General features: G+C 38.4%; 1 protein-coding gene and 1 pseudogene across 2 annotated transcripts; both read right to left on the bottom strand.

The window, feature by feature from the left end:
* Nucleotides 1-33,639: 33,639 nt before the first annotated feature.
* On the bottom strand, nucleotides 33,640-34,526 carry LOC143645263 (ubiquitin-associated domain-containing protein 1 pseudogene; annotated as a pseudogene).
* Nucleotides 34,527-50,418: 15,892 nt separating this feature from the next.
* Nucleotides 50,419-132,749, bottom strand: BBOX1 (gamma-butyrobetaine hydroxylase 1). 2 transcript variants are annotated; one of them, XM_077112276.1, is made up of 8 exons: nucleotides 132,575-132,749; nucleotides 115,156-115,413; nucleotides 113,858-113,972; nucleotides 91,066-91,264; nucleotides 65,307-65,412; nucleotides 55,697-55,893; nucleotides 52,435-52,601; nucleotides 50,419-51,157 (listed from the first exon to the last, which is right to left on the bottom strand). In XM_077112276.1, the coding sequence occupies exons 2-8, from the start codon at nucleotides 115,372-115,374 to the stop codon at nucleotides 50,997-50,999; spliced, it is 1,164 nt and encodes a 387-aa protein (XP_076968391.1). In that variant the 5' UTR covers nucleotides 115,375-115,413; nucleotides 132,575-132,749; the 3' UTR covers nucleotides 50,419-50,996. The 2 variants fall into 2 exon arrangements, with proteins under 2 accessions (XP_076968391.1, XP_076968392.1); XM_077112277.1 differs by having other exon boundaries at nucleotides 115,156-115,410.
* Nucleotides 132,750-144,179: the final 11,430 nt, after the last annotated feature.

Here is a 144,179-nt window from a genome sequence, read left to right as displayed (position 1 = left end):
GGAAAATGGCTTTTGGATTTATGCCCTGACAGGACCAAGGAAGCAAGGCTAACTAGGGGCTGCCCCATAGACAGTGACAATCATAGGAGACCTGGCAATTCAGAGCCACCACTGGGTATGGTTGCAGTGCCTTCGGTGGTGTGCTGGCAAACATTTAGCAGTTGGCTCTGGGGAAGGGGGAACCCTTGATATATAGCATTTGCCAATTTTGTGTTGCAGATACTCTCACAATGGTTGATTTCAAGCTGTCACAGTGATATCACTGAATTAAGTGTTGGAGAGTGATGAGCACAATTGGCTCTTCCAAGCTGATGCCTACACACCACTGAGTGTCTTCTTCACTTTTACTGCTGGCTGTAGCTACTACCACCAACCACTGCAAGCTGGAACATTCTCTGGAGCCACAGGAGAGGGAAGAGTGGAACCAGGCTCAGTTGTCAGAGCCTCTTTCACAATCAGAGGAAAGGTGGAGGATTGGGCCTCCATCCTTACAAGTAGGCAATTGCCTCCTACTCTTTCTGGAGTGGATCTGAGCAGGATCCTGCCTAAAACATTCCTGTGCCTGGAGTTCCATCACCGATACATCAAATTCTCTTCCTGGAGTCCTCTGAAAGAGTAGGAGTTCTTTGATTGGAGAGAGGGGCGTGAGGTAAGTCCCTAGCATCTGGATGTGAGAGCATTTGCCAGACTGGAGAGAAGGCCTGAGTTGGAAGCATATAAGGAGGAGCCAATGAACTAAAATGTCATGAGGATGCCATGGACGTGGCCTGGGATCAGTGCTCTCACGCCTCACAACCTGCTGACTTAGCAAGGCCTCCAACAGGATAGGGGAAGCGGCCACATAGATTCATCTTTTAAAGTCTTTGGGTAAGGTCAAGGTTAAAAAACTTCAGCTGTCCTAAGAGAATGTGCTCTTGATTGGACTGGAATAATGGAGGCTCCAGGACAGTTCTAAGATTCCATTCTACCTCATACCACATCTCAAATCAATCCCAGATGGCATTAAATGTGAAAACAAAACCTTAAAAGTTTTAGAAGAAAATACAGGAGAATGCCCATATGACCTAGGGGTAGGAAAGCGTTTATTAAATAGAACTCATAAAGTACTTAAAAGAAAAGAGATAAATTCTACTGCTTCAAAATGAAAAAACTTCTGTTCATCAAATGGCAGCATTAAAAATAAGGAATCAAATTGAGAGAAGATATATATGACCTAATTAACCACTGAAGGATTTATATAGTGAATAAATAAGCAACCTCCAAAAATCTGTATAAACATGCAAACAGAGTTAAAAGAAAAATGGACAAATGCCATGAAGAGGCAATTCATAGAAGAGGAAAGGAAACATATATAGCCAATAATCATATGGAGAATACTCACCTTCATCAGTAGTCAATGCTACATCATTTTATTCCCATTAGTTGTCCAATTTAAAAAAACAACAACTAACAGTACCAAGCATTGACTAAAATATGTAGTAATGAGACACATACTGCTGGTTGGTATAGCAATTTGTACAATCGCTTGGGCAACAATCAGACACTGTTTTGTAAATTCGAAGTTGGACACACTTACAATTTAGCATTTCCACCTCTGAGTGTATCCTCTACACTGAGGTTTCTCAACTTTGGTACTATTGACAATATGGCCCAAACAATTCTTTCTGGGGGAGGGCGTGTCCTGCACATTGCAGGATGTTTGGCAGTATCCCTGGACTCTACCTTCCAGCCAGCAGCAGCCCTTCTGCCTCAGTTGTTGCAACTAAAAATGTTTCCAGACATGGCCAATTGCCAATCGTCCTCTGGGTGACAAAATCGCCCTAGGTTAGGAACCGTTGCTCTGGAGAAACTGTGGTAGACATGTACCTGGGAACAAAAAGTTCATAGCTAAATTATTCTTAACAATAAAAAATAACTGGAAACCACTGAAATATTTACATGCAGTCTAATGAAAGAATAAATTGTAGAATATACAAACAATGTAATACTACACAGTAGGAAATATGAATGAACTACAACCTTGGATGTTTTCGTTATATAAGGTGAAAAATTGGATTGCAGAAGAATGCTGACAATTTCATCTGTATAACATTTAAAAACAAGAAAAGAAAAAAAAGTACAATGTCTGAGAAATATATATAGTAAAACTTGAAAGAGAATGAAGGGAAAAAAGTAAAATTTAAGATAGTGGATATGCCGTGGCAGTGATGTAGACAGGTGGGATCAGGGAGAGCACAAAAGTAGCTTTTATTTTTTTAAATTAAGGGATGTATATATTGGTATTTATTGTATCATTGTGTTTAGATAAATAGATACATTATCTAAAATACATATATTTTACAGCTATTCTTTCATATGTAGGACTATTTCATATGAAAAAGAAAGACCATGGGCTATTTGCAGAGGAAGAAACAAAGTGGTTCAAAGTGTGGCAGCAGCACCTAGAGTGAGGAGAATCACCCAGGACTTTCAGAGCAGGAAGCAACTAAATACCCCTCCTCTATTTATCTTGGTCCTTCTCCCAGCTGCCTCTACACTGGATTGATCTGCCTGAGGGTGATAATGTTTTGAAAACTTGCTTCTTCTATCTTAATTGAATGATCTTGAACAGGTCCTTTTTCTTCTTTGGGCCTCAGTTTCCCCAGTGAAAAAAAAAGGTAAGGCTTGGATTGGGCATCAGGGTTGGAAAAAAAAAATGTATGTGTGTATATATATATATATATATATATACCCTAGTCTATTCTGTGCCCACTGCAGACATGAATAATTGATCATGACACTCTCTAAATTGAGAAGAGGTGTCCCAATTGTTTTCAACAAATAGCTTCAGGCAACATGTAGAGAGAAGTTGTCTATTTCTAAGATTTAACCTCTAAGGTCCTCTCAAGTTTTGTCATTCTCTGAATTTAGTCACCTTAATTGGTTAGGGAGATCTTTGAAGGGAGGGACTGCTGCATTTCCATTGTACCAACCATTCCTGGTCCCCGGTGGACAGTAGGGTGTCAGTAAAAACTGGTTGGAAACCATCATTTTGTCCACCACTGGCACCATTATACTCCAGATGCAGAAGAAGCAAATCTCCTAAGGCCCATTCAGTGGATCCCATCAGTATACTAAACCCGTTCAGCATGCTAGGGGCATGTTCTATGGGACCAGACCCAAGTTTCTGCTGGAGTTCTATGGAAGAGTCAAGGGAACTTGCAGAAGCCTCGTGCCTGTGTGGAGAGGGGAAGAGATGGGTTCAAAATCAAGTTGGGAGAGGATGCAGCATGAAAGTTTGTATAGGGCTAATAATAATGGGGGGAAAAAGATGGTAGTAGAAAGGACAGCAGGCAGATTAAGTAGACTCTTTTCTCTTGGTGATTTTGCCAACTCAATCTCTTGGGGCCATAGCTCCTTGTCTGTTAGCCCTGTCAGATGGAGGAGTTGATTTCTCTGATTTTCTGATTCCAATTCAATTGACTGAAATTGTGAGCAGAGCTAAAATCTAGAAGGATATTTTACAACCAAGCACCATATGCCCTCCAGTGGCAGAAAACCAGTAACTCAGGTGAATACTGAGAATGTCCAGTTTTTGCCTAAAACTGATTTTGGAAGTATTTTTATTATATTCTTTTCATTTGCTCCCAGCTGGGTAGCCAGAACGCTACACAGATTCTTCAAAATGCTGGGAAGCTGTGCAGGAATGTTATGTGAAATTATGATTCCTTAGAATGTCAGAGCTGAAATGCATTCATCCAAGTTTTCATCATCCCTAAGAAGAAATAGAAAGCCCAGAGAGGGAGAGGGATAAGGTTGGTATTACACCTTCCATGTTTTGGCTCCAAATCCAGTGCTCATTCCACTCTGCATCTTGGATCCTTATGCAGTATTTTTGAACATTTGCTATCAGCTTGGCACTGTGTTGGGCATTGTTAGGGAAAAATGATGACAATTACCAATCACTGGTCTTTACTCTGTAGGTCACTGTTCTAAGTGTTTCACATTTATTATCTTATTAATTCTCATAATAACCCTATGAGATAGTATTATTATCCTTATTTTGCAGGTGAGGAAACAAGATCAAAGTGATAAGAAGGGAGCTGCAAAAAAAATACGTGATATGTCCCTGCTCTCAAGTCATTTACAACCTAGATAGAAAGAGAAGCTTGTTCATCTTAGTGAGTGAAGGAAACGTATTTGTACATAACTGTGGCTCTAATACACAGAGAGGTTTTGCAGACAGGTCACTAAGCCTGAGTAGGGAAGTGAGTTTCTAAGTGGATTTCTTTGTAATACTGGACTCGGCTCACATAAGCAGTTTAGGTCAGGGGTGTCCAATAGGTTTCATCTTATATAACCACTCCTATCACATAGCTGTATTTAATGATCCTATTTGGCTGGGAGGAAAATGTGATTGGGTGGCGAGGGGATGGTGGGCCTGATGCCCTATCTTTGCCATCATTGCTCTAGATGAACTGAATTTTACAAAGCCTACAGATTCTAGCATTATCTGTAGACCAGCAGCAAGGGCATCACTTGGCAGCTTCTTAGAAATGCAGAAACCCAGGGCACATTCCAAACCGGTTCAATGAGAATCTTCATAGCAACCAAATCCTCAAGTGATTTGTATGCACATTAAAGTTCAAGAGAAGAAGCCCTGCTGCAAAGCGTTTTGCAAATACAGTTGTGATACTTCAGAGGTCAAGTCCTGAGGCTGCTGCATAAAAATGAGTGCAAGATCAATTTTTTCTCTTCCGCCTTTTATTAATTTTATTTTAAAATTATAAGCAGTAAAATTGTCCCTTTTTTTTGGTGTTCAGTTCTATGAATTTTATGCATGTAATGATTTGCGTAACTACCATCCCAACTAGGATGCAATGAAGTTCCATGACTCCCCAAAACGCCCTTATGAGTATCTTTAGAGGCACAGTCTAGTTCCGTCCTTAAACCCTGACAGCCACGGATCTGTTCTCTATCACTATGGTTTTGTCTTTTTGAGAATGTCATCTAAATGGAATCCTACTGTCTGTAACTTTTTGAGACTGGTTTCTTTCACTCAGTATAATGCCTTTCACAATCTTTCACAATGTGGGTTTTTTTTTTTTTTTTTTTTTGCATGGGCAGGCACCGGGAATTGAACCCTGGTCTCCGGCATGGCAGGCGAGACCTCTATCTACTGAGCCACTGTCACATCGCCCCACAACTTGCTTTTAATAGTACTTCTTTTCTTTATTTCTTAGTTATAAAAAGAAGGCTCTATTGTAAAATTCTATAATTCCATAGGCTTTAACTCACATAAGTGTTGAGAGTAAATTATTCTAGGAATATCTTGGTGGCAGCTACATTCATTCAGGTGTGACATGATGCGCCAACATTTCTGGAGAATGATATTCTTTAACTATCTGTGAATCAAGTTTTGGATGGAACCCTTAAATATAAACCTGTCCCATTCTGCCAAACGTAACAAAATAAACAAAATTAAACAACCTTTTAAAAATATGTATTTTTAAACAAGGAGCTCTATAGGCTCCTCCTTATAAGGAGGAAAACAATAACAACAACAACAGCCTTTTAAAATTTTACTCTAGAATATAATCTCCATCATTATTCTCACCCTTCATGTTTGTAAATGAATTTCCCATTACTTCTGTTGGATAGCAACAGCACTGGGGGGTGAAGGAGTGAAGCCAGGTACAGCTGGTATCATTTTGAGGGTCAGGAAAGTGAGGATGAGAAGGGGAGGGGAGTTAAAGGTTACACAGGGGGTTGGTGATAGAGCTGAAATTAGAATGCAAAACACTGAGTTCTATTATGCACTTTAAGCATCTGGTAAGGCAGATTTGTTTCTATTAGATAATTACAAAGACTTCCTTCATCTATTGTGTTTCAAAGATAGGAGTGATCTCTTTCCTTATGAAAATCAGAGCTTTTTCACTCATGCTAATTTTTAAAACTCCATGAATAGTGATTCTGTTCCTTTAAGTTATTTTTATTTGACTCCAGTCACAGGGAGCAGACTGGCTTGAGGATTTAAGGCATTTGCCATTATGACCACACAAATAGATATTTTCTGTGGCCAGAGAGTAAAACTGTAAAGACTGAGGGTGTTTCCTAGTTTTTCCTTGCCTCCAGTTTTAGAGCTTCTGCAGAGTGGTGTCTAGTGTGATGCAGGAATTATTAGAAAATGAGACAACTTTCTTTTCTCACTTGGAATTGACATGGGATCTGGTAGCTGCTTCTTTACATCATTCTGATCAGGTTTATTGGAATAATTTGAAAACCAGGTTAACTATTAGTAATTTTCCCACAGAAATGATTATGTTTATAGTTTGCCTCTTCAGGTACATTTCTTATGGCATTTAATCCAAAATGTGCTACACATTTGTAATTTGGGAGCTAATGCCTTCAAAGTCATGGAAATTGAAGCTGAGAGCCACTTTGAACTTGAGCAGGGTCCACAGAATGGGAGAAGCCAATGGTTAGCTCTCATGCACAAAGCTTGCTTTATACTCTCTGTCACACTTTTATCCACCCCACACCTGCCCTGCATTGCCCTTCGTCAAGAACAATGTCCAGATGCTGTGCTGCTCCCCTTCAGGGATAATCTGCAGCCATCTCATGCTTCAGAAACCTACTCTGGGTGAGCATATGGGCCCAGAATCCATTAATTAACAAGGAGCCATGGGAGGTTGTAAACACAGCTGCTGGCTGCTAGCTCTGCAGACCTGCCTGCATATGGCAAGTGAAGAAATGCTGGTTGGTAACACAGCCTTATTGTCTGGGGCTCCCTTAAGTGAACTTGACAGCAGTTGGCAGGGAAACCAGCAGCAGGGTGGTCTCTCTAGAGGTAGGCAGGGACAGGGCTCCTTCTTGCCTGGAGTTTCTATACTTAGAGCTGACCTGAGGAGGGGAGAGAGTGTTGGAGAAGAGTAGGGCAAAAAGCAGCCTCTTTACAAAAAGGCCTATTTCTAGTGATTGAATACTTATGCTTTTGGTGATTCTTTGGAACAGACTGAATATTTGGCCTTTTCTACCCAGTTGTCTTTTAGTAGTCATTAGTTATCCTTCATTTCAACCGGGCCACGGCAATTCTTTCTTTGGAAAACACACATTTATTTTTATTTCACAAACCATGCTTTATGTATGAGTATGAAAATGGCTTACTTTCCCAGAGGGTCAGAATCTATGAAATATTTGCAAACTTGCTTTTTTGTATGAACGCATTTAATCTTCACTAGTCCCAGTTGACAGATGAAGAAACTGAGGTTCAGAGAGGTCAAGCAGCTTTCCCAGGGTAATACAAGAAGTAAGAGACAGGGTTAGAACCTGAAAGGAATCTTCAGTCTCTGGACCCTCCATTGCGCTCTTTTCATTCACCCCAGAAGCCCTTGGAGGTCTTCTGAGAGAGACAGGAACTCATAATGAGGACTGACTGCTGGCTGTGGGTGTTGGCAACTCTCAACAGGCCTCTGGAAGCCAGGCCTAGCCTTGCTAACCAACACTTCCTGCATCGGTCTTTGGATCAACTCTCAAAGCTCACTGACAGTGTTCCGGTGGCAGAAAAAGGAAACACATGAGGCAGCTTGTTTGTAATTAAATATGAGAGGGAAATAGAAAAGCAAGTAGATTCATGGACAGGTCAGGGATGATGGTGCTTTGATGAATTCCTTCCTGCTGCTGGCAAAGTATTTTCCATTCATGCTTCAGAAGCCCCACAACATATCTGTTGCCCCCACAATTTCTAATGCTGGTTCTTTGACCAATTCAAGTCAACCAATATATATTGGGCATCTGTGACTTGCAAAGCACTAAGGTAGAGCCTGGGGTGGGTATCAGAAATAACTAAACCATGCTACCACCTATTTTTGAGTTGCTTCTTGTGGGAAAGATTGATCTGTGTCAACAGCTCCTTGAAACCTGAGGCAGAATAAAGTAAGTGCTATTCTGGCATTCTGGGTTGAGGGCCCATTGGGAGCACAGGCCAGGGTGTCCAGTTTTCTTTTTCATTAGGGGATGACAGCAGGTAGATGGACCTGTGAAGAAAGGGGCCCAGGCATCAAGAGGAAAGGTCAGAGCCATGTTAGAAATCGAGGTGGGGTTTTATGGTTTTTCATCCAGGGACCTGGGAAGGCTTAGATCTACCTTCTACTCTCAGTTGATTTCCCAAGGGAAGGTGAGTAAAGGAAAAATAGCTAAATGGGAATCTAATTAGCTCAATGAGTACCCAATAACTCTTAAGGCAGAGTTCTGGGCAAAGTGCTGACTTCAGCTTGAGGTCTAAATAGGGCTTTAAATCTCACAAAAGCTTGAATCTGAATCCTTCTGACCAGCTCAATTACACAGAGGCAAAGGCCAGCATGCTCAGGCATGCAGATGGAGAAATGATATTGTTGGCTTGCCTTTATATATACATATATATATATACTCCCAGACACACAGAGAAAGTAAAGGCAAGGATGGGTTTGCACCTTTAACACAGTGATCTGATCCAAAAGAAAATGCAATATAACAAATGTTCTAGAATTTTGACAAATCAGACCAATTTAATAACTCTTCCTCTCTTGGAAGATGAGAGAGGGAGCTAGGAAGGGGTGGTCAAAGTTTTACAGCAGGTGAAGAGGAGTAGAAGCATTCTTTTGTGAAAAGGCATCAGAGAATGGGAATTTGGCTGAACCTCCATGAACAAGAAGGACATAGTGGGGCAAACTGGGAGGGTCAAGTTCCTAGCAATCAGTCAAAACTGGAAAAGTTGCTAGAGTTCATGAGCTAATACAAGATGGCTGGTCAAAGTACCAAGAGATTGACAAGAAATGAGGAAGCAGGATATGATGAGCAGGAGAAAGAGTATGTGGTAGTATTTTTGTCCAACTGTCTTCTTACCTTCTCAGTACCAAGTCCCTGGTGAATCTATAAGGAATTGATAACTGTAAGCAGCTGACTTGGTGGCAAATAGAGTAGGGGGCATGGGGAAATATTTTTCTGCAGCTGTGGGAAGTAGGGATAGAGAAGGTACTTTAAGCTTCTGCTGCTTTACATGCTCATGTGCCAGTTAAGATACTGTTCTCTTCAAGAAGAACATTGCTGCTTTGGAACATTTAAAAACTATTTGTATGGCAGAAACTATTGAATTGGAACTCAGACAACAGGGGCTTTAGTACAGACTCTGTTATTCCCTCTGTGTGACCTTGAACAATAATAAAAACTGTGATGATGTTGATCACTATACGATAGTGTGATGAGCTGTGCGTTAGACAGTGTTCACTAAGTCCCTAACATGTTCAACCTCATTTAATCTTCACAATAACTCTAGGAGATAGGCATATTATTCCTATTTTACAAATGAGGTAAATATGATGCAAAAAAGTAATTTTCTCAAGTGTTCATAACTGGTATCAGATCCAGGGCTCAAACCCAGAAGCAAAGTCTTATAGCACTCACTCCACTGCTCCTTACGACTGTTTCCCCTGCCCCCATAAGAGATGAATTAGGATGCTTGGCTATTCTACTCAGAGCACGGTTGGGGGATCAAATGAATTAATGTTTGGGGAAAAAAAGTTGTAAGCTGAAAGTTATTTTAAAAATGAAGTGATTATTACCCTACCCAAATGCTGGTACTTTTAAATATTTGTTGAATGAATGCATACTTAATTGGGAATACAATTTATCTTTATCTCTATCTATTCATCTATCTATTAACATTTCTGTGGAGTCCTAATTTTGCCAGAGGATTGTTAAGCCACAGAAAAACAGTCTTCTAGAAAAACATCTAATAGAAGAGTTTCCACCCCTAATTTGTTGGTTTTAGAAGATCTAGAATTGATTGACCTTGTGGTGCTCATCTTAAAAGGAATCATAAAACAGCTCTCCCTTATTAAGCACATGCTGTGTGCCAGGTGTACTTGTTAGCTCGTTTAAGCCTTGCATGCAGTCATTACTATTTCCACTTTACAGAAGAGAGAACTTAACCTTTAAGAGTTTGAGTGATTTGCCCAAATTTATCTTGCTCCAAGTGGAAAACTGTGGAGGCTGAAATATCTGATGCCTTGGAATAGGAAGATAGCTTTGGAGTCACAGTATGGAGTTGACTTATTCGTCTCCTACAGAGCCAGGGAAAGAAATCATATATCAAAGCCTATTAGAAAAACTATCCCCAAAAGTTTTGGATAGATACAAATAGTTAGAGCAGCCCTGTGACCCTGAAGAGTGAGAGATGGTTTGGGGCCAGTGCTAAGGGTTGTTTACTTCCAGGAGACTTGGTGCGTGTGTGTCTCCAGCTTTCTCAGCAGTCCCCTTGGCTCCAATGTCTATCTGGCGAGAATCTTGTTTTCCTCTCCAGCATAGCAGGGCCGGAGTTTTTTGATAGTGTTTGACTTCAGCAAGTCTCCACATGAGCCTCTGATCTAGTGTTGGAACAAAGCAAGGGCAGAGGGAGGCCCAGCTAGGAAAGAGTCAGGTGGAGTCTGATGCCTTGTTTCTTGTTAAACAACGTTCTCCCTCCAGGTGTGTACTTTTCCCCAACAGTCAGACTCTGTCAACACAAGTCTGGGCTGCCCTCTCCCCACTAAGGCAAACACTCTGTCAATGGAAGGAAAGGCAAAAAGTTGATGACTGGAGTTTGAAAACTTATGCTTTCAGTTGGAGGATCAAGAGCCCTTTACCTTGCCAAACATTATTTGAATTTTGTAGAACAAACCTGAAGTTTAAGTTACATCCTCAAATTCAATATTTGGCATATGATAATAATCACTGGTGGTTTCTCCCACTTGGTGTACCTGTTAATGGCTTTGAGATAGAGTGACAGACCCTATTATATTCATTTGCATTAGTCCACTTTTTTTTTAACTGGAAGAAAAATGGAGACCCAGAGAAGTTGCGATTGGTCCAGGATTATATTGCCATTTGAAGAATGAGCTGTGTAGAACACAAGGCTCCGGACTCTTGTCACAATGCCTTTTCCACCATATAATGGTAGATTTAATTCTATTTTTGTTGGTATCAATATCCAGTGAAATAAAGTTATCTATCTTGGATCAGTTTTAAAACACATTCTTAAGAAGTTCTCTGCTAGTAACTCCAATTATTTACTATTGCTAAACCTTCTGCCTCAATTTACCAGTCTCTATAATATTGTGGTTAAGGGTACAGATTTTTTAGTCACACTGCTTAGGTTTGACTTTCAGTTTTATTATCTTAGGAAATTTTATTTTTTTCTTTGCACCTCAGTTTCCCTGTTTGTAAAATGGGTGTGCCAATCATATCTACTTCATCAAGTTGTTGTGAGAGTTAAATGAGATTATTTATATATATACACAGAGGTCAGAACAGTGCCTAGCTAATAATAAACACTCAATAAATGTCAGCTGCCACTATTACTACATGGGACCCTAAGGACATATTCACCTTGGCTCTGTCTCTAACCAGTTTATTACTCTCTGTATCTCAGTTTCCTAATCTGTGAGGTCAAATTCTTACTGCCGTGATATTTGAAATTGAATGCAGTTAGCTATATGCTATGCAATGGGGCACATTCATTTATTAACTTAGTCACAAAGAAAGGCAAGTTTCCTATTTCCAGGAAGTTAATAATATGTGAGGGGTCAGCAAATTAAACAAGCATTGACACGAAAAATGATGAGTGCTATGATAATCGAGGTACCCAGTGCTGTGGAGGTGCACCGAGGAATAGCTCACGTGGTCTGGATGGGATTGGGGAGGTCAAGGAAGACTTCCCAGGGTGAGTGATAATTAAGCCGAAACCCGGAGGCTGGTTAGGAGTTAACCAGAGGAAGTGGAGAGAGAAAACTGTCCTAGGAAGGGAGGTAATGCATGAAAGTCCAAAGGTAAGCGAGGAAGTAGAGTGGCTCTACCACATTTCGTCTACTCTGGGACATTGATTTTAAGATGCACCATTATTTTGTACACCCCTAAGAAAGAAAAATAATTGCCAGTAAAACTATGGCCCATGATTTTCTTATCACTTGGGATTTCAATGCTTTTTGAAAGGAAAGATTTAATACGTAATCATGCAGATTTCATCACATCTCATTCTATCAAATATAGCAAAATAAAAATATATAGAAAATAATTCGGTTTTAGTATTCCTGAAACTTTGCTTTTAGAGTCAGTTTCTTCTCTACAAGGTTTTCTTGATTTAGAGGCATCAAAGTCATGCTTTTCTACAAAATATGGTTAAGGGCAATAGAGATGCAGACTTTCTTAAAAGAATTCCTGAAAGAACTGAAAGGCATTGGAGCCAGACTCTAAACTGGCTCTGTTTAGATCACGGGGCACTAGCTGGCTTTTGTTTCCCACTTGGGCAATGTTGCTAAATGCCTCCTAGTCACCACTTTCACCACCCCGTCCCCAACACCATTTGGTTCCTAGAAGTGTAAAGGGTAGTCTACTATTGTTTTTGGAATCTTCTTCCAAACTATCAGCCATTCTGACAGTTTTGAAATTAGTGCTTTTGAGTTTGTGCACATGGGGCAGAAATAGTTATTCTTAACTGTTACGGTGATTTTCAGATGTGTCCCTATCTCGGAGGTGTTACGAAGTGAAAAAAAGTGTGCATTTTCAGTCATGGTGAAATATAGCTGAAGTGTAGGGGTCTGTGTGTGCATGTGTGTGCTGCTGGTGCCAGGGTGAAGTGAGTGTGTGGTAAGTAGTCTGTGGTCCAATTAAATAGCTTTAGGTGTTTTGGCTTTATCCTAAAAGTGTTATTTAAGCTTATAAGGATATTAAGCAGAGAAATGACAATGCTTGCTGCAGAGGATAGAAAAAAATTGGGTGGGAGCAAGGCTAAACTTAGTGAACCCAGGGAAGAGGCATGCCATAGAGGATTCCTATTTTGTGGATTATTGGAATGGAGAGGAGAAATGATCCTCATCATTCAAGAGCTCTTGAGGGGTGGAGGTGGGGGGTTCAGATTTAAAGATGCAAAGATCTGGCTCTCCTCCAACTCCCAGAAAAAGGTGGTATCCCCAAGGGAGGATTAAACACAGAAAGACTCCTAGTTTTTCACCTTGAATGAATATCCCAGATAAATGATATTTATCTGATAAGAACTGAGCTGTCTTTGATGAAAATCTCTTTCAATTCAATATACATTTACATTTACATGCCTTCTTACACTGGGGCTATTAAATGTAATATAACCTTTTCTTACTGAGTGTGGTTATTTATATGCTGCTGCATTTTTTAAAGGATAATACCTAATACTTGCTTGTCATGCTGTAGCTTCCAAAGCATATTTGCACCCATGATTTCATTTGACCTTCACAGCATCCTTATGTGTCAACTCAGATCCTTCTGGAAGCAGATGCTAAGATGGAAATAAAAGTGCAAGAGATGTATTGAGAGGAATGTCAGTTTAAGACCAAAGGGGAGAGGAAGCAGGAGTAGGCAGGGAGGGCTTTCAAGTAGAATGAAGATCTGATTCCTGTGAAAGGACTGGCAGGGGAAGGAGAATTAGGTAGAGAGATCCTGAGACTGCAGTGCAGCTCTGAGAGTCTCTGCTGGGCTTATGGGGATCTCCTGAGCAAAGAGTGCATGTCAGAGGAATCCTGCAACAGGCCTTGCTCTCGTTCCACTGCAAACTCAGTCACTGGCCAGAAGCAACCTGGGGAGAGTGTGGCCCTGGCATGAATACTATCACAGATGCCCAAAGTGCAGCAGTTGGAATTTGTCAGCTAACTGTACTACCTCTGGCAGCTCTTCCTCTTTTGAGAGAGATCTTAGCAGCAATCCTTCATGACTGCCACAATCTGTGAAGTAGGCGGAGCAAGAACTGTTAGCCGCATTTAAAAAAAGATTTCAGAGCATTACAAATGTTGAGCATAAAAGTGGCAGAGTCCCAGGTCTTAAAGTTGTCTTTTTAAGTGGGTTTGTAAAGCTTTGTTCCCCACCTGTTCCCCACATCCAGCAATGGAGTCTATTGCCCTTTCTCTTGAATCTTGGACAGACCTATCTATGCCTTATTTTAACCAATAAAAGTGTGGCTGAGGTGGCACTGCTCTGTAGACTCTAAGAGGACAAGCAGATTCCTCTTTTCCCTCTTGAAAACCAGTCACCATGTCCATATTCTGACCGGAACCCCATTCAAATTATAAGAGAACATCAAACAGAACCAAATTGAAAGATGCTTTATAAAATAACTCACTATATTTTGTCATAATTGTGAAGGTCATGAAAGACAAAGCCAAGGAACTGTATGGATTAGAAGAGATCAAGGAGAAATGGCAACTAAAGGCACATGGGATGCTGAATAGAGTCCTGGGATAGAAAAAGAACATGAGAGGACAAAATGCCAAACAATTTAATAGGATCCTTAGTTTAGTTCATAGTATTATACCAAGGATAATTTCTTAGCTGTGATAATATATTAAGGTTGTATAAGATGTTAACATTAGGGGATCTTGAGTAATGGGTGTACAGGAGCTCTCTACTATTTCTGACACTCACTGTAAGTCTAAAATTAGTTCAAAGGAAAGATAAACAACACAAAAGAGCCTGGTTATTCTGCCATTTGAGGAAGTCAGGCCGAGAGGATGCCTAAGTTAGCCTTCTGGAGAAAGGAGGCCAGGTGAAGGAACACCAAAGAGCCAGACATATGAGTCAAGTCTTCTCAAATCATTCAGCCCAATTTATCTTCCAGTGGAGACAGCCAAGTGAATGACTCTAGCCTCTGCCATTGGAGAAGTATGTCACAGCTAAGCCTTCCCCGAATTCCAGACCCACTGGACCATGAGGAATTACAAATGGTGGTTCTCTTAAGACACTAAATTCCGCAAAGTTTCAGGGTGATTTGTTATGCAGCAGTAGTTTACTGGACCATCAATAGATCAGAGGCAGCAGGTTAGATAATCCCTAGGTTAAATTAGGCAATTTAATTTCCTCTTGAGTTGGAAAACAGGGCTGTTCTCAGGAATGTGATTTTTTTCTGTGTTGTTATCAGAGGGATTCAATATTGACTTTTGGTTTCCAAACAGCCTCTTTACTCCTGAAATTCCAGTCTTCAATTATCCCCATTAACTTCAGGCAAGTGCCATAAAAAGTATTTTGTGTAACTGTAATTCTGGCAGATGCACTACAAAAGAAAAATGCTTGGTCAAATAAATTTGGGAAATAAGGTCATCTGTTTTTTGAAGATTATCAATAAACATTAGTATATGAAAGTCTCTGACAAATCCTGCAATAATCAAACCTATGTAGCTTTATTTAATTTAGCATTTATTCCCAAAATTTATTCAACTACAGAATCCTAAGTGTATACATGCAAATAAATGTTCTTAAAGGAGATACTTTAGGGAATGCCAGGTGAGAGCACTGTGAGCTGCAAGGGATTTCAGGTAACAAAAGTGAATCCCCTGGCCTTAGAAGGGATCAAAAGGAGGCTGAATATGAGGATTCTTCCCACATTCAGACACAGTAACCTTTAAACATCTTTCCCACTTCAAAAGTCTGTCAATTAATGGAATTTGCTTTTCAAATTCCAGTGAGGGGGTTTGATACTATACAACCAGAGCCATGCAGCAAGGAGAATCTCTTTACTACAGCATAGAACATTCTAGAAGTTCCACTGCCAATGATATCCACCTCTTGTGGATATCTATGATGCCAGAACCTCAACCACAGCTACCTAGAGGAACCAAGTGTCCCAAAAGAGCCAGTCTTCAAGGTGTATAGTCACTGTCTTGCTCATTTCTCTTTCTTCTAAGGTTTGAAATGACATAATGTGTCTCTTCAGACTATTAGATACATGAGTTTCTCTGCTGTAAAGGAGTCTAGGAAATGCAGTTTTTCTTCAAAGCTATTATAGTATAGGAAGGCACATTGGAAGTACCTGGAACAGGTGTTGGGTAAACCAATTTGCAACATTGGCCACAGAATGCTGCATCTACCCCGTTCTTCAAAAGATACATGCAAGGATGAGCTAGGCTTCATATCACAAATCTCATTTTATTCCATTTCCACCCAGGACTTAAAACCAATTACAAAGCACAAACCATGACAGCAATAATAAACTCTGGAGCTATAATAATGATAACTGTATCATAAAACCCAATAATAAGATAATACATACTATATATATATATTACCATAGTTTTGAATTTTTTTGTTATTATACTACTTGGATTATTGTTAATAATAAATAAATAAATATATATATTACATTCCAGCAACTTTAGCAAACTAAAACTCTAACCCAATTTATTTATATATAAATATAAAACCCAATTTATTTATATATAAATATATATATTTTATTTATTATAAACAACTATCAAAGTAGTATAAGAATAAAGAATTCAAAACTCAGTGCTAATAAAACTCATTACTAGGGTAAAATAAAATTCAGCATTATAGTGGTAATACTCTAGTAATAAATAGACCGAATAATTTGGTATAAACCTCACTATTTCAAACTTAATGTATTTCTCTTTGCAGTTAAGCACTTGTGTTCTGGAATCGGAATCCTAACTTCAAATCCTAGTTCTACTCTGACTTTCTGAGTGACATTAGGTTAGAGTTTTAGTTTGCTAAAGTTGCTGGAATGCAATACACCAGAAATGGATTGGCTTTTAGAAAGGGGATTTACTTAGTTACAAATTTATAGTTCTTTGGAGGGAAGACAGCTAACTTTTATCTGTATTCCTCTGTCACATTGGAAGGCACATGGTGACATCTGCTGGCCTCCTCTCCTGGCTTCTGGTTTCAAATGTCTTTCCCTAGGGCATTTCGCATTTCCTCTCTGCATCTCCAAATGTCTGGGTCTCTGTTTGCTCTGAGCTCTGAGCTGAGCTGTGCTGAGCTGCTTCTTTCTCTTCTGACTTTTTCTTTAAAGCCTCCAGCTGTGTAAATTAAATGTCACTTATTGTGGAAGGCACTCCCTTAGACTGCAGATGTAGTCAGCCAGAGATGAAATTCATTTGCTGATGATTTAAGTCTATACCAACAGAGCAATTGGGCACCATCACCTGGTTGACATCTGAACCTAACTGTCAGTTAGTTAAGCAATTTAGCTGTAGTTTTTCATTGTGACTCAGGGAAAATAATGGTGTTTTCTTTATAGGGCTGTTGCAAGAATTAACTGAGAAAATTCAGGAAAGTGTCTGGCATATGGTAAGCACCAAATAAAAGTTAGCCTATAGGATATGGTGAGAACAAGAGAATGCATCAGTGTAACTAGTTTTCTGCTTCCCCAGGGACAGGAAACTGGCCCCTGTTTTCTGGGCTTCTACAACTGGCCCTTGATGGCTCCCTATTATCTCGCCTACTGTCTTATCCACCTCTGCTTAGAGGGATATGCTGTCCATTTCCCTTCCTTGATTGATTTCTCCTTACAAACATGCAGTTTTAGGCTTGTATTCAGTCATAACACCACGGGGATCTTGCCGAGTATCTGTCTTTAATACCTAGCCTTTACTTGAGCTCTGGGATCTTCCTAGACTCTGAACCAGTCTCCTTGGGTTGTGGCTTTACAAAGAGAGACATGGCTATTTGAGTCATTCAGAATTGGACTTAAATACTCTATCACTTACTAGCTATGTGACCTTGGGCAAGTATTTCACCTCTCTGAATTGTGAGTTCCCATGTGAAACAGGGTTTCCTAGGCTACTCAAAACAATACCATGAAATGGTTTGGCTTATACAATGGGAATTTATTCACTCACAGTTTCAAAACAAGGTATCATCAAGGTGATGCTGTTTTTTCCTGAAGACCAGCTGCCTATGACCCTTGACTTCTCTGCCACATGTGAAGGCACATGGTTGCATCTACTGATCTCTCCCTTCTCTTCTGGATTTCGTTGCTTTCAGCTTCTTGCTTTCATGGCTTTCTCTTTCTCTCTGTATCATTCAGTTCATAAAGGACTCCAGCAATAGTGTTACGACCCATCCTGAATGAGATGGATCACACCTTAATGAAGTAACCTCATAAAAAGGTCCTAATTACAATGAATTTACACCCACAGGAATGGATTAACTTTAAGAACATGTTTTTCTGGGGTACATACAGTTTCAAACCACCACAGTATTTATGAGAAAAACACAATAAAGCGATTCTGGATGGTGCCTGGCACAGGTCTTCACTTGAGGCAGGTGCTTTGTATCTGATAGTCCACCCGCACTCCACTGTCCACTCCTGGGTCTGTCCCACAGTGCCATTATTTTTTATTTTAATAATGTGTATGTGGTAGAGAGCAGAGGTCTGGGGGCTGGATCTTGAATTTGTTCACACCCCAGAAAACCAGATGTTGTGATCATTATTAATTTTCAGTTCAAGAAAAGAAGACTTCAGCCTGTTCCCTCGTGTATTTCTTATCCTAGAAGTGGAACTCAGCTAAAATTCTAAGAACAGAGGCCTCAAGTTAGCTGGGTTCTGCCTGAGAGATTTTGCTATGTCTCTCCTTTGAGCAGGTCGCTCCTGAACCTCTTGCCAGACAGATACCTTATGTAATCTTCTACTTAATAATTTAACTACTATATTTTTTCCAGGACCCTGAAAGACCCTGGGGCTCTACAATGAATATCACTATTATTATCATAGTGCTTGGTTCATTGTTATAGTTATTATCCTAGGACTGATAACTCAAGAGATCACATTTTGGTATCAAATAGATTTAGGTTAAGCCCTAGGAAGTGAAATATTGAGTAAATTATCTCAGTGTTTCTCATTGTGCCTTGAAAAGGTTGGAGGTGTGTAGAGATACAAATGGCCCTGGCACTTGGGTTATAGCAAGAGCCTATGGTGGCAAGCGCCACCAAAAATATTTCTTATGGCTGTCAGCACCTAACAATGTGCTGAGCAAATGGTACCTTTTTCTGTTTGTGCCTTGACATGACAAACCTTGGGTTCCTCATCTGTAAAATGATGGTAACAATAGTGTCAATCCTGTAGGGAGCTATGAGGATTAAAATAATTAATCTATGAGTGATTGTGAAAACCTCATGTCTGATGCTCCTTTCATCTGTGGTATGGAGAGATGAGTAAAAAATATGGACAAGAAATAAACAAATAATATGGGGAGCAAAGGATAAAATAAACTGAGTACATTGAAATACTAGTGGTCAATGAAAGGGAGTGGAAAGGGGTATAGCATGTATGAGGTTTTTCTTTTTCTTTCTTTCCTGGAGAGATGCAAATGTTCAAAAAAATGATCACAGTGATGAATACACAACTATGTGATGATATTGTGAGCCATTGATTGTAACCATGTCCAAAATGTCTGCATGTTTGTTCATTGTTTATAATAAAAATATTTTTAAAATTAGTCTACACAAGGTGTTTTGAACAGAATCTGGCACACAGGAAGTGACATATGTTAGAAATCATTGTTATTAGCTATTATCAATAATGGGATGCTCATAAATATTTGTAGTGGTGGCTACAATCCCAATACTACATTATTTATTTTGTTGCTCAAACTGTTCCAGCTTTGACCACTGGGAGTGCTTTTAGTTTGGCTCCCTTGACATGCTTCCATCCTTTTTTCTTCCTCAGTTGAACACTTTCTTACTTTCTAGTATTAAATGATACTCCAGGCTCACCTTGTATTTTCCCTCCCCTACCCAGCTCTAGAGGAACTCCTTTCTCCAAGGATCCCTGGTTTCTTTTATTCGAGAACGGTATTAGAAGTGAAAATCTGGGTGTTGGGTGAGACACCAGATTTTGATCTAAATACTTCTGCTATTATTATGGTAATGTCTGCTAGATGAGAAACTGAGTTAAATTGGCCAGCAAGGCATTATAAGGGGGTATATAGTACTTTCAGCATACTAAAAAGGGGAACCCTGCTGAAGGGAAATCTATGAAAAGAAAAAAACAGAAGATGCTTTTATAGACAGTGTGAGAACCAATTATTCTGGAGTAGTGCTAGCACATTATTGATTCCTGGCATGTTGAGCATTGTTTTGTCTTTCGTTTTGCTCCTGTTATCTACTGCTGCATAACACATTTTCCTCAAACTTAGTGGCTATGGTGGTTTGAAGCTGTATGTACCCCTGAAAAGCATGTTCTTAAGTCTAATGCACTCCGGTGGGTGTGAGCCCTTAGTAAGTAAGATCTTTTGATGAGGCTATTTCAGTTAAGGTGTGGTCCACCTCATTCAGGACGGGTCCGAATCCCATCCCTGGAGTACTTTATAAACAGAATGAATTCAGAGAGAGGGGAGGAGAGAAAGCTGCAGAAGCAAGCATCTGCAAGCAATGCAACCCAGGAGAGAAGGAAGAGACCAGCAGACACACAACGTTCTTTGCCATGTAGCAGAGGATTCAAAGATGTTTGGCAGCTGGTCTTCAGGAAGAAAGCACCACCCTGATGATGGCTTGATTTGGACATTATCATGGCCTCAAAAGTGTAAGCTAATAAATTCCCATTCTTTAATTGGAACCCATTTCATGGTACTGTTTTGCTCTGCCTAGGAAACTAAAATAGTGACTTTAGACAACAATTATTTTATTATCTCTTTTTGTTTCCATGGGTTAGAGATTCATGAAAGGCCCTGCCAGGTGGCTCAGACTTGGGGTATCTCACTCAGTTTTGGTCTGTTGGTGGCTATAGCAACTGGGGATCAACCAGGTGTCTTTCTTTCTTGCATATCTCTTCTCTTAATTTGCAATTAGTCTCTTTCTGTCTCCTTTGGTTTGTACTTTGTGCAAATTTCCTTGTAAGTACTCCAATCATCTTGGATTAAGGCTCACCCTGATTCAATTTGTCCTTATCCAAACAGGATTTTGAAAGGTCCTATCTGCAAGTGTGTTCACACCCACAGGGAGGGGATTTAGGACTTGAACATGTCTTTGTGGGGGACATGATTTAATCCACCGTATCTCCCCTTTACGGGGTCTCAGAGCTTTCTCATGTGGTTTCTTCACGTGAACTGGATCTTCCTCACAGCAAACACCCTCAGAACAGTCAGATGGCTTATATGGTGACTCAGGGTCTTCCAGCAAAGAAGTAGAAGCAGCCTCACCTTTTCCGATCCGTAGCCTTGGAATTCACTTCCACAGCACTGTAGTTTTATATTAGAGAAACTGTGGGTTTACAGGACAATCATGCATAAAACTCAGGATTCCCATATACCACCTCACCACCAACACCTTGCATTGGCGTGGAACATTTGTTACAATTGATGATAGCACATTTTTATTATTGGACTATTAATTAAATTAATTAACTTAAGGTTCACTGTGTATGCAGTTTCCTGGATATTTTTTTTAAATATCACTCTGCTACCATATATACTATTTGACATTTCCCCTTTTAATCATATTCAGATATATATTGGAATGCTGTTAATTGTGTTCACAATGTTGTGCTACCAGCACAACCACCCATTACCAAAACATTTCCATTATTCCGGACAGGAACCCTGTACATTTTAAACCTTAACTTCCCATTCCCTGTCTCCACCCTGTTCTGTGGTGAGTATCTTCTAGATTCCAACTCTATGAGCTCACTGCATTGTATTTGTTCTGAGTGTTCAGTTCACTCAGAGTGACAAGGAGGGGACACAGCCCAACTCCACGGGCGTGTGTCAAGGTCACACTGGAGGGCAAACGTGTGGCATAGGAGGCCTTGCTCTGGCCATCTTTGGGAGAAAAAAAATCTGACACACATTCACTCATATTTGCTACCAAGATTTCTAGTATTTAAAAATGTGCCATAAACTCACAAAAGTTGAAAGGAGCTGCCTTAAAATTGTGGTGACTTTATTTGGTGTCTTTTTTTCCTCTATTTTCACAGTTACTGCTTCTTAGAGTTCCTTTCTTACCTACTGCACCAGTTTGAAACCATCGTGTACCCCAGAAAAGCCACATTTAAAAATCCTTATTCAGTATTGCTGGGTGGGATTTTTCTGGTTGTTTCCATGGAGATGTGACCCACCCAGTTGTGGGTGGTAACTTTTGATTAGAGGGTTTCCATGGAGATGTGTCTCTACCCATTCAAGGTGAGGTTGCTTACTGGAGCCCTTTAAGACAGCATGGTTTTGGAAGGTGCTGACAGAGCCAACACAGCCAGAGATCTTTGGAGATGCAGAAGGCAAACGCCCCCAGGGAAGCCTTATGAACTGAGGAGAGAAAGCTAGCAGGCGGTGCCATGTGCCCTCCCAGATGAGAGAGAGGTCTAAAAGCCAGAGGGCCCAGCAGATGCCAGCCAAGTGCCTTCCCAGCTGACAGAGGTGTTCCGGGTGGTATCAGCCTTTCTTGAGTGAAGGTAACCTCTTGTTGGTACCTTAATTTGGACATTTTCACAGCCTTAGACTGTAAACTTTCAACTTAATAAATCCCCTTTTTTAAAAGCTGCTCTGTTTCTGGTGTATTGCATTCTGGCAGCTTTAACAGACTAAAACACCAACTATCTTTCATCTGCTTTTCCCATGTCGTGTTTTCTGATTCTCTCTTTATGAGCATTGAGATTTCCTTTATAAATGCTATTTGCTCTTAGTGTGGCCACAGTGAGACATTTCAAATGGAGAAAGCACACAGATGGAGAGAAAAGAGTAATGAAAAATGTAAAACACAAGGAAAAATGAACAATAGAAGGGAAATAGGCAGTGGCATTGAATAATGTATGAAAGCACACAAAGAAGACACTGAATATCTTAAGAGTGGAAGTGAGGAAATAGTAAAGGATGGGGAAAGCTAAAATTTTTTCGCAGTCCTATTTTCTATAGGATAGTGAACCTAGAGAGTAGGGACATGTGTTGAGGAGGTCCTCAAACCATACAAATGTTATGCAGAATTATATGTATCAATGAGGGGAAGAAGAACTATAGCACTTATCAGAACCACAGAGAAGTATGTGGGCCAAGAAGCTTTAATATACACTGATCCAGAATGTTAGAAGCTCAGAAAAGGACCCATTGAAGGTCATGTGCTTGTAGGGGTCACTTATTCAGCAACATGTGCCATCTATATCCGGGGTGTATCGTCTCGCTTTGACCACACTTTGCTTCCCAGCCTGTGAAACATCTTGCTGTCCCTCCCTCGCAAGTTTGTGCAAATGTTTTTGTCTCATTGTCCAATTAACATTCGTTCTTTCTCCTATTATTCGTAATACTGTATATTCTATGCCTCTACCGTTACTAATTGTTATTTTCCCCTCTCCATTCCACAACTGAGCTCTCTCAGGACATTTCAACCAAACACACACAATACATGCACACACATTATCCCTCCTTGCCCCGTGCTCCATCCGATGTACACAAGGCTTTGTTCCCTTTGGCCAGTAGGTACTACGTTTTTCTTCTATGTGAAAAGTAGCTGAAAAGATAAGAAATCTCCACGAATGGAAAGGGTATGACAAAATCTGGAGGTTGAGAAATCTACAGCTCTTTGTGATGGAAGTGACAAGTATCTGTGGGTTCAGGAGGGAAATTTTTCCTTATCAAACATCAAGAGGGAGCTCTTTTCTTCTGTGCCACCTCATAAGGTTTCAGAAAGGAAACTGTAATAAAGGCTGTGGGTTAATTTCCAGTGAGAGCCGCTAGATGGAGGTCCTGCCTAAAGAACACACTCAAAGCCTCGGAGGCTCCAATTTGCAAATTTCCTTCTCCTAGGTGAACATATGGGGAGTTGGGGGCACCACGCAAAACACCAGTCTCTCCAAAGGGCTCTATAAATTTGTTTTGTTGCTGCACACACTTCTCTGTCTCAGCAATTCTCCATCTTCGTGCTCTGGAATTGCCCCAAATATGGGTCATTCATTTGTCCTTGGTTCATTACACTTAAACAACTTTTTTCATTGCCTTTTTCCCTTTGAGTGCCAGAATGGCTAGTTTTGTCTCTTACTCTGCATTTCATGAATTTTAGGTCCTGCCTGCTTTTTGAAGAGTTCTTTGTTCCCTGAAAGGAAACCTTGCAAACACAGGTAATTCTCCCAGTCTTGGACCTTGAGCCTAAGGTAGTAAATAAACTCAGGCAAATTTGAGGGTGGGGGGTAGGTTGGGGTGGTAGTGAGCAAGTTTTTCTGTTACCAATTGCCCACAGTCATAATAGCAAAGGCATTTGGGAGAATTAATTTTTATTGCAAGAACTACTAGAAGGAAGTACGTATTTATTCAGCATATAAAACTATTAATTTAAACATACCATTGATTGATTAAATAAGCTAGAAACTCACTGATTAAATAAGCTATAAACTCACAAATATTTGACATTTTTAGCTTCACACTAGAGATTTATAAGTTAACTGGCAATTCACAAGATTTGCATGTTTCCCTTTAGTATGTAAGAAAGTAACTTTTCAATTGACAAAGACTGATTTGTTTTTCAGTTGAGCTAGATGAAGATTAGGTTGCACTAATGGTAACCTTGGAAAAGCCTGATATCAAGAGTAGCTCTGAATCCATCCTTACTAAGCTAGCCAAGTTTAAGGTGATGGCAAGAAAAGTGGGAATGAAGGTGTTTCTATCCCATGTCTTCAAAACTCAGTTAGGGACCTGACACCTTTTAGCCTCCACTTTACCTTTGCCCTATTTGCAGCCAGTAGCAGAGAACACGTTGGTCTATTGCTTGCTTGCTGGCACCCCTTCAAGGCTATTTTATCATCCCAGCTGAGTTGGGCAGGGGCGATTCTGTCAAGATCTGTCAGGATAACCTAAAGGTTTCTGAGTATTTAAAACAGAGGAAATTTTAATGCAGATAATTAGTTACACAAGTGATGGAAGAGCTGAGAGGCCTAAGAGGAGCAGTAGTAAGGCAACCTAGAAATTAACAACAGCAGGAAAGCATGCTATTCTTAGGCTGGAAAGAAAAAGGGAGTAGGTGGTGTTATTTGAGCCCAGGAGCTAGGATCAGCAGTGAGAAACTGGAACCATGTAAAGCCTGACAGAAGGAACTGGAACCACGGGGAAGATGCATCTGCTGCTTGGAATACCACCTGGAGCAGAACAGGAATGGGGACAAACCTTGTTTTTTCCCCTTCATCAGTTTTCTAGACTCTCAGTAGTGTCTTCCATTGACTGAACTCACAGGAAGCCAGATGACAGGAGAGCCTGGGAAATTCTTGCAGGGACCAGGCTCTTGGACACAGGGCAAAGCAGGTACAGGATGGGTATAGTGAGTGAATATCCATACCAAGTAAGACCAATCAGAGCTTTTCTTCCAGGAATTGGGATTGGGTATTGAAACTAATGTCAATTGCTTTGGGGTGTTGGAACTGGGAGATCTTGTAGAGCTAAGGCTGCTATTTCCTGCTTAAATAGGAGGGCATTACTCTGGAAAGAGGGAGGGAAGCAGAAGCAAAGGGAGGAAAAGAGATAGCGACACAAAGAGAGAAAGAAGGAGGAGGACGAATAGGCAGAGAAGGAGAAGAAAGAATGAGGAGGGGGAGAAGAGAAAGAGAAAGGAGATGAAGGAAGAGGAGGGGAGAAAAGATGAGAGAGTAAAGGGTGAAGGACACACAAGGAGAAAAGAAATAGGAGACCATGCCATTCTGCAGGGAGAAAGAGTATAACCTTAGTTTCTAAAGTTCCAAGTCATGTTTCCTCCCTCTTGAGACTTGGCTTGTTACCTGTCCTGATGTTCTGTCAGATACACTTGTTGTTGAATAGATTTTTGGTATTTGGATCCTTTTAAATCTTGAACTACATATCCCTTCTTGATATGTTGTCCTCAGCTGCAAAGAAGCTCCCTCTTGAGTCATCCCATCAAACCTTTCCCATAATATCCTCCATCTTCTCCTCCATCCTCTTAGCAAATCTGATCTGCTCTGTGTCCCAAATTGTGCTGGGGAGTCACGTAGGTCGGTTAGATGCAGTCATCCAAGGAATATGCTCTCTCCTCCTAAATAACAATGCTTTATACCAGGTGCCTGCTAACTTCTGTAAAAGGTCAGATACTAAATATTCTTGGGCTCTGTATGCCAGATGTCTCTGTCACAGCTACTCGATTCTGCCATTATAAACAAATGAGTGTGGCTGTGTTCTAATAAAACTTTAATCACAAAAATAGGTGAACCCGATTTGGCCTGTAGGCTGTAGGTTTCAGACCGCTGCTTTAGCTCTTGGGGTAATTTCATTGTTTCTTTAGATATTTTCGATTTCTTTCCCCAACAAAAAAGGTCGAGTCACTGAGTGATGTGACTACATGGGTGTGAGCTTCGCCACGTAGATGCTAGCTCCTGGGGGACATGGGGCCTATGATGGGACCCATTCTTTGGCTCCTCCATCTGCCTGCTGACTTTGCCTTTGGACTTAGCCCAGTTACAGATGTGATAGATATCCAAAGTGTTTTTTTGGTTCCTTGCATGACCCTAAATGTTGCTGTTCCGTTGAATTCCATCCTTAGCCACCTTCTCGTGTTCTCTACCATCCCCCTGATACACGGAAGGAACTCAATAATGCTTGTTGAAATTTTTCAACTTATTTTTAGTACATAAAGTCACCTTATTGTTTTCTTAAATATGAACAGCTATGGTACAATGGAAATAGTATTGATCTGGAATCTGGAGATCCATGTTTATATTGCAGTACTACTGCTTATCAGCTGTGTGATCTTGGACAAATTGTTTTTATCACTTTGAGTCTCACCTTCCTTGTCTCTTGCAGGGGAACTGTAATCAGAGATGTGAGGATTCGAGAGGCTACTCCAAGAATAGTGCAGTTCTCAAAAAATTCTTTTCAGACTTTTCTTCTTCTCTTTTCAAGAATTATTCCCTTTCCCTTGAAAAAAATCTCACTATTTCTTGAATATGCATTATGCTATCTAGGGCCTCTTGAAGTCATATACATAAATCTGATTAAAATCTACATTCCTAACGGTATAAAAGTAAGTACCTTGTGCTTTCCTGTCTCCAAGTTTTTAAGTACTTTCCAAGCCTTCGATCTGTATTTATCAAAAATGCATGCTTTGATCACCAGTCTATGTCCATTTACTTTAGATTATGACGGACTAGTTTACAAAAGACAAAACTTCCTACAGAAACACTAGAACAGCTCGAAAATGTTTTTAAAAATCTGTTTTAAAGTATCAGATGGTTACTAAGGCAGCAGAACTTGAAGGGTTAAGATCCAGAGTAAAAGGGAACCCATTGAGTTAGTCCAACCACCTAAAGTTGCTTTTCCCTTAGAGGCATTTGCTAAGTTCTAAGTGGGCCAGATGGAGCGGTAGCAAAGCTGAGAGAAAGTTACACTTAACATCTAAGAGGCTGAGGGAAGAAGCAGAGCTGTTGGCTGTCTTACAGCTCTGCTGGTGAGATTAAAAACTGGAATTCAGAGCCCATCAAGGACTACATGCTCTAAATAAAAGATGAAAGCACCGGAGGAACTAAACTCTGCTTAGGGATATCGTGACTTAGGGAAGACTCTTTTGATGGTGCTCCTAATTTTAATTAAGTGAGTTTATATTCTGTAACAGAATGGGAATTAACTAAAAATGATCTAGAGTATTGTAGCATTTAAATTTGGCAATACATTCAAAAGAATCTTAGAAACTTTGATACATTTTGGCTTATAATAATATTTGTCAAGTAAAGACATTTTATTGGCGGTAAAGAAGGCCTTTAGGCACAGTTGAGCTGAATTTTTATACATTTAACTTCCCCAAGTTATCAAAACTTCAAATGTCTTCCATTTCACAGAATTTACTCTGAGTTGTCCAGCCACCTCGGCACCTGTAGAGAATATTTCTAATTACAAATATCATGGCCTACTGAGAAAAGTCAGCCGAAAGTGTTGACAATTTCTTATTGATTAACTATAAGATGAAACTTTAAAGATGTTTGCAGACAGTTTTATGAAAAAACTAAAAATAATCAGGCAACGTAAAAATAATAGACAGAGCTAAGCAACAGATTAAAGTATGTGAATATGTTCCAAAAATAGTCTGCTCAATTTTTTTAATTTTCAGATTATCAATACAAAATTTTTGGAAATTGTTTAATGTACACAGACATATGTTGTTTTAAGGTTTTTGAAAATGAGATTTTTGAAATACTTTTTGAATTAATCCATTTTATAGGGCCAGGAATATAATAAAACTAGTGGAATATAATAAAACACTAGTTTTATTATATTCCATAAGTAAATATTTCTTAAAAAATGTAAGACACACTTTTCCCACGAAGGCTTCTGTGACAGTCAAGATCAGAAGTACTCTTCACTGACTTTGAGCTTCCCAGAAACTCCATGTGGGAAGCTCACAGAGCTCTTATCTCATACTGCCCTTTATTCTGACCACTTGTGGACATCCTATCTCCTCAGCTGTGGGATTTAAGGAGTAGAGGTCAGAGAGACTCTGTATTGTACTTCTTTATAGTTTCCCACTCCCACAGCAGACTAACTCTTACGAAGTGGGGAAAATACCCCACTTCTTATGGGTGACTTATGCACTATTCTTGCAGATTATCTCCTGATGTTTTCCAATTATGTAACTTAGATCATCAGAAAAGATAAACAAAGGAAAAATTAACTAGGAAAATGAAAAAATGTTAAAGCAATCAAAGTTAGAATAAAAAACAGACAGGACAAAACAGTAAAGCCAAATTGAAACATGATAAGGGAAAATGTGATAAATGAATAATCACAGACCCTAAAAAGCAGTGAGATAAGAAAGCAGAATTAATGTGTAATAAATGTAAGCTAAAATAGACCAAGGACAATGAAAATAGAGTCAAGATGAAAGGAAAAAAGATTCAGAGAACAACTCAAGCTAAAATGATAGAGAAGTAAATATAGGTTTAGATGTGTAAAAATGACATCAAGTGAAGAGAGTGTGAATTCAGCAGTGTGCTGGTTTGAATTTGTGGTAGACCCCAGAAAAGCCATGTTCTTTAATCCTCATTCAATATTGCTGGTTGAGAGCTTTTTGATTCTTCTCATGGAGATGTGACCCACCCAATTGTGAGTGGTAACTTTTGATTAGATGGCTTCCATGGAATTGTGGCTTCATCCATTCCAGGTGGGTCTTGATTAGTTTCCTGGGGTCCTTTCCAAGAGGAAGCATTTTGGAGAGAGTCCTTTTTGAGAGCCATGAGAAGTACCAGGGCCTATACAGCCAGAGACCTTTGGAGATGAAGAAGGAAAATGCCTCCAGGGTACGCTTCAAGAAACAAGAAGCCTGGAGAGAAAGCTAGCAGACCTCACCATGTTCGCCATGTGTCTTTCCAGTTGAGAGCAAAACCCTGCACATCAAAGGACTTCTTGAACCAAGGTATCTTTCCCTGTTGCCTTAGATTGGACATTATTATAGCCTTGCTTTAATTTGGACATTTTCATGGGCTTAGAACTGTGAACTAGCAACTTAATAAATTTCCCTTTTTAAAAGCTGCTCCATTTCTGATATACTGCATTCTGGCAGTTAGCAAACTAGAACAGGCAGCTTTAGGTGCTCTGTGGCTTACTCCAGCATGTGGAGACAATCTGAGCCTTCCTGGCTATACCAGTCCTTTCCACAGGGCTAGAGACCTCACAGGAGTCTGTGGAAAGTAGCTATGGCAGAGGACTCTCAGTGCAAGAGGCCAATTCCAGAAAGCAGCTTAAACCCATCGTGAATATTCTCTCTGAGGTCCGACTATTCAGGTGCAATAAATGGCTCCTTAGCAAACCACCTAAGTTACAGCTCCCTTCTACAGATCTGCTAACTAGGACCTACGATGAAGAAAAAGGTGCAATTGCAGTCATGATGGAGGTGGAGCCAACAAGGGAATTATCTTGGTTTAATTGGAGGCCTGTCCAATGAAAGATTCCACCATCAGCTTTTTTTTTTCTTTTAGAAAAAGGGAAATTATTTATTAAAGAAAAGTCACCTGTGTGAGCTACTTCACTTTTGGAATTAACATGTTTGACATTAACACTTGGGATGGAAACATGGAATCTAAAAAGCAAAATCCTAAGGGTCAATTCAAGCAGCAGATCAAGAGACATGGTCATTATTCAATTTCCCAGTGAAATAATCACTTTTCTGTAAACATCTGTCAGATGCTAAAAGTAGGAACTTAACACACTACCACCCAATAAGTTATTTTAAGCAATATGTTTAAAAACAGGCAGCAGACATTGGTCCTCAAACAGCACAAGGCTGAGGCACTGCAGGCAGCTTTTCCAGGCCAGGACCCTCCTGCCCGGCCCTTCTCCCCTCCCCACCCACAGCCAAACTAAAGGGTCCCCACAGCTCTTGTGTTACAGTCATGGCAACGTTGGCTGGGAGTGAAATGAGGATGGGCCTGCCCTTGTCCTACCCGCCACCTTGGGCCCCTTGCTAGGAGAGGCTGGCGGTGGCAGTGTGGGATGGGGTGGCAGTTCCAGGTGGGGCCACCTGGAAGTTCCTGGAGATCTCCCCCCCGACCTGCCCTTTTTCTCGGTCATTCACCCACTGCATGCTGTTAAGTGGGTTTTCAAGCATGTCTTCAAATGTTAACAGTGTCTTGGGGTTGGTCAGTCTCAGCTGCACATCAGGGTTATTCAGGATGCTCGGAAGAGGGGGCTGTGGGGGGCAATGCCTTTATCTGGCTCCTTGGGAGAAGGCACCTGGCCCCCCAGCAGCCACTGCAGGCAGCGTCCTGCTGGTTGGTGTTTTCGCTCTGAAGGGCGTCTATCACCTCCTTTCCATTGATCCCCATCTCCGTCAGGGCAAGACTGGCCTGCAGGGAACCGTGCAGGCATCACAGGCCACACTCGACGAGACCCAGGCAGCAAAGCAAGAGCAGCTGTCATGGTGTGGAGGTCAGCCCTTGCCACCAGCAGCATCTTAGCAGAAGGGACTTTCAGATAACCCCACAGGATTTACAAATAAAGTATCCTTCCTTGTGTTTTATTCAACCAGTTATGGGTTTTCCATGTTCTGAGGGAAGAGCAAGGCCCTGGGGCTCCTGGTGGGGCGTCCCCTGGGCCTGGGCCAGCAGAGGGAGCTCTGCTCACCAAGGCGCGTTCTGCATATTACTATGAGGCAGGTCAGGGCCTGGAGATCCGAGAATGAGCTGTATTAGAGGAAGTCCACAGAAGAAAACTTGATTTGTTGGAGACAAAAACATCAACAGTAATTTGTGGGAGGAGGAAAGGAGGTTGTATTCCATTTTGTTACCAAAAATAAAAAAAATTAAGGATTTCATGAAATTTTCAAGGGCTTCTCTTAATCCTCTGCAGTTAGAGTGTTCCCTTCTGAAGTCCCTTGAACCGCATCTCTTTTCAGGCTTCTTGCTATTCTGCCACATCCTCCATCATCAACGGGCCCTCTCTGACAGCAGGAAGCACTGTGCCTTCTGCAGGGCACACCCGTTCACCCTGCAGTCCATCTAGAGTGTTCTGTCAAGTGTCTCAAACAGAACCTGGTGGTTTGGACTAAGGTAAATCAGAATACAGGGTAATGGGGGATATTGACTCAAGTTTAAAACTTTAACTTCTGTGTGAGACCAAAGGAAGAGAGGTTGGTACAAATTTATATTTTCTGTAGCACAATATCTAATTTAACATGTATAGTCAATTTATTTAAACAACATAATTGCATGGAACCTAGAAAAAGGAACAAAGTCTTGCTATTCTGCATAGGTAACAGATCTTCTTGTTCTGTGTTCTGATACAACCCAGAGTATTTTGGACAGAAAATGAAAAAAGTGTTCGCAAAGGCCCCTTAAGGGACTGAGAAAAATGTGGAAATATTAAACCTCCTCCACCTTGGGAACCCCTGATATTCTCTCTAGCATTAGGGACTTCCAATCTGATAAGTCAAGCCCTTGATCTTTGGATCCGCCCTTATGAAACTTATTCCTGCAAAGGAGAGGCTAAGCCTGCTTCTAATTATGCCTAAGAGTCACATCCAGAGAACCTCTTTTGTTGCTCAGATGTGGCCTCTCTCTCTCAGCCAACTCTGCAAATAAACACTCTACTCTCCCCTCTATGTGGGACATGACTCCCAGGTGTGTAAGTCTCCCTGACAATGTGGGACAGGACTCATTGGGATGGACCTGGCCCTGGCATTGTGGGATTAAGAATGACCAAAAGGGGCGGGCCACGGTGGCTCAGCAGGTAAGAGTGCTTGCCTGCCATGCTCGAGGACCCGGGTTCGATTCCCACGTAAAAAAAAAAAAAAAAAAAAAAAAAAAGAATGACCAAAAGAGGGGAGAGAAATGGAACAAAATAAAGTTTCAGTGGGCTAAGAGATTTCAATAGAGTCGAGAGGTTATTCTGACGTTCCTCTTGTGCAAGCTTTTGCCAAATATTTCAAACTACCACAGTGTATCATGCCCCAACTAAGTGTATTCCTGAAAATCCTGGGGTACCCTGGGTTCTGTTTAAGTCTCTGTAAAAGTTTTCCTTAGTAAGTTTATTTCCTCAGAAACTTAGGGCTTCCAGATTGATCTTAGGCCAAATAAGTCCTGAAACCCAGAGGTACTATACCAGTCTTTCCAAGAACAACAACCAGATTCTTCCCAGCACAGAAAAAGTTAGTGGTCATTGCCCAGATATCCCTGAAGAGTGAGAGAAAGAGTAAATGAAAGGAAGGAGGTTTAACTGATAAATTAGTATTTAACAAATGACCTTGACTACTGCTTATTATATAGATATTTCTTTTTAAAGTCTAGTGTTTTAGAATAGTTGAAAGGAAATGGGAAGTTGTTGAACTATAATCCACTAGCCCTGGTCTTTGATAATGATTGTATAACTACATTGCCAAAAAATACTCAAAAAGGTCAGCTGTCCATGTTTGCATGGCTCTACATCTGGATGTTTACTTTTGTTCCACTGATCTATATCTATATATCTAATCTGTTAATACCACACTGTCTTAGTTAACCTGCCTCTATTGTAAGTCTTAAAATTGGGTAGATTTCAATACTAGCGCTCAATAGGAAGGAGGGGTAAGGGGTATGGGATATATGGGGGTTTTTCTTTACATTTCTTTTTCTGGAATGATGCAAATGTTCAAAAAATGATCATGGTAGGGAGGTTCAGTGGTAGAATGCTCGCCTTCCCTGTGGGAGACCTGGGTTCAATTCAGAACCATGCACCACCCCCCCCCCAAAAAAATGATCATGGTGATGAAATACACAACTAAGTAATGGTCATAAACAAAAAAATAATCCTCCAGAACTGTACAACACAAAGGGTAACCCTAACGTAAACTATGGACAATAGTAAATAGTATAATTATAATAACATTATTTCATCAATTATGACAATTGTACCGCACTAATACAACAGGCTGACAATAAGAAAAACTGTTGTGGATTGGAGGTGGTGTAAGGGAACTCCGTACTTTCTGTATGCCTTTTCTTGTAACCTACAACTGCTCTATAAAGTTACTTTAAAAAAAAGGGGGGTGGCAGGACTCTGCTTGGCTTCCTCTCTGCCCTGCTCACAGACCCCCTGATTTAGCAAGTGACCCTCTAGGTCTCTGTAGAGACCCCCCACCCCAACCCCACTGAAAACCTGCAACTCACAGCTGGGAAAATCATAATGAGCTCATTTCCAAGAGACTACAGAAGCAGCAGCTAATTATTTAGGGAAAACAGGCACCTGGGCTCAAGTGAGAGCACTTAAAAATGATCTTGGAAACTAAAGCACACCCCCTGCCTTTCTGTCTCCAGGACCAGGAGCCGACAGAGCTCGTGATCAGCCGTTCGGGCCATACTGTCACCTAGTCACTGTGCTCCCAGAGAGGAAAGGGCAGCTCTACCTGTAAAGCTCGACAACACCTACCTGAGCATCTCTAGCGTCCTCATCTCCTCCTCCTCAGAGGTCGCCACTTTCCCCTTCGCTTCCAGGGAGACTTGTCCTGGAAGAGGTGTGTGTTGGCTGGACCTCCCACAATTTGATCTTGCTCAATAAACCACTCCATGGCCTGAATTGCTGACACGTGGTTCAGCCCAAGCACCATCATGGCTCTGCCCTCCCAGAAGCCCATCTCTGTGAGCTGGTTGGCACAGACCAACCTTATCCACTCACTCTTCTCTTCATCCAGCATAACATTTGCCTTCTTAAATAATTCAACTGCATCAGGGTTCAGTGCTAACAATCTAGTGTGATTATCTCCCCATCTCAAAATCCTTGACTTAATCACATGTCAAAGTCCCTTTTGCCATATATAGTAATGTATTCATGGATTCAGGGGTTTAAGCACCTCCATGAGAGAAATCGAGATTTTCCTGGGTTGCATCTGGACATCTCTCACATTTGGTTGCACCAGGGCCCATTCCACATTGCACGACAGCAGGTTGGCTGTGGCTCTGAATCTAGCATCTCCATCTGGAGATTTCTGGTCTTTTTCTTCTTTTCTTCTGCTGACAAGTTACCTGTCTTGGAAGTTGGGCTGGAGCGTGGTAATCTTTTTTTTGCTTTTTAATCAACAATAAGACATCTTTATCTTGAGTGTTCTCTTTTAAGATGGTTTTGGCATCACTCAGCACCCTCTCTGAAGCAGCATGTATTACTTTATGTTGAGTCATACTTTGGGGGACTTCCAGGTTCCCATGTCTATAGTGCTTGAGGCAGCGCTCCTTGAGTTCTCCACCGAGGGGTCCTTGGTCGCCTCCTTGGCACCTTCGGCCGTGCAGGTGAGCAACGGTGGCACTTGCTGGAGAATATCTTCTCCTCTTGCACAAACATCACTGCTGGCTCAGGTTTCCTCTGCTGGTTGCCTGGGCCCTGTAGGTCACTGCAGCAGGTGGGTGGGTTAGGGCATCAGCATCCTCTTGAGTGATATTTTTTGTATCTGAAGTTTTGGAATTGACCCAGGTGTGTTTGTATGTCCTGGATGGTTAATTAAATACTTTCCTTGGAATCCATTCCCTAGATTGCCTTGCTTGTTCATGTAGAGGTGCACAGCTGGTATGTGTCCAAGAATAGTGATTTCTCATCAAGGACCCAGGAAACCTTGCCTATCTGGGGTGAATTGAGGTTGAGGCAAGATTGGAGGAAGTGAGCATATGGCCTTTCAGAAACTTGGTTGGGTTTGGTGGAACAGCTGGGAAACCTCCTCAAGGAACTGTGTTTTGCCATGTTAAGTAATAAGCCCACCAGTTCAAGTTCACCAGTTTAAGGTGTTGAAAATAGGGGGACTTTATCCAGCCTACCAACGGGGATTTTCATACGCTATCATTTTGGTGGATGGCATAAGCATCCTTGCAGAATCACCTACACTGTCTGCCTTGTTCTTCAGCCACTTGTCTTCAGCAGTGTTCTAGTGTTAGCTGGAGGCAGGGACTGCCTTGTGGCTTCCTTATATGAGCCATCTGCCTTGGGGCTGGCTTTGGGACTCTACTTTCTGTTGAGTGGCTTTATGAAGTTAAGGTTTCTGGGTGCTTTAGGAAGAAGAGAGCTGAGGGTTGCATGAAAACTCTTTGTAGCATTACAGTAAAGATATGTTTATCCAACAAATGTTTACTTGGTACTGATTAGGTACCAAACACTGTGATGGGCATCAGAATCTCCTTGGTGAATATACCTAATTGCTCTGATTTTGTTGATTTTGCTTGTTTACTATCTCTTCACAAGTTAGAATGTAAGCCACACTAGAACAGAGAACTTATGTCTTATTCACCAACATTCCCTTGTGTCTTGTTTTTCAGGGATGTTAATGGTAAATTCTCAAAATATTTTTTTCTGAGTAAGGGAAAGATACGATTTTGAATTCAGTTTAGTAGGCCAGACCAGAGGTTGGCAAATTATGGCCACATTTTATTGAAATACAGCTATGTCTTCAACTGTTTCATGCTACAATGGAAGAGTTGAGTGGCTATAACAGAGACTAAATAGGTTGCACTTTGGTGCTAAAATATTTACTATCTTGCCCTTTACAGAAAAATCTTCTGACTGCTGGACTGAAAAATAAATAGCAATTATATTGAGCACAGTATGGTCCATGAAAGGAAGTATACTATAGGATGTCTTAGGAGCACATGAGAGAAAAAGTACAACTTTGGTTATTCATAGAACTTTCTATGCTCTCAAAGTCATGCCTTCAGAGTGGTCCTTTAGGCAATCAGTTAGTTCACACTGGTCTTGGAGATACCCGTTGCCCTAGAACTCATGGTCCCTTTTGCTCCTGCAGGTTTGCTACTTTCGGGTCACCCATAGGAAACTCTGTTGATGTTGGAAACTCTAGTGTCTAAGACAAATTCTAGAGTCCTTTGGTGGCCTGTCTGCCTTCCTTTCCATCTTTTTGTTGAACTGTTAAGGGCTAAGGCTTGGCTCCCTTCTGTTCACAACCTCTGTCTTTTCCCCAGTGTCCTACAGTCATTCCCTTGCCGCTTTTCTCAGTCCCCTGACCTTCCAGGTAGTCTAACATATTGAATTTCTTCAAAAGATTTAAAGACTTGCAAAACACTGTACCTTCTAATTTTCTCCCATCCAGATCCCCAAGGCAAGGAATTACAAGGTTTGATTACCTATTTGTAATAGGTATTTGGCGGAATTGGAGGTAGCAAACAAAAGTTGATATTTTAGGAAATTACCTTACCTTATTTGTGTCTAAGCACTTTAGACTATTATCTGAAGGCAATATATTTTAAGAGAATGGTATTAAGGAAGAGAATGGTTTTAAAGTAGAGAGTGATAGGATTAACTATCATGGTGATAACTAATATTTAACAGGTACATGCATTAACCATTCAGTCTTAAGAAACTGCTATGGCAGCATGTTACATATTTCTTAATAATCAGCTGTACTTATGGTTTGGGAGTTGTTTTGACTGTCAAGGGCAGAATGGATGAGAGGCACTAAAGGAAGGTGAGAGAGGAGGGTTTACACTGGTCTTGGAAATTGTCAGTGAGAGTGAATTGGAAGGTACAGAATCTGGAAATCTAGAATCAAAAGGATGAGGTGAGTGATTGGATGTGGGATGTGGGAGCGGGGGAGTGAAGGAGAGGCATGGATCACTCATAGGCTGTGGGCTTGGGCAATAGAGTCGATGGTGGTCTTCTCTGAGGAAACAGGGTGGAGCAGCCTGTTCGTAGTGTGTAGGGGAGATTTGGAATTAGCTTTGACGGGGGATTGGACTTTCTGCCCCACCTCTAGTGCCTGTCCTTTCATTGCTCGGCAAGTGTCTTTGGTACCCCAGGAAAGAGAAGACCCCTTATGCACAAATGGCAGGCACCCCTACATCGAGGGAACAATTTTGTTTTGTGCTAGTCTGGCTCTGTTGTCTCAGAAAGGTGCATGCATGCTGGGGACATAAATGTTGACTAAGTCACTTTCTGCTAGCCTACCAGCATTTCTGTGTGTGGGTTTTATTTTATTAAACTTGGAACCCTGTAGTCTAATTTTTGTCTCTTCTATTTTAGATCCAAATAGTTCTATGTGGCATTTAAGATCATATAAAATCACAATAAAACCATCCTTTCCATTCTGACTCTTTTAAGAGTTATGTTTTTAAAAAATTTTCCTTCAAAATAAGTTTATAAATAAACCCTTTAGAACATAACACATGCTGGTTCCATTTACTGTGATTCTAAAGAGAGAGATTTCCTGATGGGACAATATAGATAAAGCATGTGGTAAAATTGACATTTTGCCTACTTTTTTTCTAATCCCAAATATCTGGGAAAAGCCCTCACCCATAAGGGACAGGCTCTGACAATATTAAAATGGTAGTATTTTAGACTGTAAAATTATAATCTGCCATAGAAGAAGGAAAAAGTCATAAAAAGGGAATATTCAAAACTACTTCCCCTCTATGCTCTCCTCCATCTCTTCCTGCATTCTTTCTACCTCTTTTTCCATCTCCTCCTCCCCTTTATTTCCTTTTACCCATATAGTAAGTTCTGATTACTATACAGTAGCCTAAATGCCCTCCTTGGCCTAGAAATCCCCAAATAGAAAATAGGCAAGAGATTAAGGACTGCATTTGTAAAGAATCAGATAATGGAAACTGTTCAATTTTTTTTCCAAATAAAATTTTATTTCTGCTTCAGTCCAAATTCCTTTCATTTAAGTGGTATGAAAACTTAGGAGCTCTTCAGAGAGTAAAATAAAATGTTAAAAGCAAAATTCTGTTTGGTAATTTCACAATACTACAGCCTGCTGTTTCTGCCTTTTCCTTAGACCCAAAGCCAGAGGTAGACAGATGTGCTTAACATGTAAATGTGCTTTCCGAGTCAGTTTAGTTTTTCAAAATTCAAGAAGGGCTCTGTAATCTTCAGTCAATCCCTGGTGACAGCTAAACAAATCAATTCATCCAAAATAATTGTGTTGAACAAATATCAAATATAATTATGATCAAATGTTTCAGAGTCTTTTGCTTTCCAAAATGTGTGCTTTATACAACCACAAAGATATTTTTGAACTAGGACTTCTGTCCTGAGACAATGGTTATTTGATCACTGTGGGTCAGAGGTGGCGGAAAGAAATGTGCTGACCTGAAAATACATGGCAGGCAGTATAAAATTATTTTTTTGAGAAAGAGGGAGCTTTCCTCAGATGAGCTTTAGTCTGCTCTTTGTTGGTTTTATTTCTCTCTCCTCATTTAGAGCTTCACTTGTTCTCTCTCATCTCCTCAACCTCGTCTTTCTGACTCCTTTGGACTAGATTATCATTTGATATCAGTCTTTTTTATTTATGTTGTTATTATAGATAAAATATCTCATTATTGTTTTAATTTATAATTTCCTGATTACCAATGAAATAGAAAACCTTCTCATTTATTTATTGGCCAATCATATTTTTCTTTTCTAAATTGCCTATTCCTGTCTTTTTCCTATTTCTTAATTGGTTGCCATTTAAAAATTAATTTGCAGTTCTTTATATTTTGTCTACATAAGTTGTTTGTTAAAAATTTTGAAATATTTCCTTTCGGTCCATCATTTTTCTTTGATATTTATTTATGTTGACTTTTGTTGTATAGAAGTTTTACGTTTCTCTGTGGTATGATCTTTCCTTTAACTTATAGCTTTTGAGACTTGTCTAGGAAGATCTTTCCTACTCCATAATTATAAAATATTCTCCTATAGTTCTTATTATATTTTTTATTTGCCTTTTTATCTTAACTCCATAATCCAATTGAAGTTTATTTTTGCATATAGTGTGAGGTAGGGGGTTTAATTTTAATGCTTTCAAAATGGATGGCTAATTGTTTTAATGGTATTTGTTGAAAAGAATATCTTTTCCCTATTGATATGAAATGCCACTTTTATCATAAACACACAGATATTTTTCTGGACTCATTCTATACCATAGAAGAGTCTTCTATTTCTGTGCCAATACCATGGTTTTCATTACAAAACCGTGGTTTGCTTCAATATCTGGTAGGGTAGAAACCCCTTGTTCTTCTTCCTTTTTTTATTTTTATTGTTCTTGGCTATTCTTGGGCATAAATTTTCAAATCAGCTTGTCATAGTTCATAAAGAATCCAGTTGGAATCATGGTTTTAATTGTTTTTTAATGTGAACTTTTTCCACATTAAAATTTGAAGAGAACTGACTTTTTAAAAATATATCCACACAGGATCATGGAATATCTCTGCATTTGTTTAGGCCTTTTAAAGGGCTATAGTAAAGTTAAAAACAATTTTCAGCTAAGGCTTTCACCTTTGTGTTAAATATATCCCCATGTATTCCAATTTTCCTTTTAAATCGACTGCTCTAATTGGTATTACTGGTCTATTTTGGCAAAGATTTTGTTGCTGTGCCAGAGAAACTAGTTTGATTGTCATTTAAGAGTTTGTCAAACTGAATTTTAAATAAAAAACAGAAGTCCTAGAATCACAAAACATGGGATTGAGCCCCACCAGCCCTAAATGATTACTGTAAATCATTCAACTATTTTCATCCTCAGTTTTCTCATCTGTAAAATGGGAGTAATAATTCTAACTACATAGAGGGCCAATATGAGTGCCCAGTGTGATGCTATGTGAGCATATGCACTATATGAATGTGAAAGACTATTGGTAGAATTCTTACTTTTCATTAAAACTCTTGGAGAAAAGGTGAATGAGTAAACATTTTTATGGATTTAGGAAGATCTGAAAGATTCCTGTAATGGAAATGTCCCTGCATGTTACATTATCCCTGCAAGTTAAAGTAAGAGAGGTCATCCTTAAAACTTGTCAGAAAATATTTCAAAAGCCCTCTAGGTCCACTGCATAGGTATATTATGAGAGTTTCAGGTTGTACAATAGTTATTATTCATTGAGCATCTTCTAAATTCCAGGCATAGTGCTAAGCATTTTATGCATATTATTTAAATCTACAAAGAAGATAGTTGTGTCCCCATTTTAAAGATTTCTTGCTTCTTTCAAATTTGCTGAAGAATTATAAGAATAGTAAAAAGGACTTCGGATATGTGTGTGCGTACATACAAATACACGTATATGGATATGATTCATACTTTTTATTCTTGTATTATTATTTTTGAAAATTACAGATTAAGTTGCAGATGTGAATCTTTGCTACTCCTAAATACTTTGAGAACGTGCTGCTAAAAAACCATACCGTAGTCAACAGAACCAAAAAATTAACATCAGTAAAATACTACCACAGAGAGCAGGATACCATTTACATTTTGGTGATTGTCCTAATAACAACATCCTTTCCAGTTTGCTCCAGGGTCTATTCTAGGATCACTTGTTGCATTCAGTTGTCATATCTTTTTAGTTTCCTTTGATCTGGAAGTTTTTCATTTTTTAACTTGTCATTCATGACCTTGATGTTTTTGAGGAATATTAGCCAGTTACTTTGAACAATATTTTCAGTTTGGGTTGTCTGATGTTTTCTCATACTTATATTAATGTTCTCTGATTATTTTCCCTTTGGAAAGTATCATACAAAATGATGCTGTGTTCCTCTCAGTTCTTCATAAAAGAAAACACATTTGGCATTTCTTTCTAAATGCAACTTTATTGAGATATATCCGTATACCATATAATCATCCAAAGTATACCATCAATAGTTCACAGTATCATCATATAGTTGTGCATTCATAACCACAATCAATTTCTGAACATTTTCATTACTCCAAGAAAATAAAAAATAAGTATAAAAATAAAAATAGTAAAGAACAACCCATACCCCTTAACCCTCCCCCCATTATTTATTTATTTTTTGTGTTTATTTTCTTACTTATTTGTACATACACTGGATAAAAGGAGTGTTAGCTACAAGATTTTCACAATCACATGGCCACACTGTAACTGCTATATGGCTTGACACTCATATTCAACAATCAAGAGTATTAAATTATGGTTCAACAATTTCAGATATTTCCTTCTAGCTATTCCAATACACTACAAACTAAAAAAAGGATATTTAGAAAATGCATAAGAATAACCTCCAGAACGACTTCTTGACTCTATTTGAAATCTTTTGGCCACTGAAACTTATTATGTTTCATTTCTCTTCCCCCATCAGACAAGAAGGCTTTCTCAGTCCCCTGGTGCCATGTCCTAGCTCATCCCTGGCAGTCCTGTCCTACGTTGCCAGGGAGACTTACACCCCTGGTAGTCATGTCCCTCGGAGGGAGGAGAGCAGTGAGTTTACCTGGAGAGTTGGGATAGGGAGAAAGACTATATCTCAGTAACAAAAGAGGTTCTCTGGGAGTGACTCTTAGGCATAAATATAAATAGGCTTAGCTTCTCCTTTGCAGAAATATGTTTCACAGGGGCAAGCCCAAGATCGAGGGTTTGGCATATGAAATTAGTTGTCCTCAAAGCTTTTTAGAATATTGAGAATTCCTCAGGTGGGGAAGTTTATTATTTCCATATTTTTTTTCCCCAGTACCTCAAAGGAACTTTGCAAATACTTTTTTATTTTCTGCCCAGATTACTCTGGGATAGATTGGGCATCCCACTAGCCTATACAAATCAACAAGGTCTCATTCACTATTCAATGTTCCGTGTAATTATAATGTTTGAGTAAACTGACCATACAAATTAAATTGGATAGTGTGCTACAGAAAATATAAACTTTACATCAAATAAATATCTCTTCCTTTGGTCTCACGCAGAAGGTGAAATTTAAAACACAGTCCATATAATCCTTTACCATATGGTCCGATTTACCTTAGTCCTAACCAGATCTTCTTCATTTGTATCTCTAATTGAAGTCTGATCTTCTTTACAGCATTTTAAACAGTTGTTGTATGGGGTAGTGCTGACTTTCAGAGCTGTAGAACTCTAGCTCTGAGTCTCAGGTGTCATAGAGATAATTGAAGTTCCAGGGAACTTGAACTTGAAGTTCTAAGGGTACATCGACTGATGAAGGGAAGGACGAATGATGATGTATACAAACAATGGAGTGTTGGGTGGCTGCAAGAAGGAATGAAGTTGTGAGGCATGCAACTAGGTGAATGAAACCTGAGGACAGTATGTTGAAGGAAATAAGCCCAAATGGAAAAAACAAATATCATAATGCATCACTAACATGGACTAATTATAATGTGCAAATACTGGGAATTGAATTTGATAGCATAAATTATCAGGGGAAGGCTTATTGTAAAGGTTCCTAGATTGTAAGTTCTTACAGCAACCACATCTATTCCTGAGTTTTAATGGTTATTTCTAAATTCTGAGATGCCTATCTCTTTGTGTATAAAAAAGATGGTGCGTCCATGTACCCTTAGGCCACCTCCATCCATAGTAATTCGTGAATACCGCAGCCATAAACACCAGTGTACACATGTCCATTTGTATCCCTGCTTTCAGTTCTTCCAAGTTTATACCTAATAATGGGACTGCAGGATCATATGGCAACCCTAGACTTAGCCTCCTGTGGAACCACCACACTGCCCTCAGACGGACTGTACCATTCTACTTTCCTATCAACAGTGAATAGATATATCCCTCTCTCCACTTTCTATCACTTGTATCTCCCTGTTTGTTTTTTAAAGGTTTATTCATGCACCGTGCAATCCATCCTAAATAAACAATCAATGGTTCTTAGTATAATCACACAGTTATGCATTCATCACCACAATCTAGATGAGAAGAATTCCATGTTCTCCTCAAAGAAAGAGGAAGAGGAAAAACAATTTAAAAATGAATAAAATAAAAAAAAAGGAGAAACACCACCACCACCAAGAATCCATACCTCTCCCTTATACCCCCCTCTTATTGGCATTTAGCCTTAGTATATTGCATTTTGTTACATAGACGTCTATTACAATGTTACTATTAACTATAGGTTCTAGTTTGTATTGACTGTATTTTTTCCATATACCATCCAATTTTCAACAGGTTGAAATGTTGATATTCATTTGTTCTCGCATTACTGTTTAAGTTTCAGTCAGGACAGTTTTGTCACTAAGGATGAAACACATATCCGGACTTACCACTGCTAGAGTCTCCCTATTTTAAGCGGAAACACAAATACCTATGTAATCACTTTTTGTGTGCACCAAAAAGCAAAAGGTAAAATTTGCCAAAAATCAGTATTCAGTGTACGGATCATCTAGTCTGGCTGTCTTATTAGATGGATATATTCTTTATAAATACATGTTGTTTTTTAGAGTTAATTTTAAAAGGCACATAATGGTTGATGCTAAGGGAAGGCAGATGGCAACTTGGGATGTCTTACTTAACTGATTTTTCAGTTGGATCTTGGTTCAATTTCTTTATCAGATAATCCCAACGGGGAATAATTGTTGATGGTTTCAGAGGTGGAATTCTTCAAATATGTGGTCAGGTATTCCTTTGCTTCAAGGGAAAGAAGATACATTATTCATCATCACCGGTGCTTTCAGTCATATCCAAGAAAAAGAGCCAGATTTTTCGGAGATCATTAAATGCTAGCTTTCATGACGGTTTCACTTTAATTCTGATTGAACCCAATACATCAAAGAGCCAGACTAAAATTTGAAATATTGAAATCGCTAAATAATTTTTCTTTACTGCGTATTTGTATTCACTGTATCCTTCTTTCTATCCACCCCTGGCCCAAAAATCAGGTCTCTCTAGGTAGGACTTAAATCAAAACAACCAGGGTGGCAAGAACTGTAATTTTGCAAAGGAAACGTGTGATTTATATCTTAAAATGGAACTGCATGTCTATATTCATTGCATCTTCTCAACCCCTTGCCCCTTCAGCAGCTGAAGAATTAGGTCCTCTACGTATGACTTACCTGGAACAACTCGGGTGGTAAGAGCTGCAATTTTGCATCAATGTATTAGAAAGAAACCTTGTGATTCATGTCTTTAAATATATAATGAACACTAAGCAGCTGGGTCAGCAATTGATATTTCTTGGAGAGAAACTGTAGCAGTATTTGAGTTCATCAAGCATCAGTGATAGTGATATTTTCCATATGGTTTCCAAAGAATGTGCAGCTTAGCTTAGGGTCACTGCTTACCTCATAGGTTAACAAGCCAAAAGCACCCTTTTTTTTTGTACTCAGGGTAAATGTTTTCTCATTCTATTGATTTCAGCCATTTGAGAACGTTTATAAGCAGCATCTTCCTGGCCACATCTTAGAATGACCATTGGGAATACTGCTTTCTCCAAAATTTCCTTCCTTTTACTTATCGAATGTGAAACTTGGATAGTTTCCAAAAGAAAAAAATCCATCCCTCCAAGATGATACTTTGCTTGTTATTCAGCAACCAGTCATTAAGTGTTTTCTTGGTCCCATGTACACTGTTTATTGTGAATATAACAATACTGATCCTGATATACTTGCTGGGGGTGGGGGTGGGGGAAGAAACATTGAACAAATAACCTATGCAGAAAACTGTCTGATTAAAGTTGTGTGAAATGCTACTAAGGATAAGTTCCGTGAATAAGAAAAGTTTGCGGTGGACGAGAGGCTGGGAAAGGAACATAATTTACATGTACTGAGAGAAGACTCTAGTCCCTGATCCCCTAACAATAAAGAACAGGGTAGGCAGGAGATTTTTCCTCCTTTGCTATGGGGTACCAAAGGGAAGTAAGGGAAATCTTTGAACTACAAGTGATGCAAGCGCAGCTCATGTAAGGCGATGGAAGGTTCCGGAGATCTTTTCAGCCAGGATTGAAATATTTCCTTCAGAGCACTGTTCTTAAAGTGTGGTCCATGGACCGCCTGCAGCTAAGACTTTGGGATTCTTGTTAAACACCCAGATTCCTAGACCCAGGCCTATTGAATCAGGGGAGGGGTGGGTTAGGGGTGAGCCTGTCAAACAAGCTTCCCAGGTGATTCTTATGCACTCTATAATTTGAGAACTTTTGCACTGCTTTAGGTTCTCGTATCTTTAAACCCTAATATGAGCTCTGTCCTTTCACTTTTTTCTCTGAATCCATTCTGGGATTACTTCTCAGGGAATGAAAAGTAAAGCTGTTCATCAGATATTTGGAAGCATCCAGCTGCCAACCTAATTCGACATGAAATAAAACACCTCTTAATGTGGAAAAGTGGAAAGAGAACTGAACTGGAAACCAAAACTTGTGTTTGAATTCTGGCTGTGTTGCTCACTATATATGGCCATGGAAAGTAATTTCTCCTCTCTGATTCTGTTTACTTGTCCAGAAAATGATCAGCATTTTCCAAATATTTGGTCAACTGAGTACCACCTTCAAATAGTACCACCTGTACTATTAGTAATTAGTAATAATTTTCTTTTCTTTTTCTTTTTTTTGCATGGGCAAGCACCGGGAATCGAACCTGAGTCTCTGGCATGGCAGGTGAGAGTACTGCCACTAAGCCACCGTCACACTGCCCAATAATAATTTTCTTTTAACAGTTACTTTAATACATTTAATTTAAAAAGAAACTTTGTATTATTACCATAGATAGAAAACCAATCCTCAGTTGCTATAATTAGAAAGTCATAATTAAAAAATATAGAACAATGAAACATTTAAAAAACGCTTACTCTTGAAACTCTAAAATAATCTCATCTATTAATGAGACTGTTATCACATTTCAGGAAAGAGGTGAATCAAGTTGTATTCCAGGTCATTTTATAATTTATAAATGTAAGTATTTCTTGGAGTATTATGTAAACAGTTATTTCATTATTTCAGAGGAGGAAAAAGTCCAAGCTTATGAAGCAATTTTCTCAAAAATCAATCTTGGATGTGAAAGATTAAGTTTTTCTTCCTTTAAGAAGAAATGGCTTTTAATGTTACTCAAATATTTGGTTAAATGCTTATATAAAGTATACCCTACTTAAGCAAAAACATTTTCCTTAAGAACACCTGCTAACCCCATCTGTTTCTTTTCTTAAATCATTAAACCAAACTGGAATTAGGAAAAGTTTCACAGTTCTAGCAGAAATGAAATTCCAAGTGTGTTCACAGTGTACTCATTGTGCTTTCTTTAGGTCAGTGGGTGGGGGGGGGGAAGAGAGTTGGAAGGTAGGTAGGTGTGGTGAGTCTTCCAGGGAGAGAGCCTAGACAGGGCCACTTGGTAATAATTTCACACCATACTTCAGGGACTTCACACTGTTTCTCTTAATGGCAAAAGTGGGCAGACCCCATGAAGATTCACTTCAATGATCATCACCAAAGGCATTTATTATGGTCCTGTGTACAAAAAAATAATCCATTAACCCAGTGGTTAAAAAAAGACAATGGAAACTCTCCACCATCAAGGCTGTGGGATTGAATTCCCTCCTTGTTAACTGGTAGTACGGAAGAAGTAAAAGAGAATGCAAACTCATCTCACGTAGATGTAGTATTCTACAAAATAATTTGAAAACACTATTTCCTCTAGTGGGAAAAGGGTTGAACAATCTTTGCCTTTCTGAAACCTCTTGTGAGGAGAACCAAGATAAAGGATTGGAAGTGGTTTCAAAAGCTCTGAAAGGTTTATAACCTAAGAGAATAGGTGTGTGTGTGTGTGTGTGTGTGTGTGTGTGTGTGTGTTATGTAATAAAAACCTTACAAGAATAGATATTTAAATTTTTTAAGGAAGATCTTGGTTCCTTATGAAAACCTGATGAAATTATGGTCCTTTGAGACAGAAAAACGTGTACTCACATCACATGCACAAATAAACACATGTACTTTCATATATAATTTCAGGGTGTTCTTGAACTTTTTACAGTCAAACTTCTGGTGATGACTGGAATCTGCCATACTGTAGCCAGATATCAACATTATCAACAAGGAAAATGTTTAATGCTAATGTTTTCACAGTAGATGCAAGTAAAAAGCCCTGTAAGACAATGAGTGGATAAGTTTATTTCATGTCCAGCTGAAAGAAACTGCTGAAAAACTGCTTCTCATCAGAGATATTGACTGATGATTTATTCAACCAAATAACTGAGAACTCATCTAGCCCTCTAGGTATTGGAATGTTTTAGATAAGTCAATGGACAGATTCTGGTAGAGAATGGGTACAATTTTTGAGCCTAAACTTGGGTACATATGTAGATAAAACATATTACAGAAGTGAAGAAGGAAAGGAAATGAAGTATTGGTGCCCCAATTGAGACTTTTCAAGATGACTGAGGTCCTGAGGTTGTGATGGGGCCTCATCAAAGATTTAATGATAGAAAGTACTCAAAGAGCCAACCACTTTTACTCATTTGTTCCACAAACATTTTAGCACTTGGGAGACACAAATGAAAACACCTCTGTCTCAAGAGTTCACAGTCTAGTGGACATTGTTTATTGCCTACCCAGCTTCTAGACACAAAGCCTTCTTTCATTTCTTAATGGACCCCATGATCCCTGCCACTTGAGTGCCTTTGCACGTGCCATTGCCTCTGCCTGCCTCATTCTGCTTGTCTGCATCTCCCTTCATCTAGGGAGTCTATCATACCTAGAGCAGACACTCATTGTTGCCTACACACCATCTATACATTGTCCTCATCCTCTTGTTCGTCATCCAACTTTGCCACACAATCATGTACAATGGACATAGAGATCATGTCCTCAGCTTCAGGGGTGGATCTTGGTTCATTTTAATTAATCATGGAAATTGTATTTTCTCTTGTCAGTGATTGGTTTATGAAGGTGCATTGACCCAGTTCTGGTTGTGGAGGCACGAGGAGACGCCTGCTGGAGGGGTTCTAAGAAAGGTTTCCCTACTCCCAAGAAAGAGGCAGAGGAAAATTCAGACTCGTTCTTCCTCTCCACATTGCTGTTTCTAGATGCGATGCCTGTGCTTAACTTCTGCAGCCGTATTTACTGAAAGCCTGAGCATGAAGCCTCAATGCGAAGAATGACAGAGACCAGAAGCCAAGAAGGAGAACCGGAGTCCTGATACATGGTATTGGAAGTCTGCCCTACTCGTAGACTTCTTGTTGTGTGAGATTTAAAATGTCCTTAATGTTAGAGTCAGAGTTTCTATTTATTGGGGTCAAATGTATCATGATTGTATATTGTCCTTCATCAAACAACTCAAAAGTTGCTTTCTCAGGGAAGCCTTCTCTGAGACCCACTCCCTAAATTAGGCTGGTGCTCTTGTTTTATACTCTAGTAGCTTCTTGAACTTTTCCTCCATAGCATTTGCCACAGTTTTGTAAGTATTTAATCAATGCCTGATACTCCAAGAAGCTCATTAGCTCCATGAAGGTCTGTATGTCTGGCTGCTCACCACTGTATTCCCTGACCTGGCACAGTGCCTGGCATGTAGAAGGTGCTGGTAAGTATTGCTGGAATGAATGCACAGATATGTATGGCTCAGTGGGAGCAGAGGAAAGAATACTTAAGCCAGATTGGGAGAATCAGGGAAGACTCACAGGGGAAGTGATGCTTGAGCTGGATTTTGAAGGAGGGAGAGGTCTAAAAGTTGGTAGGAAGGGCTTCCCAGTATGTGTAGAGACTCAGAGGTATGCTCCAAGCCATAAAGTCTCACCAAGTCACATTTTCAGTGCAGATGCTTTGGATTTAAATCTATTCCCTAAACAGTAAATTGTACTTTTGCTTATAAAATGCCTTCTGATTCATAGTTTGAACTGAACAGAGAGATTATGCTCAGCACCACTCAATTTCCCCACAGACTTCCTTCTTTTACATACATTCTCTCTGCAAATATTCATTTGCCCACCTTTAAGTGGGGGACTAGAGAGGAGAAATAAAGGCCAAAGTAGATACTTTGTGACAGGCCAGCCTGGTGGTGACCTGTGGAGTTATACCGATTAACCAGCCAAGCAGCTTAAATTCTCCAAGTCAAGTCAGAGAAATGGAACAGACAGTAAGAGTCCACACTGCCAAATAGGGATACATTCTAATCCAAGTTACATCAGGTCTATTATGAATTTGGGGGAAAGTCAAATCCTTAGACTATTATATCCAGGAAACCTAATCATCCTCATTCGGCACCAGCTGCCGTAGCCCATAATATGTCATGTCCTACACAACACTTCAAAAATTGTTGCAACTGCATCCAATCCTTCTGTTCCTCTTTTCCAGGACAGAAATAATTTTGCCCCAGAGAAAGAAACAGCCAGGTCATGGAGCAGTGACTTGGACTGCTGTCCTTTAGAGACAATATATGACATATAAGAGGTCGAGCTGATTTTAAGTGTCCACCATCACTGCTTCTTTATGTTCTGAGTGCAAATGATTCCAGAAGCTGGTCAAATACTGTAGGTTTATCATTGCATAAGGAATTATTAGAGTTTGTAACTTTGATAGAGTTTATGACGTTGGAAGATCAGATAATAGGAAAGGACAATGAAAGCCCTAGAAAGTGACAGCACAATAAGGAAACAGGAGCCTGGACTGGTGATTCGAACTCAGTACCAGAGTGTGGAGTGTCAGAGGGGGGTGCTGATGCGGTTAAAGGCTCTGTGGATCCAGACGCCCCTGTGCCTTGGGTGTTCTTGTGGAAATTGTCATAGATGTGAAGCAAAAGTTAAAATACAAATGAGCCGGTGTTTTCACTAGCTCTTAAGGCAACAGACAGGGGCTGCAGTGGTGGCAGTGATTAAAACTTAGATCAGGTGGCTAGGCTAGGTTAAAATGTATATGGACTAAAAATCTGTGCACGGTCTCAATTTCAGCAAATAGTAATTTTGAAGCTCTCCGTTTCATTAGAGCTAGGAAAGTGATTGGGCCCAACAGAAGCAGAATTTCCGTGGCTAATGGTGACACATATAGTCTACCGCTGGGGAAAAGGCAGACCTTGGAGGAAATTGAGGCCAGCGGGTGAGGTTGTCCAGAGGTCAGCAGGTGGGTACATTTATGAGCGTTACTCTCATCTCGGTTCTCCCTTTCCCAGTTGTTCACTGAAGGTGAGGAAGGAGGTGAATGGATTCTCAGGTAGGTGTAAGCCACACTGGCAGACTTTGGGACTATTTATTTTGGCAAGAGAACAAGGGAGGCTGGACGTTCTGCTCATTTGTCATGCTTGTGTATGGTGTCATAATTTACATATTGAAAGAGATATTGAAATCCCGAGACTGGTGATGTCTAGCAAACATTTTGGTAATAGAACTGTATGAAAATATAAAGCCTTTTCCTAGGTATCCCGCAGACAGTCATGCAGGCCTGAGACATGTGACTTTCCAGGCAACAGAGCTGAAACATATTCTGAGACAAGCTTTGTTTGAAAATGGGAAGTTGATTTGAAACAAAACTTTATTTAAAACAAAAGCTCTTTTGAGCAAAGTTTTTATTTGATACAAAATCATTTGTAGTCATTCTAGAGGCTGGGGGCTCTCATATTGTGGACCAAAGAAATTAGACCATACATGCAACAGAACAGAAGGGATGCTTTATTTGAAAAAGGAAGAGCACAGCTATGGCGTCTAAAAAGTTGAAGATAAAATACATATTTTAATGTGGTTAAAAGGGGAAATTTTTGATTGCATGTATGTTACTAGAATAAAAATTTTTACAACGGGAAATCCACTGGACTGACCAACACAGAACCCCAGCTGGTCACCCTCATCCCTAAAACAATTATGGAAATGTCTTTTCATCAATTGCCACAAATGTACCACATTAACACAAGGTGTTAATAATAGGGTGGTAAATGGGAACTCTGTATTTTATGCATAATTGTTCTGTAAACCTACAACTCCTCTAATTAAAAAGAGTAAGTTGATGATGTATGTGATTAAAAAGAGAAGAGTACTTTTATGAGAGACATTACAGTTTCAGTGTTAAAGAAATTAATATATTAACGATTTAGATCATGGTCTGTGAAGACAAAAAAAACCTTCCCACATCTTACAAGATATACACATTGGAATTTTACTAAAATTATAGATGTAAAATTCAGTTTCCATTCTGGATTCTCTGTCTTAAGATACGAAGTCTTGACATAACCACATCCCAGTCTGCATAAGCTCCTTCTAGATGGCGGGTTATCTCGGTTCCTGCTTCATAGCTGCGTCGCCCATGAAGTAAGCGCCAGTTATCAAAAGTAATCACATCACCTAGATAAAAATACATTCTTCAGTATGAATAATCATGTGCTTAAAGAATTTGGGTAGCTAGAAAATATAACTTGCAAAACATCACTGCTACTTGGTTTGCGTTTTAAAAGGTATGTTAATTTCTTTACATAAAACTGCACATGTACTTTTTCTATCAGGACGCTGGATGCAAATTGCTTTAGCCCTTATGACATTTAAATTACACAACCTGGTAGTGTTCCTGCAGATACTTTAATAATTGTATTACTTAAAAATGATCTCTTTGTAAGCCTCCCGAATTTTTCTTACTGAGTAATACTTAGCTCATCTCCAGTAATTAGAAGGATAGTGACATTCAGTTTGTCTTCTGTGTTCCTAGAATTTTATGTACATTATTTCTAATTCTTCTAAGGATCCTGGAAGGAGAGTATTATCTCACCTTTTCATACGTGAGAAAACTGAGGTTCTCAAAAATTGAGGGATTTTCTCAAAGCCACACAGCTGTTAAATGGTAGAACTCAGATTGCAACTCTTGTCTTTTTGGATTTTATTCCCATTTTACCACATTGCCTCTTGTAACATCCATCAGCTGGGATTGCATAGTGGCAGATTTATGGCACTTTCTAGTGTTATTTTATTGTGCCAAATGATCAGCTTAACAAGTAATCACAAGTGAAAAGAGTCTCCCACTCAGCCAAATCAACAGCAGAGAGAAATTCTATCATTTACTATAGACATCAAACAGCCTTGATGTTGATGGCATTTTACATTGAGTAGAGATGGTTCAGAAAAAAAAAATGCTTTCTATTTCAAGTAGCTGAAATAGTTTAAGTATTACTTTATTCCAGCTAGTACTGTCTCTGCCAGTAAGCTTAATGAGTAAACCTCACTCTTGTCCTTTTGTGTGAGAATCATGGGGAAACTTTTTATTTGTTTACTGGAATGGAAGATTTAAAGCCTCAGTTGAATTGAGCCACTATCAGCATGGGAAATAGAAGCCATCAATCTATCTCACGGGATTTCATTTGGCTTATAATTTGTAGTTTCAAGTATTCTTTAGGTTGGAAGTTCTCAAATTTTGGTGTGCTTAAGGATTATCTGAGCAGCTTGTTAAAAAAAATGAGTATTTTTAAGTCTGGAGAAGCAACAGAGGAGGGGTAGGGGTCTGCCTACTAAAATTCTGTTGTACATGTTCACATACCATACTTGAGAGAAAACTGCCCTAGATAACACTTTAAATAGTTAAGGGTGAAGAAAAATCAATCCTTTCAGTTGTTTGAGAAAATATATTCACTGACCTGGATTCATCTTGAAGGTATACTTGGACTCTTTGCAGTTCATGAGGTCAACAAATTCCTTTAAAGCAGCATAGAATGGCTGAACTCTTTCAACAGGCACATCAAATATTGTGTCTCTAGTTGCATTATTAAAGTTGATGCGAACCACTTGGCCTTTATCATCTATCCTAGTTTAAGAGAAAATTTTAACAATAGAATTCATTAAGCATCCATTTACATTTCTAACGGCCAATTTCTCTTGGAAGATATTTCTGAAACATCATCTTAAATAATCCAAACACAAGTAAAGAAGATAATAAGGTTACTTGTGTTATAATATATTCATTCAGTTAGCAAGTGTTTTAAAAAAAATCGTACTGTTAGTACTAGGAGGATTCAACCTGATTTAAAACAAATGTTACTGATAAATTCAGGTTAAACATTTAAAATTTTATGCCTGGCAAAATTAATTCATTAATTTGTCATTTAAAACAGTAGTAGCTCTTACACATTAAGATCCTTTGACATTACAGGGTTCCAGTTAAATCACTTTATGTGTTTCATCTAGTGGGGTTATAAATATGATTTTTGGGGGGATATGGGATGGGAAGAAAGTTCTTTTCTTTACAAAGTTTGAAAATCACTGCTTTAGTTCAGTCCCTAGTCTACAGATGGGAAACTGAGGCACAGAGCAACTTTCTATCTATCTACCTTTCTACTACCCACTTCAATGAAAAGACTTCTAGATTATTGAGGTTTACAGTCTCATTCAGTGTTTTATTCCCAGCACTCAACAAAGAGCCAAGACACAGTACATGATTAGTAAATATTTGTTGCAAATGCAACTATATATTTTTAGTACCTTGGGAGAGTACCGAGGTCCTTTTAGCACCTCAGAAGATCTCTATACCCCATCTTAGAATATGGACCATGATCATGACAAGGGAAGACAATGCAAAGTTTGATGTAGGAAAAGATATCATCATTTCTGAATTTAAGTTATGGTGGTTATCATTAGCAAAGCACGGACATTGCCCAGATACGGAGATGCAAAAGGAGGAGAAAATGTTTTTATAGTTTATTGGAAACGTAGGTCTTCAGCCAGTCCCGAAACATCAACCAACTTTATCTTTTCTTTAGCTAAAGGAGGAGGGATGCAAGTAAACAGAAGATGGGAAAAAATGGTTGTAAAGTGCTGAGGATTCCTCCTGGGATCAGCGCCCTGGGGTCCAGCCCAGGAGGTGGACCTGGGGGCCAGAGCCTGGCTGTTCCGAATAAATAGACTTTCATGTGTGCCAGGGATTGGTGACTCTCGTTTGGGATCTAGGTCACTTTTAGTTGACCAGTCATGACAAAGTGAGTCATTATGAAAAAGTCAGGGTACAGGAGGAAGTATGTGATTTTGCCATACAGACAGCACCTCCCAGGGTCCCTGTGCTCAGTGCCTCAGATTAAAGCTAAACCCTTTGAACTGATGACAGTTGTAATGGCAAACTCTAAGAGTCTGCTTGTCGGATAGTAATTGAAAACCACCCATTGAACTCATATCAGGAAAGAAAGTAAAAAGGAAGAGCAGATTTCCCAAAAGTCTCTCTGAGTCTTAAAATTTGAATTTGCATATATTGGTAAGAATACAAATATGACTAAATAGGTAAAGAATTAATAAGTATCCCTTTCCTACCTCCATCATTTCCATACAAAGAGTACTTTGTGCCTGCAGGATATGGCTTTATTAATAAAGAACTAAGGAGGAGATAAAGCAGTAGAAAATACGGAGGAGCTCCAAGATTTAGTGGTGAAAGGACAATATATGATCTTTCAATTGCCCCTTTAGAGTTCATCTGTTGGTTTCTTGGTCAAATTCTGAGGCCATTTCTAATCTTATCTTCAAGGTTAAAGCCCTCTTGCTCCTGATCCAATTTTCCTTCTCTTGCTCTGCATATGTTCTGTTGATATGAAAATTATACCCTCTGTGCAGTCCTCCTGTTACTCACAAGGATGTTATGACTTTGGACTTTCCTGGGAGTCTCCTATACATGCCTTCCTGACAATCTGTTTCATTTTTCACTAAGACTACAGCTCACTGATTTGAAAGATTATGCAGTTATGAGTTAGAGTCCCTGTATGTGTCCTTGTACATCAGTGAACTTTGTGATTAATAAGTCTAATGAAAACCATAATTGCTGGTTCCATAGAACCTTGTATTAGGCTTTCATCTCCAGGAGAAATATATAGCAATATATGGAAAACTTTATCAATTGTTTTTTTTGTGTGTAACAGTCCCTGACTCCTTTCAACTAACATTCACTTTCTTTCTGGGAAGCCAAGACACATACTCATTATTTAGCCTCTTCAGCAATGATATAAGGAAAAATGAAAAGCATGTTTCATTATGAGGACTAATGTAAACATTATTGAGGACTAATGGTTTTCTGTACAGGATACGTATGGATTTTGTTGGCTTAGTATCTCTTTCGGGAGACATCCTTATTTCATTTCCAGTCCATATGGCTAACTAGGGTTGACCCTGCTCCAGAGATCCAGAAATGCACACAAGCTCCAGGCATGGCATATCAAAATTCTCCAACCTCTAGCATGGTGATTGCTTCAAAGATAGTCTTGGACAAAAGCTAATGAGTCATCTAACTTTGATGGAGCTTTCGGGAAATAATTGTTTTCTTTGTGTGTGATGACCAGCACTAAGGACAATGTAAACTTAGAGCATCTTCGGACCATCTTTGAGATAAAGCCAATACTGAGGATCGTAAAGCTAAGAGAGGAAGAGAAAAATGCACTGATTTCAGGAACCTTGTTTTTTTCTGTTCTATGTGCATGGCATGCTACCATATGTGATGGTGTTATTCAATAAATGTTGCCTGCTCTAATATATTAAAGACAGAAAGGAACCAATTTCAGATGACATTGTTTAATTCCTGGGTCTACCTAATTTGACTTACATTCTTCCGCTTCTGGCTGAAATGATTCTGAGTAGTACAATCTCATTGATTACAACAATGCAAAACTTGAATTTTAAAAATGAAGTGTATATAAAATCTTAGATTCTTATATTGATAGAGATCAGAAATTTCATGTAATTTGATAAAGAATTATTTTATGGTGAAAGGGTTCTTTTTTTCTCTCTCATTCTACAATTATGTTAAACAAATAATAAAAAATAAAGCTCTGGGGTTAATTGAAACTTGTTGCTGCTTAAGCTTTAGATTAATGGAGCTTTTGCTGTCAACTGTTTTATGGCCATGAGAAATTTATAAAGAGTGCTCACTCTATAATTTTGTGTTTGGATTGAACGGAGAAATCACAATAATCCACTCCAATGTCTGTAAAGTCCACAAAGGTAGAGGACAGAATCTGGAATGCCCGAGGATTTTTTTCCTTGAGTTTTCGGCATACATTAAACCCATCTACGATTTCTGAATCCCCCCCAGTGACTGTTTGCTTTATGCAGTGCAGAAGCTGAACCTGTAAAAAAGAAATCGAGAAATATATTTTAAAATGTTATGTACTTTTATTTTTTTGACACTCTGTTAAAAAAGATTTTAAAAAGATACAAATGAACTCAAATCAACATACCTTTTATATCTGTCTCTTTAGTGTCAACAGAGAAAGGGGTTGGGGAGAAAAAAAGAGCTTAAAATCAATACTTTATAGTTTAAACATGTTATATTTGAAGACATGGGCCCAGGCATGATAATGTTCATTACTGAAGAAAAGGCACAGATCATAGGAGCTATAAGGGAGTGAACACTCCATGCTTGAGAACTTAAGGAAGGCTTTACAGAAGTGGTGGGATTTACGGTCCCTAGAGGAGGATGGATCAGCTTTGGGAAATGCAGGGTGGAATGGAGAGAGCAGACGAGGTGATAGTGATGATAGGGTGTACAAAGGGGAGTAAAAATATTTCACTGCAGCAGCAGGTCACAGACACGAATGACAGATCAGATTGGAGAGACAGTTTTGGGCTTCATTGTGGTAGGTCTTTGTTACAGATTGAATCATGTCCTCCCAAAAGATATGTATTTTGAAGTACCAACCTTGGTTATCTGTGAATGCAACCTTACTTGCAAAGAGGGTCTTTGCAGAATGTCCAGATGTCCAGTTAACTTGAGGCCCTACTGAGTGAGGGAGGGCCTTGATCCCATATGGCTGGTGTAATAAATAGAGTAGAAGAGACAACACCGGGGAGAAAGTCTTATGAAGGCAGAAGCAGAGACTGGAGTTTTACAGCATTAAGCTGTGGAATGCCAAGGATTGCCAGAAAGTGGCTAGGAAGGATTCTTTCAGAGAGCCATGGCCTTATTTACACTTTGCAGATTTTCTACCTCCAGAAGTGTGAGAGAATAAATTTGCTGTTTTAAGCCACCAAGTTTGTGGTAATTTTTTATGGAAGAAGCCCTAGGAAACTGACATTGGCCTGGGTGTCAGATGAAGGGTTTTGGACTCTCTTGTGCACAAAGGGAAACTGCTGACCACTTTTGAATGAGGAAGTAGTGTAGCCATGACTGCCATTGGAGAATATTAATTAGTCCAGTGGTGAGACATAGGCTGGTTTATTTGTGGGTGTATGTACTGAGGATTAGTAAGAAAGTAACTATTTGAAAGAACAATGTGGCAGTACAGTTGCTAGGATAAGAGGGATATGAGGTAGAATAGTGAGATTTTAGGAAGGAGAAATCTACAGGATAGTAAGTGCTAATTATTTAAGATTTTTGGAAAATGTTTAACATTATTTCATTTTGAAAAGGCAAACAAAATGAAAGTTTAAAATATTCTTTGGAATGGAGTTGATTTGTTTTTATTGCTTATGTGACTTCTTTTGGTAAGTCAGGGCAGGTGGTTTTGGATACCTAAATTTAGACCCTGCTTTTCGCCTTGAAGAAATGAACAGTACTAAGCTGTGAAAACTTCCTTATAACTGAGTGAATCAAAAATAGAAAGCAATGTATGATTGAGTTTTTGTTGAATGGAAGAGGCAAATATGATTAAATTACGCAGGCAAGAAGGATGTCAATCTGAGTGGAAAAAATATGATCCATTTAGCTTGGTTCTCACTCATAGTTGGTGTAGAATAGTGCTGTCTACTAGAACTTTCCATAATCATGAAAATACTGTCCAATCTAGTAACCACAAGCCACATGTGGCTATTGTACACTTGAAATGTGGCTAGCATGACTGAGGAACTGAACTTAAAATTTTATTCTTTCTTTTTACTTTTTATTTTGAAATAATTTCAAACTTACAGGACAGATGCAAAAATGATACAAATGCCATACAGAGAACTCCAGCATACCCCCATTTTCTCCAGATAGCCAGATCTACCAATTTGATAATTTTGCTGAATCATTCTATTTATCATTACCATCTATTTTTTTTCTGAATATTTGAGAGCAGTATGCACATTTCATACTCCTTGAACACAATATTTCCAGGCACATTTTCTATGAGCAAGAATATTCACTTATGGAATCACATTAAGTACAGTTGTCAAGTCCAAGAAATTTAATGTTGATCTAAAGCTTACGTTCTATATTCCAATTTTTCATATGTTCCAATAATGTCCTTTCGAACCATTTCTCCCATTCAGTATTGTGAATTGCATTTGATTGTCGTTATCTCTTTCATTTTCTTTTTAATTGTAGGAATGCATATATAATGTAAATCTTCCCATCCCAACCACTCCCAAGTATTCAGTGGGAAATCACATTTGTAGTGTTGCAGTACCCTCACCACCATCCTTTACTATTGCTTTGTCTTCACCAAACAGAAACACTAAGCTCATTCATTCTTCATTGTCCCTGCACCCCACTCCTAGTAACCTGTACTCAACTTTTTGTCTCTATGAGTTTGCATATTCTGATATTTTCTTTGTGGTTACCATGGACTTATAATTAGCACCCTAAATTTATAACACTCTCATTTGCTTTGATATCAACTAAACTTCAATGGTATACACAAACCGTGTTCCTGTACTCCTCTGTCATCCACCTCTATGCAGTTTTTGTCCCAAATTACATGTTTATACATTATGAGTCTCAAACCACTGATTTATCATTAAATTTTATACATATGCCCTTTAGATCCTGTGGGAAATAAAAAGCAGACTTACAAATTAAAAATGCAACAGTACTGGCATTTGTATTTACCTATGCTATCACTTTCTCTAGAAATGCTTATTTTTTCATGGGACTTTGATCTAATGTCTATTGTCCTTTTCTTTCAACCTGCAGAACCCTTTCCAACATCTCTTATAGGGCCAGTCTTGTGGTGATGCACTTGCTGAGCTTTTGTTTATCTGGAATGTCTTGATCTTTCCCTCATTTTTGAAAGACAGCTTTGCTGGATACAGAATTCCTGGTTGGCAATTTTTTACTTTCAGCATATTATGTCTTGCCTCCATGGTTTCCAATGAGAAATTGGCACTTAATCTTACTGAGGCTCCCTTGCATGTGACATGTTGCTTCTCTCTTGCAGCTTTCAGCATGCTCTTTATCTTTGACATTCAACAGTTTAATTTTAACATGGCATGGTATAGATCTAATTGGGTTTATCCTGTTTGGAGTTCATTGAGCATCTTGGATATGTATATTCATGTTTTTTGTTAAATTTGGGAAGTTTTCTGCTATTATTTCCTTGAATATTCTTTTTATCTCTTTCTCTCTTTCTTCTCCTTTTGGGACTCCCACAACAGCTCCATAGTGTCTCACAAATACTTCAGATTCTGTTAACTGTTCATTGTTTCTTCTTTCTGCGTCTCATACTGGATGTTTTTAAATTCTGCTTATTTCTTTTATCGGCTCCAATCAGCTGTTGAATCCCTTTAGGGAATTTTTAAATTTCTGTTACTGTGGTCTTCAGCTCTATTTGATTTCTTGTCATAATTTCTATCTCTCTGTTGATATTATCTTTGTGTTCATCTATCATTTTTTTCTTATTTCCTTTAGTTTTTGTCCATGTTTTCCTTTAACACTTTGAGTATATTTAGGAATATTTTTAAACAGTCTTTGTCTGGTATGTTCCAGTTCTGGTCCTAATTGACAATTTCTAATGCTTTAATTATTCCTTTTGCCTGGGCCATTGCTTCCTGTTTCTTAGTTGAAACCTGAGCATTTTGATATTTTAATGAGTTATTGCTGAAATTTAGAATCTGTGACATCTGTTCCTGAAGCTTGTGTCTAGCCAGTGTTATGGCCAACTTTTCCTTGAATGCCAGGAGCTAGCAAAAAGGCAGGAGGAGGAGGAGGAGGAAGAAAAGAAAACACTTTCCCTAGTCTTTATTCATTGACCTGTGCAAATACTTCAGGGCTTATCTGTACAAGGAGTTTAGAGCATAGCTCCAGGCTAAAGCTAGGGATCTCCCTGATTCTTTTGGTGCATGCTTCTTGTCTTGGCATGTGCCTGTGGCCCCAGGAATTCCTCCTTTTATGTGGAAAAGAACATCCCCTCTTACCTATGAATTTCGTCCCTGTATAATATATCCTACAGCCAGTAATACCTTACCCCAGGGAGCATGATTTGACTCTCTCCCATGGCATTCTGTAGGACAGCTTGGTGAGCTGCCTTCTGCATACAGTACAAGTTCTGGGACAGCAAGTCCTTCAGGTCACCAGCAGACAGATTGGACGAGATATATGGGCTTCCAGTATATGCACAAGGGTGACTCTGCTTCCTCCTGGACCAGGGATCTGCACGGCAGCATAGGCCTGTTCCTCACCGAGGTGGTAGGGGTAGGGGAAAGGGCCAGACAGGTCTCTAGGAGAATGTTGGCCTTTTTCTTGATTCAGTGCTCTCCCTGTTGCTGCAGTCCCTAAACTGTTTTCTGGAGCTTTTAGAAACAAATGTTTGTACCAATTCTTGCTGGTTGTTCAAAGCTTCTTTAGGGGAAAGGAGCCCTAAAATATCTCACCCCACCATCTTGATTCAGGCAGGCCCTCTATTTATTCTTGATTAATTTAAATTAAAGTTTAAGTAGCCACTGTAGTTACTGACTACCATATTGTACAGTGCTGTCTAGAACACAAATCCTGCCTCTTCCCCAAACCATACAGCTTTTGCTAATTTTTATAATTTTATAATACTTATTTTCAAGCAGTAAGTGTGCCGAGTACATTTGTTAACTCCTCACAACAATTCTGATCGTTTGCTACTTTCATGCATTTTGGTGATGAAGAAATTGAGACTTAGAGATGAAAAAACTGAACAGCTAGTAAGAATTCCGCTAATACATGGTAAAGCTGGCATTCAACCCTTGTCTATTTGCCTCAAAATCTATATATAGTAAATTCCTTTCTTTTAAAGGGAAAATCCCTTTACAGTCCTCTTAGTAATTCAGTATTGTATTGTGCACGTATATGTGCTTTGTAATTATAGAGAGGACTTCCAGACTTATGAGCTATTATTTTCTAATGTTAGGAGACAACTGGTCTAAATTAATAATTGTTCAATTCTTAAGTGGATGTCATTTTTTATAAGCTCAGAAAAATATGCATATGAATTCATCAAATGATCATAGAAAATTATCTCATCCCCAGGGCAATGAGGGGTGAAGCAGCATGATTAAAAAGAAGATGAAATATAAAAGTGAACTTTCGGTCTACAGATTTCAAGAAGGCAAAACAATAACATAACCTTAACTCCAGGGGGATTTTCAGGGGGAAAATCCTTTTGGATTTTTCCATATTGTAGTCATATAATATTTTGGATCTAAATCTTGGAAAAGGTCAGCTGATATCTTTTACATATGGTATAGTCAAATAAGACCATCTTTTATATGTTTACACTTTTAATGCAATCTTATGAAAGAGAAAAGATGAAGGAGCCAGGCAACATTTTCACTGCTAATTCAGAGGTGAATATATGCCAGACATGTATAAAACCAAGTTTTATTTCATGTATATCACAAAGAACCAAAAATATTTTCTTTCTAAATGTTACTTTATGGCAGCATGTAACTTTTGGCCTAGAGATAAGCAGTTTGTGAAGTAACATCTGTGTCCCATTAAAGACAGAGAGTCTTTTAATACCTGACCCACATGAGTCAAGTTGATCAAACTGAACTTTCAACAGGTAACTCATTATCCAGATTATTTCATCTGCATTGAAAAAAAAATTCACTGGCGTTCTATTTTTATAGTAGAGTTAAAACTTTTTTTTTAACATGGGCAGGCACCGGGAATCGAACCCGGGTCCTCGGGCATGGCAGGCAAGCATTCTTGCCTGCTGAGCCACGGTGGCCCACCCAGAGTTAAAACTTTTGTATAAAAATCCCAAGTAATTCAAACTGGAAGCTTGAATCATAATGCAAACTGAGACCCGCAATCTAACTATTCTTCTTCTAGAATTTAGACTTTTCAAGAATTGTCTTTTATTAAAATATCTCCTGTCAAGTTACTTAGCTTTGGTTTGTTTATTTGCTGATGAAGACAGGTACAACTTTGAGACATTTCACTTTGTAGGATATCTGCTAAATCCTTGTTATGTGCAAGGTGCTGTGTTAAGTCTTGAGATCTGGAGAAACATAATATTGGTTCCTGTCTTTGAAGAGTTTGCAATGTATGATGATGCCCATGGTTAAAATCACATTATATTATTATGATAATTAGAAATGACAATTCAGGTCCAATGTGGTGTAGTAGAAAAACCGAATGAAAGTCAGGGTTCAAGCCCAGGTTCTCCATTAATCAGATGTCACTCTGTGAAAGTATTCAACCTCATTGGGCTGCATTTCCTCATCTGACATAGTGACACGACCAATCCCACCTACCGTAAAGGAATGTTAGGAGTGTTCAAATAAAATAATACAAGTAAAAATGCTTTTAAAAGGTATAAGATGCTGCAAAAATGTCAAGCATTATACATCAGAAATATTTATGAACCCATTTAATCACTTTTCCTTGTACTTTCAACTTAACTCAGAAACAAAATCTTACCTCATGAAAATCAGCTGATAATTTTAAAATTCAAAGAGAAACTTCAGTTGTCTATTCTCATTCTTTAAACCTTTTCTATCCCAGTTCTTCAACCTATCTTTGGCAGAGAAGCTGAGTTGATTAGCTTGGCCTTTAAACCCAGGATTATGGACATTCCTGGGACCACATTTAGACCAAATTACATTGTGTGACTTTTCCTCCCAAACCCCACTTCAAAAGGTGACTATAGTGGTCATTTTGCTGTCATCAGTCAGTTCAAAGAAATCATGTGGTATTTTATAACCAAGAAAATAATTTAAAACATATGACGCCAAATACTAGACTAGCTTAGCTAATACTGGCGAGGACAATGGGTGACAATGGGTACAGAGAAAACATGATCAGTCAACATGATGAAAAAGACTAATTTGGGGATTTGGCTCATTTCTGATTCATCAGCTAGAGAATTGTCCTCATTTTTCCACTTCAGTTTACTTTTGAAGATCTAGATTTCTCTGTGGTTATTTCATTCAGTCCAAATTTTGCTTTAAATATAAGGAAATTATATCTTTTAAAAAGTAATTCCCTAACCATTTTTTGGCTAATTTAACTAAACAAGAATTTTGTAAAACTTTGACTAGTTTAGCAAGATGAAGATTTTGTAGAAATGTTGTGGAAATTTCCTTTGGAGGTTTTTTCCACACTGAGAACAAGAATCTGATGGATGGGGTAAGAGATGATTTGCAAAAATAGTCATGGTTATTTTCCTCTTTGCACTCATACACCACTAGAATGTGTCTGCAGTTCCTCTTATCAGAGGTGGAGTCTACTTCCTGTACTCTTGAATCCGGGTTATACTTTTTTTTTGTATGTTATATGGTGGGGTCACATTTCATTCTTTTTCCATATGAGTAGCCCATTATTACAGTGTCATGTGTTGAATTTTGTTTGTTTGTTTTTTCTGGTTTCTTTGCTTTGTTTGGGAAGTGCATTGGCTAGGAATTGAACCTGGAGCTCTTGCATGGCAGGTAAGAATTCTACCATTGAATTACCCTTGCACCCAACCCCCCTGCCCAGGTTATACTTTTGACTTGCTTTGACCAGTGAAACATATCAAGAATGACATTGTGTGGATTCTGTGTCTGGAGAGGGCTTGCGTGCTTTGGTTCCCTCTCTGAAAACTCTGCCAGCTGCCATATACTCTGTGCTGACCTGCTGGAGAGTAGAGATCACATAGGGCAGGTACATGTTGTCAAAGCTGCAGTCAGCCGAAGGCCCACCAGTCCCTAGCTGAACCATCAGACGGCCACAGAATATAAAAGCTGACCAGCCAAGCCAAGCCCAAACTGCAAAAAAAAAAAAAAAAAAAAAAAAAGGGCCATTAAGTTATGGAGTGGGTTTTTATGCAGCAATAATTAATTGATATGCATGATGGTCATGTGACTTTGTAGGAAAGTCCTACATTGTGTTTCCTAATTCCATTTTGTCTCTTACCCTCCTTGGAAGTGCAAAATGACCCCAGGGTATACTACAGATGTAAAATCTGTCTTGGCAAATAAAAAAGTGCCGAAAATTACTAATTATAGTCCATATGGTATTTTTTCCCTCATACCATCTGTGCTGGTTTGAAATGATGTATGCACCCTAGAAAAGCCATGCTTTAATTCTAATCCCATTTTGTAAAGGCAGCTGTTTCTTCTAATCCCTATTCAATACCATATGTTTGAAACTGTAATTATATCATCTCCCTGGAGATGTGATTTAATCAAGAGTGGTTGTTAAGCTGGACTAGGTAGAGGCGTGTCTCCACTCATTTGAGTTGTTCTTGATTAGTTTCTGAAGTCCTATAAAAGAGGAAACATTTTGGAGAATGAAAGATTCAGAGAGAGCAGAGCAGAATGACATAGCCACCAGAAGAAGAGTCCACCAGCCAGTGACCTTCGGAGATGAAGAAGGAAAATGTCTCCCAGAGAGCTTCATGAAACAGGAAGCCAGGAGAGAAAGCCAGCAGATGACGCTGTGTTCACCATGTGCCCTTCCAGATGAGAGAGAACCCTGACCGTGTTCACCATGTGGCTTTCCAGATGAGAGAGAAACTCTGTGTTTATCATGTGCCTTCTCACTTGAGGGAGAAACCCTGAACTTCAGGGTTTCCTTTTTGAACCAAGGTATCTTTCCCTGGATGCCTTTGATTGGACGTTTCTATAGACTTGTAATTGGGACATTTTCTTGGCCTTAGAACTGTAAACTAGCAACTTATTAAATTCCCCTTTTAAAAAGCCATTCCGTTTCTGGTATATTGCATTCTGGCAGCTAGCAAACTAGAACACCATCCTATTAATAACACCTTGTAATAACGATGTACGTTTTTTCTAGTTCATGGAAGAACATTCTTATATTTGCACTATTAATCACAACCGTCCACAACAAGGCTCACTGTGTAATAGGGACCCATGTTTTATAGTTTACAGTACCATTGTTACACTATTTTATTAATTGTGACAAAGGTCGATAATAGGAGGGTATAAGGGGTGTGGGATTTTTCTTTTTGGAGCAATCAAACTGTTCTCAAATTGACTGTAGTGGTGAATGCACCACCAATATACCAAGAGCCACAGATTGTACACTTTGGGTGGATTGAATGGTACATGAATAAAATTGTTTAAAAAAATACTGAAAAATGATTTACAGAAAGAAACGAAGGAATGCTTTTTAAAAAAGATGTATGAAAATCTCCTGTTCCTTTGGAATGTGAAGATACTGAGGATTTAGTGAAAGAGGTTTTGTGAATTTAGTACATGTTTAGTGAGAGGAGATCCTCATAAAACAATTTACCTAGTGAAACATATAATTATCTAGTCTCAAAATACACAAGGATAAAGAAAAAAAAAGAAAAAAAAATTAAACAAAATACATGAGGATATTGGTCTTTGGCCTGCCTTGTGGAAAATATCTTGCAGCTCACCTTACCCCAGGTGGATGATGGAGGGCTGGGTAGTCAGTGTGAAAGCTTAGCTTCCCAGTTGTGTAAGCCACATTGTTTGCGTCGATTTTGTCTTGAACTTGCCAAGTATGCCTGCAAAATACAAGGAATACATGTTTAAACAGGTGTCACCAAGCCAAAGGAAGGGTATTAGAATGAATTTGATACATGGGAGCAATGGAAACTTTTCATTTTCTGAAATAATTGCCATAACAACCAGGAGCTAGGAGGGGAGGCTGACCTTTCTTTAAAAAGTAAATTGGCATCTCCTCATTTCTCCTCTCTTCTCAGCAAAAGAGTCCACTTATGCATTATTATATTCTAGAGACTTTGTAAAGAAGTGCCTATGTGATTAGCATTCACCTTTTTAAATAGATTAATGGATTTTTAGTTACACTCACAACTACCACCAAGTTTGAGAAATGGAACTTTTCCTATCACCCTAGAAGCCCCTCCTGTGCTCTGGCCCAGTCACAATCTCCTCTCTTTTCTCCAAAATGACCATGATCATGAGTTCTTTATTTCCAATTTACTTTCATTTAAAAAATAGTTTCATCACCCAAATGTATATTTCTAGATCTTATTTTCATTCATGCCTATGAAAGATGAGTAGTTTTTAAAGTTAATCTCTTAGTTTACCTTTTAATTTATAAATTTCACCTACAACATTTTCTTCTCCTTAAATTTTATTGTTTGAAGAACTTAGGGCATTTGACGTGTACAGTTCCCACCGTCCGGTCCTTGCTGATTGCATTTTCCTGGTACAGTTCAACATGGCCCCCTGTTCCTTGTATTTCTGGCAAATAGGGAACTGAATGAGAGCATTGGACAGACTATGTCCCATGCCTTTGGCAAGACTGCAGATTGCATTGTGGTCTCTCATTCACATATTCATGATATCTGGTTGCCTTTTCAAGATGCTGGTACATGTTGGTTAGCTCCATTAATTCATTGGGGGTTTCAAATAGCAAAATACCAAGTTGATAATTTCATGTTTTTATAAGAGACACTTCCCTTTATTTACTATTTGGCTACCCAGTAGAATAGCTTACAAAGGACTGATAACAGGTTACAGAGGACTACTAATTTATATAGGACTAATGCTTGCTTCTGTTCTTCTATTTACCATTTTCACTATAATGGATTAGTTTCCTACCTCCCCAAAGATGAACAACTAGTTTTCTAAAAAGAAATATCATTATGTATGCATGAACTTAAATTAGGTATTTCAATCAATTACAGTGATCTTTTTTGAGCTCATATTTTCCTATCCCTGGGCAGTGGAAGGCTATTCTAGTTGGTTCCTGAGTCCATCTGTCTTTGATAACTTTCTAACTTGAATTTGATGTTTCAAATTTGATGTTTCAAATTCAAGTGGTTCACTTCTTGCCTCAGATCTGAAATCCGATATTTTTCCATGAAGCCCTGATTTCTTTTACTAGGAAATGGCATTTCAAGACAATGTTTGGATTTTGGAGATGTTCATTTTTACCAGTTTGACTGTTTCTAGGCTTCTTCAGTAGTCAGAACTGAAAACCCCTCTCCATTTCAGCTACTCTTTTCAAGTTGGCCTGCCAAACTTTCCAGTAAATGACTGTTGGCCACTTTAGGGCTGTCCTTTCCTTATGACTTTCAGATGCCCCGTGATTCCCTTTTCTTTCTCCCACATAGACACCAATATCTTGCAAGCCTTGTAGCTGTTAGTTGTATGTCTGTAATTGCTTGTATTTTGGGGCTCATGACATTATCTTGTTATTTAGTTCTCTTTATAGATGCTTTACAAGGGGTTTTGGTTCTGTAATATTGTTGTTCTGATTCTTTTAGATGTAAGGATTTGGAGAGACTGAGAAATATGCCTCTTTGCTGCCATCTTCCCCTGGATATGGGTTATTTAGCTTTTGAGTTTGATGATAATGACCATCTACTTGTGCAAAGTCCTGGGAATGGGTGAGGATCTTTTAATATAGCAGGAATGAACGAAATGGTATGTAGAAAGAAGATTTACAAAACCACGGTTCCACAAGCAGCCTTGTGCACATAAATTTTCTCTCTAGGTAAAATCAAGAAATTGGATCAGCTCAGCTGTTCCCAAATTGCATATGTGGCAAGTTAATAGGAGTTATTTATAAAAAGGGTTAAATAAGATTTGGAAATGTTAAGTATTAACCAGGAATTTAGGAACTTTAGAGCCTTTAATATGCCAAGTGATAGAAAATTTTCAAAAGGGGGATTATGTTTTGCACTTTTTCTTGATCTTATTTGACCCCCTTTCTTCAGGTCATCTCTTAGAATTCTGTTATATTCCTGGACCTTCAGAAAATCCCAGCTTAGATGATCTCTAAGGCCCCTCTTATATGAAAGTATCTGTACCTCTAAGTGCTTTTATGGAGATATTATCAGTGTGCTATATATTAAAGGGATATAGTGAAAGTCAAATGTTTGACATTACTGCCTGCTCCTGAAGTGTTTCTTTCTCTCTATTTCTCTTCCTCTCATAAATATCAAAATTTTGCTTCAAAGACCTGGGGTATTTCTCTGTCCCTGTTATTATGTTGTTCTTACAATGTCTATTTATTAGTATTTGTTCATGTTCATTACCTAGTTTTATAATAAATATATCTTTTGAGCACCTATTCTATTACTGCCATGGTTTTAGCATTAGCAATGTGGTAGGGAACAGAACAGACAAACGTATAATTACCAGACCTAATATCAGATAGAGTGAAGTGCTATAAGGAAAATTAAGCAAGGTAAGGAGCTAAGGAGTGGGGAGGCAGGGGAATGTCATTGCAGAGATGATGCTTTGGGAAGGGCTTTATCAAGGGGTGGAATTTTCCCAGAAACTCGAATACAATAAGGAAAGAAACATGTACACTGCTGGGAGATGTATTTTCGATGGAGTAACCCAAAGTGAAGAAGTACTGCATTGGGTGTGCCTGGTGTGTCTGTGGCAGAACAGCCGGAGGATGGAAAGTGGAAGAAACGCCAGATCATCAACAGAAGCCAGATCCTGAAGGGACTTATGCATCAGGATAAGGACTTGGGATTTTACTTCAAGTGTAATGGGAGTCACTGGAAGTTTTCCATGATGTAAATAATACAATGCATATTACAGTTATAAAGAATTGCTCTAGCTGCTGGGTGGGTAGAGAACGGCAGTGGGCAAAGAATGGAAGGAGGGAGAGATGAATGGTGAGCTAGACTAGAGTGAGGGCAGCTCAAGGAAAAGAATGGTCAGGTCTGAATTTTAAAGGTAGAGTTAACTGGGTTGTCTGATAAACTGGATGCAGGTTATGAGAGAGAAGGAGTCCAGGATAACTCTAAGGTTTGTAGCTTGAGCAATTGAGTGGAGGAGTGAAGCAACTATCTACTGAGGTTCACCATCTCCATATTCACTATATGGTGGGGGAATAAGTTTCTGCTTTTATTTTTTCTTGGGGAATTAGGGGCAGAAATCAGAATTTTTCTATTAAAGGCATCTTGTTCAATGATGTTCAATGACTCTTATTGGTGCTTTGAGAAGTCTCCATACACATATGGACAGATGAGCACACAAAAGCAGTCTGGGGTATTAGCTGCCCCCTGAACGTCACGCTAAGTAGGATTACCTGCCTCTTTTGCTCCCAGATCCTTTATATGCCACAGCTTGACAAACTTTCCTGAAACCTTGTGTTCACTTTGCAATATCTTTGCCAGAAACTCTTATGGTTCCCTAGTATCCAAAGATAAAATTTAGACCCACTGACCCAGAATTTAAGGATCCAAAGCAACTTGCTAAACTTCTAGCCAATTATTGCCACACTTGAACCATCTTTTAAAATTTCATGGCTCTGTTTGTTGTAGGTTTGCCTTGTGCTTTCCTTTCTTTTCTCTGATTCCTCTTTCCTGCCCATTTTGTTTCCTGTCTTTTCTCAATCTAGATGCACTCCATAATCAAGACCCGATTTAAGTTCTAAGTGCTACACATTCTGTAGGCTAGAAAGGATTTCAGTCTTTAGTTTCAAAGCAGACTGGATTCAGATCTCGGATTTGTAATTCGCCGGTTATATAATCTTAGACAAATTATCTACTATTTCTGAGGCTCAATGTACACATCTGTAAAATGGAACAGAAATATATTTTTCAAAGACTTCTCACTTTGCTGTGAGAATTAAATGAGAAAAGTCTACTTCTGATACATAGGAGATGATGCTCCTTAGGACTCTTCCTCCTCCTCATTCTCTTGATTTCCCAATATATGCTCCTCCATTTGGAACTCTCATAAGCACATTTTATTTGTTTCATTCAGTCCGTATTGAAATTGTTGGGTGTTGATGAAGGTAGTTACAATTTTTACAGAGCTCTCATAGTCTGATCTCATTTAATTATAGAAACACATAATTCTGCCTCTTCTGTATTGTAAACCCTTGTTAGCGCAGAAATATGTAACAATCATTTTTTTTTTTTTTTGGTTGCATGGTCCGGGAATCAAACCTGGGTCCCCCTAATGAAAGGCGGTCACTCTAACCATTGAACCACCCATGACAAGCATCTTTGCTTTCCTCCCAATACCTAGCCCAGTGCCAGTACTAAATCAGGAACCTGATAAATACTGACTGATGGAGCATAAGAAGGTGAATATTTTTATTTAGGTATTTATTTATTTCTCTGTAAGGTGGGGTCACATTTCATTATTTTTCCATGTGAATGCCCTATTATTGCAGCACCATTTTTTTTGAATGCTTTGTTTGTTTTGCTTGTTTTTTGGGAAGTGCATGGACCAGGAATCGAACACATGTCTCCCACATGGCAAGTGAGAATTCTACCACTGAACTACCTTTGCACGCCCTCAGCTGTCCATTTTACATGGTATAGGGTAAAGGATTGTGGTAGGGTGGTAGTGGTGGCCAGAGAATGTGAAGAGAGAGAGCACTTTAACACCCCCCCATCTTCACTTGGGGATACAATAGCAACCTATCATCTCTTGCCATATGTGGAAATTTTTCTTAATGAACAAATGTTTGATTTCTTCCCCATTCTCTGAGATTGAGAGTGAAATTTGCTCTTTTGCTTGTTTTTTCATTTACATTTAAGATGGAATGCCTGGTACATTTTTCACTAAATGTCATAATAGCCACCCATTAGTGGATATGAACTAGAAAAAAGACTAAATGAAAGGAGGAGTATATATTAGAGAGTGAGAGCCTGTCGCACACATTTCAAGCATGAATCAGGCAATCCATTATATAGCAGTGACTGTGGCCAAGAAATACATGTTCTCCATGAAGTTCATGTCACTCCATAGCCCATATATAATACAGATGTAGCCTATTATCAACATAGGCATTCCAAGAATAATTAACAAGTTAGGAAAGGATTTAAGGAGACACACAAAAAGTAATTTTGTCAAATTGTAGATGAAGTAGATGATGCGGTTGACACTGTCAGTAGGAAATGATTATTCATATTTTCTTTTGTAGAGGGGTGATGGTTTGGCACTGATCCATCTACATTCTCTTTCCAGGTTCCTTGTATGATCAGGGGTAAACTGACTGAGTTTTGCTGGAACCTAGGAGCTGGCTGGGATTCAAGGTTAAAGCTTTAGTCAGGGAACAGATTTTTTTCTTTGTTTGACATTAATTGGCTTCTACAGGGATGGGGTCTGTGACTTGGCTTCATCAGAGCAATTCTCTAACTCTCTGAGTTAATTGGCAGGGGATGATAAACATTTGTTTTAGCTCTAGAGTGTTTAAGGCACGGTATGGGATGTCCAGTCTAAAAGTCTACACTCACACCATAGTGATAAATCTCAGGAAAGGGATTAACCAATTCCATTAATAAAATATGCCCTTAAAAGTTATAGCAGAAATCTGGAAAAGTCCTAGAGATGTCATCTAGTTTACCTTTTTGCCTCTGTAAAGAAATGAAACATGCCAAGAGGGCTGCTGCTAATTGTTTATGACCCAAAGCTTTCACTTATCTTTGTGTAATCCAAATCTCCAAGAAAGCAAAGCAGAAACAAATACAAATACAATTCATTGGCCTGTGTAAACTATTTTTTAAAGCTCAGTTGTGGGGCATTAATGAGATGAGTGTGTATTCACATGTACCTCTCATTAAAGACAAATCCTAAAGTTGCTCTAAGCAAGGCAACAATGCAAGCAGATTACCTAGAATTGCCATGATGTTATCAGGTACAGGGCCAGATTATTTTAAAACTGAAGAAACAAGCTTAACATAGCATCTTACTCTAATGGTACAGACCTGCCTGATATTTTGCTGGGGTAGCCAATTGGAAATTATACAAATAATCCTGCTTTTGCCAAAGAGGCTATTTTTAACAAGCCTAAATATTTATACTGAAAAATTCATGCCATTTTCACCATTTAATTAGAGCCTTTCCTTACTTTTATTTGCCTATTTAGGTTTTATTTCCAAAAGCTGATATACATTAAAATCATGAAATTTTTCTTGCTGCTGTTGGCTTGAATGCAGATTCATTAGATTCACCCAAATTTGAATAACAGATATTCATGTTTTGGGACAAATTTGAATCCTTCCGTGTTTATGGAATATGTGATTTTTTGTGTGTGCTGGATTTGTTCTTTATATCATTGGAGATATACCTTTATTCTTATTCAGTTTACACTTGGAAAATCATACTGGATTTATTTGTAGTATTTTCTTTGTCTTTATAGAAGTGCTTTTCATATGGAAAGATGTTCTACTTGTGCAAACTTCCAATTCATTATTACCAGCAGCTACAATCTCCAATCTTGCCTTGGCTGGAACTTTTCCCTTTGGATGATGCAAGGATGCCTTCTTTTAAGCATAATTACTGGCTCCACTGGATCCAAAATATAATATCCATATGTTATTTTCACTTTTAAAATTTAATCATGGAAAATGATATCCTATCTAAAACAAAAAATGAATTTTATAGTTAACCATCCCAAAGCATTTTAAATTGCTTTTTTTGAAATACAGCTGTGCCACTTGCACGTCTGAATTGTCAGATGCAATCACTCACCAGAACCTCTGATCTTTATTTTCTCATTATCATTTATTAGGCAACTACCATGGGCCAGGAACTGGGGATGTAGAAGTGAATCATACATATATATATATGATACTTGTGCCTCATGGAACTTACAATCTCCGAAGAAACCGCATTAGTGTGATTTATCTTCCAAAGCTCAAGCACAATGTGTTATGGGAACGAGAAACTTAAGAATCAGTGGAGACCTGAAGATTGAGTAGGATTTACCCAGGTAAAGAGAGACAGAAGAAACAGCAAGGGGAAGCTCCAGGGGACGAAGAAAACATGGCCTATGAGAGGACGTGAGTCCAGCACAGACTAGGGTAGGAGGGTATGATCTAGGATCCTGGGAATTTCTCTTCAGATTTCTTCTGTCCTTATTACCCTGTGAAATCTTTCAAAGAAACCCCATTACTTTAGGGAACGGAGTTCAAGCACATTCTTTATGTCATAGCATTTTGCCTACTGCCAAAAATTGTTGAATGAAGACATGATCACTAAAATAGCAAATTGTGTTATTTTCCCAATTGGCCTTTTTTTCCTTAAATTTTTTTTATTAATTTTTAAAAAAAATATAACAAACAAAAACATTCTTAACATATGATCATTCCATTCTACACATATAATCAGCAATTCACAGTATCATCACATAGTTGCATATGCATCATCATGATCACTTCTTAGAACATTTGCATCAATTCAGAAAAAGAAATAAAAAGGCAATGGAAAAAAGTCCATACATACCATACCCCTTCCCCTCCCTTTCACTGATCACCAACATTTCAATCTACTAAATTTATTTTAACATTTCTTCCCCCTATTATTTATTTTTATTCCATACGTTTTACTTGTCTGTTGATAAGGTAGATAAAAGGAGCATCAGATACAAGGTTGTCACAATCACACAGTCACATTGTGAAAGCTATATCATTATACAATCATCTTCAAGAAACATAACTACTGGAACACAGCTCTACATCTTCAGGAAGTCAGTTCCCTCCAGCCTCTCCAATACATCTTGACTAAAAGGTGATATCTATTTAATGCGTAAGAATCACCTCCAGGATAACCTCTCGACTCTGTTTGGAATCTCTCAGCCATTGACACTTTATTTTGTCTAATTTTACTCTTCCCCCTTTTGGTCGAGAAGATTTTCTCAATCCCTTGATGCTGAGTCTCAGCTCATTCTAGGATTTCTGTCTCACATTGCCAGGAAAGTCCACACCCCTGGGAGTCATGTCCCGCATAGACAGGGGGAGGGCGGTGAGTTTGCTTGTTGTGTTGGCTGGAGAGAGAGGCCATATCTGAGCAACAAAAGAGGTTCTCTAGGGGGTAACTCTTAGGCCTAATTTTAAGTAGGCTTGACTTATCCTTTGTGGGGTTAAGTTTCATACGAATAAACCCCAAGATTGGGGGTTCAGCCTATTGCTTTGGTTGTCCCCACTGCTTGTGAGAATATCAAGAATTCTCAACTTGTGGAAGTTGAATTTTTCCCCTTTCTCACCATTCGCCCAAGGGGACTTTGCAAATACTTTTTTACTCACTGTTTAAATCACTCTGGGATTTACTGGGGCATCAGTCTGGACAAACACACAAAATCTTATGCCCTACTCAAGGTTCCATGTACTTATGGTGTTCAATTAAGCTGTCCTCATAAGTTATATTAGGAAATGCACTAGTCCAAATATAAATTTTGTACCAGATAAGCATTTTTTTGCTTTAGTCTCACACATAAGTTAAAATTTTAAAATATTAATTACCATCTATTTTCAACACCCTGCAGTAATGACATTCCTTTGTTCTTCCTCATGAAAAAACTTTTTAAATTTGTACATTTATTCACTATCATTATACACTCTAGGCATTCCTAGATTATACGATCTCAGTCTTTATTGTCTTTCTTTCTGATTTCATTTATGCCCCCAGCCCTCCTCCCTCTATCATTCTTACATTCAGCTTCATTCAGTGTTCTAACATAATTGTATTACAGTTAGATAGTATTGTGCTATCCATTTCGGAGTTTTTACAATCAGTCCTGTTACACAATCTGTATCCCTTCAGCTCCAGTTACCTAATATCTTACCCTATTTCTATCTCCTGTTTCCAATGAAATTCTCCAAGTTTATTCAGTAATGTCAATTCATATCAGTGAGACCATGCAGTATTTATCCTTTTGTTTCTGGCTAATCTCACTCAGAATAATGTCCTTAAGGTCCATCCATGTTGTTACATATTTCATAACTTTATTATGTTTTACAGCGGCATAATATTCCATCGTATGTATATACCACAGTTTGTTTAGCCACTTGTCTGTTGATGGACGTCTTGGCTGTTTCCATCTCTTTGCAACTGTAAATAATGCTGCTATAAACATTGGTGTGCAAATGTCTGTTTGTCTCTTTGCCCTCATGTCCTCTGATAGATACCTAACAATGGTATTGCCGGGTCATTTGGCAATTCTATACTTAGCTTTCTGAGGAACTGCTAAACTGCCTTCCACAGCGGTTGTACCATTTGACATTCCCACCAACAGTGGATAAGTGTGCCTCTTTCTCCACATCCTCTCCAGCACTTGTCATTTTCTGTTTTATTGATAATGGCCATTCTGGTGGTGTGAGATGATTCTCATCGTGGTTTTGATTTGCATTTCCCTAATAGTCAGGGAAGTTGAGCATCTTTTCATGTGCTTTTTGGCCATTTGTATTTCTTCTTCTGAGAAGTGTTTGTTCAAGTCTTTTGCCCATTTTGTAATTGGGTTGTCTGTCTTTTTATTGTTGAGTTGAACAATCTCTTTATATATTCTGCATACTAGACCTTTATCTGACATATCTTTTCCAAATATATTCTCCAATTGTGTAAGCTTTTTACTTTCTTGATGTTCTTTGATGCACAAAAGTGTTTAATTTTGAGGCATTCCCATTTCTTTCTTTCTTTCTTCAATGCTCATGCTTTGGGTGAAAGGTCTAGGAAACCACCTTCTATTACTAGATTTATAAGATAATTCCCTACATTTTCTTCTAACATTTTTATGGTCTTAGATCTAATGTTTAGGTCTTTGATCCATTTTGAGTTAATTTTTGTATAGGGTGTGAGATATGGATCCTCTTTCATTCTTTTGCCTATGGATAGCCTGTTCTTAAGGCACCATTTATTGAAGAGACTGTTCTGTCTCAAGTGATCTGGCTTGACTGCCTTATCAAAGATCAATTGTCCATAGATGGGAGGGTCTATATCTGAACACTGTATTCTATTCCATTGGTCGGTATATCTATCTTTGTGTCAGTACCATGCTGTTTTGACCACTGAAGCTTCATAATATGCCTTAAAGTCAGGTAATGTGAGACCTCTGTTTTCATTTCTCTTTCTCAATATACTTTTAGCTATTCAGGGCACCCTGCCCTTCCAGATAAATTTGCTAATTGTTTTTTCTATTTCTGAAAAGTAAGTTTTTGGGATTTTAATTGGTATTGCATTGAATCTGTAAATCAATTTAGGTAGAATTGACAACTATATTTAGTTTTCCAATGCATGAACATGGTATGCCCTTCCATTTATGTAGGTCTTCTGTGATTGCTTTTAACAATTTCTTGTACTTTTCTTTGTATATGTCTTTTGTCTCTTTAGTTAAATTTGTTCCTAAATATTTTATTCTTTTGGTTGCAATGGTAAATGGCATTTTTCTCTTGATTGCCCCTCAGATTGTAAATTACTAGTGTATAGAAACACTACAGATTTTTGAGTGTTGATCTTGTAACCTGCCACTTAGCTGTACTCATTCATTAGCTCTGATAATTTTGCTGTGGATTTTTGGGGGTTTTCAACATATAGTATCATATCATCTGCAAACCATGAGAGTTTCACTTCTTCCTTTCCAATTTTGATGCCTTGAATTTCTTTTTCTTGTCTAATTGCTCTGGCTAGAACTTCCAACATAATGTTGAGTAACAGTGGTGATAGTGGACATCTTTGTCTTGTTCCTGATCTTAGAGGGAAAGTTTTTAGTTTTTTCCCATTGAGGATGATGTTAACTTGTGGGTTTTTCATATATTCCCTTTATCACTTTGAGGAAGTTCTCTTCTATTTCTATCCTTTGAAATGTTTTCAACAGGAAAGGGTGTTGAATTTTGTCAAATGCCTTTTCTGCATCAATCAAGATGATCACGTAGTTTTTCTGCCTTGATTTGTTGATATGGTATTACATTAATTGATTTTCTTATGTTGAACCATCTTTGCATACCTGGGATGACTCCTGCTTGGCCACGGTGTTTGATTCTTTTAATGTGCTGCTGGATTCGATTTGCTAGAATGTTGTTGAGGATTTTTGCATCAATATTCGTTAGAGAGATTGGTCTGTAGTTTTCTTTTTTTGTTATATCTTTGTCTGGCTTTGGCATGAGGGTGATGTTGGCTTCATAGAATGAGTTAGGTAGCTTTTCCTCCTCTTCAATTTTTTTGAAGAGTTTGAGCAGAATTGGTAGTAATGTTTGGTAGAATTCACACGTGAAGCCATCTGGTCCTGAAGTTTTGTTTTTGGGGAGCTTCTTAACGGCTGATTCAATTTCTTTACTTGTGATTGGTTTTTTGAGGTCACCTATTTCTTCTTGAGTCAATGTTGGTTGTTCATGCCTTTCTAGAAAGTTGTCCATTTCATCTACATTGTCATATTTATTAGCATAAAGTTGTTCGTAGTATCCTCTCATTACTTCCTTTATTTCTGTGGGGTCAGTGGTTATGTCTTCTCTTTCAGTTCTGATTTTATTTATTTACATCCTCTCTCTTCTTTTTGTCAACCTTGCTAAGAGTCCATCAATCTTATTGATTTTCTCATAGAACCAACTTCTGGTTTTGTTGATTTTCTCAATTGTTTTCATGTTCTCATTTTCATTTATTTCTGCTCTAATCTTCATTATTTCTTTCCTTCGGCTTGTTTTGGGGTTAGTTTGCTGTTCTTTCTCTAGTTCTTCCAAGTGGATAATTAATTCCTCAATTTTTGCCCTTTCTTCTTTTTTGATATAGGCATTTAGGGCAATGAATTTCCCTCTTGACACTGATTTTGCTGCATCCCATAAATTTTGATATGTCATGTTTTCATTTTCATTTGCCTCGAGATATTTACTGATTTCTCTTGTAATTTCTTCCTTGATCCACTGGTTGTTTAAGAGTGTGTTGTTGAGCCTCCACATATTTGTGAATTTTCTGGCACTCTGCCTATTATTGATTTCCAACTTCATTCCTTTATAATCTGAGAAGGTGTTTTGTATGATTCCAATCTGTTTAAATTTATTGAGACTTGCTTTGTGACACAGCATACAGTCTATCCTTGAGAATGATCCATGAGCACTTGAGAAAAAGGTGTATCCTGCTGTTGTGGGGTGTAATGTTGTATAAATGTCTGTTAAGTCTAGCTCATTTATCGTATTATTCAAATTCTCTATTTCTTTATTGATTCTCTGTCTAGATGTTCTGTCCATTGATGAGAGTGGAGTATTGAGGTCTCCAGCTATTATGGATGTGTCTATTTCTCTTTTCAGTGTTTGCCTCATGTATTTTGGAGCATTCTGGCTCAGTGCGTAAATATTTATGATTGTTATGTCTTCTTGTTGAATTGTTCCTTTTATTAATACATAGTGTCCTTCTTTGCCTCTTTTAACTGTTTTACGTTTGAAATCTCATTTGTTAGATATTAGTATATCTACTCCTGCTCTTTTCTGATTGTTATTTGCATGAAATATCTTTCCCCAACCTTTCACTTTCAACCTATGTTTATCCTTGGGTCTAAAATGTGTTTCCTGTAGACAGCATATAGGTGGGTCCTGTTTTTTAATCCAGTCTGCCAGTCTATGTCTTTTGATTGGGGAGTTTATCCATCAACATTTAGTGTTATTACTGTATCGGTAGTACTTTTTTCTACCATTTTGCCTTTTGGATTTTATAGGTCATATCTAATTTTTCTTCCTTTTACCTTTACTGATAGCCTTCATTTCTACACTGTTCTCCACACCTCTCTCTCCTGTCTTTTCATATCTGCCTCTAGTGCTTCCTTTAGTATTTCTTGTAGAGCCAGTCTCTTGGTCACATCCTCTCGGTGATTTTTTTTGTCTGAAAATGTTTTAATTTCTCCCTCATTTTTGAAGGACAATTTTGCTGGATATAGAATTCTTGGTTGGCAGTTTTTCTTTTTTAGTAATTTAAATATATCATACCACTGTCTTCTTGCCTCCATGGTTTCTGCTGAGAAATCTACATATAGTCTTATTGGGCTTCCCTTGTATGTGATGGATTACTTTTCTCTTGCTGCTTTCAAGATTCTCTCTTTCTCTTTGACCTCTGACATTCTGATTAGTAAGTGTTTTGGAGTACTTCTGTTAGGGTCTATTCTGTTCGGGAGTATGTTGCACTTCTTGGATCTGTAATTTTAAGTCTTTCATAAGAGTTGGGAAGTTTTCAGTTATAATTTCCTCCATTAGTTTTCTCCTCCTTTTCCCTGCTCTTCTCCTTCTGGGACATCCACAACACATATATTCATGTGTTTCATGTTGTCATTCAATTCCCTGAGTCCCTGGTCATATTTTTCCATTATTTTCTCTGTATTTTCTTTTGCTTGTCAGGTTTCAGATGTTCTGTCCTCCAGTTCACTAATCTTATCTTCTGCCTCTTGAAATCTGACATTGTAGGTTTCCATTTTTTTTTATCTCTTCTACTATGCCTTTCATTCCCATAAGTTCTGTGATTTGTTTTTTCAGACTTTCGATTTCTTCTTTTTGTTCATTCCTTGCCTTCTTTATATCCTCCCTCAATTCATTGATTTAATTTTTGATGAAGTTTTCCATGTCTGTTCAAACATTCTGAATAAATTATTTCAACTCCTGTATCTCATTGGAATTGTTGGCTTGTTCCTTTGACTGGGCCATATCTTCAATTTTCTTAGTGTGATTTATTATTTTTTGCTGGCATCTAGACATTTAATTACCTTAATTAGTTTATTCTGGAGATTGTTTTCACTTCTTTCAACTAGGATTTTCTTTGCTGGATGACTTTGTTGTCTATCTGTTCTTTGAGATTCAGTTCTGCTTATTCTGGACCACAAGCTTAGGTTTTGTTTAACAGATCATAATGTTTCAGTTCTTGTTTTCTTGTTTCTTGCCCTGCGTGTATGGTGCCTTTCCCCTGCCCCTCACCCTTAAGAGGGTCTACTTAGTTGTTATAGATCCCAATCAGATTTTCCCAGACCAAACTGGCCTTCTGTCAGGAGGAAAGAGTCACCTGCATCAGTTTTCCCTGAGGGTAAGACCAAGCAGGTTGAAAGACTTTCCTGTGAAGTCTCTGGACTTTGTGTTTTTCCTATCCTGCCCAGTATGTGGTGCTTGTCTGCTTGTGGGTCCCACCAGGATTAGGGGATGTGGTACCTTTAACTTCAGCAGACTCTCCCTGCAGGGGGTGTGTTTGAAGCAGAGGAGAGGTTGTAGGTTGGCTTTAATCACTTCAATTTTCCAGACCCTGGGGTCTGAATTCCTTGAGGGAGGGATTCCACCTGAGCTGGGCCCCATCCCTCTCCTGAGGAAGGCACAGGCTCCTGACCAGCCCTCAAACAAGCTTGTTTCTGCCCATGCCTGGGGCAGTGCAGCCTGAGAAGCCCTGCTGCTGTATCCAAAGGCAGTCAAGGCTTTGTAGAATCACAGCCACAAAAAAGAGAGAGAAAAATCCTTCTCAGAGCAGGACCCTGGTTCCTCCAGTTTGACAATCAAGAGCATAAGTTGGTATGTTGCTTTGTGTCCCCTCAGATTCTATGTGCCCCCCCCTTTCCTTCAGGGCCCAGACCCTTTCAAGTATTACACGTATCTGATCCAAAAAACCCTCTGTTTCCTTTTTTTTTTTTTTTTTTTTTTATTCTTTTCCTGTCAGCCCTGCCCCCTCAGTGCTGGGGCAAGAATCAGCAACCTCTAGAGGTTCAATTGAGCCGGGGTCCTATTTTCAGTAGTCAGAATTTGTGAATTAATTCTACACTTAGTTGCACTCAGCCCCTGCTGCTGGTAAAGTCCCTTTCCTTTCCCCTTTGGGGAGCAGCCTGTGGGAGAGGGGCGCTGGCCACCACGGCTTGGGGGACTCACAATTCTTGGGGGGCTTGCAGCCAGTCCAGCTGGTCCAGACTGGGGTACGCTGTGTGTCTGGTCACTGACGTGGCCCCAGCAATTGTTCTGTACTGTTTCTGGTTATTTACTAGCTGCTCTGGAGGACGAACTAAATCCCACACCTCTCTAAGCTGCCATCTTGGCACAGAACTATCCTCCCAGTTGACTTTTAACTTTAATCCTGGCCTAAGCTGTCTATTTTAGGTAAATTTAAAACATGACTATTTTAGCCATCAGAAATAAGGCATTATTGCCTTATTTCTAGGGGAAGTGCTCATAGTTGTTTGTGAACAACATTTGGTAACATTGCTGGAATTGTGTTTTGGTCATCTTTTCAGTTCTATTTGTAGTATGGACATTCATTGACATTGTATTCATTTCTGAAAATGAAAAGTTTCATATCATTTTTAGTTGAGAAATAATATCCCCAAACATAAACTGGAAAAATAAAAGTAACCTTCCTTATATCTGGCATTGTTCTTACTCAGTTCATCTATCCAATATGAAATATCCATGTGACATAAAGATTAAAAGTACACAAGAAGGATTCTGGGTGATGATGCTGACAGATTTTTAAATTTCCCTCACAGATCATCTATAGAGCAAAATCCAAAATTCATGGACAATATTTATATCAAGATTAGGTAAAAAGGCATCGCAGTGAATCCCAAAGTATGAGTGGAGAGGGACAAACCCCTTAAAAGTCACAAGATCTATGTAGTATCAGCAACTGTGCCAGGAGAAATAGGGGAACTGATGGATATGAAAATTTTCCAAATCATCAACAGGTGTTCACTGGGAAGTTTAGTATGGCAATTTGAGAATGGTAGCCAAACCTGGGAGGGGATTTTCTGGATCTTATAGTAGCTGATTGAAAAGATCCCATGGTAAGGAATCAAAGCAGTCTGGGATAGGTGAATTTCAAAGCTAATCAGACAAAACACCCTTCCACGATAAAGCTTCCTTCTTGAGAAAAAGACTTCATGTCGAGCTGCCCAGGGATAATAAAGACAATAGAAAACAAAGATTCAGACACAAATGAAAGAGAGAAACCAGAAATTCTTAGAACATTACCAGCCCTATTTTTGAAATATAGCTTAAAACCATAAGTTTATAAAGGTTTCTGAATCGTACCTCTTCCTAATAGTTAAGGGAAGCTAATTTCAGGTAAAAATGAGCAACAGGAAATGATTAAGGTTTAATCTCGCATCAAATTATTTTAAGGAAAAAAAGAAAAAAGAATAAGTAGCAAAATAGCATTCCTACAAGCAACACATGCAAAGAAGGACAAACCCTCCAAAAGATGAAACATAGTCTGTTTTTCTATTTTATTCTTTATTTTCTATTTCCAGCCGTCTGTAATGAAACAAAAAGACTTTAAATAAAATTTGCAATCTATAAAAAAAAACATGCATAAAATTAGAAACTCAAAAGTGAGTGAGCTACTCAGAAAAGAAAGAAATAAAAGAAAAAAATTGTTAAAAAAGATGGATACTCAACCAGAAGGAATATAAGATGAAATAAGCACAAGCACAAGATGATAAAACTGTTTAATTACTTATAGAGAAAAGAACATCAGATTACCCATCCCCAAATAAAACAAAACGAAACACCAAAAACAAAAAAAAACCATAATGACATATTAAATTCTGTGAACCAAGAATTTTATATTTAGCTAAACTGATTTTCAAGTGTAAAGCTCTTAACTGCTGTCAACATGTGGGAACTCAGATGATATTGTTCCCATAAGTTTTTCCTGAAGGATTTGTAAGAGATGGGCTTCAGACAACCAAACTGACTAGAAAGACACTGACACAGGACTGGCGCTCTGCAGTAAATATATATTTATTTGGAGAACATACTATAGAGGAGAAAAAAAGATATTGTAAAATGAAAAAATAAAGCTAAATTGTATTGCTAAGGGATGCACATCTGGGTGATAAAACTCTAAACCAGGAAAGTAAGGAAATGGATACCATAAAATTCAGGATGGTGGTTACATTTGGGGAGAAAAAAAGGGGTTTATTATTTGCTGGGACCTGAGGATGTGTTCTGGCGTGGCTGGCAATGCTGTGTCTAAACCTGGGTGGTGGCTAATGGGTGTTTGCCTTATTATAACTTATTAATCTATACATTTGCTTTATATGATTTTGTGTATCTATGCTATATTTTACAGTAAGTTTCTTTTAAATTTTACTTTAAAGATTAACAATACTCCCAATAATAAAATAGTGATTTTTATTTTATCACTGTGGCTAGAACAATAGGAATAGAAAGATAACTCCTACTACAAACATAAGAAAGGAGTTAGAGATTTTGCTCCCAACAAAGTTGCAAGACGATTACTCTGAAAATCCAACAATGTAGTGCATTGCAAAAAAAAAGAAGTAATTCATAAGACTCCACATTAAGCAATATGTGGTAGTTTGGTGATTTATTTTTTTTTTTGAGTGGGGCGATCAAATTATGCTTAATTTATTTTTATTGGAATAAGACAGGGATCCTGGTTTAGACATTTTTTAAAGGTAAAAGACTGAAATAACTTCTCTTGTGATAAGTTATCCCATCTGGTGTCAATCCTCTTTTCCCTTTGCATTAACAGTTGGCTATAATTTGAATTTAAAACCGAGGAAGAGAATGAATAGTCTGGAGCTGTCATTGTGACTTAGTTTGAAAAGTTTCCATAGAATCCTGTAATATTTCTTTGAAACTCGGTTGCAAATATGAATCGAAGCCTTATTTGACAGGCAGCAATTATGGCATTAAGAACAATGGGGGAAATGTTTGGAGAACAAGAGACAGCCACAGCAGATGCTGTAAAGGAAAACTCGGCAGGCTGTTGAATTAAGTAAATCTGAGTTTGCAGTCTGATTCTGCTACCTCAGTTTCCTTACCCATAGAATGGGGACAATGATACTTAATCAGAATTGTGAAGATTTTAGCGAATAACTACAAAGCACTGAGCTCAACGCTTGGTACATCAAAGGTGCTTAATTGAAAATAATTTTCTCCCATTCCAATAATGCCAGCTGCCTGTCCTGGCTGTAAAGAATCTAACAGAACAAGCAAGAAGGGGTCAGAAGGCTTGTTGAGAAGACTCTCATACATTTCCTCAAATGAATTCTAGAGAAGCACGAGACGCAGAAATTATTTTTCCTTTCATTCATGAGGTGACGTCATTCTCAAGTGGTTTTTCTGGCAGCAGCATTAATTATTATGAAACTTAATATTAAAAAGGGAACTCCAGAGACTGACTCTTGGCTGATAAAATAAGCTGGCCTTCACAATGGGTGAAAGACCATAGCTTGTTACTTTGGTTAAAAGAATCTCAATACTCACAAGAATACACATTTTGAAGTTTTTTTTCCTTTTCAAACACCATGGTTAGTATTGAGTCTAAAACAACCCGTTAAGAAATCTCAGTGTAAGAAATGATGAATATGCAACTATGTGATGATATTAAGAATTACTGATTGTATATGTAGAATGGAATGATATCTTAATGTTTTTGTTTGTTAATTTTTTTAATTAATAAAAAAAGTTAAAAAAAAAATCTCAGTGTGAATTTTTTACAAAGTAGGATGGAATTACAAGTGAATCCAGAATGCAAACACATTTTCTTCCTAAATATGAATTGCTTTAAGGTTGGTTATTCACTACCCTGAAGTCATTTTTTATTATTTATTATTATTTTTTATTCACCAAGGGCTGAGTGGTTTTCTTAAGCAATTTCTTGGCTGGAAACTAACAAAAGAGATAAACTTATTTTTTTTTTCTCTCCTGCTCAATCCCCAACATTTCGCAAATGTTTTCTGGTAACATGTATGTCAAGCAAGTAGCTGTTTAAAGTTAGATTTGGAGGCTTTGCTAATGGTAGAAGCAATTTCTAGGTGGCCAGATGCCAAAGAATAATAATATTTTTCACTCATACACCCTCAGTCTCTAATACAACTTAATGTGTGAAATGCTGCTGGGCTGGCTTACACACATCTTCCAGAAATACCAGCAGAAATCCAGTGGATGTTGGAAAGATTATATAGCTGTACTCCCCAGAGGCCATTTCAATATTGTTCATTCTTAACCGATTTGGCTGTTTTTTATTTGACAAACAGCCCACTAGAAACATTTCTGTTTGACTGTATTTTATTCATTGTATGAAACTTGCATGCCAGGTGTTCATGCAGAGGCAAAACGGGCCAGTTGCAGTCTCATTTTACATTTTTCTAGCAAACTTTTATCTACGGGCCTCCAAGGGCATGACAGGTATTAAAACACTCCTGCAGAAAGGGTGAGCAACTACTCAGCAGAGAGAATAATGGAGATCTGAGAAATTACCTGAAAAGCTTAGGTCACCTTCTCACCTACAAAAAGCTATGACTACATTTTCCCCTGTGGTTCCTATGGGATTCTGAGCAATAACATGATGCAGATGCTCTGGGGATGTTTGCTTCTCAATTCCATCCTAAACTCTTCGGAAAGAAGTATTCCAAATGATTTATTTGTATGTTTCTACTACAAGTTGTGGCCTTACTAGCTTTACTCAGCAATTACACAGCTTCCGTGCATGTCTTCAGAGGATAAAATTTGACTACCACAACATTTGTGAGTTTCTTTTCTTCTATCCCTCTCCTTCCCTGTCCCTCTCCCTCCTCTTTTCGTTCCTGAAGTTAGTATTTCAGAAAAATATTTTGCAAACATTTCACCTTTTGATGTTTATTCATCTAACCCTTGCCACATGTATTAATGACACTCGTTTGTGCCAACAAATGAAACACACTTGGAGAAATGCAAATCTGAACTTTGGGGCTCCACTTTGGAAAGAAAGTAGACTTACTAGCTAAGGTTGAAGCTTTTATTCTCTACTGCTTGATATTCTGATCTGAAGAAGGGTAGCTCGGAGTTGTTCATGAGGTGAATTTTTGAACAAGGGCTGAGAAGTGTGGAAAACACTAAGAAAGAATCATCGATATCTTCACTAAATAGAGGTCCTCAAAATTTTAGAATGCATTTCCTGTCGTTAAAATTTCCTAAGAGATAACTGGGTGACAGTCAAGATGCTTTTCCTTAAGGTACAGTGCTGATGAGACCACCAAGGGGCTTTCAAGGAGCTCAGCATTGACAGTGGTGGGGGCAAGGAGATGTACAGGTCTTAGTTTCAAAGGTTATTGTGTCTAACAGAATTACCGCAGGATGACAAGTTAAGATGCAATAATAGCAGCTAACACTTTCTTTTAAAAATGACACTGGCCTCCCCCTCCTGACAACTCTCTCTTTCTCTCATTTCCCCCTCCCCATATGTGGGTCACAGGCACACACACACACACTCACACATACACTCACACTCACACACATACATGGGCTTATGTAAATAACAATACCCTGACCTAGCCAGTTTATTTAGTTGCCCAACTGATCAGAAAGGGGATTTTCAGAATATAATTTTTGTCTCTTTAGGGAAGACCATGTAAATTTTTCAATGTTGTATTATCAGAATTATAGTCTCTAAAGACCAGATGATACTAAAAACCAGCAAACAAACAACGGTGCTCTCTTCTAACACGATGGTTCTTTTTCTTTCACACTACACACATGGCCACTGAAAGTAGAATCTTCCACAAACACTAGAAATTGCCTTATTTTATGTTATGAATTTGTGGAGAGAGGAGAATTTCCATGTTTCTGTTCTAATGGACCATCCAGAATGCAAAACTGGATCCCTTGGGTGAGGAGTCAGATAATTATTTGGTTTTATTGTAATGCCTGGGCTTGGGGATGCCTCAAAGGCAGCCAGCAAATGAAGAAGGTTTGGGACTAGTTTTTTGTCAGCAGAATAAGAGGCCAGGAGATGGAAAAGCCAAGGGAAGTCTATGCAGGGAACAAGGGTCTAAGAAGGGAGGGAGGACAGCAGTCCAGAACAAACAACTGAGAACGGGACTGCAGCTGCGGTTGTCTCTTAACCAGCTCACTTTGGCAGGGTGGTTAGTGACAGGAAGAGTGGCAAAAGATAAAAATGACTTGTGTCTGAGTTGGATTAATTAGCAGCTGGGGGGAAAGTGGCTGAATGGGATTACACTGTCATAATTTTATATACATAAATTATACTATGCTTTCTATAGTATATATTTTATATATAGTATGTATATGTCATACCCATTTACACATTGGTTTTAAGGAGCATCTGGCTTTGTTTTCTCTATCATTAGGTGGGTATTGCCCCTTCTTGACCCAACTTTGCACCATGCTGGGAAAGCATCATCCTCTAGCTATGCATCATCTTTTTTTTTAATACAAAAAAAAAACACCAAATAAACACAAACATTCCTATTTTGATTATTCTATTCTACATATATAATCAGTAATTCACAATATCATCACATAGTTGCATATTCATCATCATGATCATTTCTTAGAACATTTGCTATACATCATCTTTAACAGCAGTTGGCTCGTGTGGACTCTGTAATGTTCTCTTATTTGCAATGTCAAAAGTCCAGGTTTACTTTGCATCTGTTCCTTGGTTTTAGGGAATTTTTATTGGGTTGGATTATTTAAATGAAGCCAACTTGAGTATTTATATTCATCTGCATATTACAATCACCAAGGATAATTTTTCGTAAATTAAACCTAAATCTAGTTCAGAACAAAACACCTAGCACAGTGCTTTGCAGATACTAGTATCCAAAGAACAATAGATATACAGATGAGTAAACCAGTGATTTTGCAGATCAAGATTTGACTTATTTGATTGCTAGCAGTTGCACTTTCTTCGGAATTTACTCTGTGGATTGCTCTCTTGAAAATATTCTTGGCATAATCATTGATAATAGCAGTATATAAGTAGAGTATAATTTGCAATGACTATTTCTCCTTGGGGTTAAAGCAAGTCATAAAATTCATATAATTTCTTCAATAACATCACCTTTCCCAAAAAGATTCCAAAATACTATTTTTATTGATTTATTTTGGGGCCAAGACATGAGCTGAGTTTCTTTGGCTCCACTCTGTAAAAACTACATTGCCCTAAATCAAAGGTTTAAATCTTCCTTTAATATATGGCTCCATCTCTCTCTATATTTGACCAAATTGAGAGTGGACATTTCTTTACCAGCTTTTGTTCTTTTCTTCTTGGAAACCTTTTCCTCATTGTAGAGGCAGTACAGTTACTAAGCATTTCACATGGTTGCATGAAAAAAACACCAGCATTATCTAAATGATGTACTGATAAACGAATGACAATCATCTGACAAAGTACAGCTGTGGTAAATGATATGTACTTTTGCCCTCAAATCTATTACCATTTTGATTTTGTAGCTGAACATAATTTATAATTGTGAGGTGCTCTAACAATTACTTTATTAAATTTTGTCACATTATAGTTCTTTAAAAGCATTTATGCCTTGCCCACTATATACTAAGGCTGCACAAGATGCTGGAATCTGTTTCTGTTTATCCAACAACCATTTAACAACTGAGAAGACAGCCAAAAGCCAAAAATATCCTCATTCTCATTTTAGAACTATGCATTTAAAATTCCCCAAACTAGTAACGCTGCTTGAATGGAAAAAGTGCTAGGTGTGTTGTCGTTTCCCAAAGGAGGCATGTCTAATGTGTAGCCAAGCTATTATTCTTTTGTCATATAAGCAAGAACAGTCACCAGACTCCTTGAAAATTTTTCATGGAAAGAAACATTTACCTTTACCCTGATCCCACTTTCCTTTCTCTATCCCTCTTCTGTTCTAGGCGGTTTCTCTTCTTCATTATTTTTTGCCTTCATTTATTCACATCATTCACTCCCTCACCAGCCACTTATTTATCAAACAACGGTAAGGCACTTTGCAAGTGGGGAAGCAAAGATACGAAAGAAAAGGACCCTATTTTTAAGCAGCTGTTGCTCCTGTTATTAAGAGAAGCCCTGTCCAGGCGAAACCGTAGCAGAAGGGAGGACGTGATGACTACCATTTAGTGTATATACTTATGAGAATTCAGAGGATGTAAAGTATCCAAGTTCAATCCCAATTGAGACCTGCCTTCTCTCAAAGTGCCTCTTTCTCTCAATCAGTGCTTCATACGCTTGGCTGGACGTGAGAATCACCTGCAGAGCTTTAAAAAATCCTGGCACCCAGGCCAAATTCCAATCCTGTTAAAAAAGGATCTCTGGGATGGGACCCAGGTTTCAGTATTTTTTAAATTATATATTCCAATGTGCAACCTAGGTTGAGAATGACTGTTCTTAATAGCATCTTTTCAAAACTTCATGTTACTTAAATTTAAATATCGCTTTCTCACATTATTGTGAAGAGGAGCCAGAAAAGAGGGTAAATTATGAGCTACAGGTTTCCCTAGTAAAAGTATTCACTTTTCTCATTTCCTAACAAAATAACAAAAAGAAAACAAATAAGCAAACTAAAGCAAAAAACGGCAACCATAAAGCAGTTTTCTTCTGTAAGTTCTTGAGGTAAGGAACTGAAAGTTTAAAACAATTGAGAGATCTTGGAAAATCAATAATGAAAGTGGAGGTAAAGTAGCAAGAAGGGCATTACTCAGCATGTGGCGTACTTTGAGATTCAGGGAAGAAATGTAAATCATCTGAGGAGTGTGAAATAGGAGAGGTTAAACCTACCTGGTTAGATGGGGAGGACCTGGACAAAGGAAATGGGATAGTAGAAGGAGGCGTGACCTTTAGTGTTTATCCCAATGCATTTCATAATATTAGTTCAGTGGTCAAATTATCTGGCCTTTTTATAGACCCTTAGCCTGCAAAAACAAATCCAAACCTAGATCATAAATCAGGAATAAGATCCTGAGCCTTAGTGTGATGGGTGGGGTGGGAGTTGGAAAGCGCCAATACAGAGCCACCAAATTTGAGCACTGTTATGAAATTGTGAAATGTATTGGAATGGATACAAAGAATCTATCGTCAGAAAATGAAAACTAAGTAAAAAAATATTAGAGATTTATTTTGAAATATTTCGTCTGGTGCTTAAAAGCATCTTTTTCATGTGCTTCCTGCACAGTGTTGATAGTGAAATAAAATAGAAAACCTCTCAATAGGACAGACCCAGACTGAAACTCTGGCTTTGTCACTACTTTGTAGGAACTTGGGAAGTAATTTAATTCTATGGGTTCCTTATCAGTGCACTGGAGAAGACAATATCTCCTTCAGAATGTGGTGGTGAGAATGAAAACAAATAGTACAGTTGAGGTTCTTATAAATTCCAAGTCTTTTCCTCCTCTTTCCTTTGTCTTTAGTTATTGCTGAACGCCAGAGGCAATCCTTGCAGGTGTAGAGGAGATTCAAATTATCCACACCCGTCTGTTAATGGTAAAAGTAAGTTCTTGGGTGGGGAGGACTGTGTGGTCAAATTTAGAGCAGATCTTTCGGCCATGAATGCACTTGCTCAGATCATCTGGGCAAGCAACTGAATATTTGTGCTTGTTTATTAGCCTCCAGGAAGGTTCTTAATCTAGGCCAGGGGTGGCAAACTCAAAAGCTAAGAGGGCTTTTGCAGGTCTTTGGGTGGAACTTTGGCAAACTGGAGAGTGAGCATGTGCTCTATTCCAGGCACAGCCTCTACCTATGCCCAGCATATTGTTGCACGCACGAATTTAGGCTCAGCATTTGCCAGATGTGATTTTTCAAGAAAAGTCAGAAATCCAGACAGACCTTTAATGTAAAAACTTCCAGTGTATAAGCACTGATGACTAATTCCGTTTTCTTTCACTATGATGTGGGCCAAACAAAACAAAACAAAAACCCACAAAATCTAAATACAGTTTATGTGTCACAAGTTTGCAACCTTTGGATTTTGAAGGTCCCTTTCATTTCCAGGGCTCTCTACTCGATGAGTCAAAGACTAATTGTATCCACCTTGCATGAGGTGGAGTAAAGTAAATATTTTAAATCACCCCAAAGATTTAGAACACAGACAAGCACCCACTTCCACGTAAGTGTTTCCTGCTAGTGTTACACTAGCCATAATTAATGGTACCTCCCAGGTAATTTTTATGCAAAAACTCTCTATTCCAAAGTTAAAATCAGTTACATTTTCTGTTACTTGCTAAGCTGCCTAGACTAAGTTTTCTGCATGTTCACATTATCTCTTTTTTTAAAACATATTTGGTGGCTGGTTTCAATTTCCCAGGGCCCAACTTTATTTTGTACCAATTCTGAGGAGTTAAAATTTCAGTGAACTTTAACATTTATAAAGCTAGGTACTTTTTTTTTTTTTTTACATGGGCAGGCATCGGGAATTGAACCCGGGTCCTCTGGCATGGCAGACAAGCATTCTTGCCTGCTGAGCCACCGTGGCCCACCCTGGGTACTTTTTAAATGTTAAATTAAAAGCTTGGAGAAACATGGTCTTACATCCTATTTATCACTAAGCTGATGCTCTTGGCACCTGATGTCTTTGGGCTTTTAAATTCTTTAAAAATTCCATTCATTCTCTCAGAAATCCTACTTTTAGTCTCATCTTCCCATCTGGCTTCCTGCTTAAGACATTATGGAAATTTCTCTATCTCCAATATAAGAAGTTCCTTCTCTGTGGAATATATCGAAATTTATGTATACTGGCAGAATGCGATGATTTGGTGACTCACCCATAAAATGTGAGATAAAGGAAACCGATCCTCTTCCCAAGTTTGAAAACTTCTCCTGGTTTGTCAGATGCTCCTGTGAGTCGAACTATGCCTACTTTCTTGAGGGTGGAGAGCCACTTGTATGCATGTTCATCATTTTTTAAAACATCTTCAAAATCCAGAGTAGGTAGCTGGAGCTCTGAACCCCAGTACTGACATTCTGTGAATTAAAGAAATGGAGACACCGGGTGTGATTACATTGTTTTGCACATAGAAGTGTAACTTCAGAAAAGGGACTAGTTCATTGAAGGTGAGCTCTGATGTATCATAAAGTTTACTAAATTTCACTCATTCTAGACAAGCCCAAGTCACAGGGACTTTGTTCCCCAGAGCCATGTCAGTCTACTGTGTGCTTCCTGCCCCACTGTGCCTAGCCCAGAACTGGTACTCAGTATATCATATTTGTCAAAGGAATGTTCTTTACTTTATGGATGAATCTTAGTCTGTGTCTCCTTAGGGATTTTCTCTCTAGACGTTGCTTAGAAATGACCCTGAGATGTTGCATGTATTAACAGCCACATTATATTGCTCAGCTCCAAAGAGATGATAAAACTAAAATGGTATATTCCCATTCCCAAAGAGAGATCCTTTTCCATGATAAGCACAGCTCCTTTCCCCTTTTCTTTCCCCCAATGAGAAGCTTTCTCTTGGGCACCTGTTCTTTGGAGATAGCAAGAGCTGGCTGTGGGGAAGAAAAGATGTTAAGGTCCCAGGGCGTGAAGACCCTTTGGAGGTAGTGCCACAGGAGAGCAGGAGAAAGACCTTTCCGAACCTTGATAAGTAAATGCTCATCAAAATGTTTACTTGAAAAAAAAAAACAGGAAGAAAAACAAATGTAAAAAATAATTGACTTGCAAATCAGATTTTCTAAAGGAGGTAGAGCCCAAGGAAAATCTAATTTGCCAAGGGAAACAACTCAGATATTAGCAGCTACATTTAAGGAAGACCTAATTCTAGCTGATCTGTTGGATTTCTTGTTAGCATATATCATATGCTATTAGGAAAGGTAAATCTTGCTAACAAGTGACAGAGTGAGAACTTGCCATCCCAACATCATCTTGAGCGATGCTTTGCTTTTCTAACTGGGGTGTATATATCACGTTATAGAAAACAACTCTGAAGAGTCCAGTTTGAGAATGAAGAAAGGGTCCGTGTCCCCTCGTAGTAGCTGTGGACTGGAAGTCACTCCTTTTTTGATGCCAGCATATTTGATTCTGAAGAAAGAGGCATTCCTTAGGACTTTAGTGTCTTTAGTGGTGAAATGTGCATAAGGACGTTTGTCAAGGTGAGCAGGTGCGTGTGTGGGAGAAGGCCTAATCAGGTTGTAAATGCGTATATTGCCAAAGTTTCTGGGTTATTAAACATAACAGCCTGCATAATGAACCAGAATTTCCAGGACCTAAATTGCAAAATGTAAATTAAACCTCCCTTGTGGCGTCATTAATTCTTTTGGACTATGTTAATATTCTTTAGTATTGAATATACTCCACAATTCAATTTATTTACTGTATCTTCTCACAGAGTCCAGGTTATATCCACCTATTGGTTCCTATTTCTCACTTTTTGTGGGACTTATCAGAACAGAGAGTAAGATATCCTTTCCTGATCTTTTTTCATTTTCCAGCATTTCCTATTACTGCTTCCTACATTTAAGAAAACCTCAGCATTTAATATTAACCAAGTCACCTTGGCAAAGAGAAGCAGGCTAGTACTTAGGTCACATTGTTGGCTAAAATAGTGACAGGCAGTGAGATGTAAAGGTTTTGATGATTGTATTTAGGGATTAATACACATATGATTAACATGTATGCCTTGATTATATTAGGTACCCAGTTATCATCTGTGGCCTTATCTTTTCAATAAACATAATATTTTACCATGTCTCAAGACACCATGATAGACGGTAGATGCCAAGAACTCAAAGTCTGTGGGAGAGCTAGACATGTAAGATGACAATTGAGGCACATTGTGATAGATGCTACAGTTGAGGTACATTCCGGATACCACATAGGTAAGACGCAGATGAGGTCAAGGATGGTGACCTGTGAGTGATGCTATTTTAACTAACCCTGGAATAATGAACAGAAACTCATATGTAGAAAATGTGTGGGTGAGCTGGGGCAAAGGGGATGCCAAGTAAAGGAAGCACATGGGCAAGGGTCTTTCCTTTAAACTTGGAACCCCAGTCCTTCTCATCTTAAGAACTTGCTTTAACCATCATCAGATTTGTATTGTATGAAATTGTATCTTCCCCATATATGTAAGGATTTGAGTTGCCTTATAGATATGGCAATAACAGAAGACAAAGCAAAGAGGAAGAAAAGACTTGGATTTAAGAGCCTCACTATTATTATGTGTTCTTTATTTAATTTTCACAACTTTTGAAGGTAGATATTATTATAACCAGTATAATGACAAGATATTTGAAGCCCAGAGAAAGCAACTATTCTCCAGAATCCTACAAATGGCAATAAATAAGTTAGAGTTTGAATCTGAGTCTGTCCTTTCACAATTTCATAACAGTGGCCTAGTTTTGGGGTACAATGTGAGTGTTCCTGAAACCCCACTCTTGTTCATCACACTGTGGGTGGTGTTATGGATTGAATCATGTTACCTACCAAGACATGTTCAAGTTCTAATGCGAGGTCCTGCGGATGTGAACCCATCTGTAAACAGGACCCTTGAGGATGTTATTAAAGGGAGGCCAAATTGAATCAGGATGAACCTTAATCCAATATGACTGGAATCCTTATAAGCAGAGGAAATTTGGACACAGGAGGAGACAGATGGGGACAGAGACAGCTATGTGGTAAAGAGACAGAAATTGAGTTACAGATTTGCAAGCAAGCTACTACCAGAATGCTACAGGCTTCGGAGAAAGCATGGTCCTACTGACTCCTTGATTTTGGACTTTTAGCCTCCCGCAAACCGTGAGATGATAAATTCCTGTTGTTTGAGCTGGCCTGTCTGTAGTGCTTCGTTATGGCATCCCTGGCAAATGAAGACAGTTTTGAATCCTATTCATGATTTAAAATTTGGATTTCATTTTGTTTTTATGGGAAAGAGTCCTGTAAGAGGGCCCAATAATTTGGCCACCTATCTAATATTGTTGCTTCATTAATAACTTCTTGAAGTTATAACTTCTCCATGATTGAGGAGATAACCTTTACCATTCGGTAATTTGCTATTTGTTTTCTTTGTTCTTGTGGGAGAGAGGAGAAAGGCTCACAGAAATGGAACCAGGAAACAATGCATCAGTATAAATCAAACTAAATTCTGCTCAGCATAGATGAAATTACAGATGAATTCTATACAGCATAGAGCTCTAAGAAGAAAAACTCTACACTGTATTTAATTGGGATTAGGTTGTTTGCTTAATTCAGTATGCTGCATGTGGCTAGTTTTAAATTTGTGGTAGCTTTACTGGCTCCACTTAAAAGAGAGAAGGTGAAGAAGAGGGAAATGTGAAGTCTTCAATCCCTGTGGCAGACAGACCCCAAGGTGGTCCCATGTGATCTTTGCTTCCTGATGCTCACAGTTTTGTGTGTTCTCCTCCTCTTGAGTATAGGCAGGTCCTATAACTTGCTTCTAATCAATAGGACACAGCAAAGGTGACTGAACATGATTATGTGTACATGATTACATTACATAAGTTTGTTTTTTTTGAGGGAGGGGGCACATGGTCCAGGAATCAAATCTGGGTCTCCCTCATGGAAGGTGAGCATTCTACCACTGAACCACCCGTGCACCCCATTATATAAGATTTTAATGCCTGTCTTGCCAGAAGACTCTTTCTCTTACTGGCTTTGAAGAAGGAAGCCGATTTGTGTGCCCCAGAGCAGAGAGGACCACACGGCGAAGAATCGAGGGGAGCCACCAGCTGACAGCATGCAGGCTGGTCAACTGCATGGAAATGAATGCTGCCCACCCTGCCCACCACCACATGAGCTTGGAAATGCCTCTTTCCCCACCTGAGCCTTAGACGAGGCCACAGCCCCAGCGAACTCCCTTGTGTGCAGTTTTGCAAACGCTGAAGCAGAGGATCTGGTTAAGCCATGCCTTATTCCTGATGCACAGAAATTGTGAGATAGCAAATGTGTGTTGTTTTAAGCCATTATTTGTGGTAATGTTGTTATACAGCAATAGAAATAGGTCTAAGTTATATCTGTGTATACCACAGAGTAAGAAGACAAATACGCATTGAATATACACAATACTCAATATACTTTTTAAAGTATTTTAAAAGAGTATCTCATTTATTTCTCTTTTCAGTCTCATGAAACACATCTGGTATTGTCATCCTATTTTACTGATGGAGAATGTGAGGCATGGAGAGGTTAAATAACTTGCCCATGATCTCAGGACAATATGCCTTCAAATTGTGCTCTCTTAATTTTTATATTTTTTTACTCAAACTAATAGGTATCAAAATTAATAAAATGGAAGTTTTGTCCCTTTAGACTATGGAAATTTGGAAATTTCCCTTCCTATTAAATGGCTTAAAGATATGTAGCCCTTTATGGGAATAGAGAAGTCTTATTATTTCCAATTTAAAGATGATGCAGTTGAAGATTATAAAGCTCCGAGGCATTTCTAACTTCCTATTTCTGGTAAGGAAAATGGAAGACCTGTTTGGCTGACCCAACTCTTAAATCCCAATCTCTCTTCTGAGTCACTACTCAACTTGGGCTGGCCATCCAATACAGATATGGCTAATGAACTAAAATTGAAAAAATAGTGTGGCATTCCTGGGAAGATTTTGCCCTCTTAGTAAAAGTACAACTCCTACTCCATGTTCTCTCTATATTAATTGAATTAGGGCATGATGGCTGGAGATGTAGTAGGCATTTTGTGACTTTTTTAAAAAGTCACTTAACCAATGCCAGAAGCCATGCAACTTTGACCTTCTTGTAAAGTTGGGTAGAAATTATTTTCCAACCTTATAGTTAGTGGGTTTTTTTTTTTGTAACTTACAGCCACAGCTGTTCCTGATCAATACAATAGGGCAGGCAGGAATTGAATCCAGATCTTCTGATGCCTTATCTAGTGCTCTTTCTATGATTCCAGCTACTCCTTTACATGTATGAAGTTCCCCACATATATCCTATTTCTTCTTCTAAAATCAACAGTTTGGTTTTGGGATGAAAAATTCTCTTTCCAAAGGAGAAATCTACTCAGCTTTATTTTGAATATTGGATTCAGTCATGGCTTGCTTTGCCACTTCTATTTGCACATTTCATCAAAAGTCCCCAGACTGTAATATCCCATTCCAACCAAAAAGGTCTGGAAAAAAAAAAGATGATAAATGTCATACATATTGCTTATTGGCTGCCTAATTAGAAAAGTCATTTGACTTTCTTGGACAAAACATCAGTGTTAAGAACATAAATAGCAAGTCACCATCTTTTCTTTCCAAAGTTTACACCTAAGTGGATTACATCTAGAAACATAAAAGAAATACTGAAAACAACATTAAGCTTCTTGAGCCCCAAATAGAAATCAAGATCCGTAGAATATAGAGGTAGATAGAATGTTAGAGACTTATCTGCATTTTCCCATTGGCATTAGGATTTCTCATCACCATTAGTTCTTATCACTGAACCAAAAGTTTGTTTAAACTGCAGTTGGGGATTTGCCCAGTCTTGCGCATGTAATGATCTGGCCAAGGACATTTTCCATTCCCATGTAGACTGTTGGATAGAATTAGTTATTGTGTACATGGTCATCTATGGCAATTATGTTGTTTTTATCACAAGGGGTTAAGTAATTTGTCAATGCATTTTTGTTATGGTTTTTAGACAAAGTCTTATGAGTAGCAGGTGTATGGAGACATGCTCTCTGGAGGCAGAAAAGTCTGGGTTGGAATCTCTGTCCAGCCTCTTACCAACTAATTTTTTAGTCTTTTCTCTGAGCTTCAGTCTCTTAATTTATAAAATAGCAGCAGTTATATTTTCCTTGTAGGTAAATATGATATTGTGATTGTGCAATGAGATGATGTTAGGAGCCCAGCCCATAGTACATAATAGTTGTGATAATAGCTATATTATAGCTATATATATATATTAGCTGTAATAAAGCTAATATTTACTGAATACTTTCTAGGAGCTTTCCATATGTTATTTCTTTTAATCAACACAATAAATATATAGGGTGGATACTTGTAGTATTCCCAGTAATAGAGAAGGGAGCAGAAGTCCAGATCATTCAGCTAATGGTTTGCAGAGCTAGTTAGTCAAACCCAGGTGACTGATTCCAGAGTCCCTACTTTTAACAAGTACACATAAAATAAATATTCCTGGATGCCTTGACACATTGTTATCATAGATATTTTTATGTCCTATGTCTGAATGTCCGTAGGGTATTCTGTCCTTTATAAAGGAAATCTACTAGATAAAAAGGAAAACAGGGCAAATTACGATTAGGAACACTTTGTCTGAACTCGTTCAAGCACGGGCACTCAAAGTTAAGCCTTGGCTCCTAATCAGGATTTCAAATGCAGAAAAAACATTCAGAGCAGGTTTCATTGCGCAACACTGCAACAACATTGCTAGACACTTTCCTGAAATGAACCAAGGCTTTGAGTATTTAAAAACCAGCTAGCTTTTCTTCCTTAATTTATGCAAATATATTCCAGTGGCTCATGTCTTTTTTAGTTTTACTTAAGGCCACTGAAACTTTTCAAATAGTTTCAGTGACTATGTGGCAGGGAAATAGAATAAATAGAGATAGAAAAACACATTTTTACAAGATGTAAATATTTTCAAAACCTTGAGTTCGTATTCTGAGTACTTCGAGAACTCAAGAAGGACGTGTTTAGTGCATATTCTATATATTTTAACATATTTTAATAAAGTTTTGTTTCTACAAAATAATTTTATTATAGAATAACACACACATACACATATCCTCAAACTCACAGTATCCCTTGTTCTAAAACAGTGGAAAGAGTTAGATTCTTTCAACAAATGTGCTACTCTTTACATATTCACAGAGACTCCACTATAAATTAAGGCAGCATAATCTCTGTTATAAATAATGATGATTCATAGGGCTTTACTATTACATGTGGTTACAATGATTTTTAAGTTCTCTAAGGTTCATAGTTTTTGAACCATAGCTCTCATTTGGAGTGTCCTGGCAGGAGCTTTACTGAAATCAGACACCAAGGGCCACATCGCATCGCAGAACCCTTGTCCCAAGTAAGAGACACTCATGTACTCGGTTATGCTAAGTTCCAAAGACAGTGCTAAGACTCACCAGTTTCCAAATTCATCATAATATCCCCGATTTCAAAACGCTCTCATTTTCAGGAAGAAATAAACTACATTTCACTAAATCTCTAAAAAATCATTTCGTGATATCTGCATAGAACCTTTACCGTCCAAAGATTAATTTAAAAGCATTTCCCAGTTCCTCTCTCTACCCTCAACTGCAAAACACAACTATTGGAGGACCCCAAAGAAAACACATTTGAGGTGCATAAATCATTTGTCAAGAGCATGCATTAAAAACAAATTCAAGTTTTGCACTTGGGTCTGGATATTTAAATGATGTGGAAAATGACGGAATATTTAAGGTATGAACCACCCTGTCTAATTTAACTCATGCCGTTACTAATAAATACTTCCTTGAACATGTGCTTCACACATCATAAAATTTATGCACAGGCTACATGCTAGCTTTCAAGGGACTATTTGTAAGGTTCCCTTCCCAGGGTTAAGCATCACATTCCGAGATCTTGAGTTGTATTTCAAACAGGAAAAGACACAAAGAAGCTCTTTAGTTAAAAATTCTTGAGTCCAGCACACTGGGTTGCAATGTGTTATTTCACAAGTTTAGGACTTTCTGTTCAACTGGCCAAACTGTGCTATTGGCCTTGAAATGACTCATCCAATGTTCATGGAATCAGCCAATCTCTAAATATCTTTTTCTATAAATATCTTTTGGGGTCCCACTCAAAAATTAAAACTGACTCTAGGAGAGGAAAGTTGCCTGAGTGGAAATGGGGCTTTGACTCTCTTCTCCCTGCCTAATGAACTTGAAATGTCTTGCAAGGTTCAGGTTACTTGTCCTTTATTTTTTTTTTAGGTAGAGGATTTCCAGAAGCTGACCCTAAGACATGGACTTGAATGCAAGCAATTTATGGAGCTATCCTGGAAATACTGGTAAGAAACGGGAAAGTGAGATGGGATAGAAAGCTGCTGGAGGGTATATTAATGAATGGGTTACTGCTTTTGGTAACAGGGACCCAGAACTTCTGGGGATCTCTTGGAGAAGGTGTAGAACATGAGTTGTCTCACCTGTGGGGAAGGAAGTTGAGGTGCATGGACTTCTAATACCCATCTCTCATCAGTTGAGGCTGCTTTCCTCCTGGAACCCTTTGGTCTTTCCTGGGTGCTAGCTCCCTTGGACACAGAAAGCCCTCTGGCAGAATGGCAGCCTTGCATTTGGAGGCTCCTAGCATGCAGGGGAAGAGTGCCAACGTGAACTTTGGTCGACTTGATAGCCTCTGCAATGCCCTCTTTTAGGAAACCTTCTGGATATGCTAAAGGTAGAGGCATAGTGGAGGTGGTGAGGTGTGGCTGAATTCTGGGTTATTATGATAGAACTAAGAGAGTTTTTAAATAAATTGGATGTATAGTATGAGAGATAGAGAGGAGTCAAGAATGCCCTTGCTCCTGGAGAGATGGAGTTGCTGTCAACTTAGACAGGGATGGCTGTGTGAGGAGCAGTCTTAGTTTAGACCATGTTCTCCAGTCACAGGACTCATCTTTCCCCTGATGGTCCTTAGTTTTAAAATTTCTTCAATTAAATTACTTTGAGAGGCCCCTTTTTGGTCCTCTGTAATATATTTTGCTTTCTCAGCTTATTCTGGGCTATTCCTCCCCATGCCCTATTGAAGTTGGTTAGATGCCCTTCCTCTCTGGTCCCCCAGTGCTAGTACATACCTCAGTCACATTGCTTACACATATGTTGAAAAGATCTTTCATATATTCAATACATTTGTTGAAAGCCTTACTATGGAAAAGTGAATAAAGACCAGACGTGGTCCCTGCCTTTGTGTGTGTGTGTGTGTGGGGGAGATGGGGGTGGTGGGAGTGAATAAATAAGCGAGCAAACAAATAAATACATAAAAACAAAGATTGTGATAAGATATATGGGGGAAATAGGTGGGGTACACTGATAAACAATAGTTGGAATTGGGGGTGCAGAATCTATTTAGACAGGGTGGTCAGGGAAATATTCAATGAGGAAATGCTATTTTAGCCAAACCCTAAAAGGTGAGAGGAGTCGGCCATGCAATGGGTAGAGAGAATAATGTTTAGGCAGGTGGGACAATAGGAAGATGGTGAATTACCCAGTTCAACTGAGGGACTCAAAGACATTGAGGGCACGGAGGGCAGGATGGTGAGCTGAAAGAGGTAGAAAGGGGGCAAATGCAGAGCTGATGAACAGGACTACATCTCTCTTTCCCTCTGGGCTGTAAATTCCTAGTGAACTGTGAGTATCATGTTTATTTCCTCATTACAATCCCCCCTCTCCTCTCTTCTGCCTGTGAATGTGCCCCAGGGTTGGTGCCTCATAAGTTTTCCGAGGGCTAATACATTTTCTATTCTTAGAAAATTGTTGCGTATTTCCTAGTGATGACTAGAAACAAAAAAATGTTTCTAGAAGCAAACCCTGAAAAATGGCATTGTATCTGAATGCATCTTAGTGTTTTAAAAGGTTAAGAAGTCCATAAAACCTTTTTTTCTGGGTGATAATACCAGTAAACTCTTAGTGTCCCTGAGAATTCATAAAAGAGGCTTTCTAAACAGGCTTAAGCTGCTTGAAAGGAGAGAAATGCATTTTCATTTTGCACTATTAAGTAGCGAGTATATTGCCATAAGGCACTGACGTGACAGTTAATGACAGTTATGGTAAATAATTTAAAGAATAACGAGAGCTAACATTTATTGAGCAGTTATAATCTCCAGGCACTCTTTGAAGCGCTTTGTACGGATTAACCCGGGTAATCCTCCCAACAGCCTCGGAAGAGAGGCTTCGTCATAGCTGCCACTGCACAGATGAGGAGATGCGCACAGGAGCTTAGATAACTGGTCCAGTGTCAACATCTAACATGGGTCAGAGCTGAGACACCACACAGACAGTGTGACTCCAGGGGTTGAGAAAAAGACTTGTGTGGTCGAGGACATCATGAACCAAAGGATGTCAAGAAGAGAGATTAAGATCCCAGAGTTCCTAAGAGTTGGCAGGGAAAACAGATAATTTAGTCTTATACTTTGTCCCTGCTGTGACTAGCCCTGTTACATCCATAAAAGGTTTATAGGAAGCTCTTCAATTACACAGCATGCTCCTCCATGTGGGACAGCCCGTACTAGTTTCAAAAAGCTGTAGCTGACATAAGCTTCTTCCTCATGCTGAGGCACAATCTCTCTTTGTCATCCTTCTTTAACCTTAATTCTGTACTCCAGAATCACACAGTGTATGGTAATCTTGAAAATAAGTATAAAGACAGCTACTGTGCTACATTTTTTTTTCAAGGATAAGTAGACTCTTTCCTGCCCTCTATTTCCTGTTTTATTGCTCCCAAACCTTCTCCCACTCTCTCTGTGCTTTCTTTTGATTGATGTGTTCATCTGTGATGCCCTGTGACAGGCATAATTATACAGTTGTGATCTGATCCATGCCTGCTTGGTGGGGCTCACCACTACATTTTTACTCATGTAGCCCAAATCCAATTAGTCTCTTTTGGCAGTGTTGACTCTGTGACTCATTAACTTCTCAGTCAATCAAAACCCGTAAGAATCGCCTGTCCGCCAAGCCTTCTCCTTCTGTATTCATGCTCTTATTTCAGAACCTAGTCCTGCAATAATTTTATTAAACATTCACAAAGATGAGGATGCAGGCCTGGTCTGATAAGAACATGGCATCAGAATTAATGATCTAAGGTTTAAAGTCACAGATCTGGATTAGAATCTTAATACTGAGACTTCCCATCTGCTTCACCTTCAGAAAGTCATAAATCCTCTAAGTTCAGCTTCTTCATCTGGAAAACACAGGATGAAAAACATTTATCCCACAGGGTTGTTGAGAGATTGAAATGAGATGGTATCTACAAAGGATATGACATAGTGTGCATGGTGCCTGGTTAAATCTGCACTTAAACAAGAAGTAGCTGAATGTGGCTGGAGGAAAACACACTTTGATGACTGATCTCACCTTCATTGCATGGCCACTGAAATCTAGCCAACCATATCTTCCACTTCCCCAGCTCATGGTTTCTCACGTTCTCTATCCTCAACTTTCCACACTTCCTTTTCTGTTCAGTCTCAGGTGATGACTTTGCTTCTAACATCATTGAAAAAATAGGACGCAGAAGAGAACTCCCATACCCTCCCACAATCACATCCACCAATCTGCCTGTGTCTGTGTTCATATGTGTGACTTCCATCCACTACCATGAGGGAACTGTCCTCATTTTTACCTGAGATCATATTCCCTTATTGTGTACTATACTTGTGTACTACAATCTTGTGTACTACATCCTCATTTGCCTATTTGAGAACAATACTCCTGCACTGTCCCCTTTCTCTCTCTTGGAGAGATTATTTCCATCAGAATATAAATATGCTGATGGAAAGAATTTCCTTCCTGCTATCATTTCAAAGCAAGAGTCCTCTAAGCAAAACTTTATATTCATTGTCTGTATTTCTTTGCCTCCCATTTTCTGTTTAAACCAACCAAGGATACTTTTGTGTCCAACCACTTTCAAGAAAGAAGACTTGTCAATGTCACCAATGACACTGGCCAAATCCAGTGATAAGTTCTTAGATTTCGTGCTACATGATCAACAGCATTTGACATCACACATTCCTTTTGCTCAGATCTCTTTGGATCCACTCAACTAGTATCTATCCCTCAGCTTCTGCACACTGTGTACGTGCAGAGGATTACTCCTGGTTCTGGAGCTGGAGATGCCTGGAAATTTACAACTTTTATTCCCCTGGGAGTTTGAGAGTTTAGCTCTTTTGCTTTGAGGGAGACAGTTTTGTTCCAGAGCTCCTTGTGGTACCAGATTAAAGCTGGGACTTCACTTCAAATCACGTCTAAAATTGTATCCTTTTGGGCCTTTTCCCCATTTCTTATCCTGCTTTTCTACTCCTTTACCCCTTCCTCCTGGAAACCCACCATAATCAATCAATTGAACACAAATCTTCATCTCAGGGTCTGCTTCTAGGGAAACCAACCCAAAGCACTGCTAATCTGCACCTCCATTCTTTAAGCTGCTCAGTTCACGACTCTGGGAATCATCTTCTACCCCACTTCCCCCTTCCCCCCCCCATATTTTACATTCAAACCATCTGCAATTCTTCTTTATTTTTTTTCATATTTTTGAAAAAATTAAAAAAATGTTTTAAACATAACAACATATAAACACGAACATTCTTACCATATGATCATTCCATTCTTGGTATATAACCAATAACTCAAATATCATCACATAGTTGTATATTCATCACCACGATCACCTCTCAGAACATTTGCATTAATCCAGAAAAAGAAATTAAAAGAAAAAAGGAAAAAAATCATACATACCATACCCCTCCCCCTCATTGATCACCAGCATTTCAATCTACTAAATTTATTTTAACATTTGTTCCCCTTTTTCATCCATATGTTTTACTCATCTGTTGATAAGGTAGATAAAAGGAGCATCAGACACAAGGTTTTCACAATCACACAGTCACATTGTGAAACCTATATCATTATACAATCATCTTCAAGAAACATGGCTACTGAAACACAGGTCTGCATTTTCAGGCAGTTACCTCTAGCCTCTCTGTTACACATTAACTAAAAAAGTGATATCTACATAATGCATAAGAATAACCTCCAGGATAACTTCTCGACTCTGGAATCTCTCAGCCATTGACACTTTATTTTTGTCTCATTTCATTCTTCCCCCTTTTGGTTGAAAAGGTTTCCTCAATCCCTTGATGCTGAGTCCCAGCTCATTCTAGGATATCTGTCCCACGATGCTAGGAAGGTTTATACCCCTGGGAGTCATATCCCACATACAGAGGGGGAGGGCAGTGAGTTTGCTTGTTGTGTTGGCTGAGAGAGAGAGGCCACATCTGAGCAACAAAAGAGGTTCTCTGGGGGTGACTATTAGGCCTAATTTTAGGTAGGCTTAGCCTATCCTTTGCAGGGTTAAATTTCATATGAACAAACCCCAAGATTGAGGGCTCAGCCTATTGCTTTGGTTGTCCCCACTGCTTGTGAGCATATCAGGAATTCTCCTCTTGGGGAAGCTGAATTTTTCCCCTTTCTTGCCATTTCCCCAAGGGGACTTCTGCAATTCTTTTGAAAGTTCTTTAGAATGAAACCACCTTTCCTCATCTCCATTGCTATCACTCTGGTCCAAACTAACCATCATTTCTTGCCTGGTTTATTATAATAGCCTCTTAACTGGTCACCCTGTTTGCACATGTGCTTCCCTATGATCTCTTTCCATCAGAAATCAGAATGCTCTTGCCTTAAGGTTCTTGAACTTGCTATTCCCTTTGCCTGGAAGATTCCACCAAATGTCCAAATGGTTTGTTTCTTTCTTCCTACAGGTATCTCCTCAATTATCAGCATATCACAGAGGCTTTCCCTGACTGTTTAAAAAATAGCAGCCTCAATACTCAGTCCTCTATTCTATTTTACTGCACCTCATAGAATGTAATGCTACTTGATGGATGGTATATGTAATTGTAAATATATTGGACTCTTTCTCCACCAAAATGTAAATTCCCTAGGAGCTGAGATCATCTCTAGTTTGCTCACCACTGACTCTCAGCACAGAGAGCAGTTTCTGGTACACAGCATGCAATAAATATTTGCTGAATAAATGAATAGTACATAGTTGATGCTCAATAAATGATATATGTTATCAATATTAGTAATTTTCCTAGATATCACCCATCTAGTGGGGAGTGTAGTCAAATACACAATGGACATTCAGTGAAATGTTTGCAGGGACAGAGAGATAGAGGAGCCTGCATGAATTTCTATGAGCCCATAGAAGAGGAAATGGAATGGAATCTAATAGAACAAACACTCTTTAGTCAAATCTTGCCTCTCCCACTTTTTGGCACATGAATTTTGCAATAGTAACAAACTTCCACAGCTTCATTATTCTCATGTATAAAATAGAAATGATAATAATGCTGACTTCATGGAGTTATAACTAGGATTAAGCAGGGAAATAAATATGGAGTTATAACTAGGATTAAGCAGGGAAATAAATATGCACCTCTGAGCTCAGTGCTTGGGATATTAGCAAGTGCTTAAAAATGTGAAGGAGGAAGTGATGGGTTGGAGTAGGAGAAGAGGTAGAGGAAGAAGAAGAAGGGGATATGATGTTGGCAGTTTAAACAGAGTTAGTAGTGGAGATGGTGAGATGTGGTTGGATTCTGGATTATTGTTGTTTTAGAGCTAAAAGAATTTTTTGATAAATTGGGTGTATAATATGAGAGACAAAGAGGAGTCGAGGATACCCCTGTTCCTGGAGAGATGGAATTGCTATCAGCTGAGATGGGGAAGGCTAGGTGTGGAGGAAACTTAGTTTAGAGCATCTGCTCCATCCAGAGGACTCATCATACCACCGGTTTTCCTCAATTTTTCTTATTTCTCCAAGTCCATAATATAATATCTTTTACTTGCTCATTTTATTCTGGGCAAGAAACTTACTGTTATGCCCTAGGGAAACTGGAGCTTAGAAGTCCTGTGCTTCTTACAACTAAGCACATTGTTCTCTTTAGATATTTGCCATTTATCTTTTTTGATATTATCTGCTCTTACTTAGTCATGAGATTTTTACCTAGTTTAGGTTTGAAATTTTTCTTTTCCAAGTATCTAGCACATATGCGATATATATGACTGATGATGGCTATTATTTTCAGTTGTGGTTGTCTTTAACTAATAGATAAGGCAGTTACTTTTTCCCAAGTTTGCTGGTCATCCCCATTTCACCAAATATCTGTACCTATTTGTTTGGAATTATGTTCCTAGTGACCATACTTTTTGCTGCCTCTTTCAACTTTATTTAAATGAAACTATCTACCAGATAGATAAAATTTGGCCAGAATTCAAACCAATGTCTAGATGAGTGAAGTCCATTTCATGGCAATATTTCACCTCTGAATCACTCCCATGTTTTTAATAAGCAATATTACATGTATATTCTTCATATAATGGGAGCACAAGGATGATATATTATAATACCACTTTTATTTCTCTCTCTTTTGTCCTTAACCCGATGCTCTATACTGAATCTCTGCTCTTACGTTCATGGCTTTCTAAACAGGAAGGAAATGGAAGAGGGAAAACAACTAATAGAAATTGAGCATTCATAGCATGCCATGTATTGTGCAAAGCCATGAGGCATCGCCTTTTTTACATATGGAAAAAATGAGGCTCAGATAGCTTATGCAACCAAGATAAGCTCATAGAGTAGAGAGTTGAAGCCAACTCTGACTCCAGAGCCTAAGCTCCTCTCATAACACCATGTGTTTCACATATGCACAGCTTTTTTTGACGTACAATATTCTTTCACTTCCTATCCTAGTAAATCTTAATAAAATAAAAAAATATATATACATATTCTTGTTATATTACAGACTCAAGGTTTAGTGTAACCAGTGAAATAATATCTACTTACTCAACCTTACTGTCTTTCTTATCTTTATTTAGTGGTCTGGCTGAGGGATAAATGAAGGTAAATATATGGTGCAATCATTGGTAAAGACCTTCACAGGATATGAGTAGATCCTGCAGGATAGATGGATGAAGTTTGGCCAGACAGAAAGAAAGGAATAAGTGCCTTGGGAGGCAGGCAGAGCTTGGGTAAAAGTAGGGGAACACGCACTTGTGGAGGAGCTACTGCATTGTGGAATGGCCGGAAAGCCCCAGTGAAGACTTTGAAACTTGACCCTGTAGACAGTGAGATATCAGAGCAGAGGAAGGATGGGCCACATTGGGTGTCAGGGAGAATATCCTGCAAAGTGGGCTGGGGAGAACATAGGCCATGTGATTTCAATAACCCAGACATGCACTGATGAAAGGACCCAAGTAAATTTTTGGCAAGAAAGGATAATCTATAAAATCTTTCCCCCTCTATCCTGTTCAGTGTCAGTCCTCTCTGAGCTACTAGGCAATAGGCATGGATACTTGAAAGCCAATGATAGAAGAGAAGAAAGAATTTTCATTAATAGGACTCTGTATATATATTTTAAACTGATATACTATTCAAGAGGGTCAAGGGAACCCGCAAAGCTGCTTTCTATAGTTGTTTACAACTGCTGTCAAAGGACTCTTATGAAGGGTGGGCAATAGTGGTGCAGTGGCAGAGTTCTCGCCTGCCATGCTGAGACCCGGGTTTGATTCAATTCCCGGTGCCTGCCAATGCAAATATATATATATGAACCTTATGAAGATGAAGATGAAGTGACAAAATGTAAAATATGACATTGCTGTTCATCTAACATTACACTACTTGAGGAGGTGGGTAGATACTCTTATCATCTCTCTCTTGTTCAAACAAAGATTTGAAGGCACAGAAAGGTTAGGTAAGTTGTTCAAGATCACAGCCCTAGCAAGGCCTAGGACCAAAAGTAATGCTCAGGTGTTTCCATCTTCATTCTAGCAATCTTAATTTCAGTTCTAGACTGCCCTCTTGATTGAGAGCAAAGTTCCTGGCTGAGAGAAATACAGAATTTTGGGAAAAAGAAAATAATGAAGCTAGAGAATTCATTGAATGGAGTAGAACTTAGACATTATTTATCTAATTCTCTCACTTAGAAATTTGGCAAATCAGCAGAAATATAAACAGCAACATCAAAATAAAAATGTATCAATTTTTTTCTATAGGGGTAGCCTACAGCTCCTCCACAGGCCCATTTGATAGGTTGGATCTGGGAATTTAAAGAAGAAATTCAAGTATGATGAGGACACCTGCTGCTGCCAAACTAAGGCTGTATAGTTCTATATTCTGCCATTTTGAAGAAGCAAAGTAGAACCAGAAGCGAGAGGTTTTTGAATCAGTTGTCCTATTTCTTGGCTGGTGAAGCTCCTGAAGTGTAGACAGTAACACGGCAAGCTAAATTTATCCCTCCATGTGTATCCTTTGTAAAAGTGAAGCCAGCGTATAAAGTAATCCAATTCTATTTCTTGAAATTGCTAAACTTTGAAATTTTAGAAATTGGAGACTTGCAGTCCAGCTTCCAATGTTATAAAACTCATTCTTGGGCTGCAGGAAAAGCAAGCCCAAGTTTGTAAGAAATGAAGTCTTATCACTCATTGAAGAAAACCTGTTTTTATCCTGCTGGAAAAAAAATAGTCGAGTACTTTTAGTGTCACTACAGAAAATTACTCTTTCCAAGAGTAAAAGAAAGTCAGTATGTTTTCCTTAATTCTTGATGTGGCAGCTATACTGAAAGAAAAATGTGAAAAAGGGAATGGGTATTAATAATTCATCCTTGAAATAGACCTGCCTTATTTTCTCAAAATCATACCCAATTTCAAAACTTTTTAAATATTTTAAGACAACGATTTTAGAAGCGTTAAAACTGGATGATTCTAAATTAGTTTATAAGTATTAAGAAAATATATATATATATAAAAGGTTTTCTAGTGTTTTGGGTTTTGTTGATTTTTTTTTTTTTGGCATTTAATAATGCATCCAGTTGTAAAAGAGACTTATCTTTCAGATTAATTCTGTGCATGTGTTTATATGTACCTGGAAATATGGGAGGAGATAAGAAGAGCCAAAGAGGAAGAGAAGCTTATATAAAGTTAATAAGTGCAACCCCAAATGGGGCAGATGGTTATGAGAACAAGTTCCAGATTAGTGGCATCTTCTAAGAGAACTGGCCTTTGCCATAGACTTCTCAAGCTTTAAGTTTCCCGTCTTAGACTCATTGATAAAACAAGGGTAGCCCTATCCTATGTAGGCAGTTTAGATCTTTCAGATATTAGGTCAGAGTTTACCAAATACAATGCAGAAATTGAGTAGAAATAATAAATGATTATAATTGGGGAAAGAATAGGACACATTGAAAAACATCAATATGGCGCAGAGGAAAAATGAAGCAAATTATGAATTCATAAACTCACAGGCATTTGTGACACCTGTATTCATTTGATCAAAAGCCCCGAGGCATATCTCTGAAAGTCAATAGGTCTACTTCACATATGGCAGGCAAAACAGAATAGAAATTCACTTCATGAACATATGAAAGCTTTGTACTCTATTCTCCCATCTGTGCATCAAGTCTGAGCCTGAGCAACCTCAGGGAAGGAAACTTCATTATGACTCTCTCCAGAAGGGGAATTCATTTGGGTCCATATCCCAGTGTGATGGGTTGACTGCTCTGAGACTGCTTTTTGACACAGCTGTTGTGAAGCTATTCTGATCTGGCAGCTTTGATACAGCTGAAGCATTCTAAAGCAGCCTGAAAAAACAAACTTCCACCTTGTTTTATAATTATCAGTGTGTGAAACAAATACCCTTATTTCATTCCTGACTTGCATCCCTGAGACCCACCTCTGGGGATTCAGCAATGTAGTGAGAGATGGACTCAATCGCAGAGGCAGGAGTAAAATGTCACATGGGGATGGGTAGGCATCTTTAATTGTGTACATTTCTGCTAGTTGAAAAAGAGAAGACACCAGTGAATTCTGCTTTTTGACAAGGCTCTGTAAGAATGGTCTCCACACCAAACCAGCGCTGTTCTTTGTAGTATGGTAAAATCTCCATCTTCAAGAAGATGCATTACCCTTCTCCAAGAATGGGTGTTCTCTATTTTAGCTTTCCATGTACAGAGCAAAGAGAGTTTAGAGGGCCCTGACATTTACTGGAGAGTTTTCATTCCCTTTTGTGGCATGTTCCTTTTGAAACAAAGGAGGTGGGTATAGCTTCTAACTTAAGTGTTGGTATCTGATTAAGAAGGTAAAGACCAACTGTGCTATAAAAGGTGCATGTAGAATGAAGGGGAAACATTCTTTTCTGACCATGCAATGTACTCAATCCTTGCCTAGAAAACAACGTCAATGGAGGAAAAATCTCTTTCAAATTGTAACAACCATTGAAATCTCAATTTGCAATAAGAAATATTCATAAGGCCGGCGATTAACATAAAAATATTTTAGTATCCGTTCAAAGAGATAGGAAAAACAAGCATTTATTCTGTAACTGAGGCTCAATAGAGAGAACAAAGATTTAGTTTTATATATAAGATCATATTGCATATTGATTATTTTTTCCATTTTAGTTCTGTGAATTTTGCATCTTAAATTTAGTCACAGAAATGAGCATGTAATTTTCATATATATATATATATCTTTTGTTTTTTTGCATGGGCAGAATCCAGGAATTGAACCCAGGTTTCCAGCATGGCAGGCAAGCACTCTGCCACTGAGCCACCATTGCCCGCCCCATATAATTTTGTTGAAATTCACATGGAAGTGAAAATGCAATTACAAAAAAACTTCATACTTCTAATATTTTAATAAAATCCTCAATTTTCATCTTTATATCTTAATGTTAATATGCCAGTATTCAGTAGTCAGATTTTATTAGGGTCAGCCACCTCCTATTGTACGGTCAATACACATTTCTTCTGAATATGAATTCTATCTCCATACTCGCTGCCACTTCCCTAGTTCCAGTTCTCATCATCTCTGTAAGTCTATCCTTGGGCATTCCGAGTCACCCTTTTCCTAGTCACCCCCACACCTGTCCATCCAACACCCGCGACCGTCACCAAGTCCTTCCCACAGCCACAGATCTGATCGCTCTCTCGTTTATAAGAGAAATAGAAGCCAAGTAGCAGTGGGGCATACTAGATGAGGTAAAAATGCAACAAGAGAGAAATGAAGTGAAGGGTACATTTGCAAACTTGTAGGTGTTTGAAAACTTGTATTAATTAAGAAATATATATATTCTTATATATATATCATATATTCAATTAAAAAGACAGAACTCTGAAAATGTAAAATGCAGACTAAAAAAAATAAGGCACTCTTCTTACATTTATAAAGACTTAAATTCTCTCCTTTGGCTTATCCAAAGAGAATCAGCCTAGGGCAGCTCCTGGAAGGGACCATTCCTGAGATCTCTGGTGGGGGAAAGTCTTCTTTGCCTGTGGGTTTAGGACTAAGCCTCTTAGTAGGGTACCTCCTAACGTGCTTCCTTCTCTGTCTGCATCTCTACCCCCGTCCACCTAACAATTTTGGCATCAGTAATCTCAAACTACATGCAGTTACCTAATTATTTTATAACTATGATTTTCAATGTGTCTTTTTCTCTGTCTGGAATTTCCTGCCCTTTTGTCTTCATCTGACAAACTGATTGATGTTTCAAAATCCAGTTCAAGCAATACCTTCCTTCTGCAGATAATTTCCTGATTTCTTCAGATTCCTTCTTCTATAGTATCATTAACCTCCTATGCATAATTAATGCACTTAATATAACGTATTATGCTTGTTTATTTTCATGACTGTTACCCCTTCTAGACTTGATAATCCTCAAGGATAGAATTCATGGCTTTTTAAAAAAAATTATTTAGGTATTTCTTTAGAATTCCTTGCACATAATAGGTGCTCAATATATGTGCAACTCAGTAGAAATTTGTGAAAGAATGATTATTATCCACGTTTTCCTTCCAGCTGTGACTGTCCCACAAGAGAGCTTTTGGCTGAATGTTGTTTGTCTTTTCACTTTTGAGCTCAACAGCCAGTGCCAGGGAAAGCTCAAGTACAAGTGTGCTGCATATTGAGGTCAGATTTTAAAAGGCCTGAGGAAGGAGCAGAAGAGAAAACACTGCTACTGAGGGTTAAAAGCAAAATTCTTTTCATAAATGTAAGTGAGTTTGTTTGCATGTGTCGGAGTAGACGTGTTTGGAAATATGCAATGGCTGTGAAATAAGGTGCCAAATTCTATAGGCAAAAAGCTGTAGAACCAATATTCCTAGAATGGCCCATTAATTTCTTCTTCAACCCATCAACTGCACATCTTGAGAATGTATTTTTAAAATCTGATCTTGTTTTAGTCCCTCAAAATGTTTTCCAATGTCCAAAAAAGCAGCCAGTTCTCCCGTGTTATTCATGATTACAGCCTGTCAGTGTGACCGTTTTTTTCCACTGCTCAACTGAGTGCAGGATCCTTTCCCTTTTGCTACTGCCTGATAGTACTGAGAAATATAAGCTATAAAAGGGCACTCATCAAGAAATGTTAATGGAGAAGATGGCCATATCTTTTTACAATGTTCAAAAGTTTAAGCTGTAAAAACAGAATGCTGGCTTTTATCCCTTGAAATAATCAAAAGAAGAACTTGAAGGAAATTAAAATAAAATCCAACAGGATTACAAAATTAGGGCAGAGTTAAGGAAAAATATTTTGAGTACCAGAAGAACTCTAAAATAAAGAAAAAATAACAATACATTCATGATACTGCTATTTGACTCAGACAGTGGCTACTTAGTTATGTAATTGGAGATTCATTGGAGGGAGGCAGAAAATAAATCTTTCCCTGGAAACCCATCTGGATTCAACCCGCTAGCAAGGCTAGATAAAGGAGAAAATGGATTCCTGCAGTCTAGACAGCAAATGCTGCCGCAAAACCTGGTGAGCTCTCATAATGGTCAGACTAAGGGAACGGAAAAACCTGTTTGATAAGACTCGTCTCTACTTTAAGAGGAAGGGGACAATGCCATACTCTATTGATTACAAAGGAAAAAGTGAAACGTGGTGCAAACTGATTGATTTGTAACATCTCCATATCCAGTAAACTGTTGCAAGGCCAGCATTTCCAAACACAGAGTGTCAGAACACACATGTTTGAGAATTTCAGATTTGGAAGGGACGGAAAAGAAAGAATTAAGTTAAAACCTCTATCTTGGTATATGACCCAGAATTCCCAGAAAAGGCATCACAAAATTGAAAAGGCCCATGAGCTGCTCGGTGGGCCAGAGGTTTAATATTATATGAATAATATGAGAAAGGAAGTTTCAGGGAAACTTGTCAGTGAGGTTCTAGTAAATACATAAGGATCATCACATTTTTTCCAAAGTTTACCATTGACCCACACAATCCCATGTAAGGAATCTTTAAAATACACAGTGAATCACCAACTTCTCCTACCCCTCACCAGTACCTTTGCGGAAAAGCGCATCACTTGAGCTTTATTATTATGTATCTCCTAAAATATATTTTAAAGATTATTTCCTACCTGTTTTAGGTATTTATTTTATTTTGCTTCTCAGTTCATTCATAAAACTGTGCATAACAATTCATGGGGTGCATGGATCCCTTAATTCCATGTCTGGATACCAGATTAGGAGTTCCTCACTTGTTAATTCTGTGTTATTTTGGCCTTAGACAAAATTGCAAAGAAGGGTAAGTCTATTTCTGGTTCATCCTGCTCCTCCTTTGAAGCAAATATTTACAAATTGATTGCCGTGTGCCGGGTTTAGCACTAGATGTCCAGGATACAAGTTCATTACACTTCTTTTTTTCCAACATCTTTAAAATGCCCACAACCATCTACAGTATAGTTCTTTTCATTTCTACCCAAATGATCTGTGCTTACACATTCCTTATAAATCACAGTAGCATTTTAACCAAAGCACAAGGGTTTGAATTTCCTTCTAAGCAGCTGCTTACTATAAGAGGTTTAGAAGACATTGAAGAGTATGGAAGATTTACCTGGCAAAAATAATTCTCTTTGGAGTTTTGCTCTGGCCTGGTGGGAAAAGCATCTTTTCTTCAGCCAGTCAGCTTCAAATTCACTGCTGTGGTCATCTGTCCATGTAATATGCACCTGGTAACACAGAAAGCAGATATACCCTACATGTATATGATGCTTTATGCACATCAACTCCTGGACACTCTGTCTCTGAATCTTATTTAAGATAATCAGGGAGTCCAATTACCCCTTGCCTTTTTATAAAAAATTATGTACTCATAGGCATAGAGTAAACTTTTGGAAAACTAGGAACTTGTAAACGAAGGGGATATATGGGAGATCTAAGGCTCTAATATACCAAGCAAGGAGTAGAACTTAGCTAGACAAAAGTTCTTGTCCTATATATTTTAAATTTGTGGTCCCCAGATTTTTTGTGATGAACTGAAATTAGATATCAATTAAGACTCATGTCAGGAATGTTAGAAATAGTACCGACAGTAATACTAATTCGAATAACACTATTTTTGAGTGTTTTCTATATAATGGACACTATCGAAGCACCTTGCCAAAGAAACTCATTAGTCCTTATAATGACTCTAAGGAGTTGTTCCTCACATTTCTTCAGGTAAGAAATGGAAGATTAGATAACATTTATGAAATCACATAGCTAGTGAGCAGTGAAATCTGAGAAACGAGGGAATAAAATCCTTGAGATGAGAAAGAGAGAGTAGGGAGATTTGGAAGAGAGAAATACGGGGTGGTGCCCACATCTGGTTTGTAGTTTTGAGATCTATGACTTCAGGAATCCCAGATCAAGCCTTGTGTATCTACCCACTAATTTGACCAAAAATATTAAACAAAACTAGTTTTTGAGTACTCTCTGAATACCATGCAGTATGCTAAATATTTTACCCAGATTACTGAATCCTCACGTCTCTGTGAGTAAGTTTTTTTAATGTCCCTATTTTATAGATGAATAAGATGAGTTCTAGAAACATAACTTTATTACAGAAATTGTTCTGATTGTGGCTTCCAAGCTGACACTCACTGAAGGAACAATGAGCAACACTGCCAACATTGCAAATTTCATTAAAATTATTATTAGTAGTAGGAATAATTATAGCAGAAGCTTCCATTTATTAAGCATGTTAATACTCACCAAGCACTATACAGTCTCATATATATGACTGAATGAAAAATAATGTTAGTTATTCAAATAACTATTTAATTAATTAATTAAATTATTGGAGATCAGCATCTATATTTAATTTGGGTAAAAAAAGGGGTAGAAAGGGAAGTGGCTTTTACAGATGATTACCTTTTTATTGTCAAAACTCAAGTCTTTAATTCCAATGTTCACATCCAGAGTTTCAACGAGAAGTTTCCGGGCTTTTGCAGATTCCAGGTAGCAGTCCGAGCACTGGCAGTTGTCTCTCAGCCATACAGCTGGGTAGAGAGACTCTGCACCATCATGCCAGAGAATCTGCATCAAATGAGCCCCATCCAGCACCTCCGCCTTTTGGATAGCACAGTGCATCTTTCTGGTCTTCAGGGGGCAAATCTCACCAGATACCTGCTATAACAAATCAAGGTTCAAAAGACGCTTAAGCAGATCAGCTCTGAACTTGACCTCAAAGACTGTGAGCATTTTAAGTGGATTCCTGCCTCTGCTATTGGCTCAGCTTCCAGAGTCTGTGGTTTGATTTATCCACACTGGGACCTTTGGCCTAGTGAGAGTATTTCATATTCTGTAAGCAGAAACACAGTGACTAAAATGAACTAAGATGTGCTGACTCAGGATTCAGATAAAAAGAATTTCTTAGTTTCTCACTGCAAGTTAAGATAAGTTCAGAACCGTGGACATGTGAAGGTTTATGTTTGTTGAAAAGCTGTGGCATTTTTGTTAAGGGAGAAAAAATGCTTCACACATTAAAAATACATAAAATCGCACCTGTGCAATTTTAACTGCTATGAAATTGCCTGGGGGGTTTTGGAAAAAAAAAAAGGTTTCATGACCCTGAATTGGTAAACTTGTTCTAATGAAGGGACTATTCCTGTGATTTATTTATTTTAAGGGCTACTCTAATTCACTATATTTGTGCTGTTTCTGTCCTATTATTTATTTATATATTTTTATGAAATAATTGAGTGCTTATTGAAGGATGTATATTTTATCAGATGAAGTTGGGAGAAAGAGCTTTTAAAATGGAATAAGCAGTGTAAACTAAAGCCTGGAATGGTGGAAATATAGTTCTGGAAATTTTATTTTGTTTATCCTCATTGTATTAAATAATTACCTTATTACAAATGTCAAAAGAGAAATTAATTATCCTCATCAGATACACAAGAGTCAGCAAATTAAGCAGAAGTAGAAACCAGTTCTTCCAACTCTTCTACCTAGTCATACTTCTCAACAAATTTCAAGAGAATTTTATGTGCACTGTCTTGACAAAGATTTGGGGGAGATATTGAGCCATATGCTATGCTCTCTTCAAGTGGTGAAGGAAAGTGGGGAGTGAGGCAATACTTATGGAGTATCTCTCTACCAGATGCCGGATACTTACAGCCATACTTAATATGCACAACAATTAATATTGCAGACTACAAGATTATGATTCAAATTATTAACTTTATTTTTATGCAGCTCTCCACAGAAATTCTGTCAAGTAAGCAAAGGATGAATGAAATTAATTTGTTCATTTTATCTGAAAACTGAAGGATAAATAGGTTTGAGCTGGACAAAGAGATCGGGAAGGGATACTTCAGGTCAAAGGAGTTAGAAGAGGCAAAGGACTCACTCTGAATCAAGGGGATGGAAAGGTAGGATGAGGTCAGATAGCAGAACTGTCACTTATTTGTTCATTCATTCCACAAATACTTATTGCATTCTTACAATATGCCAAGCACTACTCAGTGGACTTAAGATAGAGAAGTTACAAGATCCCTATTCTAATGAAGCTTATGTTTTTGTGGGTAGGGCGCACAAATTAAAACAAATAAAGAGAGGAAAATATAATCCATTTTGGGTAGAGGGAAGAGCAGTGCAATATCCCTGAAGTTAGAACCAGATTGTTGTATTCGATTAACAGAGAGAAGACCCCAGTGACTGGAGCATAGGAAGCAAGGAAAGAGTGGAATGAGCTGAGGCTGGATGAGCAGGCAAGTGCCACATCATTTAGGACTTTATGGAAAGCTTAGGTTTTCTTCTAAATGTAATGGGAAGCCACTGAAGTGTTTAAATTAGAAAAAGACCTCATGCAGCATTTTAAAATATTTTTTAAACATCTGCATGGCTGCCATTTGGAGAATGAATCTAGAGTCTCAAGAATGAAATAAAAGAAACAGCTAGAGATCATTGCTTTAGGCCAGCTGAGAGATGATGATGTCTTGGACCAATGTAGTTGCTGAGGAGGTTGTGAGAAGAGGATGGGTTCAGAATTGAGTCAGTGATGCCAATGAAGGCCTATGCAAAACCTTACAAAACATGTTGATAAAAGGAGTGAAAAGTTGTTAAAAATCTGGGACATGCTCTCCCTCTTTGTCCGCCGGAACGGTGCGGCGCTCACGCCCTGCCAGCCAGCCCGCCCTCCTCTCCCTCTTTGTCCGCCATCCTGGTGCGGTGCTCACGCCCCACCAGCCAGCCCGCCCTCCTCTCCCTCTTCCCCCTTCTGCTCCGGCGCGCTCCATCCACCATCTTATCCTTCCCTTTCTCCTCCTGCTCCGGCGGCTCTCCAACCACCACTGTGCCCTCTTCCGTCTTCACCGGCTCCTCCGCCACTGGCCTCGACAGCCTTGCCACCCTCACCTTTCCTCCTCCAGAACAGCTACTTGGGGAGTGGAGATGATACAGAGCAGCTCCCAGAGCCACTACGGAGATCAAAGGGATGGCGTACCCCATCCTGGAACGGCTGACTGTCTGGGAGAACCAGCTCCGGTGAGATTGCCGAGGGGCGCGGGCTTTCCCGGGTGGGACGGCAAGCGGCCGGAGTCCCTCCCTTCCTCCTTCCCAGGCCAGCTGGCAGAATTGGGCAGGCGGTCCCCTCAGGCCGCAGCGGTGGGTGCCCCCACCACGCGAGGCCCCCCGGACCGAGAGAGTTGGGTCAGAAATCCCCAGACCATGGAGAACGGTGACCGGGGGGTCCCTTCCAAACACGTGACTCCCCAGTCCGGCTGGGAACAGTGCACTCTCCCGGGCTGCGGCAGCTGGCGCCCTCCCGCCACGCTTGGCACCCCGGGCCGACTAGGAAATTCGGTCAGGCGCTCTCCTGGGCTGCGGTGGCCGGTGACCCTCCCCGCGTTCGGACCTCCGGGCCAGCTGGCACTCTTCCAAGCCACTTCGGTTGCTGAACCTCCCCCACGGCGAGAGTTTTCCAAAGCTAAAGGACCCACACCAACTTTTACTGGTGGAATCCATAGACAAACGTGTGCCACGAGCGCCACCTACTGGGCAGGATAAGAAAAACAGAACCCAGAGATTTCACAGAAAAATCTTTCAACCTGTGGGGTCCAACACCTAGGGAAATCTGACTAAATGCCCAGACGCCAGCAGAAGATAACGGATCACGCTCAGCAAATTGAAAATATGGCCCAGTCAAAGGAACAAACCAATAGTTCAAATGAGATACAGGAGCTGAAACAACTCATGCTGAATATACGAACAAAAATGGAAAACCTCTTCAAAAACGAAATCGATAAATTGAGGGAGGACATGAAGAAGACATGGGCTGAACAAAAAGAAGAAATAGAAAAACTGAAAAAACAAATCACAGAGCTTATGGAAGTGAAGGATAAAGTAGAAAAGATGGAAAAAACAATGGATACCTACAATGATAGATTTAAAGAGAAAGAAGATAGAATTAGTGATTTGGAGGATGGAACATCTGAATTCCAAAAAGAAAGAGAAACTATAGGGAAAAGAATGGAAAAATTTGAACAGGGTATCAGGGAACTCAAGGACAATATGAACCGCACAAATATAAGTGTTGTGGGTGTCCCAGAAGGAGAAGAGAAGGGAAAAGGAGGAGAAAAACTAATGGAAGAAATTATCACTGAAAATTTCCCAACTCTTATGAAAGACCTAAAATTACAGATCCAAGAAGTACAGTGCACCCCAAAGAGATTAGACTCAAATAGGCGTTCTCCAAGACACTTACTAGTTAGAATGTCAGAGGTCAAAGAGAAAGAGAGGATCTTGAAAGCAGCAAGAGAAAAACAATCCATCACATACAAGGGAAACCCAATAAGACTATGTGTAGATTTCTCAGCAGAAACCATGGAAGCTAGAAGACAGTGGGATGATATATTTAAGTTACTAAAAGAGAAAAACTGCCAACCAAGACTCCTATATCCAGCAAAATTATCCTTCAAAAATGAGGGAGAAATTAAAACATCCTCAGGCAAAAAGTCACTGAGAGAATTTGTGACCAAGAGACCAGCACTGCAAGAAATACTAAAGGGAGCACTAGAGTCAGATATGAAAAGACAGAAAAGAGAGGTATGGAGAAGAGTGTAGAAAGAAGGAAAGTCAGATATGATATATATAATACAAAAGGCAAAATGGTAGAGGAAAATATTATCCAAACAGTAATAACTCTAAATGTTAATGGACTGAATTCCCCAATCAAAAGATATAGACTGGCAGAATAGATTAAAAAACAGGATCCTTCTATATGCTGTCTACAGGAAACACATCTTAGACCCAAAGATAAACATAGGTTGAAAATGAAAGGTTGGGAAAAGATATTTCATGCAAATAACAACCAGAAAAGAGCAGGGGTGGCTATACTAATATCCAACAAATTAGACTTCAAATGTAAAACAGTTAAAAGAGACAAAGAAGGATACTATCTACTAATAAAAGGAACAATTAAACAAGAAGACATAACAATCATAAATATTTACGCACTGAATCAGAATGCCCCAAAATACGTGAGGAATACACTGCAAACACTGAAAAGGGAAATAGACACATATACCATAATAGTTGGAGACTTCAATTCCCCACTCTCATCAATGGACAGAACATCTAGACAGAGGATCAATAAAGAAATAGAGAACCTGAATATTACTATAAATGAGCTTGACTAAACAGACATTTATAGGACATTACATCCCACAACAGCAGGATACACCTTTTTTTCAAGTGCTCATGGATCATTCTCAAAGATAGACCATATGCTGGGTCACAAAGCAAGTCTTAAAAAATTTTAAAAGATTGAAATTATACACAACACTTTCTCGGATCATAAAGGAATGAAGTTGGAAATCAATAATAGGTGGAGTGCCAGAAAATTCACAAATACATGGAGGCTCAACAACACACTCTTAAACAACAAGTGGGTCAAAGAAGAAATTGCAAGAGAAGTTAGTAAATACCTCGAGGCAAATGAAAATGAAAACACAACATATCAAAACTTATGGGACGCAGCAAAGGCAGTGCTAAGAGGGAAATTTATTGCCCTAAATGCCTTTATCAGAAAAGAAGAAAAGGCAAAAAATGCAGGAATTAACTGTCTACTTGGAAGAACTGGAGAAAGAACAGCAAACTAATCCCAAAGCAAGCAAAAGGAAAGAAATAACAAAGATTAGAGCAGAAATAAATGAAATTGAAAACATGAAAACAATAGAGAAAATCAATAAGACCAGAAGTTGGTTCTATGAGAAAATCAATAAGATTGATGGGCCCTTAGCAAGATTGACAAAAAGAAGAAGAGAGAGGATGCAAATAAATAAGATCAGAAATGGAAGAGGAGACATAACTACTGACCCCACAGAAATTAAGATGGTAATAACAGGATACTATGAACAACTTTACGCTAATAAATACAACAATTTAGATGAAATGGACGGGTTCCTGGAAAGACATGAACAACCAACTTTAACTCAAGAAGAAATAGATGACCTCAACAAACCAATCACAAGTAAAGAAATTGAATTAGTCATTCAAAAGCTTCGTAAAAAGAAAAGTCCAGGACCAGACGGCTTCACATGTGAATTCTATCAAACATTCCAGAAACAATTAGTACCAACTCTCCTCAAACTCTTCAAAAAAATCGAAGTGGAGGGAAAACTACCTAATTCATTTTACGAAGCCAACATCACCCTCATAGCAAAACCAGGCAAAGATATTACAAAAAAAGAAAACTATAGACCAATCTCTCTAATGAATATAGATGCAAAAATCCTCAATAAAATTCTAGCAAATCATATCCAACAACACATTAAAAGAATTATACATCATGACCAAGTAGGATTCATCCCAGGTATGCAAGGATGGTTCAACATAAGAAAATCAATTAATGTAATACACCATATCAACAAATCAAAGCAGAAAAATCACATGATCATCTCAATTGATGCAGAGAAGGCAAATGACAAGATTCAACATCCTTTCCTGTTGAAAACATTTCAAAAGATAGGAATACAAGGGAACTTCCTTAAAATGATAGAGGGAATATATGAAAAACCCACAGCTAATATCATCCTCAATGGGGAAAAATGGAAAACTTTCCCCCTAAGATCAGGAACAAGACAAGGATGTCCACTATCACCACTATTATTCAACATTGTGTTGGAGGTTCTAACCAGAGCAATTAGACAAGAAAAAGAAATACAAGGCATCAAAATTGGAAAGGAAGAAGTAAAACTATCACTGTTTGCAGACGATATGATACTATACATCGAAAACCTGGAAAATTCCACAACAAAACTACTAGAGCTAATAAATGAGTACAGCAAAGTAGCAGGTTACAAGATCAACATTCAAAAATCTGTAGCATTTCTATACACTAGCAATGAACAAGTGGAGGGGGAAATCAAGAAACGAATCCCATTTACAATTGCAACTAAAAGAATAAAATACCTAGGAATAAATTTAACTAAAGAGACAAAAAACCTATATAAAGAAAACTACAAAAAACTGCTAAAAGAAATCACAGAAGACCTAAATAGATGGAAGGGCATACCGTGTTCATGGATTGGAAGACTAAATATAGTTAAGATGTCAATCCTACCTAAATTGATCTACAGATTCAATGCAATACCAATCAAAATCCCAACAACTTATTTTTCAGAAATAGAAAAACCAATAAGCAAATTTATCTGGAAGGGCAGGGTGCCCCGAATTGCAAAAAACATCTTGAGGAATAAAAACGAGGCTGGAGGTCTTGCGCTGCTGGACTTTAAGGCATATTATGAAGCCACAGTGGTCAAAACAGCATGGTATTGGCATAAAGATAGATATATCGACCAATGGAATCGAATAGAGTGCTCAGATATAGACCCTCTCATCTACGGACATTTGATCTTTGATAAGGCAGTCAAGCCAACTCACCTGGGACAGAACAGTCTCTTCAATAAATGGTGCCTAGAGAACTGGATATTCATACGCAAAAGAATGAAAGAAGACCCATATCTCACACCCTATACAAAAGTTAATTCAAAATGGATCAAAGATCTAAACATTAGGTCTAAGACCATAAAACAGTTAGAGGAAAATGTAGGGAGATATCTTATGAATCTTACAATTGGAGGCGGTTTTATGGACTTTAAACCTAAAGCAAGAACACTGAAGAAGGAAATAAATAAATGGGAGCTCCTCAAAATTAAACACTTTTGTGCATCAAAGAACTTCCTCAAGAAAGTAGAAAGACAGCCTACACAATGGGAGATAATATTTGGAAATGACATATCAGATAAAGGTCTAGTATCCAGAATTTATAAAGAGATTGTTCAACTCAACAACAAAAAGACAGCCAACCCAATTACAAAATGGGAAAAAGACTTGAACAGACACCTCTCAGAAGAGGAAATACAAATGGCCAAAAGGCACATGAAGAGATGCTCAATGTCCCTGGCCATTAGAGAAATGCAAATCAAAACCACAATGAGATATCATCTCACACCCACCAGAGTGGCCATTATCAACAAAACAGAAAATGACAAGTACTGGGGAGGATGCGGAGAAAGAGGCACACTTATCCACTGTTGGTGGGAATGTCAAATGGTGCAACCACTGTGGAAGGCAGTTTGGCGGTTCCTCAAAAAGCTGAATATAGGATTGCCATACGACCCAGCAATACCATTGCTGGGTATCTACTCAAAGGACTTAAGGGCAAAGACACAAACGGACATTTGCACACCAATGTTTATAGCAGCATTATTTACAATTGCAAAGAGATGGAAACAGCCAAAATGTCCATCAACAGAAGAATGGCTAAACAAACTGTGGTATATACATACGATGGAATATTATGCAGCTTTAAGACAGGATAAACTTATGAAGCATGTAATAACATGGATGGACCTAGAGAACATTATGCTGAGTGAGTCTAGCCAAAAACTAAAGGACAAATACTGTATGGTCCCACTGATGTGAACGGACATTCGAGAATAAACTTGGAATATGTCATTGGTAACAGAGTCCAGCAGGAGGTAGAAACAGGGTAAGATAATGGGTAATTGGAGCTGAAGAGATACAGACTGTGCAACAGGACTACATACAAAAACTCAAAAATGGACGGCACAATAATACCTAATTGTAAAGTAATCATGTTAAAACACTGAATGAAGCTGCATCTGAGCTATAGGCTTTGTTTGTTTGTTTGTTTTGTTTTTTTTTACTATCATTATTACTTTTATTTCTTTTCTCTATATTAACATTCTATATCTTTGACTGTTGTGTTGCTAGTTCTTCTAAACCGATGCAAATGTACTAAGAAATGATGATCATGCATCTATGTGATGATGTTAAGAATTACTGATTGCATATGTAGAATGGTATGATTTCTAAAGATTGGGTTAATTTCTTTTTTTTTTTTTCCGTTAATTAATAAAAAAGAAAAAAAAAAAAAGATGTCAGCCAGGCTGTGTTCTCACATGCAGTACACTGTCCTCTTCCAAGCTCATTCGGGTTGTTGACAGAGTTCAGTTCCTTGCACCTGTAGGGCCTGGATAGTTCTTTGCTGGCTGTTGGCCAGATTTCACCCGCAGCTCTTAGAGGCTGCCATCAGGACCTATTCATGTGCCCCCTTCATAAGCATTTTACAACATGGCTGTTTGTTTTCTTCCTTACTAGCAGATAAGTGTCTGCTATTGCTTCTTGTCTCTTTTATTTTTCTTCGGGTATTTCCAAGGGAAATGATAGGTAGTGTTCTTTTCTGAGACGATGCAAGTTGGTCACGTTTCTGATTAGATTAGGCTCAGAATAATCCAGTAAATTGTCTTTATACTAACCAAAGTAAACTGATTAGAGACCATAAGTCATAGGTAAAATCCCATTACATTCATAAGTCTTGCCCACACTAAAGAGAAAAGGATATAAAATATGTATATCAGGGAAGTGAGGATTTTGAGGGCCATCTTTGAATTCTGCCTTCTGATCTAGAGCTTGGGCCCCTAGCCGAAATATTTAATGCCTTTCTAAATAAAGGCATTAAATTTTGTTGAATTTTACTGGATGCTTTTTTTGTATCTATCTCTAAAATGAGATTATAAGCTCAAATTTATATAATATGCTCACTTTCTTGGTTTATATCTGTATTGTAAAACTTCTAGTATAAAGTATTCATATGGTAAACAGTAGTATTTACATAATTGATTTAAAATTGACCATTATTTTTAAAAGAGAACATATTTTTAAAATTGTTTTTGCTTATTACTATATTTCTAAGACCTAGAATAGTGTCTGCCACATGGTAAGCACGAAGTACGGGATGAATAGCTGAGTTGTGAGCAGGTTCATTTGTGCATTTGTAATTTCAATACCATGAACCCTGATTTTTGAATTAGAATTTAGCAATACAAAATTGTGCTAAATGTCTACTCCAAATTGCAAACTAAGAACACAAGGGTGGGTTTTGATAAAAGCATACAAAATGTGTAGGGGTACTTCTTTCAACAAAATATGACCAACTAACTTGCATCCTCTCAGAAAGGCACACTATCATTTCCTCTTGGAAAATAGTTGAAGAAAAAGAACATTCTATTTATCAAATTATTTTTAACCAACTATGACTTTCCCATTTTGTGATTTTTGCAGAAAAAAGAAAATAACGAAAGAAATTCTTCTATGTTTCACACAGAATGCTAATTGAGCAAATTCAATATTAGTTGGAAGCTTCTAAAAACCTCCTAGTTACTAATTTTTTTCTAAGCCAGAAATGACAAAATTATGGTTCTATAATACTCAAAAATAAATATTCTCTGTATGGAATATCTTAAAAAAAAATCTGGGACATAAGCATTTGTGCAGCAATATATTTCTTGTTGCGTGGCAAAGAGCACTCCCCCGCCCCTTCCCCCCAACCTTTTTCAACCACACTGATGGCCCTTGAAGTTTCTGAAAGGAGCTCATAAAACTGAAAAAAAAATTTGTTGGCATCAATGTGCAAATAATGATCGAAAACTAAGTTCTGGCTTCATAGATAGCTAGAGTCGAAGTTCATCTAGCTCATGCTGAAGGGAAATTGCTTAACAGCCATCTCCTCCATCTCTAATAAAATATTGGAAGAAATGTTAGAAATCCTGAGTATTTTACAGAGTGAATAATGTCTATTCATTTATTTATTTTAAATAAGGTATACTGTGCATTTTCTCTATAGGATATAAAAGTTTATAGGTTCTGCAAGGATTCTCTAGTTTGATCTCTGAGATTTTCTACTTTAGTAGTCATCAGTATAGTTGGCTTTAATATTTTAGATAGTTTATTCCAAAAACTTTGGTGTACTTTCATTTTACTTGGGAAGACATGACATTTTTTTTTCTTAGAAAATCCACCAAATTTGATGACATGCAGGTTTTATAGGAAAAGAAATCAAATGAAAGAGAGGGACTGTGGTTAGTGCCATATATGGAACATGGCAGTGCTGGTCTTGATTTCATTGATGATTATGTACTTGACCTTGAGAAATTTCACTTTCTTCATATATTCTTTTCCAGGACTTTAAACTTATATGGAAGAAGCTCAATTTCTTATATGGAAGAAATTGAGCTTCTTCCATATAATAATCAGCTTATCCTTAATAGAAGGTGATGTGTGACAATAGGAGCAAGATAACAGTGCACTGAGATTAAGGAGAGGGGCACACACAAGCACCTCATTGATGACTTATAAAATGCTTCCTGTGTTGCCAGCATTTCAGTAGACACGGAAGGATTCAATGACAAGCAAAATCAAAATGATCCTTGCCTTTTGAGAACTTATAGGACAACTTGATACAGCATTAAAATAACTAGTGAAAAGTGTAAATGGTTTTTAGATTATTGTTTTCTCTATGCTTCCCAAAGTCCGATTATGGAATAGAATCAAGACAAAAGTGATCGCTTTCTCCATTTAGCCCTACCACGTTAGGGTTATCTCAGATTGAGAAATGCGATTCACTGGGCTTCATGTTCACTTCTGCCTGAGAACTCCCATCAGTTTTTCATAACAATGTGTATATTAGAAATTCATGTAACTTAAAAATCATCAAAAATATGACTTTGTTCAATTCCAGGCATTTGGCTTATAGGACGAAATATGGGCCCCTTGTGAGGAGCTAATATCAATTTCTATGAGGAATGTGTAAGGCATTTGTGTATCCTGATAGGAGGCGGCAAGCTTTCTCATGTAATTGATTTCAAAGAGTGGTGATAGTTCCTGTAAATCTGGGATAATATAGACCAGGTCCTTTATAGATCTGAACACAAAAAAGCAATTTAGTAAATTGTGATCTAAGTCAGGGATTGACTTTTTTTTTCTGTAAAAACCCAGAAGTAAATATTTTTGGTTTTGCAGGCCACATACAATCTCTGTTGTATAGTCTTTTCCTTCTTTTATTTTTCTTCAAAACCTTTAAAAAGCTCACAGGATATATAGAAAAGAGACTATAGGCCACATTTGACCCATCGGGGTTAGTTTGCCTACCCTTGATCTAAGTTATCAAAGTCATGCATTTACTACAGTGGAATGCAATTGAGCTTAAATGCAGAGAATAGTTATTTTCTTCCTCTTTGTATATACATTTAAATTCAGCAATTAAAATATCTATTAGGTATCTTCTTTGTGAGAACTCATCTCTGGACTTCTTTTTAACATGAGAAAAATAAACTTCTTACTTATTTAAACTTCTTTGTTCCAGCTCATCGGGATGCAGATAGGTTGGCTCACAAGAACAAATGTCTGTGAAAGGTTATTCCAAGGACCAGAGGCAAATTGAATCATAGAACCAAGATATGAAAGTTTGAACAACAGAAAATAATTGCTATCGCTGGAGCAAAAGACTGTGAGGGGGACGATGAATGAGAGAAGTTGAAAGTCATGTTGACAGCAAATCATGGAGGACCATACATAGCAATATAAGGAATTTGGGCTTCATTCTGTTATGAATGGGCATTCTTTGATTTCTTTTCTGGCAGAAAATTGACAAGATGAGATGTCATAATTTGATTTAGGATGATGCTGATGGCAGCGTGTATGGTAGACTGGAAGTCAATGAAAAGACTACTATTAGAGAAAATCTTTGGAGCTTTTTAGTAGTAATCTAGTAGAGAAATACTGATGAGAGTAGAAGTATGGATGGAAGTGAAGGGAGATGGGCATGAGCAATGTTGCAAAGATATGTTTTACACTGTCTTTCAGCTTCTGTTCTCATAAGAAATTATTTCATCTTTGGCTGTTTAAGACCAATTTAGGAAAGAGAATGAGTTTTCCCCCAGTTTTTACAAAAAGATAATACTTATATGAGTTTGCTTAAAAATAGCAATTACCATAAACTATTAAATGTGATCATGAAGTGCAGTCAGAAACCAATTACTTATATGAACACCTGTATATTTGCTAGGTGAACAGTTATGCTAAGTTTTCTTCTTAGCATAAGGCAATGCTTCTTTAGTGGGTGACAAGCAGACAAGATAGGGAAGATTCAGATTCCTTAGTAAATAAGCATCAAAACAAGTGATGGAGAGACCAGGGGCAAAATAGCAGCAGGAAAATTGTATATGTGTATTCTATTTTATTTATCTTGTTATTCTTTTTATATATTACCTGATCTATTTATAAGCTGATGGATAATTCACTTTCTGAAGTTGCTTGCTAATTTTCACAGGCAAAAGACGTCTTAAAATATCTACACATAAAAAATAAATACACCCATACACTTCCCAAAAAATGAACAATAAAACAAGCAAGCAAACAAAAATTCAACAAATGGTGCTGCAATAACAGGATACTGACATGGAAAAAGAATGAAACGTGACCCCTGCATACACCAAAAAATAAAAAATACACATAGTTTGAAAGTTTGTCTTCTTTATGGTGAGACATATATTCCTTTTAAAATACATTTTTGGCAGGCCACGGTGGTTCAGCAGGCAGGAATGCTTGCCTTCGATGCCAGAGGACCCAGGTTCGATTCCCGGTGCCTGCCCATGTATAAAATACATTTCATGTAGTGCCCTTGCACTGAATTCTCCAAACAAAAGAGGATGCATTTCTTCCGTAACATTATAAACAGATATTATAAATTGTAATCATGTATCCATTTCATCCTATCTTTTCTCTACGCTAAATGCACTCAGTTTTTCTGACCATTTTTCAAATCGTGGAGAATCAGGATTCTGCTCCTTTCAGAATGTTCAGCCATAATTTCTCTCCAGTTTACCAATATCTCTCAAAATGTGGGACCCTGAATACAAAGTACTATAGCTGTAAAACTTTAGTTATAGAGGACAGAAAATTTAGTACTTTATAAGAGGGAAATGTAAATATCTGGAAGAATTATCATTTTCTTTTTAGCTTGAGGGTTTGGAAGAACAGTGGTAACTTATCTATGGGATCTTATGAAAGAGCAACCAGTTTGGTTATATGATATATTGGTTTTAATATAGACAGTGAGGTTGCGATGGTGGCAGGAATAGAGGAAGTAGTTGTGTAGGAAGAAGAGTAACAGTTTACATTTACTCAAGCTTTCTTCATGCCAGTCACTGTTCTAAGTGCTTCAACTATCATTGAATCTTCATTACAACCTAATGAAAAAACTACTGTAATTGCCAGAAAAGCAGCAGATGAAAGAGATTAGGAGGTTTCAACATCTAGATGTCAGTAGAACACATCTCACGTTCTTTGAGGAAGCAAGACAAGACAAAAAGTAAGTCCTTCTCATCTATTTTTATCATTACGCTTCCATGTGCATCTGTGTGCATCCTAAATTCTGTGTGTATCCTAAACTCATTTTCGATAACATGCTCATTAATGAATGTGAAATCATTTTTGGTTGAAAGGATTTTTTTGTACAACCTGAAATCTGTTGTACAAATTTAATATTTAAAGGATACCCCATTTGAAGGGTACATTTTCCATCACACTTAACGTGCTGAAAGAAGGTACCGTGCCCATGTCACTTCTATTATTGGTACATTCATGCCAGTAGACGCCTACATCAACAAACACTAATTCCATTCCAGTCTGCTACTTTGAGTTTCCCCCTCTCTTTTTTTCTCTGTTGTATTCTCTTTCCTTCTTCTACCTATCAGATTTAACCTAAAGAGGAAAGAGCGGATTTCCAGAAACTAGGGAATCCTGACACTCTTTTTTTCAACCCACCTGATGAAATGGATATCCTGAAAAAGGTATTCCAAGAAGGGTGGAGATGTAATGGCCTGGCAGATAGGAGGCTTTTCAAAGCGCAAGGGAGAGTGTGGAAGAACTGGAACGACTGGGGCGTTGCTGAAGTTCCATTATTTGGGTATCTATGAAGGAACTTGGCAGGTCACTTCTATTGACAATCCCTTTCTTACCTTTGTGACAAGTGTGAATGGTAATCCAAACAAAGCCATAGCAAAGGGAAAATAATTTACCACCTTAACTTTTCTTGGCTTATTTAAAGCTCTACTGAGTAAATGTGATGGAAATTAAAACAAACAAAAAAATCTATCACATGTCCTCAGTATTTAAAAGCAAATTATTTCTGAAAACACTTTCACTTGTATGTGAGTATGGTTTGTTGAAATCTGTTTTTCAAGTTAGCGCATTTGACTTGTTAGAATTGCACCCTTTTGAAGCATCATGCCCTTTCAGCTATTTAATAAGCTATTGTATTCCTATAAAAAAGAAAAATAGATACTCCTGACTATATAACTTAATCAGTGGGACTGTTGGGCCTAATTGACAGTGCCTATAAAATGAGGAGCTTAAATTATTTTGTGCTTAATTAGTTATTCTCCTTCTCTTTACAATTTAATTTCATTTACAAAATTTCAGATTGATTTTGTTGGGAAGGAGTATTTTTGCTTGACCTGAAAAATTGGTCTTGGATTTTATGGGGGATTTCTATCTGTTAAGATAGATTTCTTTTTCATTTCATATCATCACATGATGTGTTTTCTTTCCTTGCTAACCCACTTACTATGTTTCTTCTTCAATTTTGTTTGGGATTCCTTGGGAAGAGAAGAATTTCCTTGTTCAACCATTTGGGTGAATATTTCTTTTTGCACTGTGAATTTGTACTTACATTCTTAACTTACATCTACCATGAATCAGACTGATATCTCATAATGTAACCTATTGGATTGACAAACCCGAGTCTGTGTCTTTAGCTCCCACTGAACCAGCAGTGTGCACTTGGACAACTCACACTCAACATCTCTGATCTTCCATTTCCCCTATTAAATGAGGGTGCTGAGCCTACTATTATTTCACAGGTTGTTTCTTTCTGGCTCTAAGAACTCTAATTCTAAGTTCCCTTTATTTCAAAGATCAATGCATAAGCTAATTGTCAGAGCTATGTTCTTGATTTTCCAAACAGTGCTGGAGAAATCTAGTGGCAAATTTTAAGTTTATAAAATTAAGATAAAGAAAAAAAAGACAAAATTTACATCTATCACTAAAGTAGGAAAATCTCTAAAATTCAACAATTTAGTAGTCCCTAAATTAATTTTAAGTACAGTTACTATACATAAAATTAAAATTGACATGGATGAATAATTTGTATATGAGAAGGCTACTGCATCTACTAGGGCATTTATCCCATACCCCATGAAAATTTGCCAATACCTGACTGTATTTCTAATGAAAGACAAGAACAGGTGAATGGTTTAGAGATCCATGCTGTCAAATTACAGCATCTGTTAATTATTATCTTGTCTTCCTCTGAGTAGGGTATCAGACCTACTATCCTATAGCAGGATCCTCTGATGTGTTTAGCCTCCTGTTTCTAAGAGGTTGGTGAGGAAAATAATAAAAATGCAAGTAATATGCAAATTGAATATGAATAGGTATATGTGTATAGGATGTGTGCATAAACTATTACTTCAGCACTTACCATACTCTAATACTCTATTGAATGCTTTCCATGTCGTAACCTTATTTAATCCTCAGGAAAACCCTATGAGATAGATAGCATTCACTTCCATTTTACAGATGAAGCTGAGCTTAGAGAGGGAAATAACTAAGTAAAAAAGCACAGGAATTAGGAATCTTCACCACTATGTAGAACTACATCACAGAAAATGCATGACTGAATAATTTTACAGGTAATAATTTCAATTTACTGAAAATATACTATTAAAGGAGTAGTTAAATCTCAAGATTGCGCAATGTTAGTTGACTTCACCATCAGGCATTTCAGCTTTAAAGGGAGAAGGCAGGAAGAAAGGATGCTTTCCAGGCATTACACCACAGAGACTTCAAAATTATTACTATTCTTTTATATTTCAACCTTTAAATCATAAATCTCAATTTTCACTTGGTAATGGTAGAGGTAAACCAGAATGTAATTTTCGTGGTCTGAACTTTAATATAGTTTGAATACTCATGACACTACTTATGTCCCTTGAACTGAGAGATTTTCTTAACTTGATTTAATAAGTGGCTAAGATATTTTATGATTCATGAATATATTTTCATGTGAATAATAAATTCTATAAAATTGTTAGAAAGAACAGTTCATTCTCTCGAGTAGGTCAGCCATTTTGCCTGTTTTCTTGCTTAAAGTATCAAATATTTCCCAAACACTTTCTTCCTAAATTATAAAAAGGAAAATTTGAGCTCCATTCCAGAAGAATTACCACATTTATATGGGAGCTCAAATGATCCACACATTCATTTATTGATTATAATGCAGAGTACTGGATCTAGATTTTAGGGTGGTTTCTACATTCTTTGAATCAGAACATGTATTCATTATGAGTAATCCCATATTTTAAATCAAATCTATTAAAAATCCCTATGATCTCTCTTCTTGAGCTCTATTTAGGGAACAAAGCAATCGAAAGGATACACAATGGTCTTACTTGGCTAGTATTGTAAGGAAGCGTGTTGTGTTCAGCTTCTGGGGCTTGACAAAGAATCAAGGTATGATATACCGTCACCTTTCCTTGGATTGGGTTGTGGATTATTCAAGGAATATACCAAAATTCAGCCAGAACCACTTCCACCCTCCACCCCCAACCATACAGTCTGCTCTTTAGACAATATCCCCTCTGTCTGCTCTGACGAAGTTCTGGGTCAGTTTAGGGACTGCAAAGGAATTTGATTACTAAACTGAACCAAACATGATTGGGAAAGGGAAGCTGCCAAAGAGCAATCAGAGCCACTGCATTCCAAGTCTATTCCAAATGCCTGATGGACTATCCCTGTCTCAGCCCACATGGCAGTGAGATACATGTGACCGGAGTTCCAATTGGTCGCCCTCCCCCACCTCCAAGCCACAGACCTGAATACACCAGCCTTTCAAATAAAGCAAAGTTGAACTCAGCCATACCTGTTCTCAGATGCGCTTTAGGCACCAAACCATTCACAGCTTAACCAAGGAAAGAAAACATCAGCTTCAGTCCTGTATGTCCTTTGGCAGGGGGATCCTCCTGATGCCAATCACATTATGGGATTGATCTGTCCCTGTTTCCCAGACCTCTGATGTGGAGCTATTCCTTGGAAGTCTTCCTGCTACTGGCAGCTGCGCTGTGGCCCTGCCCCCAGACACTGCTGAGGTTTGCAAATGAGGAAGGATGTCCCTATCTGAAGGTGTAGCAACTCCTATGGGGAGCTTGGTGGTTTAAAAAAACAAAAAGCAAATAGCATTTACAGCCTAGGGGGGAAGCAGTTAGCAAGATAAAATACTTTTCTACAGGTGCTGAAACCACAAAACCCAGGTTCTCTGTGCAAAGCATTACCCAGTTTAGAATCTTTCCTGATAGGAGGAAGAGCAGTTTTCACCTGTCTTGTATCCTGTCCCTGGGCCAGCAGTAGTAACAGGGGCACATGAACACCTGTTCACAGTGACAGCTGTTTTATGGCAAAACTCACTGGGCCAAAAGACATTGAGATGTTCAATTAATAGGGAGGAACTTCCAGTTTGCACCTGATCAAGGATGAAGTGGTATCTCTTTGCCTCTAGTCTATTCCCATAAAAGCCTTTCTGGGGGGAGCTTGAGAGGTTGCAAAGCGCAGGAGGGAAGCATGAATGGGGTCCTCCTGAGTCCAATATCCGCCTTTCTGTGTAGCCGTAGCTGCCAGGGAGCATGGGACTTCTCTGAAGGCCTCTGGTTGCCCAGGAACTTGACTCACAACACGCAGCCCTGAAGACAACAAAAGGGAAAGGCCAGAGTGGTCAGTGTGCCGACGATCCAGAGCCTGGCTGCCCGGCATTCACTTGGGGGGTGCTATGGGCAGAGGGAGGGCTAGGGGGGCAGGGCTCGGGCCCTAGTACCTAACATGGTCCAGATCATGTTAAAAGATTGGCTGCTGGTGGCAACCAAAGTCCAGGAAAGAGACACAAGGAGCCCTCTGCCACCACCTCCCACCAATGCACCCTTCTGAGAAACACGGGAGACAACTTCAGCCTGCAACTTGTTGCTTCTTGCCAGAAGGGCTCACTTCTGAGAGACCCAGACAAACAGGAATGAAGCAGCTAACCACAGAGAGAGAAAACGAGGACAAACCCTTTGGCGGTTTCCTCGCTATGATTTCTTTGCCCAGGAGGACCACCTTCCCACACTCCCGTAACGACGGCGTCCCTTTCCTCAGTGATGCTCTTCTGCTGGTTTCACAGTAAAGTTTAAACTCTGTTCCTGAACTAATCCCCTCCTCCCCGTACCTTTCGCCAAGTCTCCAAGTCTAATTGCTGACTCCCAGTGCTCAGTGGAAATCACTGCGTGTTTTGGTTCCCACATGCGGGCAGGGTGTGTGTGTATGTGGCATGCCTGTGGTAAATGCCGCCAGCGTGCTCAACCCGTAGCAACTGAGGCTCTAAATATGCCAGAAACAATCAGCTAATTATATTTTCTAAATTCAGATGACCTAATTGAATTACATGCCACCAGTTTTTGTTCTGCACCTTGTGCTTTAGTAACAGTGCCTGGAATACATTAGGCAAATGCGGTTCCAGCCTTGAGGAATTTGTTGGGAAAAAATGTATTTTGTGTCCACAGGTTCTGGTGGGCTGAATAAGTACAACAAAATAAAATGAACAGCAAACAACAAGCAAATAAGCCTGTCAAATTTTGAAACCTGTGCATAAAGAATCAATTCCAACATTTAAAACAAAAAGCAGAGAAACGAGCAAAATTCTGCCCTAGACTGTAAGAAACTTCTTCGAGATTGAAAGAGAAAAAATGACTAGCTCCTTGAGAGCCCACTGCCATCGCTGTTAACCCTTCACAGGCTTCAGCTTGTTTTCATGTAGGTGCTCTCAGTACAGTATCCTGGGAAACAGCAAACAATATTAATATTCTGAATGCTGAATAGAGAGGATAAAACCATGGAGATTCATTGACTGTGGAAGGTCATAAAACGTGCAAGAGGCACCAGACCCAGTGTTGTTGAGGCTTTGCCCATGTGTCTTTAATTCCCTGGAAACCAATGACAGTCATTTTATTATCCGTGGTGACAAGACCTGTGAGCAAGGAGCAACCCCAGTGCAGACACTGCAAAAGCATTCAGTCTGGCTAGGCTGTCCCTTGTAGAAGGAGCACTTGCTGTAAGTGGGAAGCTGCCCTAAGTACTTCCAATTTCAGATATTGTGAATAATAAATATCAGTAGTCATTTTGCTAACCACAATTCATAGCCAAGCTATGAATTTTTAGTAGTTTGGTTTCCAAGGTACCTGGCTTTTGAGGGTTTTACTCCAACAGACCTGGGTTCAAATCCTCACTCTGCCATTTTCTAGGTGTGTGATATGTCAGTTTGGTATCTGCAAAATGGGGAAAAAATAAACCTATCTTATAGATTAATTATGTAAGAGATGCAAAAAGGATTTACTAAATTCTGAGTCAATAAATAATAGCTATTAACATTATTTTACTTGAACCTAAAAGAGGGGTAGTAATATAGCCCCGATTGTTCATTGTTAAGATAATTTATTTATTTTATATCTCCTCTCAGTGGAATATGAGCTCCCTGAGGGCTTTGGGACTTCTTAGTGTCATTCTAAGACCAAGCAAGAGATGCTATAGAGGGCCCACTCTGGCCCTCATCCTTCGGCCTCTCCCCATGGGGTGAGTTATCTATAAGAACAAGGACACATGCACATCTAGAGTCTACACTATCCTTCCATTCTAGATAATACTTGGAAATTTTGGACCTCCAAAGACCTGTGTGTACTTCCAGGGTCCATAAGTGTCCTGTTCCCTTCCTTCAATATACTGAGGCTTTTCTGTATCCCTGGTACATATATTCCTAGGGCCAAGGGGCAGTCCCAGGGCAGCCCTGTGTATGTGTGTGTGTGTGCGTGCGTGTGTGTGTGTGTGTGTGTGTGTGTGTGTGTGTGTGTGTGTGGTGTACAGATAGTTGAAGCTTAACTGTGCGTGCTGGAGCATCCACATGTGTTCACACAAAGTCCCTTCCAGTGTGAGTAAAGCGTGGGATGGTTGAGAAGTGGAGAGGACTTTGGGCCTCAGACGAAAGGCTGGGGATTGGAGTTTAGGGACAGGCTCTCCCTCTCCTGTCATATTCTGGTACAGAACAATAAGGAATCTGAAAATTCTAAATTCAAACTTGGCTTTCCAGGTTATTATACAGGTATTTTTTTCATGGTTGGAAGATAGAACATATTTTATTCAATTGTTAGGTTGATTTATAAGCAATGGTGTGCTGGTAAATATTTATTAATTAGATTTCTGAGAAAATACAGCAACTTAATTTGTAGTGTCTGCCATTACTGTGGTGTAAATGTTCCTACGTGGCCAATTCAAACTACCAGTACAACACCACTGAGTATGAGGTTGAGAGGAAATGTGTAAGTTGACTCTCATGCACCTACAGGAGCTACCTCCAGCAAATCACTATTTATAATTTTAAATATTTAGACATGTGTGTTTTAGTTGCTAATGCTGCCAGAAGAGCAATATTCCAGAAATGGTTTGGTTTTTATGAAGGGTATTTATTAAGTTACAAGTTTACAGTTCTAAGACCATAAAAATGTCCAACCAAGGCATCCAGAGAAAGTTGACTCAAGAAAGGCCAATCTGGGAAGGCTTGTGGCTGGCATCTGTTAGTCCTTTGGCTTCTGGTTTCAAACATTTTCCCTGGGGGAGTTTTCTTTCTGCATCTCTAAATGTGTTACCTCTGAAGTTGTTTTCCAAAATGGTTCCCTCTTAAAAAATCCCAGAAAATGGATTAAGACCCCCCTTTGAACAGGCAGAGATACATCTCCATGGAAACCACCTAATCAAAAGGTCCCATCCACGATTGGGTGGGTCAAATCTCCATGGAAACAACTTAATCAGAAAGATCCCACCCAAACGAAAGGTCTGCCCCCACAACATTGTATTAGGATAAAGGACATGGCTTTCTGTGGTACATAACAGTTTCAAACAGTGGTATTTTGGTTTCCATTTGTATTCTCACCCTGGGTCCCCCAAATACTAATGATGGGCCCTAATGTGGAGAAAAGCGCCAGTATATAAGAGGTCCTTAATAACTATTTCCTGAATAAAAGCACCTAGTAGTTCTGTGCTTTTGTTCATTCACTATAAATTTGTCTGTACTTTACATGGTTCTTGACCTAAAGAGGGCGTGTGTGTGAAAACATCTAGCACAGTTCTTGGCACCTTATATCCAGTCAATAAACATTGATGAAAGAGTGAATAATAGGCATTCAATAAACTGTAATTTCTTTTTTATTATCATATTTTGGAGAAGTTCAAGGTTTTTAGTTTAAGCTGTTTTGAGGTGTCTGTAATTTTATGCAGTTGTCCATGGGTCAAGACAAATGCTCATTTATGTTTTGGTTTTCTGGGAGATTCCTTTGGATGGACAGCTCATTTTCCTGAGCTTCCCAAGAGAACATTGCTCACACAATGTTACTCATTTTAGAAAGTTTGGTAAAATTCCATTTGGCTGCACGTCTGTTATCTGAACTTAGGAGAGGAAAGGCTGTTTTTTATGCTCTAACTTTGTTCAAGCTTTATTTTGTGCCCTGGAATAGAAGAGAGAAAAATGGCTTTGAATTAACACTTCAGATTTACCTCATTTCATATGTTGTCCTCAGTGAGGAATGTATTGAATTTTTAAGATGAACACGTAAGAAAAAAGAAACTGTAAAAGATTCTGTGGTGGCTTCTCATTGAACTTCACCTTAATGATAGGTGATAATTTCTACTTGAAATAATTTTCACCATGATCATATTCCATTGGTTGATAATTTGTATACTTAATATAAATGTTGTTCTTTGTTTTTATAATTACAGATAGCAGATATTTCACTTTTCATGAGGATTTTTTCTTCTTCCAAAAGTCTTTCAGTATTACTACCATGTTCTCAATGGGCCATTTCCCCCCTCCTCAATACTTTCAGAACAGTTAAATAGACTTTTTGTGTTACACAGTACCACCAATAGCCTTTTGTTTTACTTACTGATTTTTAAGAAGAAGTAGCTTTGGGGAACACTAATTCTATAAAACCAAATCCCTAGGTAAAGAATTTCTTTTAAATATAGTGGAGACTTGGGATACTTCCATTCTACTATCAAAAAATACCTCTTTCTCCAAAAGAACTACAGAAAGCAAAGTGGTATGACTGGGCCACAAAACTGTTGAAAATTCAATTGTAAGGGCTACTGAATGAAAACCCAGTTTCGTCAATATGGGCATCAACTTAAAGGCAGAATCTGGGAAAACTGTCAGTAAATTTAGGAGTGTAATTGTTTGGAAGAGGCTTAGACATTTTCTAATTCAATATTTTTTTCACAGATGGTAAACCTGAGATACTTCTAAGCTAAAGTAAAACCAGACATCATCAGGGGACACTCTAGAGAGTTTCATGTTTATATTAGTCAGAATGGGTTGGGTTATAGTGCACAAACAAGTAACTCCAAAATCTTCATGGCTTAAGATAATTGATGGGTATTTCTCACACACATGGACATGTTCATCATGGGCAGGCAGTGGGGAGCTGTTCCATAAGCTTAGATATCTAGATTGATGAAGCCGCTACTACTGGGACTGGCCCCACCTGCTGTGACAGAAGGATTAGCAAGCATGGCTAATCATGTCTAGACTTTAAAACATCCACTTAGGAGCATCTCTTATCACTTCTACTCAGGTTTAGTTAGTCAAGCACATCAATGCTCACATATCCCTTCAAGGAGAGAGGAAACTGCAATTATACTGTGTTCTGGGAAAGAGGGAAACTGGAATATTTTTGACTAGTCCAAATATCTGCAAATCCTTACATTCCTACAGTCATTGACAATTTTCAACTGTGTAAACTTACAGATAGTAAGCAGGTAATACACCAAGGAATAATACAACTTTAAATGATAGGGCATTGTTTTTGTATAATTAGAAATTAGAAAATGTAATTATAGAAAATGATTATGTGCTTGAATGGCTGAAAAGTTTCTTCCATCCTACGGACCACGCAGTCACCTGGCTGAATTAATTATGCTCAAGCTGTTGCAGGGTAAATGGTATTAAGATATCTAAGGAAAAGATCTGTCAGAAGGTGAGGAAACACTGAAAATCAAGAATCAGACAAAGAAAACAGTACCCTTCAGCACCAGCCCAAGGATTTAGCTTTGGGGTTAGACGCATTAGGCTCTGAAACACATTTCCAATAACATTTGAGACCTGCAAATAGTTCTCGCACACCAAGACATTTTTGCATAAGAAAAAAATCTTCCATAGATATTTTTTCTTAGGAGAGAATGTTACCCTCAAGCTAATATAAATATGAAAGGGAGAGTTCTCATTGTAATTGAGCAAATTGACCTCTAGATTATATACTTCAGTTTGGACATTTCAAGTTACTGTTAAGTGACATCAATTCTGAGAGATTGGCATGTTTCTGGATATGCACAACCAATACTTGACTATGGTAAGTTTACCTAGGAAATATTACTAGATGAGACCACCTACTCACTAGCCAATGAACTTCTCTTGGCAAAATCTAGCCTCCTCTCTCACCATCTCCTTTATCAAAAGACAGACCCTGCCTTCTTTGGTTGCAATTATCTTCACAGTATGATGTGAGAGGAACCAATTAAGCTCCTTCTTAATAAGATCTCTTCTCTCCCCAAAGAGCATAGTACAGTGGTAGCTGTCCCATTGATAGTGAGGCATAGCATCTCCTGGTTAAGATTTACTTTCTTCTCGAGATCTTTTCAAATGCAGATGCCTTTTAAGAGAGTATTACTTTGTTACTATGTTTATTGAGCATTTGCTGTGGGATAGCAACTTTACTCAGTGTTTTGCCCTTTATGTTGTTTAATTTTCACAAAAGTAAATGACACAGATACTATTATTATTCCCATTTTACAGATAAGGAAACAGAGGTTCAGAGACTTTCCCAGGTTTACTAAGCTAGTAATTAGAAAGGCTGGGACTCAAATCCAGTTCTGACACTTCATCACTATGTAAAAACACAGAGAATAAAAGTGCCTGGATGATTCATTCATTCATTCAGCATATTTTAAGAACCCAGCATGAATTCCTCAAGAAGCTCCTCAAGGATCTTTTATTCTATTGAGGGACAGTAGGTCTTTTAGTTTTCTAGGCTGCTTAAAATAGATACCATGAAATGGGTTGCCTTAAAAATGTAACTTTTTTAGCTTATAGTTTGAGGCCAAGAAAATGTCCAAATCAAGCATCATCACTGTAATGCCTTCTTCCTGAAAGTTGGCTGCCGGCAATCACTGGCTCCTCTGACACATGGTGAGGCATGTGGCAGCAGCATCTGTTGGCCTCTCCCTTCTCTTCCTGGATTTTGCCTTCAGCTTCTTGCTTGGTAGTTTTTTTCTCTCTATTCATTCCATTTATAAAGGACCGCAGTAATAAGATTATGTCTCATCTTGATCGAGGTGGGTCAAATCTTAACTCAAGTAGCCTCACCAAAAGATCATACCTACAATGGATTTACACCTGTGTAATCTTCAATCTACACAGGAATGGATTAGATTTAAGAACATTTTTTTTTGGTGAGAGTACATATAGCTTCAAACCACCACAATTAGTAATCAAATAAATTTGTGAGATGCTTTCAGATTGTAGTGAGTGCTGTGAAAAGATAGTAGATAGAGTAAGAGGATTGAGAGATATTTGAATTAAAGGATATTAATTGTGCTGGTCAGTGAAGGTTTTCTTTTTTTTAATGTGGAAAATACTCAAGCTGAGACCTGAATGATGAAAAGAAGCCAGCCTTCAGGAGGGAGTTAAAAACAATCCAGGCAGAGAGAACAGCAGGCCTAGAAAGAAACTAAGAACGTCCTGGCAGAGAGAAAAGTAATACAAAAGTGTCTGAGGCAGGGATCAGCTGGGTGCATTTGAGGAAAAGATGGGACACTGCAGAAGCAAATAGTAAGTAAGGGGAAGAATGAGGGGAAAGGAGTTTGAAGAACTAAGCAGGGATCAAATCATTTAGGATCTAGTAGAACATGGAAAGTAAAGAGCAATAACTACTCTTGGACAGGATTATAAGATACTAAAGGGGAAAGTCGAGAAGTCTTGGAAGACAGAAGTTTTCTTCTTTATACTTCTTTCTAGGAGTCATCCCCTCTCCCAATTATTCTTAACTATTAACCCTGAAGACCCAATGAGAGGTAATACAGATTTATTTTTAGATATGTAAGCCATTGCATTCTTTCAAGTACCCCTTTACTATAAGGTATGAGTTCAATGTATGGACTACAGTATGTCAAGCATGCATTATTATAGACAACTGGGTTGCAGCCACATCACCTCACTCCCACCAGAAGTCAGTATTTAAAATTTCTACATTCTGAAATGTATGTAACAAACTGATGTTGGCTGAGGTTAACTTTGCTTGAAACGGGGTAGAGTTGAATTTTACCTGTAGGTCTGAGGTCAAGAAACTGATGCTTTCTTATGATTATCAAATAGTTATCAAGTCAACATTGTAACAACACTGGTCTGAACCCTAAAACTTCTTCTTGAAATTAATTGACATCTGAGCCTCAAGACAAAGGTTCAAGTGATCCAGGAGATGGAACGTGTCTCTTTTTCATTGGGGAAATTCTAGGATAGCCAATAGGACCCAAGGGAACTACGGCTGTTTCCTTGTGAGTGTATCTCCTGAAGCTCTTCTGCAAGTCACAATCAAGTTGCTTCAATAAAGTATCAGAAAATTCTGTTTCTGATTTGTTGTTTAAAAATCAAGCACTCTCGGGGTTGTTTACCTCAACAAAAGCCTTAAATAAATGCCTGGCTAATGGATTTAGGATTTGATAATATGCTGCGGAAGATAAATTTAGATCACGCATGGAGGAAAATATATGCTACGCTAAATTCCCTTCAAGAGCATGGTCCAATGCATGTAACTCTGTGGGCAAACTTGCATTTAGAAGAGTATATTAATATCTTTCGCTCACTTGAAACAAAATCTTAAAACTCACATTCTTTCTTTATCCAGATGCGTTTGCAATACTCTTTATTTGTTTAGTTTTGTTGGATTCTATAACATTCTTTGTTTTTCGTTCATGATCATTTTCCAATTAGATTCCAAGACTCTGATTACATTGTTGGCATAAAGAAGATAGGATCTTACAGCATGATTTGGACAACGGAAAAAGAAAGTTAACACAAGTTTTTTTTTTTTTATGAATCGTTTGGGAACCACTGATTTATGGTTCACTAGTTGTCTAGCCAAATTTCAATTTCTCAAAATACTTTTATTTTTCCCTTCTTCAGAAAATATCTAGGATATTTCAGACGTTTTTTACAGTAAATTTCAGGTACAAAAATGCCCAATCCAGTCTAGTCGAATTTAAAGCTTCAATGTCATATTCAATTTACTGCGCATATTCTATACTTCTGCATCTAACTCCATCTTGACCCAGGGTCTGAGTCACCTGCAAATATCTGTTCTCTCTCTCTCTCTTTTTTTTTTTGGTCTCTCTAGTTTGGAAGAAGATGGAATAGGACAAGCATTTCTAACCCATCTGGTCATAGCAATTGTAAACTTCTTGTGGCAGTCTCTGCATTTCTGGCTAACACTGATGCTGATAACTGCTGGCAAATATCCACAAGTTGGCTCCCTTGTGGAATGTAAGAGGATGCTTTGGGTTCCTAACTGCCTGGTTTTCTAATATGAGATGCTTTCTGGCACAATTCCCTTGAACCTCTTTAGCTGTGCTCCTGGCAGTCTAACCCATATCTTCTTAAAACTCTTGAAATCTGGGTGCCCGGACTTCTTGGGTGTATTTTCTGCCATATCATTCCCACTCAGCTATGGTTGAAGATGTTTACTTAATCTTGAAAATGTCAAGCCTCACCACTGCTGTCCCTCCTTCCTATACTGCCATCTGTCTTCAAATCCCTTTCCCCCATGCTGAAATAGATTTAGACGACAGATTAACATGTGCACCCCCAGCCAGATATCCAGCTAGGAAAAGATGCCAATCCCCTACTGGTGAGGCACTCCAAGGCTTCTAAGTGGTTCTTTGAATGGCTCCCTCACTTGGCTTGGGTGAAGATAAGGAACATGTCTCCTTCCTCCTCATGGAAAGAGGGGAAAATGTACAGCACATCCCCCAAGTCAATGACTCTGCTTCACATACTTCTGGCTTGCTAACATTCTCTTAATTTAGGCTGGAAGTTGTGGAAGAAGAAGAAGGAAAATGACTTGGGTAGCTGAGAGAAAAGCCATCTCAACTGGGGATAAATAGAAGCCTTGAAGGGTATCTGCACCACCTTATTTTTGCTCTTTTTTTTAGAATGAGGGTTATCGATCACGTCTATTTTTAAAATAAGCATTGAATTCTAAGAATCGATTCAGAGAAAAGAGGAAAAATTCCCTCTCAATTTCACAATACTTAGCAATAGGAAATTAGGATTTCAGTCAAGTGCAGTAATGTCTACAGGATATAATCTGAGTTCTTGGAAAGGTTAAAAACGCATACTTTTAAAATTCTAAACAGATGACAACCTAGGAATAAGCATTGTCCCAAGCAGGATTAAGCTAAGAGAACATCTTAATCTCTTTCTATTATCAGTTTAGCTGGCTGGTACCCTGAGCCCTGATTAACCAGAATTGGGTGGGTAAATACACTCACCATATACAATATCAGTGTAGCCTTCCAAGTAGGAACACTGACAAAAATAAGGAACTCATCATTCTTTTGGATACATTTTGAATAACTCATTATCAACTCTGAGCTAGACTTATGATAAGCCAGTCACTTATCATAATGGGGAAGAATGAGAGTCTTACTCTTAATGTGGTCAGAGGGCTCTGTGTTCTAATCCTGGTTCTGCTACTTCCTTGCTGTGTGACTTTAAGCTCATCTGAAAATTGGGAATCCTAATCACTGCCTCAAAGCATCATTGAGGGTAAATGATATAACGAATATAAAGCATGCAGCACACCGTAGGTGATTAATAAATGATAGCTATTATTGTTTAGAAAAGAATTAAAGAAGATAACTGATCAGGTCAGTATGACATGAATATACTTGGCCACAGAATATTTTCCACACTCCTCAAATAACTTAGCCAAACTCTATTCAGAAGCTTTTAATTTTGTTTGAATAATGTGTCTTTGTTACCAGCCTAGTCCTGAAGAACTTGGAAATAAGATTGATTATTCTTGAATAATAATTCAAGAACTGGTCCCTAATGACTATCTGGCCAAAACCAAAGTATATAAAAGCAAAATGTTGTGTTTTGTGAAGCATGACCCAGGAGAAGTAGTCTTGGATAATCACCAACATATACTACTTTTCAATGTAATGATTGCTTCCATATCTCATTATTTCCTTGGATTCCATCTAGTGCATGCATACATTGTATCAACATGATCACCTCTATCCCCCATAGTTACCAACTGAAGTATGGTCAGCTCTTTGCATAGTGCAATTGGTTAGTGAATGTCCATGTATGCAGGCATAGTGAGAAACTACCTCACACAGCTTTT

The sequence above is a fragment of the Tamandua tetradactyla genome, chromosome 8 (genome assembly GCF_023851605.1).
Source record: "Tamandua tetradactyla isolate mTamTet1 chromosome 8, mTamTet1.pri, whole genome shotgun sequence".
NCBI classification, from domain to species: Eukaryota; Metazoa; Chordata; class Mammalia; order Pilosa; family Myrmecophagidae; genus Tamandua; species Tamandua tetradactyla.
Note: the sequence above shows the minus strand (reverse complement) of the source record. Positions and strands in the feature narration are given on the sequence as shown.

Coding starts and splice junctions, on each gene's coding strand:
- BBOX1 (XM_077112276.1), bottom strand. CDS start 115,374: ATGCACTGTGCTATCCAAAAGGCGGAGGTGCTGGATGGGGCTCATTTG. Junction 113,973..115,155: donor TGAGTTTTGACAATAAAAAG/GTAATCATCTGT, acceptor CTGTGTTACCAG/GTGCATATTACATGGACAGA. Junction 51,158..52,434: donor TACCTTCAAGATGAATCCAG/GTCAGTGAATAT, acceptor ATTTTTATCTAG/GTGATGTGATTACTTTTGAT.